The sequence below is a fragment of the Mustelus asterias genome, chromosome 9 (genome assembly GCF_964213995.1).
Source record: "Mustelus asterias chromosome 9, sMusAst1.hap1.1, whole genome shotgun sequence".
Classification (NCBI taxonomy): Eukaryota; Metazoa; Chordata; class Chondrichthyes; order Carcharhiniformes; family Triakidae; genus Mustelus; species Mustelus asterias.
Window position 1 is genome coordinate 49,230,276 of NC_135809.1, and position 144,179 is coordinate 49,374,454.

The 144,179-nt window shown below is 43.2% G+C and overlaps 3 protein-coding genes across 3 annotated transcripts; 1 reads left to right on the plus strand and 2 right to left on the minus strand.

Moving 5' to 3' along the window:
• The first annotated feature begins 17,437 nt into the window (after nucleotides 1-17,437).
• Nucleotides 17,438-112,778, plus strand: LOC144498681 (ADP-ribosylation factor-like protein 8B-A). The gene is made up of 7 exons (XM_078220162.1): nucleotides 17,438-17,697; nucleotides 43,869-43,949; nucleotides 60,889-60,962; nucleotides 61,165-61,258; nucleotides 92,441-92,508; nucleotides 93,866-93,936; nucleotides 109,312-112,778. The coding sequence occupies exons 1-7, from the start codon at nucleotides 17,569-17,571 to the stop codon at nucleotides 109,359-109,361; spliced, it is 567 nt and encodes a 188-aa protein (XP_078076288.1). The 5' UTR covers nucleotides 17,438-17,568; the 3' UTR covers nucleotides 109,362-112,778.
• Nucleotides 60,251-60,364, minus strand: LOC144499120 (dolichyl-diphosphooligosaccharide--protein glycosyltransferase subunit 4-like). The gene has a single exon (XM_078221200.1). The coding sequence runs from the start codon at nucleotides 60,362-60,364 to the stop codon at nucleotides 60,251-60,253; it is 114 nt and encodes a 37-aa protein (XP_078077326.1).
• Nucleotides 112,779-115,456: 2,678 nt separating the features above from the next.
• On the minus strand, nucleotides 115,457-116,515 carry tmem229a (transmembrane protein 229A). The gene has a single exon (XM_078221201.1). It carries the CDS (start codon nucleotides 116,513-116,515, stop codon nucleotides 115,457-115,459), a length of 1,059 nt encoding a protein of 352 aa, XP_078077327.1.
• Nucleotides 116,516-144,179: the final 27,664 nt, after the last annotated feature.

Below are 144,179 nucleotides of genomic sequence, written 5' to 3' on the forward strand. Positions count from 1 at the left end.
ACTTTCATGGCACAAGTTAAAGCCTTGGTTGAGATTTCATAAAGTAACTTGCACTTTGCAAGTGAACAGCAGCAGAGGGTAGAGTCAGGGACAGCAGTGGAGAGTTTGTGTCAGAAGACACAAAACTCTCCAAGTGCAACTGAATGCAGCTGCTGCTTATGACTGAGATAGATAGGTGTTCCAAGTGCACTGCGCTCAAACGCATAGATATTGGAGGGTTTTACCTCCAGCATGTAAATGTTGCAGATTGTACAGAATCGTCTGGATTGCTATTGTGCTGATGAGCACCTGTAATGAAGATTTTAAAAAAGTTAAAGAACAAGTGGCCCTAACTGTTATGATCTCCATAGAGACTAATGACCTTTTAAAGAGATTTGTAATTTCAATAGGTGTGGAAAAAAAAGACAAGCTTCCAGGTTTTCAAACTTTTACTGTAACAAATCACGTAAATAACAATATTGACCAAACACCATTTTCCTTTTGTAAGCAACTTATTCCTTTCTGTAGCTTAAAGTATGTTCCCATTTTATACTTATCACTCATCCCACACTCCATGAATTACAGTCCACTGTGGCTCCCAGCTTCTGCTGGCTTTGCTGTTTTGCTGAGTAGTAACTTCAAGTGACCATCTCCAGTTGCTTGCCTCAGTTTGCAGAGAATTTCTCCAAAAACACCACCAACAGTAAAGCTTGTTCTGAAGGTTATTCTTCCCCCGGCCAGGGCAGAATAAACTCCCAGCATCCTTAGAAGGCTGCAGGATACATCTCTTCCACGTCTCCTTCCCGCACCTAGCTGCGATGGCTCGCAAAGCCAAATGGTCTTTCTCTCGACTGATCTCTGAGTGGCTGCCCGGCTGAGATTCATTGGTTTGTAAAGAAGTCTGTAAGCCGATCTTAAAAAAAGGCTTCCTCTACCTTTTTCCCCAGGCAATGTGAAATTGTATCAAAGTAGAAATGCTAATTAGCTATCTTTGGCTTTCATGTTAGAAGTAAATGGACAATTTACAGCCCAACTATTTACAACCCAATACCTACAACATCTTTCTGCACCCATTGTGTACTTAGACTGCTCCCACTATCTCCACCTTTCACCTTCTCCCCAGGAAAACAACTCGAGCCTTCTTTCGATATCAAACCACCCAGGCTTATTGTCAGGCAGACTGCAGAACAGGTCACATGACCCTCCTTCATTTGCACTAAATTTTAAAGATACAAACTCAAAACATTATTTTCTTAAAGCTCAATTGTAACACGTAGGCATCTTTCTGCACGTATGGATTCGATCGCGTCTGCACCGACCCTCATCTAGACCCTATCCCTGTAACCCCACATATTTACCCCACTAATCCCCCTAACCTACATAATCTTGGGACACTGTTTGGGCAATTTAGCATGACCAATCCACCTAAGCTGCATATCTTTGGATCTGAGATCTTCATCTGGTGTTGCTGTATACACTTCCAAAAGTGGAGTCTTTAAAATGTAAGGCCTCCAATGACGGTACTGCATCCTGTGCAACTTAACGCTTTTCTTTGTCTGCTTCTGACTGGCTACCCTGTCAGTTTATGCCGTTTTGAATGACCCATCCTCACCATAGGTAACACTTACACATTTTTTTCATTAGGTCAAAATGATCATAGAATCATAGAAAGCCTACAGTGCAGAAGGAGGACATTTGGCCCATCGAGTCTGCACTGACAACAATCCCACACAGGCCCTATCCCCACATCCCCAAACATTTACCCCGCTAATCCCTCTAACCTGCACATCCCGGGACAGTAGGGCAATTTAGCATGGCCAATCCACCTAACCCGCACATCTTTGGACTTGATTTCGTTCAATCTTCTGTAAGAAGCTACCAGTATTTCTAATCATTATTCCAGTACTTTCATGGTCTGGCTCCCACTGAACACCCTCCAAAAACGTGAACTCCAACATTCTGTTGCTCATAAACAAATTAGCACCAAGTTCCATTTATTAATTGACTTTTGAGCTTCATTGGCTCTATGTCTGAGGCCTCAAATTTAAAATGTTATTCCCCATTTCAAATCCCTCCATCGCCTCAACTCTGCCTAATTCTGTGATGTGCTCCTTCCCCACAACCCTCTGAGGTTTATCTAACTCTGGCTGCTCAGCATCCCGGAGTTTAATTCATTCACTATTTAGTGGCTGCCTAGGTCTTCACCTCTGGAGTTCCCTCCTAAACTTCTCTGTATCTCTACCCCTCTCCTTTTAAGATGCTTCTTAAAACCTATTTGGTTACTTACTATTCCCTCATCTGGCTCAGTTTGTCTGATTCCGCTCCTGTGAAGTCTCTTGGGACATTTTGCTGCATGAAAAGCACTATATGTATGCAAGTTGTTGTAGAATTATAGAACCATACAGTGCAGAAGAGGCCCTTCGGCCCATTGATTCTGAGAAACACCTGACCTCCCACCTAATCCCATTTACCAGTACTTGGCCCATGCCCTTGAAGGTTTTGTTGTGCCAAGTGCTCATCCAGGTAATTTTTAAAGGTTGTGAGGCAACTCACCTCTATCATCCTTCCAGGCAGCATGTTCCAGACTTGTCACCACGCTCTGGGTAAAAATATTTTTCCTTACAGCCCCCAAACCTCCTGTGCCTCACCTTGAACTTGTGTCCTCTCTTGACTGACCCTTCAACTAAGGGGAACAGCTGCTCCTTATCTGCTCTGTCCATGCCCCTCATAATCTTGTACATTTCGATCAGGTCACCCCTCAGTTTTCTCTGTCTCAATGAAAACAACCCAAGTCTATCCAACCTCTTTTCATAACTTAAATGTTGCATTCCAGGCAGCATCCTGGTGAATCTCCTCTGTATCCCCTTCTCTGTAATCACATTCTTCCTATAATGGGACAATCAGAACTGCACATAGTACTCTAGCTGTAGCCTCACCAAAATTCAGTACAACTCTAACATGACATCCCTGCTCTTGTAATCCATGCCCTGATTGATAAAGGCAAGTGTCCCATGCCCTTTTCACCACCCCTCCCAACATGCCCTTCCTGGTATCATTCAAACAAAGCATTATTGCTCGCTTTGTGCCAAAATTGTAAGTTAATTGTGTCAAATTATAATAGGAGTTTAAAGATGTGGTTGTTAAAAGTAATGCAGAAAAAAATGAAGTTTCTGTACATATATATATAGATAATCCCTTCTTCCTTTAATTCTGTTTAGATTTGAAATAATGCGGATAATAATTCACCCCCCTGACTTCTCAAAGCTTGTTCATCATCTACAAGGCACAAGTCAGGGGTGTGATGGAATACTCTCCACTTGCCTGGCTGAGCGCAGCTCCAACAACACGCAAAAGCTCGACACTATCCAGAGCAAAGCAGCCCGCTTGATCGGCACCCCATTCACCACCTTAAATATTCACCCCCTACACCACTGACATCCTGCAGCAGCCATGTGTACCATCTACAAGATGCACAGCAGACACTGACCAAGGGTCTGTAGATAGGACCTCCCAAACCCGTAACAAGTACCATCTAGAAGGACAAGGGCAGCAGATACATGGGAAGACTACGACATGGAAATTCCTCTTCAAGCCACTCACCAACCTGATTTGGAAATATATTGCTATTTCTTCACTGTAACTAGGTCAAAATCCTGGAGTTCTCTACCTAACAGCGCCATGGGTGCACCTACACCACAGGGACTACAGTGGTTCAAGGCAGCAGCTCCCCACCACCTTCTCAAGGGCAATTAGGAATGGGCAATAAATGTTGGTCTAGCCAGCAAGGCCCACATTCCAGGAATGATTTTTTAAAAAAGTTAAACCGGGTAGTTGTGTTTTTGATAACTTTTTTCAATGCATGTCTTTTCATGGTCTATTGTTTCTCAATAGGATAATCTCTTACCATAACCAAACCTAAACAAGATCTGTTAGTACAATATTTTGTGGTGCTACAGTTAGTTTCAACTCTTTCTTAATGAAGACCCAACAATATTTCCATTAAAATTGTTGAACCAGTTACTGTTAAGTGTCTAACTTGGAAAAGTGTTTGTTAAGTCAGGCTCCCAATTCACTGTGGTAGCCTGATTTACATAGTGCTACGATGTGGAGGTGACTTTTCCCTCTGCACGATTTTTGGAACCACCCAAAGGGATACCTCGCCTTGTAATCTTATACAAATATGCATGAGGATGCTACTGGTTTTGGTAAATTAAAGCATGACCTGACACTCTCTATCATGAACAATTAACAGGTCTTTATTTTAAAACTGGGGAGAGCCTTATTAAAACAATTTTAAAAACTGTATAAACTCCCAAATAGAATGCTGTTTGAATATTACAAGTCTCATTCAGGAATAATGAAATATATCCTTATAGAATATTGTCACGCTCAAATAATATAGTATCAGGCGTCTGTTGGGAGTATGAACTTTCATCTGATGCTTCCGTCTGGAACACTTTGAGTTGGCATCTTTTTCTTTTTAGATGGTAATTTTCTGAAGATATATATATTAAACTGCAGGATTCTATGAGAGCCTCGCCTCTCCCTCCTTCCAACTAAGGAGGTGGCAAGCTTACTCCTGACAGTTATTTTCCCTTGTCCAGATTTAAATAGCTGGAATTACCTCACAGTGTGCCTGCAATCTGAGTGGCTGTCGACAAACCTCACTTTTGAATTCCATTGGTCCTGTGTTTTTGTGTGCTTGCTTTAAACTCATTGGTTCAATTCAAAAGCCTGGTTTGCTATGTTGGAACCCTGACTGCTGCTTTGGAAAGAAATGTTGCAAACCTGTTGCTGCAGTTTTAAAGACACATACTTTTGAAAGAGACAATGCTTTTATGATTTCTCCTTTTGGTTTCAGCATTTCTTTTCAATATTTATATTTGTCCAACACCACATTTTTAACCTTACATTTGCAACTTCATAACAATAGTGTAAGGATGGGGGTGTGGTGGTAAAATTTTATGCTCAGCAATTAGAAAATTTTCCAGCATGATGACTTTGGGTTGCGAACTTGACAACACGCCAGTGTGCCATAATACAAAGTTCAACAGGTGCCTGCCGGGTGCAGCAGTCTGCTTGCCAAGTTTTTTAAAAAAGTGAATTAACAACTGATAAGCTTGTTAGCAAAGTTATTGACCACCATTTTATGTTGCCCAAGCTTTAAAATGGTAAGTGTATTGAAATCACCATTGGTGGGTGTTACGATTTTTAAAATGAGTTTTTTTCAAAGGCTGCTTATGGCTGGCAGACCTTGCGAGTGTTGGTAATTTGGATTGCCTCTGACCTGCTCCCCCTCAATCTTCAGCAGCTGGTCTGTGATGTGCTCTCACCAAAGTGTGGACCACTTTCAGCTGGACCATGCGTAACCATCGAAGGACCTGTACATCTGCTGGTGATGGGTGCAAAACAAGGATGTGATGTGCAACCTTTGTGACACCATTCTTCTTCTCAGAGGTTAGTGAGGGTCTCTTGGGGCTTGTAGCCAGCTGCTGCCAATGTTTGTCCTGTGGGAGAAACAAAAACAAGATGAATTGTGGGGGGTTGGAGAACAAGGGGCATCATCTTTATTTGAGGCGAGCTCAAAGAGACTAGCTTCCTCAGAACATACACTGTTCTATGCATTATAGAATCATAGAATCCCTACAGTGCAGGAGGAGGCCATTCGAGTCTGCACCAACCACAATCCCACCCAGGTCCTATTCCCATAACCCCACATATTTACCCTGCTAATCTCCCTGACACTAGGGTCAATTTATCATGGCCAATCAACCTAACCAGCACATCTTTGGACTGTGGGAGGAAACCGGAGCACCCGGAGGGAACTCGTTCAGACACAGGGAGAATGTGTGAAGTTTGCACAGTGACCCAAGGCTGGAATTGAACCCGGGTCCCTGACGCTGTGAGGCAGCAGTGCTAAGCACTATGCCATCATGCTGTGGTAGGTAATGTTTGAACCTATAGACCCTTCCATGTTCAGACTGTCCTCCCTGAATTATACAGGTTTCCACAGTCAAAATCCATCAATGCCATCTTCTTGACAGCCTCTCCAGTGTCAAACGCAGTTCCTGAAGGTCCACCACCCCACTCCACCCCAGAGAGCTATGAAGACTTGGAATCTCACTGCCCTTGAACCTTCCTCCAACCTCGCCCCACCTTGTCCAGTGGATTACCTTTGATTGGCCTCCATCTCCAGGATCTCCTCCTATAGCAGGGTGAGCATGGCCAGGTGTGGCTGGCCCAGGCAATTTTCCCCTCTTTGTACTCCTCCAAATAAAACGGACATTATAATGACTATGCTGTGCTGCAATCATGCCTTCAATTGTGTGGCCAAATGTACTTAGTCGATGGCCAACATTTCTCAATGCTCCTTGCCAGCTGATAGATGCTACAGTACCATTCCACCCACTCACCCCACCCCCATGCCCAAACCCCTGTTACCTTGCAGAGTGGGATGTATGTGCCATGACATCTTCTACACTTAGGCGATACTATATGCAACCCACATTTGGCCACGTCACGCCCTCATATGCTTCTATCTAGGTCCACCTGCGAAATGGTTTGACACTAACCCTGGCAGATCTCTAAAAGGCCAATGAGCTTTTTCCAGCACTCCAGCCACATTCTCTGGACAGCTGCTGACCTCGGCTGTGACCTCCATCCAGCTGGTTTAGTCTGGCTGGGAGATGATCTCTTCCCAGCTTCCAGCATGAGGACCTCATACCTATCACATGCAAGCCGGAGGTGATCTCGCATGGAGTCATTGTCAGAGCGTGGGGCCATCCTGGGTCTGGACCCCTCAACAGCTGGTGGCTCCATTCACCTCCATTGTGTCAGGAGAAAGAGAGTTAAAGTCTTCACAGAATCATTGAACCCCCCACAGTGCAGAAGGAGGCCATTCATCCAATTGAGTCTGCACCGACAATAATTCCACCCCAGGCCCTATCCCCACATATTTACCCTGCTAGGCCGCCTGACACTAAGGGGCAATTTAACATGGCCATTCAACCTAACCCCCTGTGTGGGTTTTCTCTGGGGAGAACATGCAAACTTCACACAGATAGTCACCCGAGGCTGGAATTGAACCCGAGTCCCTAGGACTGAGGCAGCAGCACTAACCACTGTGCCACCCAAATGAATGTGAGTTTGCTACTTATAAGGGGAATGGGTCAGCTGCATTCAAATATTCTTTCCTCCCTGGCAAGGATCCTGAATGACTCAATATTAGCACAAAAACCATGTAAAACCAAGCTCTAATCTGCTGTGATTCTTCAAAGAATTTAAAAGGCTTCCTGCAAAATGATTTTGATTTATTATTGTCACGTGTATTAGCATACAGTGGAAAAATATTGTTTCTTGCACACTATACAGACAAAGCATACCGTTCACAGAGAAGGAAATGAGAGAGTGCAGAATGTAGTGTTACAGTCATAGCTAGGGTGTAGAGAAAGATCAACATAATGTGAGATAGGTCCATTCAAAAGTCTGACAGCAGCAGGGAAGAAGCTCTTCTTGATTTGGTTGATGCGTGACCTCAGACTTTTGTATCTTTCTCATCATGGAAGAGAGAATGTCCGGGATGCGTGAGGTCCTTAATTATGCGGGCTGCTTTTCCAAGGCAGCAGGAAGTGTAGACAGTGTCAATGGATAGGAGGCTGGTTTGTGTGATGGACTGGGTTTCATTCATGACCCTTTGTAGTTTCTTGCGGTCTTGGACAGAGCAGGAACCATACCAAGTTGTGATACAACCAGAAAGAAAATGCTTCAGCCTCTGAAGTATGATTTATGCTGCAGATGCCACAGTGCCATGGGTGGCTGTGACCGATTATAGTTCATGGGCTGCCCTTTCTGCCCCGGACGTCCTTCCTTTGCATTGTCAATTGCTGCCCACCATTTCTCACTGCTGTTGGTTGGCCAGATGCCTTTTAATTGGATGAAAGATGCTCTCTCGGGTATCTTTCAAACACAGGAGTGGGAGACAGTGATCCACTCACTTCCAGGTCAGCCTCCTGAGCAACATTACGTTCACCCCTGTATTATAATGAAGTCTTGTGCCTCTCCAAGACACTGGTACACCACACAACACATTAGAAACATAGAAACATAGAAAAACTACAGCACAAAAACAGGCCCTTCGGCCCCACAAGTTGTGCCGAACATATCCTACCTTTTAGGCCTACGTATAACTCTCCATCCTATTATGTCCCATGTACTCATCCAGGAGTCTCTTAAAAGACCCGATTGAGTTTGCCTCCACCACCACTGACGGCAGCCGATTCCACTCGCCCACCACCCTCTGTGTGAAAAACTTCCCCCTAACATTTCCCCTGTATCTACCCCCCAGCACCTTAAACCTGTGTCCTCTCGTAGCAGCCATTTCCACCCTGGGAAAAAGCCTTTGAGCGTCCACCCGATCTATGCCTCTCAACATGTTATATACCTCTATTAGGTCTCCTCTCCTCCTACGTCGCTCCAAGGAGAAAAGACCGAGCTCCCTCAGCCTATCCTCATAAGGCATGCCACTCAATCCAGGCAACATCCTTGTAAATCTCCTCTGCACCCTTTCAATCTTTTCCACATCCTTCCTGTAATGAGGCGACCAGAACTGAGCACAGTACTCCAAGTGGGATCTGACGAGGGTCTTATATAGCTGCATCATTATCCCCGGACTCCTAAACTCAATCCCTCAATTGATAAAGGCCAGCACACCATACGCCTTCTTAACCACCTCCTCCACCTGCGGGGCCGATTTTAGAGTCCTATGGACCCGGACCCCAGGGTCCTTCTGATCCTCTACAGTACTAAGAGTCTTTCCCTTTATATTGTACTCCTTCATCCCATTAAAAGTGACATTAAAAGTGGCAGTACTTTGTACATAGAGAGGTGGGTCATGTTTTATCATTCAAAATGTTTAATCCCTTCCCTGGCTGGCTCTCCCTAGCCTGTCACATGGGGAAGGGGGAGGGGGTTTGCCTGACATCACACAAAACCAATTTTGAATTACATCCTTATTATAATAATTAGAAACTTCTGCTCCAATAAAATACAGTACGAGACAGATGAATGCCTGAAATGAACACACCCACACTGTTTTAAAGTGCAACCCTATTTTGTATTGCATTATTTATAATGGTATAACCATTCAAAATGCACACGGGAAAAGGATAACAGTGAAACATGTGAATAGAAGAAATAATTGGGCTTTTACGGCTGACATCAGGAAAGATCTCTCGATGTGAATATCATTCAGATCCTCAAGAGAAAAGCAAGTTAAATGACCTGAGCATTCCAGGAAAAATAAATAAAATTCCGCTTACAGGAACATAAATGGAAAGACAATGAAATGAATTGAACAAAGCTTTTTCATGTATAGTGAAACATGGATTGGTTACATGAGTGGAAAGGAGTGAATGTGTAGAGAAATAAATGGGATTCAACAAGCTCCCCGTGATCCCAATCACTGAGTGGCATTGATAACTGTAGCCATGCGTCCAATTGCCAGTAGAATGTGAACCAGTGAGGAAAATGTATGAGGACAATATACCATTCCAATGTGATGTTATAACCTGGCAGTAACAATAGTTTCCTGGGATAGTTTGGATGTTTAACTGCATATGGTCAAGGTGAAGGATCAAAGCTATCACCAAGTCTTATTTACATGGTTTGATAAATCTTTTCTGTCGATGGCCTGTGAAGCACCTTGGGAAATATTGATGTGTTAAAGGCAGCATATAAATTCAATGTTTTTATTGTAATGACGAACTGGTCCTAGCAGTTCTCACTCCTGAATGAGGTATATTGATAGCTCCATCTTGTGGCTCAACTGATAACTGGCAAAAATTGTCTGCTGAGGACAGGTGAATTTAAATGACAGATGGTGGAAGTTGGAATTCTGAGTTGAGAACCCAATGAACTACTCTATTATAAATCCAGATTACCATAATGTAGCAGGTATCTCAATGGGTTGTGGATGGCACAATGGTTAGCACTGCTGCCTCACCGCCAAGGAGTCAGGTTCAATTCCTACTCTCTTTGCGGAGTCTGCATGTTCTCCCCATGTCTGCTTGGGTTTCCTCTGGGTGCTCCGGTTCCACCAACAGTCCAAAAGACGTGCTGGTTAGGTGCATTGGCCATGCTAAATTCTCCCTCAATGTACGCGAACAGGTGCCGGAGTGTGACGACTAGGGGATTTTCACAGTAACTTCATTGCAGTATTAATGTGAGTCTACTTGTGACACTAATAAATAAACGTTGTCTCTTAAACGTTTATCCATGGAATAGGGGCGAGTGTAGACCAAATCAAACTCAGAACAAATAAAATTTAAAAATAAATAGAATAAAAAGTAAAATAACTAAAAAAATAAATAATTTTTAAAATTACATCAGTGATAATATCAATACAGAGAGAGGGACCTGAGTCTTTTAAGTCAAATATATATGTTTGGTATTTATATACCATTTTTTGCTTGTTTAGTGTTTTTGCAACTGATTAGTTGAAGATCCCAGAGGTAAGGAAATTTGTGAAATTTCTGATGGGCAGATGGTGAAGTAGGAAACCAGACACTGTATTTTTTATGAAATGATAAATTTATTCATCCAATGCACCATTACAAATGTCTGTCTCCTCCTTAATCAACATCCAGTATCCTAAATATAACGTCTGGAGCAAAACAAATGAACAAATTAACTAATAAACCACCCCTTTACATGGGCACTGAAACTAAAAAGTATCAAAGGAAACTTCAATTAAATTAAAATGCCATGTAGGGTGGAGATAATGCACTCCAGCTCCTGAGATGCTTACTGGTTGTGAAAGGCCTCGGGTGTACAAGTCTTTCTTTATATTCTTTAGTATAAATAAGAAACAAATGAACAAATTAATTACTGAGGTCAGAATCTTATCACTGTTCACGCCGGTGGGATTTTCCCATCCTGCCACAGTGAATGGAGATTTGGCTGGTCGCCAAATATTCCAACCTTGCTGCAGCGGGAGCGTGGCGCAAATGGCAGGTAAGATCACATCCTGAGTCTCTTTACACTCACTCTTGAGTATACCAATAAACAAATGAATCAATGATCAAATTAACTAATTCACAGCTTTGTCAAGTGCAATCTCTCTTGCAAATGGCATGATAATGAGCTTACAGTGGGTCTTTTTACAAGATGGCTTAATATGTTCCTTCTTAATTGTCCAATGGTATTTACCGCTTCTATGCTCTGGGGTCAAGGGTTCAAATCCTAGCACAGTAACTGGTGGAATTTATATTCAGTTGATAAATCTGGAATTGAAAGGGTGGATCAGTAAATTTGCTGATGACACCAAGATTGGTGGAGTAGTGGATGAGGTGGAGGGCTGTTGTAGGCTGCAAAGAGACATAGATAGGATGCAAAGCTGGGCTGAAAAATGGCAAATGGAGTTTAACCCTGATAAATGTGAGGTGATTCATTTTGGTAGGACAAATTTAAATGTGGATTACAGGGTCAAAGGTAGGGTTCTGAAGACTGTGGAGGAACAGAGAGATCTTGGGGTCCATATCCACAGATCTCTAAAGGTTGCCAGTCAAGTGGATAGAGCTGTGAAGAAGGCCTATAGTGTGTTAGCTTTTATTAACAGGGGGTTGGAGTTTAAGAGCCGTGGGGTTATGCTGCAACTGTACAGGACCTTGGTGAGACCACATTTGGAATATTGTGTGCAGTTCTGGTCACCTCACTATAAGAAGGATGTGGAAGCGCTGGAAAGAGTGCAGAGGAGATTTACCAGGATGCTGCCTGGTTTGGAGGGTAGGTCATATGAGGAAAGGTTGAGGGAGCTAGGGCTGTTCTCTCTGGAGCGGAGGAGGCTGAGGGGAGACTTAATAGAGGTGTATAAAATGATGAAGGGGATAGATAGAGTGAACGTTCAAAGACTATTTCCTCGGGTGGATGGAGCTATTACAAGGGGGCATAACTATAGGGTTCGTGGTGGGAGATACAGGACGGATATCAGAAGTAGGTTCTTTACGCAGAGAGTGGTTGGGGTGTGGAATGGACTGCCTGCAGTGATAGTGGAGTCAGACACTTTAGAAACATTTAAGCGGTTATTGGATAGGCACATGGAGCACACCAGGATGATAGGGAGTGGGATAGCTTGATCTTGGTTTCAGATAAAGCTCGGCACAACATCGTGGGCCGAAGGGCCTGTTCTGTGCTGTACTGTTCTGTGTTCTGTGAAAGCTAGTCTCAATGATAATTGATGCTAGTTTCATGGTCACCATGAAACTAGCTTTCCTGGTGACCATGAAACTAGCATCCAATTATCGTAAAAACCCAGTTAAGAGGAGATCTGCCATCCTTACCTGGTCTGGCCCACATGTGACTCCAGATCCACAGCAATATGGTTAATTCTTAACTGGTCTAGCAAGCCAATCAGTTCAAGGGTAATTAGGGGTGGTCAACAGATGCTGGTTTTGCCAGTGATGCCCACATCCCTTGAAAGAAGAATTAACTGGTGCTAACAAGATGGCAACCATTTGATGGTTGTTTTTGTGCTCAGGACGATAAATGTACTCGCTACATAAATCAAGTACTCGCTACATTTTAAACATGATCATCTTTGAGCTCTTTACAAGTCCCGGTTGCAAAATTAAATATTCCAATGTTACTTTATTCTAAAGAACTTGATAGTTTTGTGGGATTTTGTTTTAGTTTCTAATTAGCCTGTATGATTGCATTACATCAGAACTTGTTCAAAAGTTAAAAGTGCCCTGGCCCTTGTAGAATGCTGAGTATTGGAGAATTTAAGTTTATTTGCTTTTTCTGACATCTTGCTGTGTAAAATTGGCAACAGCATTCACCTAGATGTAACAACTGTGCTTCAAAACTCTTTGGTTGTGAAATCCTGGGAGACTTCCATTTTCATATATTCATAGGATATAGGAGCAGAATTTAGGCCATTCGATCCATTGAGTCTGCTCTGCCATTCAATCATGGCTGATGTACCCCTCATCCCCATTTTCCTGCCTTCTTCCCATAACCTTTCTACCCATTACCAATTCAAAATCTGTCTAACTCCTCCTTAAATATACTCACTGTCCCAACATCCACTGCACTTTGGGTAGTGAATTCCACAGATTCACAACCGTTTGGAAGAAGTAGTTTCTCCTCAACTCTGTTTTAAATTTGCTACCCCTTATTCTATGACTATGACCTCTCGTCCTAGAATACCCCACAAGAGGAAGCATTAGCTCCACGTCTACTTTATCCATACCTTGTCATCTGCAAATTTGGCCATAGAACCTTCCATCCCTGTATCCAAGTTGTTAATATAGATTGGGGCCCAAGGGCCGAACCCTGTGGCACCCCACCAGTTACTTCCTGCCATCCAGAAAAAAAAACATTTATCCCGACTCTGTCTCCTGTCCATCAGCCAGTCACCTATCCAAGCTAATAAATTACCCCTAATCCCATATGATCTTACCTTGTGAATTAACCTTTCGTGCGGCACCTTATCAAACGCCTTCTGGAGATCCAGATATACTACATCCACAGGATCCCCATTATCCACTTAGCTTGTTACATCTTCAAAGAACTCTAACAAATTAGTCAAACATGATTTGCCCTTCATAAAACCATGCTGACTCTGATGGGTAGCTTTTTGACTTTCCAAATGTCCTGATATTACTTCCTTGATAATTGATTCTAACACTTTCCCAACAACAAATGTTAAACTAACTGGTCTGTAATTTCCCACATTTTGCCTCCCTCCCTTTTTGATTAAGTGTGTTACATTAGCATTTTTCCAATCCATTGGAATCTTTCCCATGTCCAAGAAATTTTGGAATATTATAACCAATGGATCCACGATCTCCGTCGCCACTTCCTTTAATACCCTAGGATGTAGGCCATCAGGCCTGGGGGACCTGTCTGCCCTCAATCCCAATAGTTTACTGAGTACCTTTTCCCTATCGATATTGATTGTTCCAAGTTCTACCCTTTCTATTACCTCTGACTTGCCCATTCCTATAGGAATGGTACTAGTGTCCTCCACCATGAAAACTGAGGCCAAAGTATTGATTTAGCATCTTTGCCATTTCAGGTCCCCCCTTATTAACTCTCTGGTTTCATTTTCCAAGGGACCAACATTCACCTTAGTGACTCTCTTCCCTTTAATATACGAATAGAAGCTTTTGCTATCCTTTTTGATATTTTATACTAGTTTTCTTTCGTAATTTATCTTAGCTCTTTTTTTAAACTTTTTTAGTATCCCTTTGTTTATGTTTGAAAGTTTCCCAATCTTCCAGCCTGCCATTGGCCTTTGCAATATGGTATGCCTTAGTTTTTGTCTTTATAGTGTCCTTGACCTCCTTGTTTAGCCATGGATGTTTGTAACTCCCCTTACCATTTTTCTCCCTCACTGGGATATATTTTAGGAGGAATTGGGTATCTCAATTTTGTTGAAGTTCCTCCAGCTGTAGGAGTCATTATTTACAGCCACCAATTTGCACACAACTAGGAGCGCAAAACAGCAATGACCTGATAATTGGATTTACAGATGTTGGTTTCAGTGACAAGCATGTTATGAATTATTCAATTTCTCCCTTCAAGGATCCAACTCCAATTTGCTTCCCAGATCTTTATTCAGCTTATTTAATTAAACAAATCAATCCATTTATGGAACAATGGATCTCATATTTCCATAACATTTTCCTTAAGTGTTTTTTAAAAATGTGTTCATGGGATGTGGGCACCGCTGGCTGGGCCAGCATTTAATGCTCATCCCTAATTGCTCTTTAAATGAACTGAGTGGATTGCTAGGCCATTTCAGAGGGCATTCAAGAGTCAACCACATTTCTGTGGATCTGGGATTAGCTAGAAAAATTGACTGCATTTTGAAATTACAATGCAAACAGAAACAGTCCTTTTCATAAGCCAAAACAAATTTTTCATAAACAAGTTGTTTTGGTAGTCAGAGACAGCATGTATCAAACAATTTCATAACACAGATAAGAATTAACATACATTGTAGTCACAGGTCTATGTTATTAGTTCAGTCCACACTCTGAATTTGAGACCTGTTCAGTATGTTTTGAGTTCTTTGACAAGATTGACTAAGAAGTAGAAAACAGACAGTTGTGATGAATTATTATATTTCGAACCGGAGTGAGCTCTACAATAGTATTCCTCAGCATTCAGAACTAGGACATTGCTGTTTCTGATATGACTTGAACTTGGGAGTACAGTGGAAAATTGAAATTTTCAGATTCCAGGAAACTTGACCATGTAGTAACCAGTGAGGAAGATAGTAGTAGACCTAAAAAGGCCATAGACACTATAAGATCCATTCATTCCTCAGAATAGATGAAGACAGCAGTGGTACGAAGTTGAATTTCTTTTATTGAGTGGAATTTATATTTTAACACATTACAGAAATAAAGATTCTCTGGAGAGAGATAGATACTGGCAAAAGTCAGTCCTGTACTTGTCAAAGAACTCAAAACATACTGAACAGGTCTCAAATTCAGAGTGTGGACTGAACTAATAACATAGATCTGTGACTACAATATATGTTAATTCTTATCTGTGTTATGAAATTGTTTGGTACATGCTGTCTCTGACTATGTTTATGAAAAATTTGTTTTGGCTTATGAAAAGGACTGTTTCTGCTTGCATTGTAATTTTAAAATGCAGTCAATTTTTCTAGCTAATCCCAGCATGCCTACTGACTTTAAAATATGGTCAAGTTAGCTTTAAAAGTTTAGCATTTAAATATAATTGCATAGGCAGAGATATCTTAAAATTAAGTCATTGCATTAATGAAGCAAACATAGCTAAGCTTGATGTGGAGATGCTGGCGTTGGACTGAGGTGTGCACAGTAAGATGTCTCACAACACCAGGTGTTGGGAAGACTCCCCTGATGAAGGAGCAGCGCTCCAAAAGCTCGTGATTCCAAATAAACCTGTTGGAATTTAACCTGGTGTTGTGAGACTTCTTATCATAGCTAAGCATACATTATATCCCTCAGACAGGCTGATGGAATGACCAGGCAAATGACAGATTAAATTCAGTGCAGGAAAGTGTGAGATGGTACGTTTTGTTAAGAAGAATGGGAAGAGACAATACAAGTGAAATGTAACATTTTTAAATGCGGGGCAAAGACAGGTAGACCTAGGGCATTTCTACATAAATCTTCGAAGTAGCAGGAAAGGTCAACAAACCATGTGGTAAACCTATACAGAATGCAAGTTTGGCGCCAATTGAAGTATTGTATCTAATTGCAGGCACCACACTTCAGGAAGGATGTGAAGGGTTTGGAGAGGATCGGAAGAGATTTACTAAAATAGTTTCAGAGATAAGAGTTTACAGTTGCATGGATAGGCTGGTGAAAGCAGGGCTGGTCTCCTTAGAGCAGAGAAGGCTAAGAGGAAATTGGATGGCGATGTCAAAAATCTTGAATGACTTAGACAGAGTAAATAAAGATAAACTGTTTCTAATGCCTGAAGGGCTGATAACCAGTGTGCTCAGGTTAATGGTGCTTGACAAAAGAACCAGAAGCCACGTGAGGAAAAACAACTTTTACAAAATGAGTGGTTAGAATTTGCAATGCATGGCTAGATGTTGGGGCAAGGGATAAATACAGATTTATTAGCCTTGAAATGAGATTGGGGAAAAAATTGCAGGTATACGGGGAAAGCGAGGGAGTGCAACTAACTGGATTGCTCTTTGAAAGGATTGGTAATGAATGGGCTCCTCTGCTGAACAAATCTATGGTTCCAAGATCCTATGCAAATGTCATTAACTGGGAAGCATGAATTTAGAAGGAAATGCTTTAGTTTGAGGTCAAAACATCGAAAGTGTTTACAGTCAATAGGCGGTTTGAAGCATATACGCTGGTGTAAGGGTAGGAAACACACAGCCAGGTCTCACGGGCAGTGTTAAGGTAACCAGATGATCTGTTTTAGTGGCATTGACTGAGTGATAAATATTGACTAGTAACCTGGAGAGAACTCCTGCCCTTTTAGAACTGTGGCGATCCGATCTTTTACATCCACTTGAGGGGGCAGACCCTAGTTTAAATCCTCATTGAAAAGACAGTACCTCTGACAGTGCCAACACTCCCTCAGCCTGACAATGGGAGTGCCAACCTGGGTTATATACTCAAATCCCGTGAGTAGCACAATCTTCTGACTGACATATGAAGTTGAAATGTACAGCAGTGGAGAAATTGTATCAGTTCTTTGTGTTTTCTGCATTGCATGTGTTCTGTTTTGCACTTGTTTACTTTGAGATTTAAAAAAAATCTTTACATTCCTCATTTAGTTTGCTTTCGCTTCTTTTTTGCTTATTCATTGGTCTCAATCCCTCCCCTATCTTGCCTGGGTGGGTGGGGGATCTTAACCTCAAGCGGCTTGACATTTTGGACACATTTCCCCTCCCTACAACTGGGCAGCTGATGTGACGCTCCACTCCCGCTTGACTGTCATATGATCTCAGGCTGCGGAGCTGGAGAGAAGAGAGAGAGAGAGAAGCCGAGCTTTAAATTGGGAGAGAAATTCAGAGAGGAAGAGTAGCAGCACAAAGTGGAGCTGAGGCTGCAAGGGGGCCCAGGGAAGATGAGCATGTTGGTGCTGATCAATAAGCTGCTGGACTGGTTCAAGTCCCTGTTCTGGAAAGAGGAGATGGAGCTGACCCTGGTCGGGCTGCAGTACTCGGGCAAGACGACGTTTGTGAATGTGATCGCGGTACAGTAGAATCCACTTAGCCATTAACCGGGTGCCTCTGCTTCATTGTGTGTGTTAATTATTATTATGCATCTCTTGTCATCCCTGACAACCAGGGGAGGAAGCAGCCCCCCCCTGTTCAGGGCACAGCCTCTCCCTCTTTTCACATCCCCCTCCTGTTTTTTTTAAAATACACCATTGAAGCCACTCAGTGTTGTAAAGAAAGCGAGCTGACCTTTTTTTTCTGGGTGGGGGAAGCTGAGGACTGGGCTTGACTCTCTGCGGCCTTGCAGGGTTCGGTACCCCTGTTCAGGCGTCAGCTCACATCTGCTACCACTAAATCTCCCCCAGAAACAGGCTCCTCATCACTTCCTGTCAATGATTACATTTTATGGTGCTCTGCTGTTTATTCTCTTGTCAAAATATGTTGTTTGCAGCTTTTGAGTGTGTATATATTTTGTATGCTTTTCACCCCACCCTAAATATGATGGATATCAATTTGTGTGTGTGTCTGTGTGTATTTGCTTGTTTGTTTGTATGTATATGTGTGTAATATATATATACACATTGTGCTGTCATGTGTGGTCCAACTGAGCCAAGTCACCTGGTGTTGCACAAGCATAAGAAGCCATCAATCATCCACATTGTTGGTCGCGTTCACTAATGATTTTCAGTTATAAATCCTGCAGTGAGATGATATATTAGAAATGAATATTTGTATTCTTGACATTTTAAAATGACATATTGTGGCCTTTACAGTAATTGTTGAATTTTGATACCCTACCATTCCCCCTTCAACTAAGCGTGAAAAGGCCATCCCAGCTCCCAGACAAACCTAGAGAGATTTCTTTTGTAGAAGTTAAGCTGGATGTGAGGGAAAGAATTAACAACATTTCTCTACTCTGAAATGCTAAATAAAAGTTTTTCTATTTTAATGCAAAATTCCATATAGTACTGTGTGACCTGATGAAATTTATCCCTATTTGTCACGCAGATTATGAGAAAGCTGACCTCGTGTGCTGCATATAAATATATACTATATTTGGATAAAATCATTGCAATACAGTAAAAGCCAGTATGTTTTGAAAATACACAAAAAAATCATATTTGCTGCAGGATGCAACTTTGATATTTTTGGAATGTATTATACTCTGTTTCTGTTCAAAGATTGGTCATATATTTTAAAAGCAAATACACTCTGGTTTGGGATTTATATTCTTTAAGTTTCAGTGTAAATTACATATAATTTCATCTCCTTCAAGCCTTGACAAGAATGGTCATAAGACCTGAACCTTAATCTTGCCATCTTTACTCTGTTACCCGACATCAAAACATTTTCAGTACTTATTGTTTTTATTCCAAAATAATATTGTCCGTCCAGTTTTCCTGATGGTGTAGGCCTCTCCTGAGGATGCTGACTCATCAGAAAATAGCAATAGCTGACATCTGGTGATTATTCCATTCCTAAGTGACTGTGACAATGGTAAACTCCTCATCCTTCTCCACCTATCTACAGCCTTTGGCATGGTTAACCACACCGTTCTCTTCCAATGTCTGTCATCCAACTGCATGGAATTGCTATTGCCTAGTTCCATTGTTAGAGAATCACCAGAATTGATTTCTCTTCCCTCTTTCATGCTGTTATCTCTAGTGTTCCCCCTAGAATCTATCTGTGGCCCCCTCCATTTACATGTTGCCTTTCAGTGTTATAAAGAACAGTACAGCACAAGAAACAGGCCCTTCGGCCCTCCAAGCCTGTGCCGCCCATTGGTCTAACTAGACCATTCGTTTGTATCCCTCCATTCCCAGAATGCTCATGTGACCATCCAGGTAAGTCTTAAACGATGCCAGCGTGTCTGCCTCCACCACCCTACTTGGCAGCGCATTCCAGGCCCCCACCACTCTGTGTAAAAAAAAAAAACGTCCCTCTGATATCCTGAGTTATACCTCACCCCTCTCACCTTGAGCCCGTGACCCCTCGTGAACGTCACCTCCGACCTGGGAAAAAGCTTCTCACTGTTCACCCTATCTATATCCTTCATAATTTTGTACACCTCTATTAGGTCTCCCCTCATTCTCCGTCTTTCCAGGGAGAACAAGCCCAGTTTACCCAATCTCTCCTCATAACTAAGACCCTCCATACCAGGCAACATCCTGGTAAACCTTCTCTGCACCCTCTCTAAAGCCTCCACATCCTTCTGGTAGTGCGGCGACCAGAGCTGGACGCAGTACTCCAAATGTGGCCTAACCAGCGTTCTATACAGCTGCAAAATCAGACTCCAGCTTTTGTACTCATCCTATAAAGGCAAGCATACCATATGCCTTCTTCACCACCTTCTCCACCTGTGCTGCCACCTTCAAGGATTTGTGGACTTGCACACCTAGGTACCTCTGTGTTTCTATACTCTTGATGGCTCTGCCATTTATTGTATAACTCCCCCCTACATTATTTCTTCCAAAATGCATCATTTTGCATTTATCTGGATTAAATTCCATCTGCCATTTCTCCGCCCAATTTTCCAGCCTATCTATATCCTGCTGTATTGTCCGACAATGTTCATCGCTATCCGCAAGTCCAGCCAACTTCGTGTCATCCGCAAACTTGCTGATAACACCAGTTACACCTTCTTCCAAATCATTTATATATATATATCACAAATAGCAGAGGTCCCAGTACAGAGCCCTGCGGAACACCTCTGGTCACAGACCTCCAGCCGGAAAAAGACCCTTCGACTGCTATCCTCTGTCTCCTGTGGCCAAGCCATAGTGTTTATGTAAAAACACAAGTTCCTTCATGAGCAGAAAATTCCTCCACGTAAATATGGAAAGACTGAAGCCATTGGGTGGGATTTTCCAGCCATTTTCTGGTCCTGCTGACGGTAATCCCTTGCCATGGGTTCTTGGTGGAGGAGAGTGCGAATAATAGGAAACCCCGTCAATAGTGGCGGCACTAGAAGATCCTGCTGTTGGCTAGTGGTGGGCCACCTCCGCTGCCGCAAAACATGCCGCAGGAGGGTGAGTGGAAAATCCCGCCATTGTATTTGGTCCATCCTCAATACATACTTGGTTCTTGACATATTGACCCCATCTCTTTCCCTGGCTACACTCTGGCTGATCCAGATTGTTTGTAACTACCTACTTCACATCAGCTATCCTCCCCTTTTCCTCAGCCCATCTACTGTGGAAATTATCAACTGTGCCTTTGTTACCTTTGGATTTGATTATTCTGGTCCCTATTGGCTAGTTTCATACCTTACATCCTTTGTAAACTTGACATCATCCAAATTTCAGCTCCCTGTACCCCATACCAAACCATGTCCTGTTCACCCATCACCCCTGTGCCCACTGACCTACACTGACTCCCAGTTGAGCAATGATTTGGTTTTAAAATTCTTATCTTTATTTTCGAACCGCCTTTCTATCTTTGTAACCTCCTCCATGACCTATGCACTTCTCACTTCTGGCCTTTAGTGCGCCTCTGATTGTAACCACTCCACTGGTCATTGTGCCAACGGTTACTCGGTTCCTAATCTAGTACTCCCTTCCTAAGCCTCTCAGTCACTCTATCTCTCTCCTCCTCTAAGATAATCCTTGCGTCTTTGACCCAGCTTTTGGTCATCTGCCTTAATGTTCCTCCAACTTGTTGTTTCTGTTTGTGAAACTTCGGGTATATATTGGCTGCTGTGTTTCTTATAACAGTAAGTAATTGCATATCAGAAATTCTTAACTGACAGGACATCCTGAAGTTGTGAAAGTTGCCATATAAATGGAAGTTCTTTTTCTTCATACCGCACTATGGTGCCATGAGCAGCTCTGGTCCCAAATGCCTATTTTTCATTTGTGATTTGAGCAATGGAGACCAATGTGCAAATGAACCATGGCGTTGATTCCAGTGAAAACGCACTTTGTTCCTTTTCTAACTTCTGTCCATCAGACCTTTCCTAGCCCTGAGAGGCTGAGGCTGATTGTGATGCCTCTGTAGTTGACTGGCTAAGATTACAGAGCTAAGCGATTGAATGATTGAAATGTGGGATCTTTCTAGCATGTTTGGTTACATGCCACATTAGCCTTCAGAAACTGAGCATTGAGGGCACTCTGAAATGACCCTCAAACTTCACTGCCCTGCAGGTTATATATCAAGTGGCACAGTGGTTAGCACTGCTGCCTCACAGCGCCAGGGTCCCGGGTTCGATTCCCGGCTTTTTTTTTTAAGATTAATGTCTTCGAACAAGTAATCAACAGGGATAATTCTTCAGCCAGACAGCAAAGGCAGGGTCACTGTCTGTGTGGAGTTCTCCCTACGTCTGCGTGAGTTTCCTTCAGGTGCTCCGGTTTCCTCCCACAGTCCGAAGATGTGTGTGTTAGGTGGATTGGCCCTTGGTGTCAGGGGGACTAGCTAGGGTAAATGCATGGGGTTGTGTGGATGGGGTCTGGGTGGGATTGTGGTCGGTGCATGCTCGATGGGCCAAATGGCCTCCTTCTGCACTGTAGGATTCTATGATTCGATATAAGATTATTGCATAAATAATTAAGAATTCAACAGCGTGCAACTACAGGTTTGTTTTATAAATGCAAGTCTTTCTTTCTGCCTATATGTCTGTTCTGGCATATCAGGTTTTTTCCCCCTTTCAGTCCCACATGTGAAGCTGCAATATAATTAACAGCAATTCCTGAGTGCTTCATTTTTACTTTTCTTTTCCTGAAGCTGATATGTGGTTTAGTATTATTTAATCAATCTGCAATCACCTCCTTGCATGCAAAATGAAGGTGATCTTGAATTGGCAACCCATTTTTTTTTCTCTGCACAATATATCACATAAATGGTGCATCGTCATGGTGAATATGATTCCATCCGATTATTTTGCAGTGGTATTTTATGGCCTAGGCAAAGCCTTAAAATGTTAATGGCTGGTGACTCTTATTTGCATTCTTGCTTCATATACCAATTAGCACATTCTGACTTCCCTTTTATCCAAAGCGTGTTACCTGATATTGATTGAAATGATTAATTCTAATCGTGCTCCCTGTGAGCTTTTGCCTTCTTGTGAAAAATTGCAATCAAATCTGAGAAAAGTTGTTCGTGACCAGAATTACCTGACTTGTTTTCTTTTGCAATCCTTATTTAGGATCTAATTGGCTTTGCTTGTATTAGAAAGTTAGTTTTGCAGTTCAGGCCTGTTCTTCATTTAGTTTGTTGTTTCCATTTTGCATTGATCACTCCTCCCGTTGTAGTGGATCTCCTATTCCTCCCTCCTAGGAGTTTAAAGTTTATTTATTAGTCACAAGTAGGCTTACATTAACACTGCAATGAAGTTACTGTGAAAATCTCCTAGTCGCCACACTCCAGCACCTGTCAGGGTACACCGAGGGTGAATTTAGCATGACCAATACACCAAACCAGCACGTCTCTTGGACGGTGGGAGGAAACTGGAGCACCCAGAGGAAACCCATGCAGACACGGGGAGAACGTGCAGACTCTGCACAGGCAGTGACCCAAGCCGGGAATCGAACCCGGATCCCTGATGCTGTGAGGCAAGCTAACCACTGTGCCACCATGCCACCGAGGGTTCATCTAGCCAGACACTCCAATGAGGATTGAGAGAGTGCTGCACTATTTGAGGTACTTTTTCAGATCAGATGTTACACTGAGGTCCCATATACTTTCTTGGTATCCCATGACACTGTATAAAGATGAGCAGGGTGTTTGTGTCCTGGTTAATTAATTCCTAATTCAGCTAGCGTCACCAAAGATACGTTTATTTGTATTTATGGAATCTTGCCAAATGCAGATTGGCTGCTATGCTACACAAATGCTGCATCTGTACTGCTTTTCCTGCCTGAGCACTTTGCTTCTTCCTGCTTGAATGATTGGCTGTGAATCCATTCACTTTGACAAGATTGATGACTATGTACATCTATCCCTAATCAAACTTTGTTAAAACATCATAAAATATGGCTGGGTAAGTCAACTCATTATATGAGTTTAACTTGACTCCTAAACCTTGAAATTTAAGTTGAAGAAAATCTATGAGGCTGATAGGTTGGCTGCAGGGGGAAAAAATACCCTTGTCAATGGATGACTTCTGATCTTTCAGCAACATTTGTAATTTAGTCAGTTGATCAGTAAAGTCTGTGTTGGGCATTCTATGTAGGGAGTGTTGGCATGGTTGAGCTATATTACAGAAATGCACCAGAAGATTGTCTTAAATCCTTAATATGAAATCTTATAAGTAAGTATGGCTCTTAGAATTCACCAGTGATTGAAATCCTAGTCTCCATTCAAACTTTCCACCTGTCAACACATAATGGTGAATTTTTCTGTGTAAGTTTTGTCATTTCTTCTGCAAATTGGTTAAGGTCCACATCTTGTCCCACCATTCATTCTGTGATCGATGCTGTCAACGATCACCGCCTCTTGCATGTCGTCTTAAGAGGACAAACTGCCCAGTTCTTTTTTGCTAGTAGCTGTGCCGTTTAATAATTCTTTCTTGATTGCATTTTATTTTGATTTGTTCTGTACTGGACCACTTGTGAATGCAGCATTCCAGCAATGTTTTCTAACTCTTCACAGATGTTGTTTTTATTTTCTTCATGTGATAAATAACTTTATTTATTAATACAAGTCTTAGCCTCAAATAAAGAACAAAGAACAAAGAACAGTACAGCACAGGAAACAGGCCCTTCGGCCCTCCAAGCCTGTGCCGCTCCTTGGTCCAACTAGACCAATCGTTTGTATCCCTCCATTCCCAGGCTGCTCATGTGACTATCCAGGTAAGTCTTAAACGATGTCAGCGTGCCTGCCTCCACCACCCTACTTGGCAGCGCATTCCAGGCCCCCACCACCCTCTGTGTAAAAAACGTCCCTCTGATGTCTGAGTTATACTTCGCCCCTCTCAGCTTGAGCCCGTGACCCCTCGTGATCGTCACCTCCGACCTGGGAAAAAGCTTCCCACTGTTCACCCTATCTATACCCTTCATAATCTTGTATACCTCTATTAGATCTCCCCTCATTCTCCGTCTTTCCAAGGAGAACAACCCCAGTCTACCCAATCTCTCCTCATAGCTAAGACCCTCCATACCAGGCAACATCCTGGTAAACCTTCTCTGCACTCTCTCCAATGCCTCCACGTCCTTCTGGTAGTGGGGCGACCAGAACTGGATGCAGTACTCCAAATGTGGCCTAACCAGCGTTCTATACAGCTGCATCATCAGACTCCAGCTTTTATACTCTATACCCCGTCCTATAAAGGCAAGCATACCATATACCTTCTTCACCACCTTCTCCACCTGTGTCGCCACCTTCAAGGATTTGTGGACTTGCACACCTAGGTCCCTCTGTGTTTCTATACTCCTGATGACTCTGCCATTTATTGTATAACTCCTCCCTACATTATTTCTTCCAAAATGCATCACTTCGCATTTATCTGGATTAAACTCCATCTGCCACCTCTCCGCCCAATTTTCCAGCCTATCTATATCCTGCTGTATTGCCCGACAATGCTCTTCGCTATCCGCAATTCCAGCCATCTTCATGTCATCCGCAAACTTGCTGATTACACCAGTTACACCTTCTTCCAAATCATTTATATATATCACAAATAGCAGAGGTCCCAGTACAGAGCCCTGCGGAACACCACTGGTCACAGACCTCCAGCTGGAAAAAGACCCTTCGACCACTACCCTCTGTCTCCTATGGCCAAGCCAGTTCTCCACCCATCTAGCCACTTCTCCTTGTATCCCATGAGCCTTAACCTTCTTAACCAACCTGCCATGTGGGACTTTGTCAAATGCCTTACTGAAATCCATATGGACGACATCCACAGCCCTTCCTTCATCAACCGTTTTTGTCACTTCCTCAAAAAACTCCACCAAATTTGTAAGGCACGACCTCCCTCTTACAAAACCATGCTGTCTGTCACTAATGAGATTGTTTCGTTCTAAATGCACATACATCCTGTCTCTAAGAATCCTCTCCAACAACTTCCCTACCACGGACGTCAAGCTCACCGGCCTATAATTTCCTGGGTTATCCCTGCTACCCTTCTTAAACAACGGGACCACATTCGCTATCCTCCAATCCTCAGGGACCTCACCCGTGTCCAAAGAAGCGACAAAGATTTCCGTCAGAGGCCCAGCAATTTCACCTCTCGTCTCCCTGAGCAGTCGAGGATAGATGCCATCAGGCCCTGGGGCTTTGTCAGTTTTAATGTTCCCTAAAAAACCTAACACTTCCTCTCTTGTAATGGAGATTTTCTCTAACGGGTCAACACCTCCCTCCGAGACACTCCCGGTTAAATAAATGACCGTTCCCATAAACTGGTCATTCAAAAGGCTGTCCAGCCTGATATTGTTTTCTTTAACATTTCTCAAAATAAGACTTTAATAAAATAAATTGAATCCCTCACATATCTGCTGCTTTTAGGGCAAGACTCATTCTGGTTTACTTTTATTTTGTTTCCCATTCTATTTTAGATTTTTTTTAGCCCATTTTTCCTTTTGGTTTTCACAACAGGATCTCTGACTTGCTTTATCTCCTCACATTTTAAATGATATCTGTCCAATTTTAATTTTGCCTTATGTAATTTTTGACATAATTCTAGCTATATGTTTGGAATTGCTGTTGTGTAAATTATGATTAATTTATATCAGTCGTCAATAATTTGAGAATCATAGATATATAATTGGTTCCAACCAGGCAGTGCGTTATTTACACTGCCTTCCAAGAGTTCAGTACTATTGCGGAAATGTTGTCAGGGCCCAAAGCCTTTGCAGTGTTCAGTGCCTTCAGCCGTTTCTTCGTACATGTGGAGTGAATTGAATTGGCTGAAGACTGGCATCTGTCGCCTTGGAGACCTCAGGAGGAGGCAAGGATGAATCATCCACTTTGCACTTTTGGCTGAAAATTGTAGCAAGTACCTCAGCCATATCTTATGCACTGATGTGCTGGGCTCCTCCATTATCGAGGATAGGGATATTTGTGGACCTACTTTTCTCCTGTGACTTGTTTAATTGTCCATGCCCATTCCTGACTGGATGTGGCATTTCTGCAGAGTTTAGATCTGATGGTTGTGGGATCACTTAGTTCTGTCTGTTGCATACTGCTTTCACTGTTAGGCATGTAAGTAGTTCTGGGTTGTAACTTCACCAGGGTTAACACCTCATTTTTAGGTTTTGATTATTTATTAGTGTCACAAGTAGGCTTACATTAACACTGCAATGAAGTTAATGTGAAAATCCCCTAGTCGCCACATTCCGGCACCTGTTCGGGTACACTGAGGGAGAATTTAGCATGGCCAATGCACCTAACCAGCACATCTTTTGGACTGTGGGAGGAAACCGGAGTACCCGGAGGAAACCCATGCAGACACTGGGGGGAACGTGCAAACTCCACACAGACAGTGACCCAAGCTGGGAATCGAATCCAGGTCCCTGGCGCTGTGAGGCAGCAGTGCTAACCACTGTGCCACAAGGTATGCATTGTCCTGCTCCTGGTATGCTGTCCTGCACACTTCATTGAATCAAGGTTGATCACCTGGTTTGGTAATGGTAGAGGGGGGAGGTTACAGATGGAGTACAAGTCTGCTGATGACCCACAGTCCATCATGGATGCTCAGTCTGGAGTTGCTTGATCTGTTTCAAATCTAACCCAATTAATCCAGTGGCAGTACTAAACAACAAAATGAAGAGTGTCTTCAATGTGAAACATGGAATATAGGAGCAGGAGTAGGTCATTCTGCCCTTTAAGCCTGTTCTGCCATTCAACATGATCATAGCTGATCCTCCTTTTATCTCGGCCTCATACCCATTGATACCTGTAATGTCTAGAAATCTATCTATTTCCTTTAAATATATTCAGTGACTCCATAGCCCTTTGTGATTGAAAGTTCCATGGCTTCACCATCCTCTGAATGAAGAAATTTCTCCTCATTTCCTAAATAGCTGATCTCTTATCCTGAGACTGTGACCCTTTGTTCTAGAGCATCCAACCAGAACAACCAACATCCCTGCATCCAGTCTGTCCAGCCCTGTCAGAATTTTATGTTTCAATCAGATCTCCTCACGTTCTTCTAAATTCCAGTGAGTACAGGCCCAGTTGACCCAATCTCTCCTCATACGACAATCCTGCCATCCCAGGAATCAGTCTGGTGAACTGTTACTTACCACGGAGGGAGTGCAGTATACCCTTTCTTACATTCGGAGACCTAAACTGCACACAGTACTCCAGGTGTGGTCTCACCAAGGCACTGTGCAGCTGCAGTAAGACATCCTTGCTCCAGTGCTCAAGCTCTCTCGCAATGAAGTCCTATGTGTTTTTTGCCTTCCTAACTGCTTGCTACACCTGCATGCTTGCTTTCAGTGACAGGTGTACTAGGACACCCAATTCCCTTTGTACATTAACATTTCCCAATCTACCATTATTTAAATAAATACTCTGCCATTCTGTTTCTCCACCCGAAATGGATAACCTTACATTTATCCACGTTATTTTGCACCTGCCATGTATTTGCCCACTCACTCAACATGTCGAAATCACCTTAAAGCCTCTTAACATCCTCCTCACCACTCACCTCATCCAAGTCATTGAAAAAAGGTGTGATTAGCTGGGGCACAAGCACCTGGGTTCAATTACCGGTTAATGTAAGCCTACTTGTGACTCATAAATAAAATAAAACTTGTTGTTTGGCTCACTGGTCTGTAATTCCCTGTTTTCTCCTATTTTAAATAGCAGGGTTACATTTGCCATTCTTTAATCTCCTGGGACTATTACAGAATATTGGAAGATTACTACAAACTCATCCACTATTTCCAAGGCTACCTCTTTTAGGCGCTGTAGCACAGTTGTTAGCACTGCTGCCTCACAGCACCGGGGACCCGAGTTCGGTTCCTGACTTGGATCACTGATTGTGTGGAGTTTGCACGTTCTCCCTTTGTCTGTGTGGGTTTCCTCCCACATTCTGAAAGACGTGCTGGTTAGGTGCATTGGACCGAACAGGCGCCGGACTGTAGCGACAAGGGCAATTTCACAGTAACTTCATTGCAGTGTTAATGTAAGCCTTATTTGTGACTAATAAACTTTAAAGCTTTAGTACCCTCGGATGTAGATTATCAGCCCCTGGGGATTTATCAGTGTAGCATCTTGCAAAGATGGGTGACCACCAAGTAGATTAATGAATGGAACAGTTTATTAATAGAAATAACTGCACAGACTAACCAGTTTGCAATTCATTCCTTCTTTAAAATAGTGGGATTACATTTGCCAACCTCCAATTTACTGGGACTGTTCCAGAATTTTGGAAGATTACACCAAACACATCCACTGTTTCCATGGCCACCTCAATGCACGAGGTTACAGGGATAGGGTGGGGTAGTGGGCCTTGGTAGAGTGTGCTTTCAGATGCTGGTGCAGACTCGATGGGCCAAATGGCCTCCTTCTGCACAGTATGGTTTCTTTAGTGCCCTGGGATTTATTGGCTCTCAGTCCCATTATTTTCTTCAACACCAGAAATACTAATTTCCTTCTCACTAGACCCTTGATTCCTTAATATATTTTGGAAGTTCCTTGTATCTTCCTCCATGAAGACAGAGTTGAAGTAGTTGTTTAATTGCTCTGCCAATTCCTTGCTCTTTATTTTAAATATTCCTGTTTTGGATTAATATTCCTATTTTGGATTGTAAGGGAATTACATTTGTCTTCACTAATCTTTTTCTTTTTATATACTTATAAAAATGAACTGTTTAAACTTGTGAGTAACATAGAAGCTTTATCTCATACTCTCTTTCCCCTTCTTATTCAATCTCTATGCCCTCCCTTGCTACTATTTCTAGCAACTTGTATGGGATTCCTCTTTGAATCTAATAGTATCCTTACTTTCTTTAGTAAGCCACGGTTGGGCCACTTTCTTAATTTTGTTTTCGCTCCAGAAAGGAATGTATAATTGTTGCAATGCATACATTTGTTCCTTAAATATTAGCCATTGCCTATCCACCACCATGCCTTTTTAATGAAGTTCCCCCATCTATCTTAACCAACTCTCACCTCATACCTTTCTGGTTTCCTTTGTTTAGGACCTTGGTTTCAGATCGGACTTATTCACTTTCCATCGTAATGAAGAATTCTATCGTGTTCCCGAAAGGACCACGCAACAAGACTATTTAACCTCTTCTCATGTCATAATACTAAATCAAGAATAACACAATTCCGAGTTGGTTCCCTAACATATTGTAAAGAATAGTAAAGATTAGTAAAGAACAATCTCATACACATCCAAGAATTCATCTGTCACTTTTTTTGGGCAAATCAGATCAGCAATCTAGAAGTGGGTTAAGGTCGTCCATGATTACTATAGCACCCTTGTTATATGCAGCTCAGATTTCCTGTTTAGTGCTTACGCCTACCTTGCTACTACTGTTTGAAGGCCTATAGACAACTTCCGCTCATGTTTTCCATCCCTTGTTGCTTCTTACCTCCACTCAGACTGATTCCATATCTAGATTTTCTGAGCCAATGTTCTCTCTTACTATTGCACTGATTTCATCCTTAACTAACAACACCACCCCACCTATTTTCCCTTTGTCTCTCCTTCCTAAATATCAAATACCTTTGGATATTCAGTTCCCAGCCTGGGTCTCTGGGTCATGGAAGATGGGGCTTCACCTCCATTAGGACTGTGGAGTGTCTCCTACCAATACTGTCAAGGACAGAAGTGCCAATGATAGATAGATTGGTGGGGACAAGGTCAAGTAGTTACTGCCTTGGTGGGATTTGAACCCAGGTCCCCAGGGATTACTAGTCCAGTGACATTACCACTACCTTCCCCTTTTTGCTGGAATAGGGGTCATTGAGTAATAGCCATCCACCCTTTTGTTATTGCACCGATTCATATTCTTCACTTGAGTCTTGGCAGCGAGTGTGGAAAGTAGTTCAACTGTGGAAGACATAACAAGACTGATTTAATGTGGGATGTTACTGGTTTGTATGACTTGGAGAAGGAGACCTAGGGACTACATCTGTTGGGAAAGTTGGCGTGATTCCCGCTGGGCGGAAGGGTGAACACTTGCTGCCGTTCATGCTGGCAGGATCTTGGGTTCTGTTGATGGTGCACCCACACCGTGTGTTTTCTGGTGGTGAGAGGTGTGTTCAGTGGGAAACCCCGTTGACAACGGCGGGACCATAAGATCCCACCGCCAGTGAGCAGCGTGCCACTACCCGCTGCTGCTAAACATGCCTCGGAGTGGGAGAAAAATCCCACTCATGATCTTCCACTTTTCAGCTTGTTAATTTTGCATCCATGAGGAGCTTGGCAAACCTTGTAGAGGTCAGCAGAAAGTTGCCCACCCCAGCGTTACTTATGGGGTCGAAAGTCCTGGTGCCACCAAGACATTCACTCATCGCAAGCCAGGAACTCTGCACTACTCCTGCAGAGTCCTTGTGGCTGCAGCTTGTACCAGAGAAGCTGGCAGATGTGAGAAACCACATCCCGGGACATACGAAGGTGCCTCAGACATTGCCTTTTGCTTCTCTAGATAAGAGAACCACTGATGATACACCCAATGTTCTCCATTGCAGTGGGCCATTTTTGCCATCCTTTTGACCTTTTTAGCGTCCTCCTCCCTCTTGCTGTTCAGGCCCTTGCTCCTCTTGGCCATGTGCAAACTTACAATGAGCCCTCCTTTTCTTCATCTGCATGAGAGCCATGATGTACAATTGGATCTTAATTAGTGCTTTTGTATACAATGAGTCAGTGCTATGCAATACAAATGGATGTGATGGAAATTCAGGCCTGTGGAGGTTAGAACTGGAGTTGAAGCATTCTGAATTAAATTGTTGTTCACGGAGGGAAGGTAGCAAGGAGACTATTTGGGGGGGTTCAGTTTTGAGATAAAGGCTTTCATGAAAGTTTTGGTGGTGGATGGTGCGGGGGAGGGGGCAAGTGAGGTGCATAAGGGGCAAAGATGGGTCACTTTTAATCGGTGAAAGATATTGGAGCAAACTTTCCTGTTCCGCCCAATACTGGGATCGTAGTGAGCGAGGGATGGACCACGGAAAGGTCTGGTGACCTCGGGTGGGATTTTCTGGTTTTGGGGTGAGTGTGACCGGAAATCCCGCCCATTGAATCTAGCAGTTGGGCTGTGGGGATGAGCGGGGCACCAAAGATCTGCATCTCTGGGATTAGTTTGAAATTGCATGGGGTAGAAGCCTGAGGCAGAAGATAGAACATAGAACATAGAACAGCACAGAACAGGCCCTTCGGCCCACGATGTTGTGCCGACCTTCATCTGAAACCAAGATCAAGCTATCCCACTCCCTACCATCCTGGTGTGCTCCATGTGCCTATCCAATAACCGCTTAAATGTTCCTAAAGTGTCTGACTCCACTATCACTGCAGGCAGTCCATTCCACACCCCAACCACTCTCTGCGTGAAGAACCTACCTCTGATATCCTTCCTATATCTCCCACCATGAACCCTATAGTTATGCCCCCTCGTAATAGCTCCATCCACCCGAGGAAATAGTCTTTGAACGTTCACTCGATCTATCCCCTTCATCATTTTATAAACCTCTATTAAGTCTCCCCTCAATCTCCTCCGCTCCAGAGAGAACAGCCCCAGCTCCCTCAACCTTTCCTCATAAGACCGAAACTCCAAACCAGGCAGCATCCTGGTAAATCTCCTCTGCACTCTTTCCAGCGCTTCCACATCCTTCTTATAGTGAGGTGACCAGAACTGCACGCAATATTCCAAATGCGGTCTCACCAAGGTCCTGTACAGTTGCAGCATAACCCCACGGCTCTTAAACTCCAACCCCCTGTTAATAAAAGCTAACACACTATATGCCTTCTTCACAGCTCTATCCACTTGACTGGCAACCTTTAGAGATCTGTGGATATGGACCCCAAGATCTCTCTGTTCCTCCACAGTCTTCAGAACCCTACCTTTGACCCTGTAATCCACATTTAAATTAGTCCTACCAAAATGAATCACCTCACATTTATCAGGGTTAAACTCCATTTGCCATTTTTCAGCCCAGCTTTGCATCCTATCTATGTCTCTTTGCAGCCTACAACACCCCTCCACCTCATCCACTACTCCACCAATCTTGGTGTCATCAGCAAATTTACTGATCCACCCTTCAGCCCCCTCCTCTAAGTCATTAATAAAAATCACAAAGAGCAGAGGACCAAGCACCGATCCCTGCGGCACTCCGCTAGCAACCTGCCTCCAGTCCGAAAATTTTCCATCCACCACCACCCTCTGTCTTCGATCAGACAGCCAGTTACCTATCCAATCGGCCAACTTTCCCTCTATCCCACACCTCCTTACTTTCATCATAAGCCGACCATGGGGGACCTTATCAAACGCCTTACTAAAATCCATGTATATGACATCAACCGCCCTACCTTCATCAACACACCTAGTTACCTCCTCAAAAAATTCTATCAAATTTGTGAGGCACGATTTGCCCTTCACAAATCCGTGCTGACTATCCCGGATTAATCCGCATCTTTCTAAATGGTCGTAAATCCCATCCCTAAGGACCTTTTCCATCAATTTACCAACCACCGAAGTCAGACTAACCGGTCTATAATTACCAGGGTCATTTCTATTCCCTTTCTTAAACAGAGGAACAACATTTGCCACTCTCCAGTCCTCTGGCACCATCCCCGTGGACAGCGAGGACCCAAAGATCAAAGCCAAAGGCTCTGCAATCTCATCCCTCGCCTCCCAAAGAATCCTAGGATACATTTCATCAGGCCCAGGGGACTTATCGACCTTCAGTTTATTCAAAACTGCCAATACATCCTCCCTCCGAACATCTATTTCCTCCAGCCTATTAGCCTGTAACACCTTCTCTTCCTGAAAAACATGGCCCCTCTCCTTGGTGAACACTGAAGAAAAGTATTCATTCATCACCTCGCCTATCTCTACTGATTCCATACACAAGTTCCCACCACTGTCCTTGACCGGCCCTAACCTCACCCTGGTCATTCTTTTATTCCTCACATAAGAGTAAAAAGCCTTGGGGTTTTCCTTGATCTGACCCGCCAAGGACTTCTCATGTCCCCTCCTAGCTCTCCTCAGCCCCTTTTTCAGCTCGTTCCTTGCTAACTTGTAACCCTCAGTCGAGCCATCTGAACCTTGTTTCCTCATCCCTACATAAGCTTCCCTCTTCCTTTTCACAAGACATTCCACCTCTTTTGTGAACCACGGTTCCCTCACTCGGCCATTTCCTCCCTGCCTGACAGGGACATACCTATCAAGGACACCCAGTATTTGTTCCTTGAAAAATTTCCACTTTTCATCAGTGCCTTTCCCTGACAGTTTCTGTTCCCATCTTATGCTCCCTAATTCTTGCCTAATCGCATCATAATTACCTCTCCCCCAATTGTAAGCCTTGCCCTGCCGTCCGGCCCTATCCCTCTCCATTGCAATAACAAAAGACACCGAATTGTGGTCACTATCTCCAAAGTTCTCTCCCACAACCAAATCTAACACTTGGCCCGGTTCATTTCCCAGTACCAAATCCAATGTGGCCTCACCCCTTGTCGGCCTATCCACATATTGTGTCAGGAAACCCTCCTGCACACACTGCACAAAAAGTGCCCCATCCAAACTATTTGACCTACAAAGGTTCCAATCAATATTTGGAAAGTTAAAGTCCCCCATGACAACTACCCTGTGACCCCCACACGTATCCATAATCTGCTTAGCAATTTCTTCCTCCACATCTCTATTACTATTTGGGGGCCTATAGTAAACTCCTAGCAACGTGACCGCTCCTTTCCTGTTTCTAACTGCAGCCCATATTACCTCAGTGTGCATATCCCCCTCAAAGTGCTTTTCCGCAGCCGTTAAACTATCCTTGATTAACAATGCTACTCCTCCACCTCTTTTACCAGCTTCCCTACACTTAGTGAAACATCTATACCCCGGAACGTCCAACAACCATTCCTGTCCTTGTTCTACCCACGTCTCCGTAATGGCCACAACATCGTAGTCCCAAGTAGCAATCCACGCCCCAAGTTCATCCACCTTGTTCCGGATGCTCCTTGCATTGAAGTAGACACACTTCAACCCATCTTCCTGTCTACCGGTACCCACCCTTGACCTTGATACCTTCCCCAATACCTCACCACCCTCAACACTGACTTCTGGACTACAACTCCTTTTCCCACTCCCCTGACAAATTAGTTTAAATCCCCCTGAAGAGCCGTAGCAAATTTCCCTCCCAGGATATTGGTGCCCCTCTGGTTCAGGTGCACCCCGTCCTGTTTGTAGAGGTCCCACCTTCCCCAGAACGTGTTCCAATTATCCACGTATCTGAAACCCTCCCTCCTGCACCATCCCTGCAACCACATGTTTAAGTGCACTCTCTCCCTGTTCCTCAACTCGCTATCACGTGGCACCGGTAGCGTACCAGAGATGACCACATGTTTTGTCTTTGCTCTCAGCTTCCAGCCGAGCTCCCGAAATTCCTGTTTTAAATCCCCGTCCCTTCTCTTACCTATGTCGTTGGTACCAATGTGTACCACGACTTGTGACTGTTTCCCCTCCCCCTTAAGAATCCGGAAAACACGGTCCGAGACGTCACGGACCCTGGCATCCGGTAGGCAACAAACCATCCTCGAGTCTCTTTTGCTGCCACAGAACCTCCTATCTATCCCTCTAACTAACGAGTCCCCAATAACTATTGCCCTCCCGCTCTCCTCCTTACCCTCCTGAGCCACAGGGACGGACTCAGTGCCGGAGATCCTCTCACTGCGGCTCACCACTGGTATGTCGTCCCCCTCAACCGTATCCAAAGCGGAATACTTATTGCTAAGGGGAACGACCACAGGGGATCCCTGCACCGACTGCTTCTTCCCAGCCCCTCTCACCGTCACCCATCTATTTTCATTCCGCGGAGTAACTGTATCCCTGAAGCTTCTGTCTATGGCCATCTCTGCATCCCTAATGATCCTAAGTTCCTCCAACTCCAGCTCCAGTTCCCTTACACGGTTTTGGAGGAGCTGCAGATGGATGCACTTCTCACAGGTATAATCAGCAGGGACACTGACGTCGTCCCTCACCTCGAACATAGTGCAAGAGGAACATTGCACTGCCTTCACACCCATCCCCTCGAGATACCTTGCCAGTACCAGGTAGAAACAGCAAAAAATGAATTAACTCACCCCTGCTCACCCAAGCCCTGTGAGCCAAAGCCCTACAGCTTTCACTCTGCCTCCTGCTCACTCTGCTTGCCCACTAACAACGCTGCCCGCTCAAAAGTGCGGCCTACTTTTAAACCCTCCAAAAACCTTCCCAGACTCCTGCTGGGCCCACTTCCTGTTTTAAAAAAAACCTCCGATTTTTTTACACAAATTTAACTTAAAATAAATAAATAAATGTAGTGAACAAACCAACTGCCTTCTCCTCAGCCTGGTCCTGTGGAACAATCAAGATGGTGTTGGTTTTGTTGACATTTAATTGGAGAAAGGTTTGCCTCATTGGTAGCAACATCTGTCGTAGGGAAAATGGTCAAAGCTGTTCCTAAAGAAATTATAGCAGGGCAGTTGGATAAGCTCAAAGTAATCAGGCAGCATCAACATGGTTTTGTGAAAAGGAAATTATGTTTAATCAACTCATTGGAGTTCTTTGTTATAATTTATTGCAAAGAAAATTGAATACAAACATAAGGAGGTTATGCTTCCGTTATACGGGATACTATTGAGACCACATTTGGAGTACTGTGTACAGTATTGGTTACCTTATTTAAGGAAAAATACAAATGCTTCAGAAGCAGTTCAGACTAATACTTGGATTTGAGTGGGTTATCTTGTGATGAGAGGTTGGACAAGCTTGGCTTGTATCCTCTGGAGTTTAGAAGAGTAAGAAGCAACTTGATTGAAACATTGAGGGTTCTTGACAGGGTGGATGTGGAGGGGATGTTTCCTCTTGTGGGTGAATCTAGAACTTGGGGGTCACTGTTTAAAAATGAGGGGTCACCCATTTACAACAGGGATGAGGCAAAATATTTTCACTGAGTCATGAGTCTTTGGAACTCTCTTCCTGAAAAGCTGGTGGAAGCAGAATCTTTCAATATTTATAGGGCAGAGGTGGATAGATTCACGGTGAGCAAGACGGTGATAGATTATTGGGGGGTGGGTAGGATGCAGGTTTGCGGTTACTGTCAGATCGGTCATGATCTTATTAAAATGGCAGAGTAGGCTCGTGGGGCCTGCTCTTGGTCCATATGTTTGTAAGCAATTGGAGAGAATATCAACAGTTGTGGGACTGAGGTACCTGGATGGAGTGTAATTTTACATGTAGAAACTACACTATCTTTCTGGGCAATATTGCCCGTCTGTGCGTAAATGAAGGGGGAGCCGGATGATGCCAGAGTTAAACTGGAAGTGTGAATGATCCCGGGCATTCTCTCTTTCACCTTCTTCTGTTGGAAAAAGATGCAAAAGTCTTTGGACACATACCAATTGACTCAAAAACAGCTTCTTCTTTGCTGCCATCAGACTTTTGAATGGACCTACCTCTCATTAAGTTGATCTTTCTCTACACCCTAGCTATGACTGTAACACTACATTCTGCACTCTCACCTTTCTTTATCTATGAACAGTATGCTTTGTCTGTATAGTGTGCAGGAAACAATACTTTACTGTATACCAATACATGTGACAATAAATCAAATCAAAGAGGGAGGCAAAAATAGGGTAAGCATTTCGGTGTTGGGCTCAGTGATATAACCTCTGGAGCAGAAGGTTGAAGGTTCAAATCTCACAGAGGGTTTTGAGCAGATGATCTAAGCTGACTTGTTATGCATTGTCTGAGGGAGGGAGTGGGAGTGTGCGGTGAGTAGTAGTATGTAAGAGGTGGAGGGTTATGAAAGACGCAGAGTGGGAATGGGTAGAGGGAGAAATGCAGAGAATAGGAGTCCAGCTTAGCTGCCAAATGTCTAAGATAAAATGGTGAGAATCTCGATCCAATTTTTCTAGTAATTTTCAATTTCTTTACTGTCCATGCTGTGTTAACTACAAATTGTAGGTTGAAATTCAAAAAATATGCATGAATACAGTTGGTGTATATGTGATGACTAGCAACACATCTAATATGCCAAGCTTAACGAGCAAACTTCTGAAATGATCAAAATGAAATTTTGCAGCTGACTACATTATAATTCACATTTTAAAAACCAAATTACCTCTGATCAGGCAGATCTCTACAGGCATGTAACTATTCTAAAGTGTGTTGAGCTCAGTATGTTCATTTGCCTGTTTTAACTTTCCCTGTAGTGTTTTAGTTTGATTTTCCTTTGAATTTTTCCATCCTTCTCTGGAGGATAGTTTCTCATCCGAGAGTCCAGCTCCAAGCACTGACAGCCCTCTGGTACCTTGCCCATGAGGTTGTATTTTTCTGTGTGAATCAAATATGTTGAAAGCGTCTGTTTACTGTACCAGAATGAACTTTTGTAATTTTGTTCTGCTTTACTGTATCAAGTTTCTATGACTGGAACCCTATCTATTGTTTGAGCAACTGCCTCCTAGCAGTAACAGATTTGGCTTCAGAAGGGGCAGATCAGAGGCAGGAAATTGTGCAAAATAACTCCCCTCTTGACTCAAAGCCTGGCCACCATCTACAAGGCACAAGTTGGGAGTGTGATGGAATACTCTCCATTTGTCTGATCGAGTGCAGCTCCAACAACACTCGAAACATTTCACCATTTTGGACAAAGCAGCCCAATTGATTGGCACCCCATCTATCACCATTGGCCCAAGATGGCTGAAGTGCATACCATTGACACTGCACTGCGGCAACTTGCCGAGGCTTCTTCAACAGTACTTTTCGATCTCACTGCCTCTACCACCTAGGACAAGGGTAACAGGTACATGGGAGCATCATCAGCTGAAACATTCTCTCCAAGTCACACCATCTCCTGACTTGGAAATATATCATCTTTCCTTTATTATAACTGGGACTTCCTCTCTAACATTAAGAAGACAGCGCGCCACCACCTTCGTGGGAAATCAGGGATGGATGATTAATACTGGCCTTGCTAGCAACACCCACGTCCCTTTAATCCCTAAAAAATCTGAATATTGCAAACATTCAAATTGACATTGAAGTATGCTATTAGAAACATGCACAATTCAATGCTAATACAGTCCAACAAGCCTGACTGAGACCTTTCAATCATATTACAAAAATGGTGACCAGTCACCATAAACAATTCCTCACTTGAGCATTTTGGAGAAACTCGCAACGTTTCCTCCTGTTTGAAAATCTCAGCATCTGTGGAGAGAGAATAGAGCCAATGTTGTGAGTCTGGATGACCCTATGTCAGAGCTGGTTTATTCTTGGTTTACAGCACTTGTTCAACCTAACACTTTGGAGGAGGCGATGGTGTAGTGGTATTGTCACTGGACTAGTAATCAAGAAACCCAGGATTCAAATCCCACCATGGCAGATGGTGAAATTTGAAATTAAAAAGTCTAATGACCATGAAACCATTGTTGATTGTCATAAAAACCCATCTGGTTCACTAATGTCCATACCTGATCTGGCTTGCATATGACTCCTGACAGTTGACTCTTAAATGCCCTAGTAAATGGCCCAGCAAACCAAGGCAGTTAGTGATGGGCAATAAATGCTGGTGCAGCCACATCCCTTAATTCATAGAATCCCTACAGTACAGAAGGAGGCCATTCGGCCCATCGAGTGCACCGATCACAATTCCACCCAGGCATTAGCTCCATAACGTATTTACCCTGCTAGTTCCCCTGACACTGGCCATGCAAAATTGTCCCTTAATCAACTTAATCTTTTGACTGTGGGAGGAAACCAGCGGACCTGGAGGAAACCCATGTAGACATGGGGAGAAGGTACAAACTTCACACAGACAGTGACCCAAGGCCGGAATTGAACCTGGGTCTCTGGTTCTGAGGCAGCAGTGCTAACCATGGTGCCACCCTGTCGCACTAATTTAAAAAATCTGACTACTGCCAACATGAAAGGACAAGACGAATCCCCTGAGTGCCCACATCCCAGAGATTGTTAACCTTTGTGTTTCAGAATCTCTCTTCCTGTGTAATAAAAGTTCCACGGAACCCCTTTTCTTTTTAAAACATTGTAATGCAATTAAATATGCTTGATATTTTTGTTTGTCAGTTTCAGCATTTGGAAATACGATGCTACTCTCCCCAACTAGTTCAAAGTAAACCTGCTGGATCAGTGAAGCCACAGGAAATCGAGCTTCAGAGGCACGACTGAGTGCCCAGTGTTCACCTGGCAATGCTTGAGATGTTGCTGCCTTGCTCTTGGGACAGGACATGTAGGATTCTTGGAAGCTCCACTGGGGCTAATGTTTAACACATCCCAGGCAGCTGTTTGACAACAGCACTTGCCAGGTACTCATCTGCTCCCAACCTGACACGCATGTCAAAGTGACACATGTTCTGATTGGACAAAATTAGTCTATCAAGTGGAAAGTCAGTTTTCTCCTTTTTTCTACATGGACTTGGTTTTATTTTTGACACCTGGCTGGCTTATGTTAAACGCTTTGGTGTCATTTTAAATTTCAACATAAGTTTAATTTAGTTGAACCCCTTCTCAGTGTGTCACTTTTAATCCTCTCTTCTGCCAGCCACAGTATAAAGGATGCAGTCTATTGTAGCATGAACTAACATGATGAGGAAATCCAATGGTGATTTATTGAACGATAATTATAACTATATACAGATAAGCTCAGTACAGATACAGGTGTATCCTATTGGCTCCCGGGCTCACACTTACCTGGGCCCACGCCCAAACATCCAATAGGCTGAGATTTGCGTGCTCTGCACTAATGGGCTCTAGGAGGGTGATGGGGGGGTTGTATAGAATTCTTAGTATAAGGCCCTTCATTTTAGTTTTACTATAATAAGTAGGTTAAAATAATTATAAAGTGCCTTTATATACATATAGAGAATTCACAATGTGCCTGGAACAAAATATGCAAAGGTATTATAAACTGTATAACCACAAATTAACCAAGTATTATAAGCTTCAACTGTATTTTCAATATATATGTATTGTGCACCTTGGCCAACTACATTCTGAATGCAGCATGATGGGAAACAGTGGTAGACAGATCAACTTCTGTTAACAGAAGCTGCCTTTCTGTGCTCCATTGTATTATCTGTTTTTGGATACATGAAAACAAGTTTAATCATAGGCCTGCTATTTAAGGAAGTAAATTCGTTCATGAGTAGCGAGGCTGGAGCAGTCTCTCAAGCTGATAAAGGAGGCCCAGGTTCCAGTGAAAGAGTGACTGACTCCTTTCGCCAATTAAAAATCATAGATGTTAACTATAGCCTTGGACACTGGTAATGACGTGGCTTAGGTTTCCGAGGTAAAGGGAAAGGAACCTACATGGGCAATAAGCTAATAACCTCCTATTCCTGTTGACAGGTGGAATGTTATTGGCTCGGGTAATAAAGTGTAATATTGTGATTGGACTCTCCAATCTGATTGACAAGACTGGGTGGGATAGTGAAATGTTCAGAATAATATAATTTTACCTTGCAATATTAGGTCACAGAGGACAGTCAACCCTCTTCGACTGTGTCTCTCTCCTAATGCGTGCATTAGCAAATACATTCCTTTTTCATTCTTTAACTATACACTATCTTTCCCAGTCTATTAATTGGTTGAGTGAGGTTCAACAAGTACAGGGCACCCCAGGGGGGATACCTCAGAAAATTCCTCTTACAGACGGTCATGTAAACGATCACTCCTTAAAGGGGTGATGTTATCATATTTCTCTCCTCTTAAGTTCCCTTATAATCATGCGAAAACGAAAAAAAAAATCCTCTTCTATACAACTACATATATCAAAACAGAATCTCCAGAACAGGGGGTAATTTGGCAAAGTTCATCAAGTCAGTTGATATGCGGTCTTCAGACTCTTGAGCGTCGCAACTCCATGACTGGGTTCTCCAAGCTGGAGCTATTAGAATCTTCAACAGTGAGAGGTGGATTTAAAGACTGTGACATTAAGTGAAAGCTACGCCCTCTTTCGCTGACAGATGAGATTCTCCTTGGGGAAACACTGGGTTCTGCTCACACCAACTCAGCTGCTGGCACACTGGACTCTACTACTGAGTCCAGGCGACTGGAGGTGGGGGCTGCAGCTTTCCGCCTTCTGATGTGATCCACATGCTTCCATACTTTGCGGCCCTGTCATGGTACTCCTTCTGTGAGGCTTGCCCTCCCCATCAAATTTGGGAAAACAAGGTCAAGCCGGATTCTAAGATGTTGACCCATCAGCAGCTTGACTGGTGTAACCCCTGTGACAGCATGAGGATCGTATTGTATGAGAGCAAAAACTTGGCTAATTGGAGTGGCAGTGGTCTGTCGGATCAAGCAGATTGATTTTCCAGAGCAATGGCATAGCTGTTGGACTAATGTTGGTACGATGACTTTTTACCTTCCTTGCAGATTTTCAGGCACTTAGCCTGCCCTCTCCAAATGTTAGCTTTTTAGCAACTGGAGGATGACTTATTCTCATTGTTGCATGAGGTAACACAATGAGGAAACTTTAAATCACAATGGTGATTTAAACGTAATTATAACGATATACAGACAAACTCAGTACAGATGTAGGTTTAGTCCCACTGACTCCCAGGCTCATTGCAGGTTCTTCTTACCCGGACCCACACCCAAGCACTCACTAGGCTGAGATTCACATGTTCCATTCTGATAGATCCCAGGAGGGACATGTGACCCACGAATGATCACCCCCACCCCCCCCTTAAAGGGGCCACACTCTCACATTTGTCGATGCTTTTGGTGTTGTCCTGACAACTGCAGCTTCTCCTTCCGATACCTGACAGAATTGCTGTGGAGAGCGCAGGTGGTCAAAGAGCGAGTAGGAAGGCAGGCTGATCCCTGGCTATGTGGCTCACCATTAGCAGCACGTTGCAGAAACTAGTCTAGGCTATGATTGCTGTTGTGGAGGAGGAGGCAGTCTGAATCCAGTGGACACTTTGCAAACCACATCAGCACCAGCTCCTTTTTCTCTCCCACCTCCAATCTTTAGCTGAGCCCTTCAAACCTTGCAGTGATGGGCCTGGGTAAGATGCTCTTTCAGATAGTTGTTGCAGACTCGATGGGCTGAATAGCCTCCTTCTGCACTTTGGGGATTCTAAAGTCACCATAGTCTCAGACGACCATAGGCAGCCCAGCCCTTTAAGGGGGAGAGCTGACTGGTTATGATTCTAATCTGTGAATCACCACACCTCGGGCTAGGGGCAAGGTTAAGAAGGTGGAGCCTTCATGAGTCATGTGTGGGCACCTACTCACCATGTTTGCATTGCTGAATTACCTTCACATGTACTGACAGCAGAATTGTGGCCCTATCTTTGCTGAAAACAGGTTTAGTTGTCACGGGTTTATTGCAAAGTCATAGGTAAAGGTATGGTGGTTAGCACTGCTGCCTCTTGTACGTGAAAGGCAGGACTCATTTCTCTGGAATCCTTCAAATTACAGCACTGGAGGAGTCTATTTGGCCCATCATACCTGTGCTAGTGCTTTCACCATATTGGAGCCATTTAATCCAATCTAGTGTCGTCAAAGGATATGGGGATAGCACAGGAAAATGGCATTGAGATCGTTTTTAGCCATGATCCAATTGAATGGTGGGAGCAGGCGCAATTGGCCAAATGGCCTACTGCTCCTCTGTTCCTCTCTCCTTTTTGTCCTGTTTTATCCCCATAACTATTTTAATTGTTTTTCAGACAAAATATTTGTCTTAATTTTCCCTTCAGTCCTGCGACTGACTCGGCCTTGTTCTGTATTCGAATAGTCTTGAGAATGAAATCCTTTTGCCTGTTTCTTGCACCTTGTTTATGTGAATGGACTTATTTTTCTTTGTGTGACTGTGTGAGCGATTTTATTTGTGGATCAGTGAAATAACCATTTGCGTTTCTTTGAGCTGGTTGTGCGTGTTGCTGACATTGGAGTTCTGAAATGCAAAATGTTCCATTTCCTCGTATAAGTATGTCCAACAATGACATGCACAAAAAAGCATGTTTTAAAAAATAAACCATCTGGCTGAAGACAGCTTAAATACCTACAATATTCTTGTTATCGCTAAAAGAAATTTCCATGCTTCTGGTGGTTTTACCTTATTAACGAATCGGTATTCTTGTTTTTTTTTTGTACAGTCTGGTCAATTCACTGAAGATATGATTCCAACCGTGGGTTTCAACATGAGGAAACTAACAAAAGGAAATGTCACCATTAAGGTAAACTGGCAGGATACACTTCTGCATCTCAATATTTCAGTTTTTGCAACAAGAAAATTAAATTTTACCAACCAATTTGCAACGCATTATTGCTATGTGCGTGACCCCGTATAAAATGTTTCTTTTTAATACCTTGGAATAACTAGAAAGAATTCTGAGGGACAGAATATATCTGCACTTGGATAGACACAGACTAATCAGGGATAGTCAGCATGGATTTGTTAAAGGAAGGTTGTGTTTTACAAATGTAATCAAATTTTTTGAGGAGTTAACCAGGAGTGTTGATAAGTGTAATGCATCTGATGTGATCTATGAACTTTAGCAGGCAAGGTTTTTGATAAGATCCCTCATGGCAGACTGGTCAAGAAAGTAAGGGCACATTGGATACAAAATTGGCTGAAGGGCAGGAAACAGATGGTGATGGTAGAGGAATGTCTCTGTGACTGGAAGTCTGTTTCCAGTGAGGCTCTGATATGGAGATGCTGGCGTTGGACTGGGGTAAGCACAGTAAGAAGTCTCACAACACCAGGTTAAAGTCCAACAGGTTTATTTGGTAGCACAAGCTTTCGGAGTATCGCTCCTGCCTCAGGTGAGTGAAGAGTTGTGTTCACAAACAGGGCATACATAGACACAATGAATGCCCGTTGAATGCTGAATGCATTCAGCCTCTGATCTTCGGGTAAGCGTTCTCCAAGGTGGCCTTCACGACACACGACAAGCAGAATTGCTGAGCAGAGACTGATAGCCAAGTTCCGCACACATGAGGACAGCCTCAACCGGGATCTTGGGTTCATGTCACACTATCTGTAATCCCACGACTTGCCTGGGCTTACAAAATCTCACTAACTGTCCTGGCTGGAGACAATACACATCTCTTTAACCTGTGCTTAACCCTCTCTCCACTCACATTGTCTGTACCTTTAAGACTTGATTACCTGTGAAGACTCGCATTCCAACCACTATCTTGTAAATTGAGTTTGTGTCTATATATGCCCTGTTTGTGAACACAACTCCCACTTACCTGAAGGAGCGATACTCCAAAAGCTTGTGCTACCAAATAGACCTGTTGGACTTTAACCTGGTGTTGTGAGACTTCTTCCAGTGAGGCTCCACAGGGCCCGGCGCTGGAAGCCTTGCTATTTGTGGTGTACATTAATAATTTGGACTTAAATGTAAGGGGTATGATCAAAAAATTCACGCATGACACAAAAATTGATCGTGTGGTAAATGGTGAGGAAGATAGCCATAGGCTGCAGGAGGATATCAATGGACTGGTCAGGTGGGCAGAGTTGTGGCCAATGGAATTCAACCCAGAAAAGTGTAAAATAATATACTTCAGCAGGGCTAACAAGGCAAAGGATTACTTCATGAATGGTAGGACTCAGGAAAATAGAGAAGATCAGAGGGACCTAGGTGTGCATATCTACAGATGCCCGGGGTGGTGGGCAGGGAGATAAGGTGGTTAAGAAGGCATATGGGATACTTGCCTTTATTAGTCGAGTAAGAAGTCTCACAACACGAGGTTAAAATCCAACGGGCTTATTTGGTATGACGAGCTTTCAGAGCACTGCTCCTTCATCAGGTGAGGTGCAGAATACAAGAGAGGGAGGTCATGCTGAAACTGTATAAAATGCAGATTAGGTCACAACTGGAATACTACATGCAGTTCTTGGTCACCACATTATAGGAAGGATGTGATTGCTTTGGAGAGCATGCAGAGGAGATTTACCAGGATGCTGCCTGGGCTGGAGGGTCTGAGCTATAAAGTAGGCTGGGGCTGTTTTCCTTGGAGCATCAAAGGTTGTGAGGAGACCGAATAGAGGTGTATAAGGGTCAGAGATAAGATGGATAGGAAGAACCTTTTCCCATTAGTAGAGGGGTGAATAACCAGGGGACATAGATTTAAGATAAGAGGCAGAAGGCTAAAAGGGAGTTGAGGAGGAACATTTTCATCCAGAGGATGGTAGGAATTTGGAACTTGCTGTCTGAAAGGGTGATCGAGTCAGAAACTGTGGTAACATTTAAGTATTTAGATATTCATTTTCACTGCCATAACCTCCACTGGTATGGGCCAAGTGCTGGAAAATGGGATTAGTGTAGTCAGATCTTTGACCAGTATGGACACAATGGGTTAAGTAGCCTCGTACTGTGCTGTAAACATCTATGAATTGACGAATCTCACTCTTAATAATCTATCTTTTCCACTAATGTTTATTAAGAAACCAAATTTTAAGAAGTGTAATCCATTCACTTTCATGCAGGCTCCACAAGGCAAAAAGAACGTGCATTCAATCAGTTAACCATGAATATAGTACAGTAAGATGTCCCACAGCACTTGATCTTGATCAATTGGGTCAATGGGCTGACGAATGGCAGATGGAGTTTAATTTAGACAAATGCGAGCTGATGCATTTTGGTAGATTGAACCAGGGCGGAACTTATTCAGTTAATGGTAGGGCGTTGGGGAGAGTTACAGAACAAAGATGTAGGGGTAGATGTTCATAGCTCCTTGAAAGTGGAGTCACAGGTGGACAGAGTGGTGAAGGAGGCATTCAGCATGCTTGGTTTCATTGGTCAGAACATTGAACACAGGAGTTGGGACGTCTTGTTGAAGTTGTACAAGACATTGGTAAGGCCACATTTGGAGTACTGTGTATAGTTCTGGTCACCCTATTATAGAAAGGATATCATTAAACTAGAAAGAGTGCAGAAAAGATTTACTAGGATGCTACCGGGACTTGATGGATTGAGTTATAAGGAGAGACTGGGACTTTTTTCTCTTTAACGTAGAAGGCTGAGGGGTGATCTTATACAGGTCTATAAAATAATGAGGGGCATAGATCAGCCAGATAGTCAATATATTTTCCCAAAGGTAGGGGAGAGATAGAAAAGGGTCCAGAAGGGCAATTTTTTCACGCAGAGGGTGGTGCGAGCCTGGAACAAGCTGCCAGAGGTAGTAGTAGAGGCGAATACAATTTTATCTTTTAAAAAAGTGTTTAGACAGTTATATGGGTATAGAGGGATATGGGCCAAATGCGGGCAATTGGGACTAGCTTAGGGGTTTAAAAAAAAAAGGGTGGCATGGACAAGTTGGGCCGAAGGGCCCTTTTCCATGCTGTAAATCTCTGACTCTATAACACCAGGTTAAAGTCCAACAGGTTATTTGGAATCACGAGCTTTCGGAGCGCTGCTCCTTCATCAGCTCCCAAAGCTCGTGATTCCAAATAAATCTGTTGGACCGTAACCTGGTGTTGTGAGACCTCTTACTGTGCTCACCCCAGTCCAATGCCGGCATCGTCACATCATGAATATAGTAGTATGTGATGAAATGAGGTTAATTTTGTGCCTCTGTGGGATGAACATTCTGAAAACTTCAGCTTACTAAAGATCCAGCAGATGTAAAATATTCTTTTATATTGTGTTCATTTGCAATTCTCTGGGTTCTAAACGCTTATGTGACCCTTTCTCTTCCCCCTCCCCCATCTTGGCTTATTTTTGTGCATCCATTTCAGTCCTTTTCAAATCCAACCCTTTATGATGTTAGCAATTGATTTGTGGAGCACGAGCAATGTATTTGCTTAGCTGTTTGTAGCGCAGATGCGCGTTGGTGTACTGAGGCATGTCTTGGTGTGCAGCCTGTTTAAGTAATTGCCTCGTGATACCAGTGAAAGTGGAACTGGATCGTCAGTCGAGATGTCCAATTCAGTTGTGAAGCGATAAATGGCATCTGAAGCACGAGCTGTGTGCAGCCAGATGAACTTTGCAGCTGGGTGACTGCACAATCGAAAGACACCTCCTGCTTCAGGAAAATTAATTTACCTGAGATTTCAGAAAAGTTGCTGAAACAATTGCAAGTTTTGTCAGAACATGTTATCAATTGGAATAGTATCTGAGCATAAGTAATTTGTTTTGTATGGTTTAAAGATGAGTGGGCATTTTTCAACCCTAAATTCTGAAGATGAGTATATTCGCTGTAAACACAGAACAAGTAGACATATGAAGAGTTTTCTTTTTGCTGTAGTAGTTATCACTGTCTCTTAATACCAATTCTATCTCATGGCCTCAAAAGCCATGGAACATCATCAGTTTTCCTTTCCACTTACAATCTACAGATTGTTAAAGCCCTTTCCATCACTTGTCACTGCTTCTTGAATTACCTGGTGTTCTTCCCTACTCATTTTAGCCTCAGTGTTGGCCTGCAATACAGTCCATCACCCTTTACTAAGCGTCCTCAATTAATATTTCATGTCCGGTTTAAGAAAAGATGTGTATAACTGACATTGGTACAAAATGGCAGCAGTAGCTCTTGACAATGTCGGGTTCAGTCAACCAGTAAGGGGGAATCTCGCTGTAGGGAATTTGAATAAAATGCCCCTGGCAGCTCATAAGATATGAATTGGTGACTTTAATTCAGGTACAAGGACCAAAAACCTAACAGTAACTAATGTGAACAGGTGAGTTATTGATAACTGAAAAGGATATCTAAAAACCATGTTATAAAATCATTCGATAATAGGATAAGTTGAAAGAATGATTGATCAGCAACTGAGAGGGAGTAAATCCATTATTTAAAATCTGAATAGATCTCAGTTGAGTAGAAACGAGCTTTATCCTGATCATTTTCAAAACAAATAGGACCGCCATTTGAATTGAAGAAGTCCAGCACCTGATATTGTGAGTGTGTAGAATGTTTGTTTTATTCAAGCCTATAATTAGTCAAATAAATCATAGGCAGAGCAATATTAGAAGCCAGCAATCCTACTTTGCAGTCTGTCAGAGTGGCTGAGGAATTAACTATCTATAAGTGATAACCAGGTTAGTAGCAGGATTGAACATTAGCTCAGTAATAAATACACAGGAAACAGTGAGTGAATTGGGTCAGCAATACAAGGCCATCTCTAATCATTTCCTTATATTCCTATCCTTTCATATCCTACTTTCTTCTGGGTTTGTTTTGTCATGACCCCTGTGTGGGAACCGTAAACCAAAATAGAATGACCTCAAAGGAAGATATTACCGACAAAGTTCCACTTTTTGGAGGCTTTAGATTGATAGAGAACCAATACAAAATGGGGGCAGCTCCGTGGCACAGTGGTTAGCACTGCTGCTTCACAGCACCAGGGATTGTGTGGAGTTTGCACGTTCTTCCTATGTCTGCGTGGCTTTCCTCCAGGTGCTCCAGTTTTCTCCCACAGTCCAAAGATGTGTAGGTTAGGTGGATTGGCCATGGTAAAAACACAGGGTTATGGGGATGGAGTAGGGGTGTTGGGCCTGGATGGGATGCTCTTTCAGAGATTCAGTGCAGATGAATGGCCGCCTTCTGCACTGTCGGGATTCTGTAAATATGGATTAGCAGGCAAATGATACTTGGAACAACAAAGTAAATTTCACTTTCAATAGACAATATGACAAAGATACATCTTACATCACTACTCACATCTTTGGTATGACATGGTTCCACAATATGTTGTACTTTACCCATGCAGGGTAGGTCAGGAGTGCTATCTTACAGCAGCTTTCACTGAGTTTCACAGGTAAGGCACACTTTCATGAATTCTCTCTCCTGCAGGTTACAACAGTCTTGATAATGTACAGTTCCATTTCAATCAACCAATTCAGCAACACCCTGGTCTGTGGTGTGGCAATTTCTACGAAAATACCCAGTCCTTTAGCATCTCCAAGATATTCACACATCTTTCCAGATTATAGACCTTGTTAGCCAGTTCATACAGTACCTCTGAGAACTCCTATCTCCTTTACTGCCAAACAGAAAACCTGACTTCTTCCTGAAAGACTTGCTGCCTTGCCTCCCCACTCTGTTCTGTTTTCTCTCTGTGTGCTGATTGCCTTCACTCTCCAACTCCCCTGCTTGTAGCTGTCCTTTGTATGTGCGAGTCACATGGTTTCTTAATTTTCTTCCCATTGGTACTGCTTCCAGCTCAAGGGTCACTCGATAATCTGCACCAATATTTTTTATTATCCAAAAAATTCCAATTGATCCCTTTACGATTGATGCAAACTCGAAACATTCCTGAAAAGACTTACAGATTCTACAGACCTTTTTAAAGAAATTAGAAATTTTCCTTGCAGCTTCTGGGTAGCTGGATAAAACTCTTGCTCAAGTCATTTATCATTGTAGTTTAAAATTCCCGTCCATCTAGTCTATGACTTGTCATTCTTCATGACATTTATGTTAATTACCCATCTGCTCAATCAGACCCTCTTCTCCACATTTTGTCTCCCTTGGCCCCATTAAAATAATTACTCTCACACCCTGGTTGCCCATGGCATGGGTTTTGTTCCCACGCTGTTCAGTCAAACTCGAATATCTGTGGCAAACATCTGGCTTAAGTCCTTTACAAATTTGGGTTGGATCAAATTGGGTCTTGTGTCCCTTTGGCCAAATTGTTCACTGTTCATGAATCATTCAAGAATGCCAGCTCCTTCACCAGAAATCATCTTCTTAAAGCAGTTTCTTTCTTCTCTAACCTCACCCCCAAATACAAGTGCAAATGAATGATGAAGTTTTTTTTGTCACAAACACTGAGGGTGAGACATTGAGCCCCCACCCCCCGTGGCCACCAGGATTCTCCGGTCACACCAAAAGCCCATGGATTTTTGGCTGGGCCATCGTATCTCCCGTGGTGGATCCCGCCATGAGGGGGCTGGAAAATCCAGGCCTGAGACTTGCGTTCAGTTACCTCTGTTGCTTTCCCCACTTTACCTGGCCAACTTCTCCTCATGCTCCCTGCTGCCTCACCCTGGACTTAATATTTTCTCTGCATTCTATCCCATCTCCAATTATGCCCAGCCGATCCACTTCCTGCCCCCCTGACTCTATTGCCACTAAACTGTTGACCACCCAAGTTTGTTTTCTGGCCTCTATTTTAGCCAAAGTTGTTAATGGTACGCCCTCCTCTGTCTCCCTCCCAATCAGACCTACACTGTATCACCCCTCTCCTCAAAAAGCCTTTGATTCCTCTCTCATAGAGTCATAGACGTTTACAGCATGGAAACAGGCCCTTCGGCCCAACTTGTCCATGCCGCCCTTTTTTTTTAAACCCCTAAACTAGTCCCAATTGCCTGCATTTGGCCCATATCCCTCTATACCCATCTTACCCATGTCACTGTCTAAACGCTTTTTTAAAAAACAAAATCGTACCCGCCTCTACTACTATCTCTGGCAGCTTGTTCCAGACACACATCACCCTCTGTGTGAAAAAATTGCCCCTCCGGACCCTTTTGTATTTCTCCCCTCTCACCTTAAACCTATGCCCTCTAGTTTTAGACTCCCCTACCATTTGGGAAGAGATATTGACTATCTAGCTGATCTATGCCCCTCATTATTTTATAGACCTCTATAAGATCACCCCTCAGCCTTCAGCGCTGCAGAGAAAAAAGTCCCAGTCTATCCAGCCTCTCCTTAGAACTCAAACCATCAAGTCCTGGTGGCATCCTAGTAAATCTTTTCTGCACTCTTTCTAGTTTAATAATATATTTTCTATAATAGGGTGACCAGAACTGTGCACAGTATTCCAAGTGTGGCCTTACCAATGTCTTGCACAACTTCAACAAGACATCCCAACTCCTGTATTCCTTGCTCTAACCGATGAAACCAAGCATGCTGAATGCTTTCTTCACCACTCTGTCCACCTGTGACTCCACTTTCAAGGAGCTATGAACATCTACCCCAAGATCTCTTTGTTCTGTAACTCTCCCCAACGCCCATTAACTGAGTAAGTCCTGCCCTGGTTCAATCTACCAAAATGCATCACCTCGCAATTATCTAAATTAAACTCCATCTGCCATTCGTCAGCCCACTGGCCCAATTGATCAGGATCCTGCTGCAATCCGAGATAACCTTCTTCACTGTCCACTATGCCACCAATCTTGGTGTCATCTGCAAACTTACTAACCATGTCTACTAAATTCTCATCCAAATCGATAGTATAAATGACAAATAACAGTGGACCTAGCACCGACCCCTGAGGCACACTGCTGGTCACAGGCCTCCAGTTTGAAAAACAACCCTCTGGCTTCTGTCATCAAGCCAATTTTGTATCCATTTAGCTACCTCACCCTGGATCCCATGAGATTTAACCTTATGCAACAATCTACGGTACCTTGTCAAAGGCCTTGCTAAAGTCCATGTAGACAACATCAACTGCACTGCCCTCATCTACCTTCTTGGTTACCCCTTCAAAAAACTCAATCAAATTTGTGAGACATGATTTTCCACTCACAAAGCCATGCTGACTGTCCCTAATCAGTCCTTGCATCTCTAAATGCCTGTAGATCCTGTCTCTCAAAATACCTTCCAACAATTTACCCACCACAGATGTGAGGCTCACTGGCCTGTTGTTCCCAGGCTTTTCCCTGCAGCCCTTTTTAAACAAAGGCACAACATTTGCCACCCTCCAATCTTCGGGCACCTCACCCGTGACTAGCGATGATTCAAATGTCTCTGCGAGGGGACCCACAATTTCCTCCCTAGCCTCCCACAATGTCCTGGGATGCACTTCATCAGGTCCCAGGGATTTATCTACCTTGATGCGCTTTAAGACTTCTAGCACCTCCTTCTCTGTAATATGTACACTCCTCAAGATATCACTATTTATTTTCCCAAGTTCCCTAACATCAATGCTTTTCTCAACAGTAAATACTGATGAGAAATATTCAAATAGGATCTCGTCCATCACACATAGATGACCTTGTTGATCCTTAAGAGTCCGTACTCTCTCCCTTGTTACTCTTTTGGCCTTTATGTATTTGTAGAAGTTCTTTGGATTCTCCTTTGCCTGATCTGCCAAAACAATCTCATGTCCCCTCTTTGCCCTCCTGATTTCTCTCTTAACTCTACTCCTACACCCCCTATACTCTTTCAAGCGATTTACTTAATCCCAGCTGCCTATGCATGTCGTGTGCCCACTTCTTCTTCTTGACCAGGGCATCAATATCCCGAATCATCCAGGGTTCCCGACTTCTGCCAGCCTTGCCCTTCACTCTAAGAGGAATGTGCTTAACCTGAACCCTGGTTAACACACTTTTGAAAGCCTCCCACTTACCAGACATCCCTTTGCCTTCCCACAGACTCCCCCAATTAACTTTTGAAAGTTCCTGCCTGATACCATCAAAATTGGCCTTGCCCCAATTTAGAATTTTAACTTTTGGCCCAGACCTATCATTCTCCATAGCTATCTTAAAACTAATGGAATTATTGTCACTGGTCCCAAAGTGATCCCTCACTAACACTTCTGTCACCTGCCTTTCCTTATTTCCCAAGAGGAGGACAAGCTTTGCCCCCTCTCTAGTCGGGCCATCCACATACTGAATGAGAAATTCCTCCTGAATACACATTCCTCAACAAATTTCACTCCATCCAACCCTCTAATACTTTGGCTGTCCCAGTCAATGTTGGGAAAGTTAAAACCCCCTACTGTTATCACCCTATTTTTCTTGGAGCTATCTGTAATCTCCTCACATATTTGCTCCTCAATTTCCCACCGACTATTTGGGGGCCTATAGTACAACCCTACCAAAATGATTTCCCCCTTATTTCTCCGTTCTACCCATATAGACTCAATGGCCGAACCCTCGGATATATCCCCTCTCAGTACTGCCGTGATGTTTTCCCTGATCAAAAGTGCAACTCCCCATCCTCTCTTATCTTCTGTTCTATCTTTCCTATAGCATCTGTACCCTGGAACATTGAGCTGCCAGTCCTGTTCCTCCCTTAGCCATGTTTCAGTAATTGCAGTGATATCCCAGTCCCACGTACCATCCATGCCCTCATTGCAAACTCCCATCCCATGTCCAACCTCCTTTTCCTCTGAAATCCATAAATGTGTTATAGTCTTGTAAATATGTGCTCCACTTATCCCGTTTAATTCCCTCATCAGTTTTTATCCCCCCACTACAGTACTGAAGTGGCTCTTATCGAAGTCACAAATTACATTCTTTGTCACTGAGCAAGGTAAACTGCCTTTCCTCATCCTTCTTGATCTGCCTACGACCTTCAACACATTTGACCACATCATCCCCCTCCATGATTCTCCATCATCCAGCGGGGTGGGACTGCCCTTTCCTGCTTTCATTCATGTCTGTTGAATAGATGCTACAGAATCGCTTTCGTTCCCCTTCCCACACTTTTTGAAATTGGCCTTCCTAAGGATCACTCCCTTTCCAAAAGCGAGGTGCCGCCAACCCAGCAGACAGAAGATGGTGGCACCACAACACCGTGCCACCCACAAGTAGGACAGGGCCCTCCAGGTCCTGGCCCTCCAGAGGACGCCCGCCAAGGTCATCTCGGGCAGCAGGTCGTTCCAACCTCAAATGTGCATCCTGGGGAGACACCTAGACGTAGTGGTGGGTTCAGGAGAGTTAGGAAGTTGTAGTTGCACAGCATGGACACACGTGATGGTAGGCATTTGAGATGCAGAGCACTGACATTTTTATATATTTGATTTCACTATGTATTTAAGCTCACCTTTGTTCACCATTTTTACGTTGCCCGAACTGCACTGATTGGTGACAGCAATGGCACATCCATTGTTAGGGACATATAGCGCTGCCTCCATCCCCTCTATTTAATGATTCTATCTCAGTCGTGTTTTCCATGCACTAAGGACTCAGTAATGATACAGGGAATCCTCTAACCAAGCCTCCAGCCCCCCTCTCCTGAAACAGCATGAGGAGAGATGAGTGACTCTGTGAATCATTGCTCTGTAATGATCCAAGCCACAGGGAGTCTGTGAGCTGGCAGGAGCCAGACCGGAGTCAAACATTCGCAGTATTTCTGAGGATCATCACAGCCCTTTCCTCAGTGCAAGTTATCTCTCCCTCCTGCATTGAACGGGCAGCTAGCATTCGGGGTCTCCCCATCACCAGCTCCCAGATTAGTTAGTCCTCGCAAGCCCCCAGGGTGCATACGAGAGGCCACGTCCAGAAGGAAAGATACAATGAGGGTGGGTGATGTACCATGATGCCTGCTAATGAGATGGTAGTGCATGCAAATCAGGCTTGTGCCCTTCCTGGGCCCAAAAAGTGAGGCAGAGTGGGAATTAGGGGCTGTAAAATCACATCTGGATCGGGGCTAGTTTCAAGGGTCCTTTTGGTTTTGTTTGTGAACGTGTCAGGTTTTTGACGTTGGTAATCAGCTTTGCTCATTTTTCAGCTTGGCCTGAATGCAGATGCATATGCTTCACTGGTGACATTTGTGAGAAATTTGGAATCAAAATACCAGACATCTTAAACCTGTGTTGGGGCAAACCCTCTGGGCCATCACTTGGACCTCAGTCTAGCGGCGTGGCAGCTTTGCGTTCACGGAATATGAAGCTTAGCTATATTACCTTGCAGCTTTCCTGTATCTACTAGGGGAGGCGATGGCCTAGTATATTATCGCTAGACTATTAATCCAGAAACTCAGCTAATATTCTGGGGCCCAGGTTCGAATGCCACCAAGGCAGATAGAGGAATTTGAATTCAATGAAAAATATCTGTAATTAAGAATCTACTGATGACCATGAAACAGTTGTCATAAAATCCCATCTGGTTTGCTATTGTCCTTTTAGGGAAGGAAATCTGCCACTCTTATCTAGTCTGGCCTACATGTGACTTCAGAACCACAGCAATGTGGGTTGACTCTCAACAGCCCTCGGTCAACTAGGGATGGGCAATAAATGCTGGCCAGCCAGCGACACTCATGTCCCATGAATGAATAAAAAGATGCAGTTAGGTATTTAGGCAAATTTAAAAGCAGAATACTGCAGATGCTGGAAGTCTGAAATAAGAATAGAAGATACTGGAAAAAAAAACACACAGCTGGTCACAGACAGATGGTGCCTAACCTGCTCAGTGTTTTCCAGCATTTTCTGTTGGTTTGGTTGGCATGGAGTTAACCAGTGTGCTGTTAACTAATGTATGCTACAAATCTTTGCTATATAGCTATTTTTCGTGGGAAGGGTTGCTTGGAAAGTTCACTTTGAACTGAGCAGTGTACAATGATCCGCACATTGTACACATCAGCGCAGAGGTGAATCCTGCCAGTTGCACAATTTTCCTTTAAGATCTTAAGGAGAAGGTGGTTGATGAGTACGCTTGCTAGATGCCCCTGTAGCCTGACCGCAGATAAATAAACTCATTGATGGAGTCCTAAAGATTAAAATCTATTTGTAACTAAAGAAGAGAGCTAAATGATATTAAAGCTGCCAGAACTGAGGATTGTACCATGCAAGATAGAAATGTATAATCGTGTGACTGTGAAATTGAATCAAACAGCATTAAAGAACCAGAAGATCATTTATGGTGAGCCAAGTACTGTTGCTATTTCCAGAATCCTATCAGTGTTAATCTAAAAAGGCACAGAATCCATTAAAAAGATGGTGAGCATAGTTTTAAATTTAAGGTTTTGCTTTGTGTATCCACTGGAATTTCTTGAGGACATAACTAAATTAGTGGATTAAGGTTATCCATTATAACTTGAACTTTCAGAAGCTCCAAATCTGCAGCTCTTAAAGAAGCTTAAGGCAGGTCAATGAACTGCATTTTTTTTTAGCTGCTTTGAGATTTAGCTTGGCAACAAAACAAATGATGCAGCTCCAAATGGGTAAGGTTCTGGGAGGGTTGCAGTGAATGTCGTTCCATTTCTGGGTCCTCAGCTCTTCACATTATGCAGGTGGTGAAAGAGGTTAATGACATTGTCAGTGCCAAACTCTAGCTAATGAAGAGTAGACTTTGGATGGAACTTGATAAGAGCAAAAAGCTAATAAAAAACATGAAAACTGGTTGGAACCCAGTGGCACAGGTATCTTTAAACTGGAAGATAGTGACTAAGGGGTTATTTTACAATTGTGCTATTGATTGGCATTGATAAATGTGTGAATCTTCCATTCCACTTTCCTTATCACTTGAGAATTTGCATATTTCTACATAATGACAAAATGTAAATACAATAAGGAGTATCTAATTGGACTAATACCGTATCAATTTCTTTCATTAATATGCTGATTTCCTTACTAAAGTGACTGTTTCTGGGCTAACACGATCAGTATAATTTTATTTTTGTCATTATAAGCAATGTCTTATTACTTAGACTTGCGATTAAAAGTTTCACTCCATGAAATGGCAATTATGTCTTTGATTCTGTACCCCTGCCACCTCCCAGTCATCCTCACCAACACCCCAACCTCAGTTCTGCATAATCAATTAAAACCAGATTATTAAGATGGTTATTTTCCTTTTGGGTGACTCTTATCCTTGAATCCAATGGATTATAGTTCCCTGAAACTTGGGAATCAATATCCAATGGTGCATCTCTCGTTTACTATTGTATGCTTCATTCTCAGTTCAAAAGTGAAATGGTTACCATCTTAATTATTTGTTTCTCTTCCCGCACCTAGTAGTGCACAAGACAGACTTTCATCTATTTCTATTGCTACTTTTTCCAGGAATAGGTTGCTAGTCTGTCAGAGGCTTATAGCTTGAGGAGCACCACTCCGCATCAAGCATAGCTGCCTAGGAGTCTCTATCCGCTCTTAAGTTGTCTATGTTATCAACCATGGCTGTCAAGTCCCAAGGTGGGACTCAAACCCAGAGCTTCTGGTTCAGAGGCAGGGACACTACCCACTGTGCCACAAGACTTCCTAATTCCACCTTAGTGTACCTTGTGAGGTACATCAGTGCAAGATTGGTAGGAGGCATTCCAGGATGAGATGGTGAGGGTTCAGAGCAAGTATACTTCGTTCAAGGAAAAGTTTGGGACTAACAAACCTAGAGCCCCCTGGTTGTCAAGGGGCTTGAAAAAAGGCAACCTTGTGACAGATACCAAGGCCATAATACTAAAGAAAATCTATAGGAGCATGAAAAGTTTAGGGGTGAGAGGAAATCAGAAAAACACAGAGAAAGCCTGAAAAAATCTTAGCAAATAAAATCAAGGAAAATCCAAAGATATTTTTTATAAAAACATAAAGGGCAAGAAGCTAACTAAAGAAAGATAGAGCCTATTAGGGGCCATAAGGATAACCTGTGTGTGGAGGCAGAGGATGTAGATATGGGTTCAATGAATAATTTGGTTTTTACAAAAAAGAGGAACACTACAAATATTGCAATCCGGGAGGAGTGTGAAATTTTAGATGGATTAGCATAATGATGGAGGAAGTATTAAGGGATTTGGCATCTATAAAAAATGGATAAATCCCCAGGCCAGGACGAAATGTGTCTTGCGTTGAAAGAAGCAAGAGAAAAAACAGCAAAGGCACTGACTACCATTTTCTAATCCTCTCTGGCTAAAGGCATGGTAAGAAGTCTCACAACACCAGGTTAAAGTCCAACAGGTTTATTTGGTAGCAAATACCATAAGCTTTCGGAGCGCTGCTCCTTCGTCAGATGGAGTGAAAATCTGTTCTCCAACAGTGCACAGAGACACAACATCAAGTTACAGAATACTAATTAGAATGTAAAATTTGCATTCTAATTAGTATTCTGTAACTTGATGTTGTGTCTCTGTGCACTGTTGGAGAACAGATTTTCACTCCATCTGACGAAGGGGCAGCGCTCCGAAAGCTTATGGTATTTGCTACCAAATAAACCTGTTGGACTTTAACCTGGTGTTGTGAGACTTCTTACCCCAGTCCAACGCCGGCATCTCCACATAAAGGCATGGTACCAGTGAACTGGAGGGCAGCTAACATTATACCATTGTTTAAACAAGGAAGATGGGATAGACTGAATAACTAGAGGCCAGCCAACCTAACCTCTGTTAGGAAAGTTATTGGAGAGAAAGGATATAAATTCATTTAGAAAGACACATGAATCAACAACAGTCAGCATTAGTTACAGGAAACGATTGGATAGGCTAGGGTTGTTTTCCTTCTAATAGAGAAGGCTGAGGGGAGACCTAATTGACATGCATAAAATCATGAGGGGTCTACATAAAATAGGTAGGAAGACCCTGTCCCCTTTGTTCGATGTTTCATAATTAGGGGCAAAGATTTAATAAATAGCTGGGTAATAGGGAATTCCAGGGGAAATCCTTTCACCCAGAGGGTGGTGAGGATGTGAAACTCTCTGCCTTGAATGACGAGTAGAGGCAGAAACCTTCATAAAAGTTAAAAATGTCTGTGGATGTGCACATGATGTTACATATGGATGGAAAATGGGATTAGGCTGGGTGGCTTCTTGTTGGACATAATGGGCTGAGTGGCCTACCATGCAATAAATTTCTCTGTATGATTTTAATGAATATAGCATGGGGGAAGGAGAGGCTTTAGATTCAGGAAAAGCATTCTCTTTCACTAGATCACCGAAGATAATGAAAGGGCACACATTTATTTAAGAACATTACAAAATAACTGAAGGGTTAGGAGAAACTTTGTGTTGACAGAATTGTTAGGACATGGAATACTCTACGAGAACCATTGGTGGTGGAGGAATCCACAATAGTGAAATGGATAAACGGGGATAAAAATTAAGAGTGTAGGTAGGGAAGAGGAATAGGGCTAAATCTCATTCAAAGAATTGGTGCAGAAATTATTCTGAAAGAGTGTGTACACTGGGAAAATTACAAAGAAGGGTTTGTATCCCTGTGTTGATAAGCATGCTGATGCCAATGAAGTCAGTCTGATTAATCCTTTCCATACAGTTGTCTTTTGAATTGTCTGTCACATGTTATCTGTTTTCTTTTCACCTTTTCAAATCTTTTGTGGCCCGACTCCTGTCTTTGCTGCTCCCTGGGTTTACTGCCTGATTGGAATACTGAGAGTGATGCCAACCTTACTATCAGAGCTCTGAGATAATTTGGTTGTGACGCTGCCAACTCTATATCAACTTGATCAAATTTATTGTGTCTCAGAATGTGAAGGCATTGAGTATAGGAGTTGGGACATTGTTACAGTTGTATAAGTCGTTGCTGAGGCTGCACTTGGAGTATTGTGTACAGTTTTAGTCACCCTGTTATAGGAAAGGCATCGATCAACTGAAGAGTGCAAAGGAGATTTACGAGAAAGTTGCCAGGACTAGTGGGCCTGAGTTATAGGGAGCAGTTGGCCAGGCTAGGACTTTATTCCTTGGAGCGTAGGAGAATGAGGGGGTGACTATATTTTTTCCCCCCCCAAGTCAAATATTTATTGACATGGCATAATTCTTAGTACAAAACATGATGAATGCAGTTGTTATTCATTGCAGTATTGGCAAAGTCCAAAGTGCATTGTATTTCATCTAAGTTGGCTTCCATCTCTCAAAATAATTCATGCATTATTGGTCCTAATCTTCACACTGTCATAGAAGTACAGTCCTATGCTACTCCATTACTCCAACCTCTTGGGGTTTTTAATAGCGACATAATGGTACAGGACAACAAGGAGGAAAAGGGATACCCACAGCATGTTGGCAAAGATTGCTAGCTGTACATCTATGATCATCTTTCCAGAGGGGTTGACAATTAGATTCCACTCCAAGCCCTGGCTTCAGGCCATCTTATTGAGGTGTATAAAATCATGAGGGGCATAGATATGATGAATGCACTTAGTCTTTTCCCAGGGAAGGGGAATTGAAAACTAGAGGGCATAGGATTAAGGTGAGAAGGGAAAGATTTAAAAGGGACCTGAGGGGCAACTTCATGCAGAGGGTGGTGCGTGTATGGAATGAGCTGCCAGAGAAAGTGGTTGAGGCAGGTACAATAGCATTTAAAAAGCATTTGGATAAGTACATGGATGGGAAAGGATTAGAGGGATGTGGGCAAATGGGACTAGCTGGGAGGGCGCCATGGTCGGTGTTGGGCTGAAGGGCCTGTGTCTGCTGTATTGCTCTCTGACTCTAATGTGCTTTTCAGACTGAAAACTGGATTAAGTTTCAGAATGCTTTACTGTCCAGTTACAAATACCATTTGTATTTTATGTTCAATAAAGTGCCGCATAAACGTATGTGTGTGTTTTTGTCCCCACAGATTTGGGATATTGGTGGTCAGCCGAGATTCCGAAGTATGTGGGAACGTTACTGCAGAGGAGTCAATGCTATTGTGTAAGTTTTGAAATTGTAATGATCTTCCTACTTGTTTTAATGTCATGTGTCGTGCTCTCCTGCTGCCCCTCCACCACCATCCTCCCCTATCTCCCCCCCCCCCCCCCCCCCAACCACCTTGAGCTTGTTTCACAAATCAACTGAACCTGTTAACATTGAGTGCACTTACACATCATTTACCTTGTCTTTGACTTGTTTTTAGCTACATGGTGGATGCAGCAGACTATGAAAAGATTGAAGCTTCAAAGAATGAACTTCACAACTTATTAGATAAACCACAGTTGCAAGGAATTCCAGTAAGTCTAACTTTTTTTTTAAACCTTGGCCCAGGTTTTCGCTATAGCAGAGAGCCTCTCCGTCTTGGCGAAAATGGCCAGAAATTCTAAACCCCACCACCAAACACAGCATTTCCTATTTTTGCAAGGCTAAGAGTTGAGAGTGGGGTTGAGCCTGGATTTGCGCATGTGCAATTTACAGTGGCAACTGGCCATTTAAATCATCCATTGCCTCCACTGATGTGAGATTTTGGTAGGCCAGGAGTGTGGAACCTGAAGATCAGCCCAGGTAAGAACATGTCTGAACTTGGTGGATTCATTTGGATCGCCAGGATACCTCTTTGGAGAAGTAAGGTATCCCTTTGGATATGGTCCCGGAACAGTTTTGGGAGAGCGACGGCATGCTTTAGGAAAGATATGGCAACCTTTTGGGAGAGGTAAGGCACCTTTTGGGATTGTTAAACAAAATCTTAATTGTGCATGAAAAGTGCATAAACTCTTTGGAAAATGTCAAAGACGTCAAAGAATTGTTAACTTGTTCAAAGGATTGGCTTGTGGAGCTATGGAGGGCCAAAGAGGTATCAGAGGCCATGAGTGGTGGGTGGAGGGCATGAGATGGCATAGGTTCGAATGGATAGGGCATGGGGATTGTGAAGGCTGGGAGGGACAAAGGCTGGAGGGCTGTTTCGTGCTTTAACTTTTTAAAAATAACTTTAAAATGAAAGTGCCATAGCAGGGAAGCCAAGTCTTCCAGTCAGCCTGCCTCCTCCACACCCGGCGGCCTCTGCACTTGTTGTGGGGTGATCCAGCCTGGTTCCCACCCCCTTGGAATGAAAGTCCAACCTCCATGCAGCTGTTTTTAAAAGAAAGGTTCACAGAACCAGGGATTCTCCTGCACCTAAGCCGGGAACAGAAATTTGGACCCTGGTGTTCAGAATGCATTGCGTAGCTGCCTACAAATTCAAAGAGGAAAGCCTTATTCCTTAGCTTTTTACAACCTTATCATTGCTTGCTAAATTATTTAACAGATATTTCATATCTATTAAACAATTCTTTTAAAAATCATAAGTTTTCTTGTGCATCCACGCAACTCTATTTTTTAAAATCAAATTTCACAGCTCTCCCTGGTTGATGAAGGAAGGGCCGTGGATGTCGTCTATATGGATTTCAGTAAGGCATTTGCAAAGTCCCACATGGCAGGTTGGTTAAGAAGGTTAAGGCTCATGGGATACAAGGAGAAGTGGCTAGATGGGTGGAGAACTGGCTTGGCCATAGGAGACAGAGGGTAGGGGTCGAAGGGTATTTTTCCGGCTGGAGGTCTGTGACCAGTGGTGTTCCGCAGGGCTCTGTACTGGGACCTCTGCTATTTGTGATATATATAAATGATTTGGAAGAAGGTGTAACTGGTGTTATCAGCAATTTTTGCGGATGACACGAAGATGGCTGGACTTGCGGATAGCGATGAGCATTGTCGGGCAATACAGCAGGATATAGATAGGCTGGAAAATTGGGCGGAGAGATGGTAGATGGAATTTAATCCAGATAAATGCGAAGTGATGCATTTTGGAAGAAATAATGTAGGGAGGAGTTATACAATAAATGGCAGAGCCATCAAGAGTATAGAAACACAGAGGGACCTAGGTGTGCAAGTCCACAAATCCTTGAAAGTGGCAGCACAGGTGGAGAAGGTGGTGAAGAAGGCATATGGTATGCTTGCCTTTATAGGACTGGGTATAGAGTATAAAAGCTGGAGTCTGATGATGCAGCTGTATAGAATGCTGGTTAGGCCACATTTGGAGTACTGCGTCCAGTTCTGGTCGCCGCACTACCAGAAGGACGTGGAGGCGTTAGAGAGAGTGCAGAGAAGATTTACCAGGATGTTGTCTGGTATGGAGGGTCTTAGCTATGAGGAGAGATTGGGTAAACTGGGCTTGTTCTCCCTGGAAAGACGGAGAATGAGGGGAGATCTAATAGAGGTGTACAAGATTATGAAGGGGATAGATAGGGTGAACGGTGGGAAGCTTTTTCCCAGATCAGAAGTGACGATCACGAGGGGTCACAGGCTCGAGGTGAGGGGGGGGGCGAGGAATAACTCGGATATTAGAGGGATGTTTTTTACACAGAGGGTGGTGGGGGCCTGGAATGCGCTGCCAAGTAGGGTGGTGGAGGCAGACACGCTGACATCGTTTAAGACTTACCTGGATAGTCACATGAGCAGCCTGGGAACGGAGGGATACAAACGATTGGTCTAGTTGGACCAAGGAGCGGCACAGGCTTGGAGGGCCTGTTTCCTGTGCTGTACTGTTCTTTGTTCTCCACGCCGCCGCCCCCCCCCCCCCCCCCTCATCAGTGTTTTGCTTGAAGACAGCTCATGGATTTTGTGTAACACTATCAGAGAATACAGGGATGTAGGTCTAAGGGGAGGCGATGGCCCAGTGGTATTATTGCTGGACTATTAATGCAGAAACTCAGCTAATGTTCTGGGGACCCTGGTTCGAATCCCACCACGGCAGATGGTGGAATTTGAATTCAATAAAAAATATATCAGGAATTGAGAATCTACTGATGATAACCATTGTCGATTGTTGGAAAAAACCCATCTGTTTCAGTAATGTACTTAAGGGAAGGAAATCTTCCATCCTTGTCTGGTCTGACCTACTTGTGACTCCAGAACCACAGCAATGTGGTTGACTCTCAACTACCCTTGGGCAACTTGGGACGAGCAATAAATGTTGGCCAGCTAGTGACGCCCATGTCCCACGAATGAATTAAAAAAAAAAGATTCGTCTGTACAATTTGCAACATAATGATCTCTGGCTTTCAGAAGTTGCCCCGCTGGCATTTTCTAAGTACAGGCCAGGCACTTTCCCACTGGAGGATATATGATAGCTCTGTTTTGGGAAGCCAATGATAATTATGACAATTGGGGAATCGTCATGTCCGACGGTATTTACTTGCCTCTTTTTGAAGAAAGATAATAAAAGCAAGAAAGCAACCCTGAATTTTAGCTCTCTTAACATCTCCCAGCTGAGTTGGCCATGTAATGCAGCCCAGAGGTACATGGTTCTGTTAAGTACCACAGAAAGAAAGACTTGTATTTAAGTAGTATTTTCTGTGACCTCCGGATGTCCCCAAAGGGCTTTATATGTGAACAAAAAGGAGTCCCAATGCCTTTGAGCAATGCTGTTAGTGCCATTATTCTTTGTAGATCAGAGATGGCTTGTTTTATGTTCAACTTGATAAGAAAGACAGCCAATAATAGGCCTCAACTTTGTGACTGCTGTTAATAGGCATAATGCCACAACTCCCAGAGGCCAAATGAAATGAAGTTGCAGAATCCAACTCACAACAGTGCCTGCTGTTTCTTAATTTCCTTATGCTGTTTTTGTGGAGTTTGTCCCATTGACGTAAGCGAATCAGATTCAACAGCATCTTTCAGCAGTTGGTGAAAAGAGGGGATGAATTTCATTCTATATCCTTCATTTTGTACAGTTATTGTCACATCATTGGATTCACATGGTCTCTGAAGGGTGTCGCTTTGCGTATTATGGTGCAGTCATCGGAGAATAGTTCTTTCCATGTTGGTAGGAGTGATAGTTTGCATCAAAAAGTGGATAAATTACTACAGTGCTAGTAATAATTGCTAGTGAAAAGGGAAAGCAATTAATGCTTTGTGATAATTCTACACTGGCGCATGGGGATCATACTTTCAAATCAAATGTTACAATTATCTTGCTTTACACCTTTGTAATTTACTAATGTTGTTCAGCAGAGTTTGAGACGGCATTCTGCTTTTAAAAAGTCCTTGTAAATAGGGGGGAATGATGACTGAAAATAAAAACTTACTTTGACACAAATGTGCACTTTTAAATTGAAATGCCTTTTGTTACATCATACAGAAAGCAGAAAATTGATACCCCAAGACAGCTGTATCATTCATTAGCTGTTGTGGAATCAGCGCATTGATTCCAGTGTCATTTATACTCGGTTAATTTAATTTGGTTAGCACAATAGGAAGATGATATTAGGCCATCATTTGCTGTGATAGGGAATCTAATAGCATCTTTTTTTAAAAAAAAAACAAAATACTCATTCTCAGGACTTGGGTGTAGCCGGCCAGCCAGCATTTAATCTCCATGCCTGTTGTTACTTTGTCTGACTCTTGCATGTTTAGGTTTTAAAAATGTTTTTTCTGTGGTGAATTGCTGATGGTGTGACCTGATCAGGTTCTAGCCACCCGGCTCCTGCGATCTGAGTTAACAGGACTTGCAAATATGTGTCTCATAAATTGGAGGATTGTGAAATTAACAGTGCAAGGACTGAGAAAGAGGTGTAAGTTTGAATGGGTGAATTAAATGTCAAATCAGATGCAGAAAGGGAAATAAAGAGAGCGAAATAGAGATTGGATGAATAAAGAGATAAAGAAAAAGTATTTTTTAAAAAAATTTAATTTTGAATATTGAACAGCAATTAAAACTGAAAGGATTGGAATTCTACATTTGTAATAGTTGTAATTATAAACTTATAATCAGTGCCAGAGAGATTGACTGCACGTTGTTAAACGGGTACGTAGATAGGAATGTAGTTTGCATCTTCCAGGCATACAAGGCTATGGACTAAGTGCTGGGAAATGGGATTAGAATAGTTAGGTGGCTGTTTTTGACCGGCGCAGATAGTGATAGGCCGAAGGGCCTTTTCTGTATCTCTATGACATTAGCACTGCAGCATCTTTACACCATTCAATATGTTTCAATAGTGAGGCAAGTGTCGAGTTGCCATTTTTGTGAAGGCAATGGCCAAGTGGCTCATGTCAGATAGCAACATTTGGATTTCCATATTCAATGGCGCAGCTGCCCTTGTCTAAAGTTGCTGTGGCCTTTGTAAATAAATAACAATTAGCACAATTAGCCTTGCAGTTAATTTGACAACAAATTATAGCCCATTATTTCTCAGAGTTCTGTAACAATAGATCAGTTAACTAAAATAGTTCAAACTTCTCAAGTTAGTGCACTATTACAGTAAACTACATTAAACAATTCATACATGATTCAAATGTCCAAGATAAATCTCTGGTAAATGTCAAATTGAGATAATGGACTCTCAGCAGAGACATTTGTATTGAACAATTGGATGGTGCAGCTGTCTGACTACCTGTTCATCTCGTGGGACTTTGTTCAGATCCATCCCAGCTTGAGAGGTGTGAAAGTCTTCTGTCTCCCTTATTTAGAATTGCCAAAATCCTTAAAGACAGTTACCAGAAAAACTATACCTGTTGACTGTTGCCAGACTTCAGTAAGCTGTCCAAAAAAAGTACAGAGTTGGATTCAGTGCAAACATCTATTTCTTGGTGTCAGTGTTTGCAGAATGAGTCCCTGGATATTTTGGGCTTTTGCTTTGGATGTCTTAATACGTAGGTGACTGTAAAAGCAGGATATATTGCCCTCTGTTAATAGCTAACATTAGTACTGTTCTGTCCTGTCGTAGACTTGGTGGAGCAATTAGCGCTGTCTCCGGCAGATTCAGATGAGAGATCCTGGCCAGTAGGTTTATTGGCTAATGATGACTCTGACCCTCTATTTGGTGCAATGAAACGCTCCATGTCTACAATCGGCTTACTAGAAAGGCAAAGACACCAAGCGCACCAAACGCACTGACCTGTTTATTCTGCCTCATGTGGTCATACATGGTACTGTGGTGAAACTTTACCCAGGGGGAAAAAATGGAAATAAAGGTCAGGCGATCGTGGGGAACATTTTTGACGACCCATTTTTCAACATCCCGTGAGCCACCTGTGGATCACAATACTGCATTAAAAGGATCATCTTGTGCCCAAAGGTAATTTTAACCATCACGCAGAGCAGAAAAATGGCTCCAAATATACGTGTGAAGTTGAGGTACTTGGTGATAACAGTTTCAAAGTAAGTGAATTTCAACACCATATGGGAAGCATTCACTTGAAACAATATTTTGTGGAGATTAAATGAGCACACTACACCTCAACCTTCAATATCATTATTTCTGCAAAACTCATCTCTAAACTCAGTGACCTGTGGATCAGCTCCTCCCTCTGTGACTGGATCCTAGATGTCCTAACTCACAGATTGCAATCAGTGAGGATAGGAACAAACCTCCTTCATGATCATACTCCTTTATGATTCATCCTCAACACTGTTGTCCCATGAGGCTGTGTCCTCTGCCCCTTACTATACTCGTTATACATCTACGACTGCATGGCCAAATTCCCCTCCAACTCGATTTTCAAGTTTGCTGAAGACACCCCCATAGTGGGTCAGATCTCAAACAGAGTACAGGAAAGTGATCAAGAATTTGGTGAATTGGTGTAACGACAATAACCTCTCCCTCGATGTCAACAAAACGAAGGAGATAGTCATCGACTTCAGGAAGTGTATTGGAGGACATGCCCCTGTCTACATCAATGGGGACAAAGTGGAAATGGAGCTTCAATTTCTAGGTGTCCAGATCACCAACAACCTATCCTGGTCCCTCCATACCAACACTATAGTTAAGAAAGCCCACCAATGCCTCAACTTTCTCAGGAGGCTAAGGAAATTTGACATATCTGCTGTGACTCTCAGCAACTTTTACACATGCATCATAGAAAGCATTCTTTCTGGTTGTATCAGAACTTGGTATGGCTCCTATCTGTCCAAGACAACAAAAAACTGCAAAGGTCATGAACGAAGTCCAGTCCATCACGCAAACCAGCCTCCCATCCATTGACACAGTCTACACTTCCTGCTGCCTTGTAAAAGCCGCTAGTATAATCAAGGACTGCATGCATCCCGGACATACTCCCCTCCACCTTCTTCCGTCGGTAAAAAGATACAAAAGTCTGAGGACACGTACCAACCAACTCGAGAACAGCTTCTTCCCTGCTGCCATCAGACTTCTGAATGGACCTAACTAATATTGAGTTGATCTTTCTCTATACCTTAGTTGTGAAAGTAACACTACATTCTGCACCCTCTCCTTTCCTTCTCTATGTACGGTATGCTTTTGTCTGTTTAGTGCACAAGAAACAATACTTTTCACTGTATACTAATACATGTGACAAATCAATCAAACCTTTAGTTATTGAGAGAAAATACAACTATCATCAGGCAGTAATACTGGAATATTATATATGAATGCTAAATATAGAATCAAAGAATCCCTGCAGTGTAGAAGGAAGCCATTCGGTCCATCAAGTCTGCACTAGCCACAATCCCACCCAGGCCCTATTCCCGTAACTACACATGTTTGCCCTTCTAATCCCCTGACACTAGGGTCAATTTAGCATGGCCAATTAACTTAACCTGCACATCTTTGCAGTGTGGGAGGAAACCGGAGTACCTGGGGGAAACCCACGCATTCACGGGGGGAATGTGCAATCTCCACACAGTCACCCCCCCCCCCCCCCCCCCCCCGGCACTATGAGGCAGCAGTGCTAACTATTGTGCCACTGTGCCACCCATATCTCTTTTTATTTTAAGAGGCTTTGTCTGTTGAAAATAAACTGGTTAATGTTCCTGCTAAAACAGAAGTGAAAAAGAATGTGATATGAATGTAATAAATAGAAATAAAATACTGCAGATGATGGAAATCTGAATAAGAAACAGAACATTTTGGAAAATCTCAGCAGGTCTGGCAGTGTCTGTGGAGAGAGAAACAGAGGGATAAATTTTCTGGTCCCGCCGCCCACCTCCAGGAATTGTCATGGTTGGGACGGAAAATTTGGCAGACCATTTAAAGATCAGTTGACTTCGGGTGGGAATTACCGATCTTGGGGCAAGCACAGCCAGAAAGTCCCACCCAGAGTTAATGTTATGAGTCCAGATGACTGAGAGAAGAGTTAACTCTGTTTCTCTCTCCACAGATGCTGCCTGACCTGCTGAGTTTATCCAGCATTTTCTGTTTTGATATTATGTGATATGTATTCAACCACACCGTGCAGCAATATCTGATAGTCTTCAAGAATCCACCAAGGTCATTTGTAGCCAAGATGATCAGTTTATTTTCAACAGGCAATGCCTCTTTTTTTAAAAAAAAAGGAAATATATTTAACATTCATATACAATATTTCAGTGTTGCTGCCCGAGGATGCCTGTATTTTTCCCCCTTTGCTTCCCCTTTCTCCCCCCCTCTTTTCTCGATTTTTACCTCTCTCCCACCCATCCCCCCCTCTCCCCCGACACCTTCATCTGTCACAGTTTACCCTCTGATTCCACCTTCTCTGCGTTTGACCATTCACACCTTTTATTCTCTCTGTGGACTGCCATTAACAGCCTTTCCCCTTATTTTTGTGGCTATGACTCATCTTTCATTCCCTACCCTGCAGTATAAATATTTCCCACTTTCTATGCCTTAGCTTTGCTGAAGGGTCATCTGGACTGAAGCGTCAGCTCTTTTCTCTCCTTACAGATGCTGCCAGATCTGCTGAGATTTTCCAGCATTTTCTCTTTTTTGGTTTCAGATTCCAGCATCCGCAGTAATTTGCTTTTATATTGTACTTTTCTCTCAATAGCTAAAGGTGTGCTCATTGTCATTTAATCTCCACAAAATATTGTTTCAAAGTGAATGCTTCCCAAATGATGTTGAAATTTCCTTATTTTGAAGTAAGTGAGAACTTCGGAGAAACACTGTTCTTGGCAACTTATGATTCATATTGTCAGGTTAATTCAGTTAAATGCAACTTCAGTTATAGTGACTGAGAAGTATATCTCAAAGGCATTTAAATAAAACTGCAATTTGTCCACATTTTGGTTTTGTTAACTGTTACATTTAACAAATTCAAATATGATGTTGCCGATTGAATACAATTAATTAACAACTATCAGATGCACTTCTTGTTGTCCGCTGATTAGCGCGTTCGCTTTGTGTAGTTCGTGTTAAACACGTTAATTAGTAGTTGCACACCTCTGGGTGGGGCTGGTTTTGGCAGGTTTGCTGCCACCACTCAAAGCTAGCCTGCACTACTTAAAGGGTAGTTACGTTCTGTCTGGCCAGAAATTGGAATTGATTGCAGGAGACAAGTAAGAAGAAGACTAATTTATGGTGCAAAAGGGCAGATGGCATGCTCCAACTTTCTCAGATACTCTGGATGACTTCATGGGAGAACTGAACAGGAGGGGTCGGGATCCATAGAAATTGGAAACTCTGTAGAAAATCTTTGCACAGGCTGTGGGAGCAGATAGCCATGATGGTCAATGTCAGGATTCTCGTAGTGTGCAAGACGTTTAATGGCCTCACATCCATGGTCAAGGTCAGTGAATTGATATTCTCTTGCCATGTCCCACAAACTGCACCTTAAGCCTCAGACACTGCTCAATCCATCACACCTACATCACCTACTTACCACCAGCCTCTGTACATTGTGACACATATATGCTTGGCTTCACTTCATCCTCATGAACTTACCTCTGCTGCAATATTTCACAGCTCACACACACACGCAAACACTGAGTTACAAAGTGCTGGTGATGTGAACATGCGCCTCTTACTTTGTCTTACCTCCCATCAGCACAACCCCATCATTGTGTCTTTCTCCCTGAATTGCAACAGGGTAGGCAGAGGTGGGAGAGGAAAAACTGGAACAGCAGGGAGATGGTGACCAAGAAAACAACGCTGTCAGTCTCAGGACAGCTTAGAGTTGGGGTCTGCATTTGGTGATGAATTGGGCATTAATGCCCTGCTGTGAGGACAGGGAACAAGGGTTGCCAGAGGGTGGGATTGTACATTAAATCCTGCAGCAGAGGACTCTGAGGATTTTGGGTGGCCTGTAGATAAAAGCTTATGAGTAAGGACAATCGGTGCATTAACGGGTCTGCTGGAAAGTCTGCATTCAACGTCAGGGAGTATAGAGGAGTCCAGCATCAACTTTCCCCAGAGTTTTTACACACACCATTTTTTCCATCCGCACCCCAACTGTCACTGAACCTTAATGCTGCCTGTCAGTCAGGCAAGACTGCTAATGGCCAGGTCAAGGTGTTGCAGTGTGAAGCTGTGCCTTTTGGGGCCAGTGTTCAAGGATTTTCTGCAAAGTCACCTGCAGTGAAACCCAGTGAAGTTCAGCAACCTTCCACCAGCTGTGCTGCAGTCACAGGGATAGCACTGCGTAGGTAGGACAATGGTACGTGGAAGATGGGCACTAAGGGAATGTTGCTGTTTTTGCAAGGAAATGCACAAGAATGCTTTGTTGACTGATGGATGCAATATAGAGTCTTGGAATATGGCAAAGTTTAATAAATTTGGTTTGGACTTTTTCTCTTTCAGCATTGTGGCCAAGTGAACACTGTAACAGAGGGAGGGTAAGGTGGGGACTGTTGGTGAATGGGAACTTGTGATTGCTTTCACTGCTATCATAGTCAGATGAGCCTGTTCTGGACAGCCTGAGCAGAAAGAGGCTGGGTTGGTTGCCTCCCTTCCCTCTTCATCATATTGTGCATGAAAACATTGTTGAAGCAGCCTACAGGTCTGGCTTATCACACATGTGTTTACTCCAGTCCAACGCCGGCATCTCCACATCATTATCACACATGCAGCAGCATGGCTTTTGTTATACGTGCACTGTCCGTGTGTATTTGCATTGCACTCTGGATCCATGAGCCGTGTTGTCAAAGGATAACCGTTGTCACCCAATAGTCGGTTTTTGGTTTTCACGGTGGCTCAGCCGCAGATCGTGCAACATGTTGCTGCAGGCTGTATGATAAATTTTGTGCAAGTGATTCAATCTGATAACCCAAAGTTGTAGCAGTTCTTTTTCATTGTCATGCAGCAGGGTTGTACACATTATAGTTTTAGACAGCAATTTACAGTGCCAAACAGATCATGTATATTCCATAAAGGATACTGAATGGAGGAATCATGTCTTCTCATTGCCTTCTCTTCTAACCTGCGGCCTCGTTTCGATACCACAGCAAGTGTTACACTTTAGCCAGCAATTACTTGTTCAAGCTGGAGCTCGTTCTGTTACATTCCATTTCTGCATCTTTAATTTCATTCGTAACCCTTTTTTTATCGCTTGATTTAATCAATCCAAGCATTCCTCCTTTGTCATGCCTCTTTGCCTATATACTTGCCTGAACCCGAGGATACTTCTTTCTTGGACAGCCTGTTTTCCTGCCCTTTTGCACTTTGTGGTTAAGCTTTCGAGTCTAACTGTCACTCTCGCTGACACTTATTAGCTTAACTTAGCAATTCCATCATCAGCAGTGGCAGCTCTTGACGCTGTTTAAAACAATCATCAACACTGCTGTCAAAATCACCAACATGCCTGCACAATGGGTTTTTAATAGTTTTGCCCAGACAAGTGGTTTACACTTCAGGAAAACTCACTTAAGTCATTGAATTTCTAACATTGAGTTCATCATTATACCAGTGCAAGCAGCAGGACAAATAGTTGCTAAGCGAAAAGGTTATTTGAAGCAAGCCACTCCCATGATAACTTTATAAGAGTGAAGGCATCGTGACCTTGCCTGAAGGGTCACCCAGGCCCTATCCTCGTAACCCCATGAAGACTGATTGAGGTGTACAAGATTATGAGGGACATGGACAGAGTGGATAAGGAGCAGCTGTTCTCCTTAGTTGAAGGGTCAGTCACGAGGGGGTATAGGTTCAAGGTGAGGGGCAGGAGATTTAGGGGCGGGTTGCCTCACATCCTTTAAAAAGTATCTGGATCAGCACGTCATAACATTCAGGGCTATGGGCCAGGTGCTGGTAGGTGGGAGTTTAGGTGTTTCTAATGTGTCAGTGCAGACTCGATGGGCCAAAGGGCCTCTTCTGAACTGTATGACTCTATGAAAAGGAGGCAGGCGGGAAGGTTGCAACTTTGAAACTGCTTGTGGAGGAATTCCACAACTGAAGCACCTGGAGAAAACCCACGCAGACACAGGGAGAATGTGCAAACTCCACACAGACAGTGACCTAAGGCCGCAATTGAACCCAGGTCCCCGTGTCTGTGTGGGTTTCCTGTGAGTGCTTCGGTTTTCTCCCACACTCCAAAGATATGTAGGTTAGATGGATTGGCCATGCTAAAAAAAAAGATCCCTTAGTGTCAGGGGGATTAGCAGTGTAATTCATGAGGTTACGGGGATAGGGCCTGGGTGGAATTGTTGCCGGTGCAGACTCGATGGGCTGAACGGCCTCCTTCTGTACTGTCAGGATTCTGTGATGATTCTATGACTGGGCAAACAACTATAGGATGGAATTCCTCCACAAGCAATTTCAAAGCTGCAACCATCCCGCTTGCCATCTTTTCATAGTCATACAGTTCAGAAGAGGCCGTTCGGCCCATCGAGTCTACACTGGCACATTAGAAACACCTGAACTCCCACCCAATCCCATCTACCAGCACTTGGCCCATAGCCCTGAATGTTATGACGTGCTCATCCAAATACTTTTCAAAGGATGTGAGGCAACCTGCCTCCATCACCCTCTCGGGCAACGCATTCCAAACCATCACCACCCTTTGGGTAAAAAAGTTTTTCTTCACATCCCCCACAAACCTCCTGCCCCTCACCTTGAACCTATACCCCTCGTGACTGATCCTTCAACTAAGGGGAACAGCTGTTCCTTATCCACTCTATCCATGATTCTCATAATCTTGTACACCACGATCAGCCTTCATGGGGTTACGGGGATAGGGCCTGGGTGGCCCCTCAGTCTTCTCTGCTCAAATGAAAACAACCCAAGCCTATCCAATCTCTCTTCATAACTTAAATGTTCCAAGTCAGGCACCATCCTGGTAAATCTCCTCTGCACCGCCCCCCTCCCCCCCACCCACCCCCCTCAATGCAATCACATCCTTCTGATAATGTGGCGACCAGAACTGCACACAGTACTCTAGCTGTGGCCTCACCAAAGTTCTATACAACTGTAACATGATTTCCCTGCTTTTGTAATCTATACCTCAATTGGTAAAGGCAAGTGTTCCATATGCTTTTTTCACTACCCTACTAACATGCCCTTCCGCTTTCTGAGATCTGTGGACAAACACGCCAAGGTCTCTTTGTTCCACAGAACTTCCTAATGTCTTACCATTCATTGAGTACTTTCTTGTCAAATGACTCCTTCCAAAGTGTATTACCTCTTACTTTTCAGGATTAAATTCCATCTGCCCATTTGACCATTCCATCTATATCTTCTTGTAGCCTAAGTCACTCTGCCTCACTGTTAACCACCTGGCCAATCTTTGAGTCGTCTGCAAACTTACTAATCCTACTCCCCACATTGTCGTCAATGTCATTTGTATAAATGATGAATAACAGGGGGCCCAAGACTTGAACTTTTGAACTTTCACACTTTTCCATTTGACCCACAGGACTGATTGATGGAATTGAATTGGTATTTTAGCAGCAGTTATTGGTTTCCTCCTTTTGTTAAATCTCGCAACACAGAAAAAAATCGATGGCCCACTTCTCCTCCTATAGTGCCCGATTTACCCAGGACCAAATATTTGTGACTCTATCGAGCGGAACAGCAATCTGTAATCTTAAAAGTGGAGGGAGATGAATGAATCAATTAAAATTGTCAGTTCAGCAGCATTGACTACTTGTCCTGTGGTCTCCCACCTGATTGTCATAGGGGACAGTGGCAGAAAAGAGGAAAAAGAACTCTGGAGAAGCTAGATGGATGAAAGAGAGGAAGGATGATATTGGAAAGGATGAAAAGGGGAAAGATCAGAAATTGTGAATTCTGCAACAAGTAATTCAGTTACTGACTCTCCAAATCCTGTCCACCATCTACAATGTTGTGGAGATGCCAGCGTTGGACTGGGGTGGGCACAGTAAAAAGTCTCTCAACACCAGGTTAAAGTCATCAGGTGATGAAGGAGCAACGCTCCGAAAGCTCGTGATTCCATATAAACCGGTTGGACTTTAACCTGATGTTGTGAGACTTCTTACTGTGCCCACCATCTACAAGGCAGAAGTCAGGAATGTGATGGAATACTCTCCACTGGCCTGGATGAGTGCAGCTCCAATAACACTCGAAGCTTGACACTATCTCGCTTGATTGGCCCTCCTATCCACTTTCATAAACATGCACTCCCTACATCACTGTCATACACTGGCTGCAATGTGCATCATTTATACGATGCACTGCAGCAAGTCTCCTTCAACAGTGCCTTCCAAACTCATGACCTCTTTTTCCATGCAGGAACATGAGAACACCAGCACCCGCAAGTTCCTCTCCATATCACACGCCATCTTGACCTGGAATCATCTCACCATTTCTCCAAAATCGCTGGGTCGAAGTCCTGGAACTTTTTCCTTAGCAGCACTGATGGGTGTACCTCCACCACATGAGCTGCAACAATTCAAAATAAAGTAAAAGTTTGTTTTTTAGTCACAAGTAGGCTTACATTAACACTGCAATGAAGTTACTATGAAAATTCCCCAGTCACCACTCTCCAGCACCTGCTCCGGTACACTGAGGGAGAATTTAGCACGGCCAATGCACCTAACCAGCACATCTTTGAACTGTGGGAGGAAACCAGAGCACCCAGAGGAAACAGACACACGGAGAACATGCAAACTCTACACACAGACAGTGACCCAAGCCGGGAATTGAACCTAGGTCCCTGACACGGTGAGGCAGCAGTGCTTGCCGCCGTGCCTCATCGCCACCTTCTGGAGGATAATTAGGGATGTGCAATAAATGGAACCTTCCCAGTGATGTTCACATCCCATGAATGAATAACTACAAATGCAAGAACTGGGTGCTCCTTCAAACTATAAATTTCATGCTTCATGTTGTCACACCAACTTTGCAAAAGGCATTCACAACGCTGCAATCCAGCTGCATGGTGCTCATTTATTGACACATACGGATGAACGAGAACCATTTCAATATCACTGAATGTATGCTATTGAACTTCACATTATCCCAGCTTTTCTGTTTGCACATCAAATAGGCTTAACAGAAAGGAGCAAACCCACTAATCCAAAGACGCTAACATGATATGCTGAGGCTATACTGGATTTGTATGACACACAAAGGATGCAGCTGGGAGCCTCCCTCAGCTAGGGGTTGGGTACTGTACTACCTTTATTATATCCGCACAGAGTGGTCACAGAACAGAATGTGGAAGTTTGGTATTTGGGGCAAGTGGGGAAGGAGGTGTTGCTTCTTGCATCCAATATTTTTCTTGTTTCTTGTCATAGGTAAATATTGAGCTATAGCTTAAGCTAAATCAAGTAATTAAAAGACTACAAACTACAAGCCAGGTTATTTAAATACATGGGGCAGAATTTTCCTTTCTGGAGACTAAATCTGGTGGCAGGCAAGAAAGTCAGTAATATTTGCACTGGACGGTGGGGTGGCGGATATGCGTGATATCATCCATTTTAAAAAATCATGCATCAACAAGGAGCTCTTTGAATCTTGTGACGGGGCAGGCAGGAAGTCTCCCATCTTCCATTACCTCATGGGATGAAGGTCCTGGTTCCATATTTAAATGGCGCCCAGACAGATGTTCCGTCACGGCAGGCCAAAAGCTCAGGAGAAGACAAAGACCGTGACACCCAAATGTAAAAAGCCCTATGCTCCATGGTTTGGCGGAATGATCCTAGATATTCTCCAGGCTGTCCAGGAGAGGTGGGAAGACCTCTTTCTGAGAATGAGGGCAGGACTTTTAGAACGTGCTGGCCTGGAAGGAGGTCGACAGGCAGGTTAGCGCCCCGTGGAGTTCAGAAAGGACCTGCCTCCAGTGCGGAAAGTGGATGAATGAGCAGCTGCACTCTGTCAGGGTAAGTGATACTGCAACCTCACACACCATTAAGTCATACTGGCGAGTAGTGATATTTCCATAATTATTGTGAGATCTTTGGACTTTTCTGAGATTTTCTAGTTGAAAATGGAGGTAGTGTAGCGGGATCTTTCTCTTTACTCCACTTACAGGCCGGTATTTGGGGGTCTGCCGATAGCTGCGAGTGTCTCTCTCTTACAGGCCTTGAAATTTCAAAGGCCGGGGAATGCTGCACTGGGGCAACTCCGCAGGAGAGAGAGCGCTGAACCAGGCTCACCGTTTATACCTGACCGGTAACCTGATACTTATATCACACAGCCATCCCAAAACCATCACCAAGGCCGGAGTGGTTCTCTCCCTTGTCGGTGGGACAACGGCCACTCTGCACCCACTCCACTCGAGTAGGTCTCCAAGAGAGAGAACAGAGAGACTCTGTCCTTTTTATCTCCTGACCAGCAGTCTCCCTTGAGTGAGCGGGTTCGAATCGCTCAGATCACCCTCGGTTCTGGACTCCAGATTTATGGTAAGGGATATTGAAACTGTGACCTCGTCAGAGTGCGCTGATGAGAAAACACGAGGCAAGACGGACTCCAAACGAATTTCAAAACTGAGTGATTTATTTAACAATAAAATCAACCTCTCCAATACCCCACCACACATGAATAAAACTTATACTTTATACTATCACTATGGGAGAAATGCTAACGGGTACAATGTAAAATCTTACTTTACACAGTTCAAAACAAGATTACTGAACTTTAAAATTACAATACACCACCCCTTCCCTTGCCTCAACCTCTATCCTATTCTCGGGAGCTTCACAAGGTTGGCTGGGATACTCACAATTCTAAAAGGGGCTCCTTTGTGGTGGGCTCGAATGTCTCAGTGCAGGGTCGAAACTGGGCTGCCGTTGGACTTCACCTCTGCACATCAGCTTGCGATTCTGGAAGAGAGCTCCGTCCTGTTTCTCTGCTTGTCTGCCTCTCAGCTTGTCTTAATTTCAGCCCAATTTAACAAACCAACTTCCCTGCCCTCGTAGGTGATTTTCAAGGTCAAAGGGGCTTTCGATCACTGGCAGTCTCAGTTTAATTTAGTCAAGTCCAAACACAAGGCTGGAACTGCCTTGACCCCCTGTGGGTCGTTATTTCAATGTCTTCTTAATGCTCTTCCGGAGCTTCCTGAACGGTATCCCATTCGTGGGATGGGTCTTCTTGTCTTTTGTGGATGGGCTGATTTCTGTGGCCATTGACTCCCTGCTGGTCTGTTTACTGTCCTTTGTCCTTCTGATGATTAGATCACTGGCGTGTCTGCCTTTCTGGCCACGTGCATATTCAGGGAGCTCACACCTTTTTCTTAGCACAGTCCACAGGCAGGTTATGTTTGTCCTGCCGAGCTTTCTGGGAGGTTTTTTATCAGCCAGCAGCCAGAGTTGGCCACTTTTAAACTGTCAGGTTTCTCTTGAGTGCTTTTTAAAATATGGAGGATTGCCCTGAAACTTACAGTAGTGGGGTGCAGCAAAGTCTGAAGGAAGCAACAATTGTGAGAATTTGTCATCACCTTATTCCTCCTGGAATCTTGTAGCTATCCGGTTGTCACAAACACACCTGCTGTGCTGTGCCAGTGCAATGACATCTTCATGTGGCTTGTCTAATTCCTTGCGCTCTTCAGAGCCATCCCTTCAACATCCTCCTTCTGTGAGACTACATCTTACTCCTCGATTTCTCCCTCAGGCAACATAAACTCCCTTCGCAGTGCAGGGTGCAGCAAAAATCAATGATGTAGGACAGTCTCTGCAGTGTATTGGAGAGCCCTGCCTGACAGTGCAAACACTGGAAATGCATCCTCAGATGGCCAGTCATTTGCTCCATTAAGGACCTTGTGGCGGAATGTGCTGCATTGTGTCTCTCCTCCGCTGCATTATATGGTCAGCATAGTCAGGCCATCTGGGGGATTGTCCTTTATCCCTGAGGAGCCAATTCTTAAGCAGTCAGTCCTCACATATCTGTGGCATCTGTGAGTGCCTCAAGATATAAGAGTCACGAAGGTTCCCTGGGTAGCTAGCACAAACATGCAAGATCTGCTTTCTGTAAGCACAGATTAGCCGGATGTTCAAAGAATAAAGTCCTTTCCTGTTAATGAATCTTTCAGGCTGATGCCAGGGAGCTTCCATAAGGGCAGTCGATGGAACTCTGCATTTGCAGGAGCTCTGAGATCACTATCAATCCCACAGTTCTGGCAGTCTGGTTTGTGTCATTCAAGTGGAACTGGTCAGCTTTATAGAAAAGGGCTTCTGTTTTCTCCCTTGTATGTTTGTGCATTAGTTCAACACTTTTTGAGGCCTTTTTTGAAGGAGCACCCTTTTAATGACCTGCTCAAGCCATGGAGAACAAGGCTCAGCTGAGTGCAGGATTCAAGGGTCAAATGTCCAATGAATGAGCTTTGCTCCTTTACTAATGGTGCGTATTCAGGTGAGAATCCATTCAGCCTTGGCACTGCAGTGAAGTTGGTCTGAATCGCCATCGGTTCCTGATGGAGGCATGTGAAACGGAAGGAAGATCAAACAATCAAAGGCCTTGTCTGCTGGACAGAAGCTACATACGTACTATAAGCTTCAATATTCCCATTGTACTTGTCCTGGCATAGGTACAAGACTAGTCACTGCCTTCTAACTCCCATCCTTCCTGTTACTATCCAGCCTCCCTATATTATTGTCCACATTGATATTTCTGTTCTCTCCTCTGATTCTGTCAATGTTGATGCCTCCTTGCCACTGATGACCTGACCTCTCCCCTTATTGAGGCCACAGGCACCCTTGCTTTCTGTGACCCCCCTATGAGACCATCCAGTACACTCCCATGATTTTTAATTTGCTGACCAACAGAATCCAGATGCCTCCTCTGAATGTAACTATACCCTCTGCTTCCCAATACTATAACTCTAACTCCCTTCCCCCAAGACCAAATGCCTTAGTTGACCGACCACGCCCTACACACCATTCATTTCATGGTGAAAAGCCTTCCACCGTATGAGACCAGGACCAAGACATGCATGCCATGCATAGCCCTGTAACTTGGCCCATACAGTGCCAGGATAGTCTCTTAAACATGCCCTTGATAATGAGGCCTCATTCCCAGGGCAGTATTAAACATGCTCCCTGGACTTTCAACCTTCCCTGGGCAGTCTTTTGAATTTTAGCTCGAGACAGTCTTTTACTTTCTCCTCTGGTCCTAGATCATCCCCTCCCCCGATTCCAGCCTCTGCCTCAGCCACCCCTCTGGTCCTCCCCTTGCCTGGTCCTGCCACCATCTCACCCTGCCCCTCGGGTCTTGCCTCCCGTGTGAAGCCTTGGAGCAGCTTGTGCTACAGGAACTGGGGGTGGGTGTGGGGGGCGTTTATCATGGACAGGGAGGTGTGATTGCACGTCAAGCAGGCAAAGGGGCTCCAGGTGCAAAGGTGGAGGAGGAACCTTAGTTTTGCCCTTGCCCAACAGATATGAGGTTTTTAACTGGCAGTAGGGATGATAAAGTCTGCAAACTGACCACAGCACCATGGTACAAGAGGTCATTCTAGCGGAAGGAGTGAATAGGAATGTATTTGTGTTTGGAGAGAGTATCGTCCGGGGAATAGAAACCAGAGGTCTGAATAATTTCTTTTTGCTGCAAGTCCTTGTTGGGGGAATAAAACTGCCTGGCCTCGGCTTCCAGGGCTACTTTCTGGTTTACAGGGACTCTTTATTTCATTTTCACCGAGTTCAGGATACCATCCTACCTTAGTTCCTTGGAATTTGCTCTCAAATTTGCATTACAAATGCAATTCCTAATTGACAGTAATAAATGAATATCAGGTTCATCTCAAATTTCAATTATTTGATGCAATGAAACATGACGCAGGCTGGCATAAGAAGCAGTTTACGTAAGTTAGCAATGGAACAAATGAATTTCTGCATGATTAACCATGGTAATACACACCACATCTCTGGAGATACGAGTGTGGATGATACAGCTTTATATTATTCATGAATGATCCTATCAGACAGTGGCATTGAATGGGAAGCTGCAGACTACGAAATTTGGAAAATGGAATGTGCAATATGGAAACACAATAATATTAATAATAATAAGGTATGTGTGGAGTCAGTCACAACTGGGATAGGTTCACTGTTGAGCTTGCTCTTTGATTGTACAAATTAATACACCAGTTTATTACAACGTAGGTAGTTGTATAGTAGTTCTTCCAAGAGGAACTTGTCCCATGTTTGAATACCTTCGACAGCTTTTTAATTTTAGCGTGTGTTTACATGCTTTAATATTTACAGAAAGATATTGATAAGAGTAAATAAGGTGAAAATGATGTTGGTGGCAGCAGGGTCAGTCACCAGAAGGCAATAATTTCAGATAATTAGAAAAACAAGGAGGGACAGCATGATTAAAAAACAAATTAGACAGCAAATTATGATCTAGAAAGGTGGTGGAAGCAGAACAGCTGCTTTCAAAAGGATATTTGACAAAAGCTGCAGGGCTAAAGGGAAGAAGCGTGGGCATTGGACTAATTAGTTAGATCTTTCCAAAGAGCTAGAAACTGTTTAGTGAGCAAATGGTCTCCTTCTGAATCAATCCATGAAGCCCCTTGTCACCTTTAATGTATCCAACCCACTTGCCCATCATCAGCACTTGTTTACTCTGCTATCGTTCTCTGTCGGGGAGATTCAAACTGACTTATTGTTCATTCTTATATCTGTAATCTCCCACGTGGGGGGGGGGGGGGGAAGGAGAGTGGAGGTTGGAGAGCAGGGATTAAGTGGGGGAACAGGGGGTTGGTTGGGGAGATGGGGAGCCGTTTTGAATGGAGAGCGGGGGTGTGATTGTTCCCAGCTCTGCTTCCAAAATGCCAAACCTGCCTGTCTTTGCATGTTGGACTGGACACCGGCACTGAGGAGATGTGCTGTGGTGATCACATTGCGGTTAATACACTGCAACCATAGGGGACTCCTTCCCACCACACCATGCTATACACGCACACGCACTCACTCACGCACTCACTCACTCTCTCTCTCCCTCACACTCTCTCTCTCTCTCTCACTCACATATTCACTCTCTCGCACACTCTCACTCTCTCTCTCTCTCTCTCTCAGACACATTCACTCTCTCTCTCTCTCTCTCGCACACTCTCTCATTCTCTCTCTCTCTCACTCTCTCACACTCTCCCTCTTTCATTCTCTCTCTCTCTCACTCTCTCACACTCTCTCACACTCTCTTTCTCTCATTCTCTCTCTCTCTCTCTCTCTCTCTCTCTCTCTCTCACACTCTCTCACTCTCTCTCTCACACACACACACACTCCTCTCTCTCTCTCTCTCTCACACACATTCACTCTTTCTCCGGTGTCACTGGTAATTTGATTGGGCTCATATTCTGTTCCTTTGTAACAAGGTAACTGGAATGTCAGTATCTCGGCCAGATCAGGTAGCTGTTTGACTTAAGAGTCCAAAAATGTGCCAGCTGCATTTATCTCACAATACTTACACAATTCCACCCAGTTGACATGCCCAAGAAATATTTGCATTTCGCTGTCATTGATAAAGAGTGTTACAATTTGCCTTCCTGTCACGCTGCAGTGACTTTTCCACTTTGCGCTATAATGTGCACGTGACTCCTTGCCATGGAGTGTTCAGATCTTTTAGTCTTCAGCCACCCTCATCCCTGGGTCTGTGGTACAGTATTTGAATGTCAGAGTGCAAATAATTTTTTTGTGTAATATATTTTTATCTAGTTACCATCCACGCTATTGAACTTTATTACAATGTCATGGATGTAATTGCAAATTGTGTTTGAGCTGGATTGAAAAACTGCCCTAACTTGCGCGCTGCTCCTCGTCCTCCAATCAAAGATTCCCACCCGCCCGCACTTACTGCTCCTCCAATCACCGGTTCAGTCTCGGGAGAAGCAGCAAGAGTGGGAGGGAGGAACCATGATTGGAGGAGCTGGTGCAGCGAGCATGGGAGAGACAGTTGGGGCGATTCTCCCATTCTGGCCGCTAATTTTTTAGTCGATCGGATTGGGAGACGCGCGCGTGCACTGATTCGCGGGATTCGTCTTTCACTGGAAACCGACAGGAAGACCAGATAAGTGGTTTTAATCTATTTGTAATGTAATTTAAATGGTGATTATCAGGCCCCGAACTGAATTCTCCAGACCCGATCGAATCTCCTACCCCACCAGTACAAATTCACTCTGGCGGGGTTTAGAGTAGCTTCCCACTTTTGGGGAACTAGCGGGAGACTCTATTGGAGTGAAGGGGGGGCAGTTGGGCAGGGCCTAGGGGGTGGGGCCTGGTGGCAGTGCCAAGGGGCATGGCCTAGGAGCCGATCAGTGGGGGGTCCCGCTGCCACTGCATTTGGATCATTCGGGACTGGAGGGAGGCCAGTGATCAGGGCGCGCTGGGGCGGGGGGATCTGCCTCCCGTGGGGGGTGGGGTCTGCCAGGATAGGGGTGGGTGGGGATTGTTACAGCTGGGAGGGGGTGTTTGAGATTGGGGCATTTTGGGATGGGAGGGGGGCGTGGAGGGGCAGCACAGCGGGGTTCCCAGGCTGGCCAGTAATCAAGCTGGCCAGCAAACTGCATGCGCAAAATTCTGGAACTGTCAGATTCTGGCATGAACAGGCCCAGCCCCCGAGCTTTTAATGATATTCACGATTGTGACCTCTGCATTGCACAGAAAGCATTCTTTCTGGTTGTATCACAGCTTGGTATGGCTCCTGCTCTGCCCAAGACCGCAAGGAACTACAAAAGGTCGTGAATGTTGCCCAATCACGCAAACCAGCCTCCCATCCATTGACTCTGTTTACACTTTCCGCTGTCTCGGCAAAGCAGCCAGCATAATTAAGGACCCCACGCGCCCCGGACATTTTCTCTTCCACCTTCTTCCTTCGGAAAAAAGATACAAAAGTCTGAGGTCACGTACCAACCGACTCAAGAACAGCTTCTTCCCTACTGCTGTCAGGCTTTTGAATGGACTTGCCTTGCATTATGTTGATCTTTCTCTACACCCTAGCTATGACTGTAACACTACATTCTGCACTCTCTTGTTTCCTTCTCTATGAATGGTATGTTTTGTCTGTACAGCATGCAAGAAACAATACTTTTCACTATATGTCAATACATGTGATAAATCAAATCAGAGTGTGGGAGATTCGAGTCTGAACTCCCACTGTAAAAACAATCATGAATTACATCATTTTTCCCACCAATTCAGCACTTAGAATTTTTTTGGGAGAATCGTCCCCAGAATCTTTGCTTGGAAAAGCAACTCCTCCCAAAGTCTGTGGGTCGATCTTCCCAGAGAAATTCTTGTCATAAAAATCTGAAAACCGGAGTGTTTCACTCGGGGCGAGTTTGACACTGCAATCTTCCCACATCCTGTCAATTTGGTTGGTAGTTGGATGGGGTGGGGAGGGGGGGAGGTGGTGGTTGCGTGGAGCCTAAGCTCGCCGGGGAATCCGGCTACAGACTTTTTAGGGCACCATTGTGCATGCACCCCTTTCTCCCTGTGTACTGCGAGATCTCCTACCACATTGCTCCCCGCCCCCCCGCCATCATCGGCGGCAGTGTAACCCCCCCGCTCCATGGCAACATATGTAACATATGTCACCGGCATTAGGACCTTCACGACCCGCTCCACAGTGAGGAGAAATATATAAATTTAAGGATCACCCTCCCTGCACACTCCCTCCACCGCCTTGCATTTTCCAGCCCCACTCAAGCCCCACCCCCTTGGCACTGACCCTGGCATATGCCAGGGTGCCCATTAGGTGGTGCCAGGCTGGTAATGCCTGAAGGGCACTGCCTGGCCATGCCCCTGGCCACTCGGGACTTCAATGGCCTCTCATTCCCCCCCCCTGCACACCCCCGGTGTGGTCATCATATCTGATCACTGTTGGATAGGGACCGACAAGGGGCAAGATTCTGAGAAGGCCAAAATGGCCTTGCCAGCCTAGCTGACAGGAATGAAATGAAGGGATGACTATTGGAATCAGCTTCGCGTGACTTTTGGGCACGAAGCCGAATGCGCTAGCAAATCAGTGCCGGGAAGATGGTTTTCAACGCGACACCAGCTCGCACCCAGCGCGACACGGTGGCACAGTGGTTAGCAGTGCTGCCTCATAGCACCAGGGAACCGGGTTCGATTCCGGCCTCGGGTTACTGTCTTTGCGGAGTCTGCACATTCTCTCAATGTCTGCATGGGTTTACTACGGGTGTCTTTTGGACTGTGGGAGGAAACCGGAGCACCCAGAGGAAATCCCCGCAGACACAGGGAGAACGTGCAAACTCCACACAGACAATGACCCAAGCCGGGAATCGAACGCAGGTCCTTGGAGCTGTGAGGCAGCAGTGCTAACCATTGTGCTGCTGTGCCACCCAGGGGTTCTATTAATCCGAGCACTCTGTGTTCATTCAGTCCAAAGGGGATTCCTGTACTTTGGAATCCAGGAAAGTACTTGAATTCATATATAACCCACAGCCTCAACAGAACTTTCAAGAGTACATGGTGACTGAAGAAAAATCATGAGAGGCTCACTGCAGGTAACTGTGAAGTTACCGTGTGTTCCACATACCCAGCATTTCTATCCAGCAGACGTATAACACTGCGCACACCTTCTTGACTGTCGCTGCTCGACCTTCAATAAGCCTTCGTCATTTCTTAAATGAAGAATTGGTGCTCAGATAGCATCCTCCCTCGGCATGCAGACCCTGTGAAGTTCCAGTCTCTGGCCTCGACAGCTGAGGATGGTCACTTGTGAATACTTTCACTCAGCACTTCCCAATTTTTCAGTCACGTCGACAGCAATACACATACTAAAACAATCACAGATAGGGCCGGAAAGACTGCAGAGAAGAGAGATTTTGTTAAATGATGACCGGTATTAACTGTGGCCCATTGGTAGCAGTCTGGTTCTGAGTCAGAGGGTTATGAGTTTAGAGTCTTGAGCGCAAAACCTAAGCTGACAATTTAGTGCAGCACGGTCAGTGATGCCGTCTTCCAGATGAGATGTTAAACAGAGGCTCCTTTATTTCATTATGGATGTGGACGGAGCTAGCAAGGCCAGTATTTACTGCCTGTAATTTGCCAACTTATTTCTGTTTTGTGCCAATTTAAATACTGTGGTGACTAGGAAGCCTGTATTTTGGTGATGAGCTTACTTTGTACGAAATAATAACGGAGCAGGATATTGGAACTTCCTGAGTGTGATAGATCCAGATTGATGTGAGCTCCTTATCATGCATTAAACGTACTTAGCAAAGTAACTGTTGAATTAAGTGTATTTGTGTTTAGTGTGGTGATTTACTTCCTTCCAGATTATGTATGCAGAACCATTAGTATCCTTATTTGCAAGCAGATTTAAACATCATGAGCAGAAGGCTTCACACTTCTGGTTACAGGGGTTGTTTGTGATCAGGAGCACCAATGTTGATGAACTATTAGTTAAAAAAAAATACAGTTCAGTTTTAAATCACTCGTTTAATGTGATTGTACTTATTCCCACTTCAAATGCGATTCACCAAAATGCCACGCCAAATTCAGGTTTAATTGTAATTGCTTGTCTTTGTCTTCTAAGGAAAGTTGAAAGTTTATTTATTAGTGTCACAAGTAGGCTTAAATTAACACTGCAATGAAGTTACTGTGAAAATCCCCTAGTCGCCACACTCCGGCGCCTGTTCGGAAACACTGAGGGAGAATTTAGCATGGCCAATGCACCTAACCAGCACGTCTTTCAGACTGTGGGAGGAAACTGGAGCACCCGGAGGAAACCCACGCTGCTTAAATTCTGCTTAAACCCAAAGCCTCTGACTGGGAGGCAAAACTGCTATCATTGCATCAAGCTGACTGATTAGTAACTTTGCGGCCCACACAAAGATTGGGGGAGCTGTGGATAGCGAGGAGGATTGCCAAGGGATACAGTAGGATATAGATAGGTTGGAAACTTGGGTGGAGAAATGGCAGATGGAATTTAATCAGGACAAATGCGAGGTGATGCATTTTGGAAGGTCTAATGCAGGAGGGAGGTATACAGTAAATGACAGAATCCTTAGAAGCATTAACATACAGAGGAATCGGGCCAGGGCCACAGTTCCCTGAAAGTGGCAACACAAGTGGATAAGGTGGTCAAGAAGGGGCATGGCATGCTTGCCTTCATCAGTCAGGGCATAGAGTATAACAATTGGCAAGTCACGTTGCAGCTGTATACTGTTATGTCAGTATATATATTGTTATTACAGTTAGGTCACATTTGGAATATTGCCCACAGTTCTGGTTGCGACACTGCCAGAAGGATATGGAGACTTTGGAGCGGGTACAGAAAAGGATCAAACCAGGATGTTGCCTGGTTTGGAGGATATTAGCTATGAGGAGAAATTGGTCAAACTTGGTTTTCATTTGAACGTCAGAGGCTGAGGGCCGAGCTGATAGAAGTTTACAAAATTATGAGAGGCATGGATGGTTGAAGTCTTTTTCCCAGGGTAGAAATGTCAATTACTAGAGGACATAGGTTTAAAGTAAAAGGGGAGGAGGTTTGAAGGCGACGTGAGAGGCATGTTTTTTTACACAGAGAGGGTGGTAAGTGCCTGGAATGCACTGCCAGAGGAGGTTGCAGAAGCAGATACAATGGCAACATTTAAGAGGCATCTTGACAGAATAGGCAGGGTTTAGAGGGATATGGACCACATAGAGGCAAAAGATCTTTAGTTTAGAAAGACATCATGTGTGGGCTGAGGCTTGGTGGGACGAAGGACCTGTTCCTGTGCAGTACTGTTCCATGTTCTTTTTTTTGACACAGGCAAATTCCACAGTATGTCTTAGCTTTCACAAATGGGTAGTCATTCATGTTTGAAAGCATGAATGTTTTTGAATTAAGCTAGGAAAGTGAGTTGGGCTCTGCCCTTACCCTATTTTGGGGGTTGGTGGGTGTGTGGGATGTGCAATTTTTTGTGTTAGCTTGGATGTCTCAATAGCTTGTCTAATTTTGCAAGCTAATGAGTCTTTGTAGACCCATGAATTATTTTATCCAACAGTGCTGAATTTTATTCCATCTTTTGTTCTTTTTTTAAATGCATCGTCAGCCCACTCACTGTGCTCTCAAGTATGTATTGTGTAATCCTTTTCAACTTGTATTCAGGATCCATTATGAAAGTCTATCTGGATTACTTCGAATTCGGATTCAAGGTCAATGGGAAGTGGCTAAATAATTCGACGGGTTACCAGTGAAACATTCATAATGAGAATAAAATCAGAATTAGAAAGTGAAACAGTTCTCTCTCAATTCTTGAATTCAGTATGACTAAATTCTTCTTGTATTGGTAGTGTTGATATGTTTCATTCCTTGATGCATTTTCTGGTATTTTATGTATCATCACTGTGTTAGAAATGAGCAAGAAAGACATACATATGGCAGTTCAGAGGAGGTTCACTAGATTGATTCCAGAAATGAGGGGTTTGTCGTATGAAGGGAGATTTAACAGTTTAGGCCTATACTCTCTGGAATTTAGAAGAATGAGTGGAGATCAAATTGAGCTATACAAGATGATAAAAGGTATGGATAAAGTAGACATGGAGCAGATGCTTCCTCTTGTGGGGCATTCTAGGATGAGAGGTCATAGTCTTAGGATAAGGGGTAGCAAATTTAAAACAGAGTTGAGGAGAAACTACTTCTCCCAAAGGGCTGTGAATCTGTGGAATTTGCTGCCCCAAAGTGTGGTAGATGCTCGGACAATGAGTAAATTTAAGAAGGAGTCAGACAGATTTTTAATTGGTAATAGGTTGAAGGGTTATGGGGAGAATGTAGAAAGATGGGGATGAGGAGCATACCAGTCATGATCGACTGTGGAACAGACCTGATGGACCGAATGGCCTAATTCTGCTCCTACATCTTATGAACTTATGAACATACGAATTAGGAGTAGGCCACTTGGCCCCTTGAGCCTGCTCCGTCATTCAGTAAGATCATGACTTATTTGATTGTAGCCTCAACCCTACCTTCTCGCCTACCCCCCCATAAGCTTTCACCCCTTGTTAATCAAAAATTTATCTAGCTCTGCCTTTAAAATATTCAAAGATTTTGCTTCCTTTTGAGGAAGTGATTTCCAGAAACTGACGACCCTCTTGTGTCATCTAAATTTGGTCCCTGACAAATGGTTCACTGTGAGAGATAATCATTATTCAATTATTTCTGACATCATGGAATCCCTAAAGTGCAGAAGGAGGCCATTTGGCCCATTTGGCACCAACTCTCTGACAGAGAATCCTACCACCCAGGCCCTAGTCCTGTAACCTCATATATTTATCCCACTAATTATAAAATCATAGAATCCCTACATTGCGGAAAGAGGCCATTCAGCCCATTGTGCCTGCACCAACAACACTCCCACCCAGGCCCTATCCCCGTAACCCCACGTATTTGCCCTGCTAATTTCCCTGACACTAAGGGGCAATCCTCCTAACCTACACATCTTGGGACACTAAGGGGCAATTTAGCATGGCCAGTCCAACCAATCTTCACATCTTTGGAGTGTGGGAGGAAACTGGAGCACCGGAGGAAACCCACACAGACACGGAGAGAATGTGCAAACTGCACATGCAGTCACCTGAGGCCAGAATCGAACCTGGGTCCCTGGAGCTGTGAAGAAGCATTGCTAACGACTGTGCCACCGTGCTGCCCCATTGGGCAGTGACAATAGCAAGTAAACATGAGAGAACCTCAAAATTAATTACTTGCCACTCCACAATGTTTTTGTAGAATCTGTTTAAAGGCATCATCAGCTTTTGCTTCTGTTAAAGTGGAAGTTGTGGACCAATTATTAGAATTCAGTTATTCTCTGAGCTGATCTTACTTATCCTGCTAATCACAATCTCAAAAAAAAACCCTGATGAGAGAAAAAAAACTTCTGCCTTAAATCTGCAAATCTGGGTACTCTCCTCCTGTAGAGGCCCCACTACATTTTGAACATACAAGTGGGCAGAGACTGCAAGTCCCAGCTGTACTGGATATTGACTGATTTAACTCTTGGCATTAAAGGAACTGCTGGAGGCCATTCAGGAAAAGGTAAGTATTTGTGTCTTTTTTTTGAAAGAAAGGCTAATTTGCGAGGCAAGGAGGAGCATTCACTGGCTGGGCTCTCTGAGTAGCAGCCAGAATAGCACCAGCTAGAATGGGCGACCCCATGGAGTGCTGCTTAGTACCAGTAACATTCAAATGAGGCCCAAATCTGAAGGTGCAACTGTGGCCCGTGGGTGGGTGTAATGAGTGCAACACTGACCCCTTCCCCCTACCGTTGTGACTTATGTACATATCTCCTGTTTCCCTGCCAAGCACAAATACTAAAGTCTACATGAAATAAAAGGTTCAATATTTGCTAAAGGATATAATTGCAGGAATGACTTAATAGCAGGTGCTGGGCTAATCCCATAATAATTGTTCACGAACCTTTCGCTCATGCCTGCTGTACTGGACATCTGTCATTGCAACTAAATAATTCAAGGTGACTTTATTATGGGCTAAGTTGTAGGGATACACTTACTGGAGGACTGCAGGATGCTGACATACATCTCATCCTGGTCAACGGTTCCAAATGGTATTGAGGAGATTATATAGTTATACCTTTGCTAATATTCCATGAGAAATGGAATTGTTGCAACATGAGCACTATGTTTACCTGACTGAATTGTATTTTCTATAGTATTCATGCATCTCTTTACTCTGATTTGTGAGAAAAAAACGATTCAGCTACTGCAAAATCTCAGTACCAGCATAACATCTTTTCCAAATTTTGGCACAAATTATTGAGATGTTGTGTCTCATGTACTTGTGGTGTACAGACTCGCAATGGTAGTCATCCTTGGCTCTGATACACTGGGGCGATTCCACTCACTGCCCTACAAAGAGGGAAGTTCAAACTCAGCTAATCATAGTGGCCATGACAGTATCAGAAGCTCTATACTAAGAGCCAAACTGGATGGTTTTGGCCGTGCCAGTGTTAAGACTGGCTCACAACTCAATGTTTCCAGCATTTGCAGCACACATATGGGGCAGATTTCTATGCTCCCCCCTCCGCACAAGGCAGGTTCTGAGGTGGGTGGGGAGTGTACAATTTGAATAGACTGGATTGTCCCTGGGATCCACCCACCCCAACCCGTATGGAATTTCACGCTTGAGTGGGCAGGGTCTCAGACGGGAAACCTGCCTTTTCACTTATTGAGGCCCTTAAGTGGCCTCAATTTTTAAGTTGGTGCGAGCAGTTGTGAATAGGGTGGAAGCAGAGAAATAAACTTTTCTGCATCCTTGGCGGGCAGGAAGGAAGGGGGAGCGGTGCCTCAATCTGAAGGCCCCTTCAGATTTGGGGTGCCCTCTCCTCCCGGGCCTTTGGAGCTGCGGCCCTCCCTGCCCCCTGGTCAACCCCCCTGCATGCCACAATCACCCGCCTCCCAACTGCTCGGGGCATCCCCTATCCTCCCGCCCCTGGGACCCATAGAACTCAACTTTATAACAGTCCCGGGATTTAGTTCAAGGCAGAGCGCTGCAGAATCTCTTTTGGCCACTGCTGTGCTGTGCCTGGCTGGATTGGCCAACAGCATTTACAGACAGGACTTCCTTCCCACCCACCCTCAAGCAATGCTCAAGTGAGCATCAAATGGAAATGGGCTTCTGAGAGTGGATTGTATTGTGTTGCACGCCAACTGTCAGGGTGCCAAGCTGTCACTCTATCCTTAAAGTTCTACCCATGGAAGCTAATCCAGTGCCCACAGAGGATTTTGTGGTGTAGTGCAAATGAGAAACAGCATCCCAAATATGCCAGTGTGAATTTTTCCAACCATTTTCCAAGGAGATATAAGAGAGATTCCAACCATTATCAGAAATGATCTCTGGAATTGTGCAATTGTGCGTTAGGCCTCAGTCTGCCAGCCTCATGAAGGACTATTCCCAATGGTAAAGTAAAGAAATTTGTATCCCATCATTCTTGCTGAGACCAGAATTAAGACCAGTGCACTTCCCCTCTGGTACATTTAGTGTCTATAAAATACCTGGCTATCAGTAGGGATTTCTGTGGATAGAGCAACATTACTGAGTTAATGGACAGTTAGACAAGATCCTGAATGAGCTCCTAGTTTCAGATTCAGCAAAATGATCAAAGAATTTTATTTTGAGTGGTGTAAATGATCATAAATTCCTGTGAATAAATTGCCTCCTGGTGCCATCATCTCTATCTCAAATATAACTTTTCATACATGCTTTTAAGTTCCTGCACATATGCCTGAATGATACAGGAATTATTACAATTCCAAAATGGCTTGTGTGTAAAGACGCGTTAAGTTACCAAAATAAGCAAAACCCATCTGAAGAGAAAAAGCAGTGATACTTTGCAGACTGAAGTCGTCCATTCAAATTAATCAACTTGTGTTTTTTTTAATATAGGTGTTAGTCTTGGGAAATAAGAGAGACCTTCCTAATGCCTTGGATGAGAAACAACTGATTGAAAAAATGTAAGCCTTTTCTTTCTTGGAATTATTAAGGTGTGGAATATGTATAGTGATAAATGTTTTGGATTTGCATAACAATAATCTCGCACTTTCCTTCCACAGTGATTGATTGGAATTTTCAATTTTGGCCAAATGCAGAGACATCTTCGTCGGAGTTGGATTTCTGCCCAACCCAAAATACTGTTGACTTTTCTGGGGTAAAGCTAGTTTGCATATTTTAAGTAGGTTCCCTGGCATCTGTCAGAAAGTGTGTCTATTTACATCTCTGTGTCACCCAGTAAGTTGTAAATAGTCCATTTTAAAGCAAACCAAGTCTATTTAAATAGCATGGGGCGGCACAGTGGTTAGCACCGCTGCCTCACAGTGCCAGAGACCCAGGTTCAATTCCGGCCTTGGATGACTCTGTGAGGAGCTTGCACATTCACCCTGTGTTTGCATGTGTTTCCTCTGGGTGCTCCGCTTTCCTCCCACAGTCCAAAGATGTGCAGGTTAGTTTGATTGGTCATGTTAAATTGCCCCTTAGTGTCCCAAGATGTGTAGGCTAGGGGGATTAGCGGGGTAAATGTGTGGGGTTACAGGGATAGGGTGTGGGTGGGATGCTCTGTCGGAGAGTCGGTGCAGCCTTGACGGACCAAATAGCCTCCTCCTGCACTGCAGAGATTTTATGAGCAAATAGTCTACAGGATAATTAAATAAAAATCTTACTGAACTACTGTGAATAAAACTTACGACCCAAAATACACCAATATTTCTCGCTAAAGGCAGGGTCACCGACAACAAAATGCAGTAAATGGAGAATAATTACATAATACAAATAATGTGCATAAAATCAGTCCCAGTCATTTGTAGCACTGTTGCCTCGAGGCTTGATTGATGGGAAAATTACCCAGTCATCTCCATTCTGGCTGGTGATATGTACTATTGAGGAGCCCAGCAGGGCATAGACAGAGATTGGTTGAGGTAAGTCTAGGGCACCTTCCATGGTATAGAATGGCTGGACGTTTTCAGATGTGAGCGTAGAAGGGTATATAGAAACAAAATGGTCACTCGAGGAATTATGCACTCTGAAAGCATAGCTCCCATTAAAAATCTAGACCATAGTATCCATTGGAGCAGCCTGCGCAAGTTTCTTCCCATCGAGCTGATTAACATTAACTCTGTTTCTCTCCACAGATTCTGCTTAACCTGCTGAGTTTCTCCAGGCCATTTTGTTCTTAGTTCAGATTTCTAGCATCTTGGTTTTATATTGATGGATTTTGTAACTGTAGTGTGAAGTAGAAGCCATTGTAGTTAATATTGAAATACATTTTCCTGGATTTTCATATTCCTGTTCTGTGCTCTGCATATCTTTACTCTATAGGAACCTATCTGCTATTCAGGATCGAGAAATCTGTTGTTATTCAGTGTCCTGCAAAGAGAAGGATAACATTGGTAAGTGCATCTGGTTCTGTATCTGTATGTGACATTGAATTGAAACTTCAGCACCATAGACAGCTCTATCTCCCTCCGATACAATACCAATCATACTGAAAGAAACATTCATTTTGCTCTGTTAAACCTGTGTAGTCATCTTGGAGCATTTTGAGAAGCAGAGCTAACTCCTTGCCTTCTTATCTCTTCTCGTTTCTTTATTATTGTCCCCTCAAACCCCGCTTCTCTGCTCCCTTCACAAGAGTAAGGAGCTTATATCATGAAGGTTTGTTCAATTGTTTCTGCTGCTTTATCTTCCTTCATCTTACCCACCAGGTTGAAACTCATTCCAGGTTCTGGCTCCCCTCACTCTAGCCATGAAACCACATCCTTCACTACTTTCTCTCCTAATTCCCATTTCTTCCAGTCAAATATTGGGGAAATTGAGCCATCATCTTTGGTCCTCATGTCAAACTCCATATTCTTTCTATTGAGCCCATCACTGCTCCCTGGCTTTTGTTTGCAACATTGGCATTCTATTTAATGAGGTTCTGCCTCCACGTACCCTGTCACCAAAACTGCTTACTTTCACTGACCATGCCTCCAACCATGCATGAACCCATCTGCTAATGAAACCATAATCCAGGCCTTAGTCACCTCCAGGTTCCAACATACCAATACCTCATTGAATGTTTTTAAGGCAAGGATAGATACATTTTTGAACAGTAAAGGAATTAAGGGTTATGGTGAGTGAGTGGGTAAGTGGAGCTGAGTCCACGAAAAGATCAGCCATGATCTTATTGAATGGCAGAGCAAGTTTGCGGGCCAGATGGCTTACTCCTGCTCCTAGTTCTTATGTTCACTGTTCTCCTAGTTATCCTCCTGTTATCCAGACTCTGTAAAAGTTAGCTCATCCAAACCTTGCCTGGCCACATCCTAGTCTGCACCAGGTCCGATGAGCTCATCACTGCCATTATTGCTGAGCTCCATTAGGTCTTGGCCCCAATCTCCCATTTAAAATGCTCATTCTCATACTTTAAAAACTTGCCCCTCCCTAATTATGTAACTCTCCCCCTAACTCTTGATTTGTCTGAGCACTGATCCCTGGACACTTTGTTTGCATCTCCTCTCACCCACCCATTGGCAGCTATGTCTTCAGTTGTCTAAGCCCCAGGCTCTGTAGTTCCTTCCCCAAATATCTCCGTCCTGCTCCTCTTAAGACCCTCCTTAGCACCCATCTTTCTTTGGCACAGTATCACTTCTGGCTGATTATGTCCGTGTTAACCCCTTTGGGAGGTTTTTCCTCGAGTAAAGATGCTATATAAATGCAAGTTGTTGTTGCTTAGTGGCATTGCATTTTCACATTGAGTACCAATTAATAAAAATTCTAGAGTATAAACAAATAATTTCATAACCTTGTAATGAATTACTTTTTTCTTATTTTGTTTCCCATCTTAACTTTCAAATGTTCTGCTGGTCAAAGTAAAAATGAAATACAACATTATGACTATGTTTGCCTCTCAGTGTTACATTTGGATGAGGAAAATTAAATGAGAAAAACTGGCATCCTTTTTCAGTTCCCACTAACAAGGACAATTTGTTATGTTGTGTGTAAACATTTCCTTTTGGCATGATTATACCGACAAGTGGTTTCACTAAATTTTCATTAGGCAGCAATCAATTAATAGGTTGTCATAATTGAATGCACACCAATTAAAATGTGGACAAATGATCATTAAAAATATATAATTTAATGCTTAAAGCATGCATGGTGTCACAGCTGTGTGATCCAGGCTTGTACCCTACATCTCCACTTTTAGCTCTCGTGTCTGAGGAAGGATTGAACAGAATCTACAGAAAAAAAGATAATCTAATGCTTGAACTACCAAAGAATTACATGTGCATCTGATTAAATGGTAATGGTGGTACAGGAACTTTTCTTTCCCACCTTCTGGGTGAGCAATGGTCTGTTTTATATAAGGGACATTTTTTTTTCCAAATTCTCTCTGTTATTGTTCTTCTCTGACTGAGGCCAGGGCAGTATGTTGCAGCAATATAATTGTCTGCTAGGAAATGTAAGAATGGCCTTTTACTCTCTTACAGAAACATGTGGCCAGCATGATATTCCAAACCCACCTTCCAAATAACAACGGAGCAAGAGCAGTACATTTGAAAATGTATATGTATCTGAAGACAAGTCATATGGACTTGAAACGTTAACTCTGTTTCTCTCTCTACAGATGCTGCCAGACCTGCTGAGTTTATCCAGCATTTTCTTGCTTCTATTTCAGATTTCCTGCATCCGCATTATTTCGCTTTTATATGCAACATAGTCCCCTTCTGCGAAATTGCTGTTATACATCTCTGGAATGATTATTCTAATTTTTTCTCCTGTTGTTTTACTTTCCTACTCTTTTTTGCAAAGGTAGCCACTGTGTTAGGAATAAGATTTATATTCATGTTTAAGTTAATTGCAATAATATGGAAAATTTCTTGCACAACAGGGGGAGATGGCATTCTTTATTGTGAATTGGAAAATTATTGAAGCTTATGATGTTTAAATCTCATGCTTACATTTTGGTATTTTTGTGAAGAGAAGTGGCTGCACACAATTCTGCAAATTTAATCTCTCACGTATTCTGTTTCTCTCCCCTTTTAATACACGTCACCAGAAAAATAAACCTGTCCAACATTTGAACAGAACATTAAAGCTTTCTGCGTGCAGTGCCTGGAGACACGCATTCATTATAGTAGCAAACTAATTAAATGGAAGCTTTGCACAGCCCTCGGCTTGTTTCAATTCACTTGGGCTGAAGCATGTTTATGCAGCGTTAGCAAAGTAAAAAAGGCCTCTTCAGTTCAGTGTCAACCACCCCCCCTTCATTTTCTCTTTGTGGCAACAATGAAATCCCTTTAGGCAACCAATCACAATGTACAGGAAAGAGGAGTGAACAAGAAGTTGGATTTCAATAAGCATATTCATAACCGGCTGGAAAAGTTTTGCCGAGTCATCGCGTTTAATCTGAAAGGGGGAAAACGTAAAGTATGACAGCTGCAGTGAATGGCCTCCAAGAACAGTGCTCCAATTTAGTGAACTGCAAGAGTATAAAGACCAAACGACACCAAAAGCCAAGATTTATTGCTTCATATCCAGATCTGTAATGTGTCGATTCTGCATATTCTGAAATGTCACTGAAGAATGGAATGGAATTTTTACAGCCAGGACTTAAGGATATGCAAAGTGAAGTAGACTGATATAGAAGCAAAATGCTGCATAGGCTGGAAATCTGAAATAAAGAGGAAAATGCTGGAAATCTTCAGGTTAGGAAACATCTTTTATAAGAAACAGCGTTAATGTTTCAGGTCAATGACTCTTCATCAGAACTGAGGAAAGATAGAAATGTAATAATTGAAAGGGAAATCTCTGAAGTCCAGTCAAACATAGGCAAGGTAATCTCCAGCAGATTACCACCTACCACCCCTTGTCAGCTGATGAATCAGTACTCCTTCATGTTGAACACCACTTGGAAGAAGCACTTAAGGTGGCAAGGGCACAGAATGTAACATTAAAGTAACGTACATGTCAAACAAGTGCCAGACAATGATCATCTCTAGCAAGAGAGAATCTAGCCATCTCTCCTTGATATTCAATAGCATTACTGTGGTAGCGTGGCCCCTCTAAGGGGGCAATTCCCGAATACAACGTGATCGGGCCAGACCCAATGGAATGTCAAGGTGGGAAGCCAAGTCAGAGGGGCGTATCCCGGACCGGGGAGGATCCTCACGTGGAGCCAGGGAGGAGTGGGAGAATAGTTGCATTGTTAGTTCTGTCAGACCCTTGCTTGTGGTGGTGTCCACCATCTTAGCCCCCTTTCACCAGCTGTTAAAGAAACATCAGTGTTGGAGGTGGGGCAAAGAACAAAAAGAAGTGTTCACAAATATAAAGCAGATCTTGCAGTCGTCAGAACTGTTGGTGCACTTCGATCCACCCAAGCCATTAGTAGTTAGCTGAGAGGAATTGCCATATGGAGTGAGGGCAGATTTGCCCCACACTGATGGAGTAGAAAGGCCAATTGCCTTTGTGTTGAGAACATTGTCAGGTGTGGGGAAAAAAAAATATTCGCAGATAGAGAGCTTGGTGGTCATTTATACAGTCAAAATGTTTCACCAATGTATTTCTTGATAACATTTCACAATCGTATTAGATCACAAACCATTGTTAATTAGGTTTATTCAGAGAAGATAAACCAGTGCCGCCAATTGTCTCTAAGAGTACAGGGTGGGTTCTATTGATAACAGTGTACATTTATATGTTCCAACATCACCCAGGGACACAAATATCAAATGGGAATGCACTCAGCCATTTGCCCTTGCCATAGACAGTTGCCCATACACTGGTCCCAAGAGAGCGTGTGCTGGCACTGATAGAGACTTTGCCAGTTTCAGCTGAACACAAAGCTGGGGACAGAAAGTGACCCAGTGTTATCAAAAGTTAAGAGGATGGCAACGCAAGGGTGGCGACATGATGAGTCAGAGCTGCTTAACCCCACCAACAAAGAAGAACAGAGATAATGTGTGAGGACAGTGTTGTTGTGGGGGGCTAGGGTTATAATCCCACCCCAAGAGCAACGACTTCATTACAGGAATTGCATGACTCACATCCAGGAAAAGGCAGGAAGAAAGCACTCGCCCAAAGTTATGTTTGGTGGCCAGGCATTGATAAAGAAGTCAAAAGAATGGTCAGTTAATACCGCAGTTGTGAATCCCAACAGGCGTTGCCACCACCGGTGAATATACATCCTTGGGAGTGGCCATACAGGCCCTGGGCAAGAATACATATAGGACCCTATTTTACCATTTTGATTCTAAGCGCTGGGCAGACTTGAAACTGGGAGTGTTTCAGATCTGACTTTTAGACCCGTTCTGAGGCGCCCCCATACGCACTCTGCCTACAGAAATATCAGTACTTCCGGATCTGTGGGCGGGGCTTAAAAAGCCCAAAATCCTGCAGCTCCGATCGGCGCCTCCAACTGCACATGCACAGAGAAAAAAATGATAGAATGCGGCTCCCCTGCCACATTCCTCCTGGGCCGGATAATGCCTCCCCCTGACCCCCACGGACATTGCCCCACCCCCACAACATTACTGACCTCCTTATCCCCCCACCCCCTCCGCCACCAAGACCGATCCCCCCCCCTACTGATCTCAGGCAGAGTGGCAGCGGACGCCCCCACTGATTTCAAGCAGAGAGCCATCGGACACTCGGCACTTACCTCCTCACTAGCTGGAGCACCCGAATTGGACTTTTGTGGAGCATGTTTGTTTCACGCCGATTCTGGATGGGCGAAAGTGGTGGTAAAGGGGGAAGTGCCGGTAAGGTTGGACGTGCAGCCCATAAAGTCAATTGAAATGCATGCAAATATGTTTAAGTGGCCGTCGCACCCTTTTTGGGCGCGGGCCCGATCGTGGCCATTTTCGGGCCTTGGTAAAGGGGGAACTCGCCTCACGTCTGACTTTACCAAATTTTTGCGCCCAAACACGAGCTCAACTTGATGGTAAAATCAGGCCCATAGACTTTGCAGAGTTGTTTATGTGCCACATGTTTCTTATATTAGTGGATGCACATTCTAAGTGGTTGGATGTCCAATTGGTGATGTCCATGATGCCACTGCCCCCATTGATTGAGGAAAAGTTTTGCCATTCATGGCATCTAAGAGGTCTTGGTGTCAGACAATGGCACATCATTCACAGTAGGGGAACTTTGAAAATTAGTCATATCAAATAGTTTTTGCCATGTTTGGTCAGCACCTTACCCTCCAGCCTCAAATGGATTCACAGAACGTGCTGTATAAATGTTCAAACCATGTATAAAAAAACAAGTTAATAGGCCCCTATCCCTACATACAGCCAGTTTCTTGTTGGCATACAACAGCACGCCAAATGCAACCACAGAGATCACACCAACCGAGCTACTAATGGGACGCTGCTTACAGATACGGTTGGATATGATGTTCCCAGATCTGGCACGGAGGGTGGAGGCCAGGCAAGCCTCCCAGAAGGAAAATCATGACAGAAGGGAAAAAGACAGAGTTTTCCTTTTTGATGATTTAGCCCTGGTGAGAAACTTTGCAACAGGACCGGCATAGGTGGCTGGAATGATTGTGGAAAGAACAACACCAGTCTTTTATATTGTAGAGATACAAGGTTGTTGTATCAAGAACCATGTAGACCATCTGAGAAGGAGAGCAGGGCCTGATGCAGGGGATCAACAGGCGACCCCTGCAATAGATTCAGGTTCACCAGGATTGGTTACTGGGATCCAGGTTGTAAATGTGGAACTGGAGCAGCCAGCAGTTTCTGTAACTGATGAGACAGCAGCTACTGAGGAGTATCTCAACCCCAGATTGATGAATTTGTCTTTTGCTACTGGTCAACAGAATCTTCAATTCCAGAAAAGCATGTCAGAGAATTGAAGTGTTCTACCAGGCTCTGGAAGTCCTCGACTGACTTAACTTATGAAGAGTCTCCCTGGGTATTCCTGATATCCTTTGTAATTGCTTAACTATGTTGATGATCTTTTTGTGAAGGAGTGTGGTAGCGTGGCCTCTTTAAGGGATTTAGCCCCAAGGGCCATGTGATCAGGCTCTTTGGAGTGTCGAGGTGCATAGGGACGTATCCCGGGTTGGGGAGGATCTTGAGTTGGAGCCAGGGAGGAGTGGAGAATAGTCGCATTGTTAGTTTTGTCAAATCCTTGTTTGTAAATTATTATTTATCATTGGTAACGAACCCTTATATACTTTGAGCTATATCGAGTCGCCCTCAGTTTATTACAATTACCATTGCTGAATCCCCCACTATCAACATCCATTGGCCAAAGACTCAACCGGACCAGTTATATAAATACTGCGGCTACAAGAGCAGGTCAGCAGCTGGGAATTCGAGGCAAGTAGCCCACCACCTATCTCCCCAAAGCCCAGTTACCATCTACAAGGCATAAGTCAAGAGTGTGATAGAATACAGTCCAGTCTAGTTGCTTGGATGAGTGCAACTGCAACAACACTCAAGAATCTTGACACCACTCAGGGCAAAGCAAACCCGCTTGATTGGCACTCCATCAAACACTTTAAGCATTTACTTCCTTCACCACTGATGCACAGTGGCAGCAATGTGTACCACCTGATGCACTGCAGTACAGCAACTTATCGAGGCTCCTTCAACAGTACTTCCCAAACCCGCAACCACTACTACCTAGAAGGACAAAGGCAGCAGATGCATGGGAACATCACCATCATCGAGGTCCCCTCTGAGCTACACACCATCATGATTTGGAACTATATTGCTGTTCCCGCGATATATCACTAGACTGATATCCTGGAACTCCTTTCCTAAGAGCACTGTGGTGCACCCACACCACAGGGGTTGCAGAGCTTCAAGTAGGCAAACGCCACCACCTTCTGAAGGACAATTAGGGAAGGAAAATAAATGCTGGCCTAGCCAGCCGCGCTCAAATTCTGAGAAAATAAAGAGCAAAAGAAATGCCCTCAGGGTAGGTTAACTACTGCTGTTGGGAGGTTTTGAACTAACTTAGTAGCATTGATCACAGATACTGTTACAGTCCTAGGAAGGTATGATATACTTGAAGTTTCAAAGTCAGGATACATTTAGTCAGAATTAAGGAGCAACAGACGAACTATTACATTACTGGCTGTACATTGTACATCACCACATCATAAGGAGTTGGAGGAACAATGCAAGCACTAAAGAGTAGTGACAATGGGAGAGTTCAGTTATCCTAATATGGGCTGGGAAATAACAGTGCAAAGGTAAAAGAATTCTGGAAATGAGTACAAGGGAACTTTTATTTGATCAGTATGTTTCCAATCTAATGAAGAATGGAGCAGCACTGTATCGAGTTCTGGGTAATCAAGTGGGATAAGTAGACCATCCTTCAATAAGGCGCGCATTTTGGAAATAGTGATCACCGTCAAATGTTCCCTCAAATTCTTTGTGGAATGTGCAAGTGATTTGTAGAAGTGTACAACCTTTTTCTTTTTGCACAGCCACACGTGCAGTAATTTAAAGGGACCTACTTGTGTGTGAGATGCTTGGGGGCTTTTCGGTTGCTGGGCGATTGTGCAACTTAGAGGGAACATTAAACCTAATGAAATGATGATTAGAGTATTTTTGTGATTTATATAAATGATCTGGAAGAAGGTGTAACTGGGGTGATCAGTAAGTTTGCGGATGACACAAAACTGGCAGGACTTGCAGATAGTGAGGAACATTGTCAGAGGCTACAGAAGGATATAGATAGGCTGGAAATTTGGGCAAGGAAATGGCAGATGGAGTTCAATCCTGATAAATGCGAAGTGATGCATTTTGGTGGGAATAATGTAGGGAGGAGCTACACGATAAATGGAAGAACCATAAAGGGTGTAGAGACGCAGAGGGACCTGGGTGTGCAAGTCCACAGATCTTTGAAGGTGACGTCACAGGTGGAGAAGGTGGTGAAGAAGGCATATGGCATGCTTGCCTTTATAGGACGGGGCATAGAGTATAAAAGTTGGGGTCTGATGTTGCAGATGTATAGAACGTTGGTTCGGCCGCATTTGGAATACTGCGTCCAGTTCTGGTCGCCACACTACCAGAAGGACGTGGAGGCTTTGGAGAGAGTACAGAGGAGGTTTACCAGGATGTTGCCTGGTATGGAGGGGCTTGGTTATGAGGAGAGATTGGGGAAACTGGGGTTGTTCTCCTTGGAAAGACGGAGGATGAGGGGAGACTTAATAGAGGTGTATAAAATTATGAAAGGCATAGATAGGGTGAACGGTGGGAAGCTTTTCCCCGGGTCGGTGGTGACGTTCACGAGGGGTCATAGGTTCAAGGTGAAGGGGGGGAGGTTTAACACAGATATCAGAAGGACATATTTCACACAGAGGGTCGTGGGGGCCTGGAATGTGTTGCCGGGCAAGGTGGTGGAGGCGGACACACTGGGAACGTTTAAGACTTATCTAGACAGCTATATGAACGGAGTGGGAATGGAGGGATACAAAAGAGTGATCTAGTTTGGACCAGGGAGCGGCGCGGGCTAATTGTTCCTGGTTTCTCGTTTCAAGGCTTCATTCTACGATCATCTTGCTGGTGCCAGTACAGAGCGAGACTGCGGATAGTTGGGAACCTGTCTCGGGGGCAGGGGATTCATATGGTGTTCGTGGAAGTGGAAATGACTAGGGTTGGGAAGCATTTTCCGATCGGGGCCATTGTGATCTCCTGGACTCGTTTCGATCGCCTCAGGGGGTCGGAGAGGAATTTCCCAGATTTTTTTTTTCCCATATTGGCCCTGGGGTTTTTCACTCTGGGTTTTCGCCTCTCCCTGGAGATCACATGGTCTGGAATGGGGGGGTGGGGGTAAGTTAATAGGTTGTGATGAACGAAGCATCGTAGCTGTGAGGGACAGCTCGGTGGATGGGATATTGGTGTGTAGATAGGCTGGAAAATTGGGTGGGGATCCTGGATTCGGGATTCAATCCTGGACCGGGGAGCGGCGCGGGCTTGGAGGGCCGAAGGGCCTGTTCCTGTGCTGTATTGTTCTTTGTTCTTTGTTTGTTCTTTGAGTAGTTACGGAAAGCTTAAGGAAAAATTCAATTTGGAAATATTCAGCAGGGATGTAAAAGAATCTGCTCCAATGAATTGGAATTTAAGGACTGGCAGATAGAATAGCAAATAAGCGATGGGAATCCTTCAAATAGTAGATTGCTCAGACAAAGACCCACATGGGGGAAAGGAAGGGCATTCAAAGCTAGAGCCCTGGGTGACTAAAGAGCGCATTAAAAAACACAAAAGAAGCTTATATTAAATTCCAATTTCATTATACAGTAGTGAACCAAGCTGAATTTTAAAAATGTACTGAGGAGAACTAAAAAGACACTATAAAGGGCAAGGAGAGTTTTTGAGAATAGATTAGCAGGTAAGATGAAATAATAATGAAATACTAATAATAAATAATAAAAAATTATAAATAATAAAAGGTGAATGCAATTGGAGTCCAGAAAGATCACCTTGTGAAAGCAGATGGTATGACTCAGGTACTAAACAAATACTTTTTATCTGTCTTCACTAACGCTGAGGATATTGTTAATACTAGAGACATTGGATAGGGTAATAATAAAGAGGAGGTGCTTAAAAGCTTGGCGGCATTCAAAATAGAAAAGATAAATACGCCAGATGGGATGCATCGAAGGTTGCTAAGGGAAGTAAGGGGCGAAGTTGCAGATGCTTTGGCCACAACTTCCAATCTTCCTTTGATAAGAGTGGTGCCAGAGGATTGCAAATGTTACATCCTTGTTCAAATAAACGAGAGAGGGATAAGCCCAGTAACCACAGGCTGGTCAGCTGAACATCGGTGGTGGAAGAACTATTATAGAGCCAATGATTTGGAAGAAAATTATTTGACTTTTGGAAAAATATTGGTTAATAAGTGAAAGCCCAACACAGATTTGTTAAAAAGGCAAATCATGTTTGACTAAGTTAACTTGATTGAATTATTTGATAAAGCAACAAAGAGAATTAATGAAGCTGGCCTGGTTGATTTTAAGTGTGTGAACTTTCAAAATGTGTTTGATAAAGTACCACATAACAAACAATACAGAAAAATTGAAGAGTATGGGATGAAAGGAGAAATGGCTCTGGGGTACGCTGAGCAGTGGTGAGCGGTTGTTTTTTCAGACTGGAGAGATGTTTTCAGTTGTGTCCCTCAAGGGGTGGTGTTGGGACCACTGCTCTTTCTGATTGTTTATTACATGGCCTGCCCTCGGTTATACAACACAATACTTCAACGTTTACCCATGACATGAAACTCGGAGATGCAGAAAAACAGTAAGGAGGATAGTGACAGACTTCAGGAGGACATAGACTGGTGAAATGGGCAGACACATGGCGGACTCAATTAAATGCTTAGAAGTGTGAAATGATTCATTTTGGCAGGAAGAATGAAGAGAAGCAATATAATATAAATGGTACAATTCAAAATTCTCTTTTGTGGAGACAGATGAGTCAGAGGGACCTGGGGGTGTATGTACACAAGTCTTTGAAGATGGCAAGGCACGTTTTGGAGCCTGTTAAAAGGCATATTTGATCTTTCGCTTTATAAATAGAAGTATGGAATTCAAAAGCAAGCAAGATATACAAAACCTACTTAAAATGTTGGTTAGAACCCAACAGGAGTACTGTAGACAATTCTAGATATAACATGTTAGGAAGGACATCCAGGCTTTGAAGAGGGTGTAGAGGGGATTTACAAGAATGGTACCAGGGATGAGGAACATCAGCTTCATGTGGAGATAGAGAATCTGGGGGTCATTCTCCTTGGAGAAAAATTGATTGAGGTATTCAAAATCTTGATAGGTTTTGATAGAGTAAGTAAAGGGGAACTGTTTCAATGGCAGAACGAGTGGCAACAGTAACACACAGACTTAAAGTAGTTGACAAAGAGCCAGAGGCCACATGCGGAAAAATAATTGTGCAGCAAGTTGTTACAATCTGAAATGCACTGCCTGAGAAACAAGGGCATGTAGATTCAGTGATAAATCTCAAAAGAGAATTAGATAAATACCTGCAGGGGAAGAAATTGAAGGGATATGGGGAGTGAGACTATTTGGATTGGTCTTTGAAAGAGTTGGCTCGTCTAAATCTACTGAAACATCCTGTACATTTTCCCATCACATGGGAAATATGACATTCCCAACATAGGGTGGCACAGTGGTTTGCACTGCTGCGGCACAGTGGTTAGCACTGCTGCGGCACAGTGGTTAGCACTGCTGCGGCACAGTGGTTAGCACTGCTGCCTCACAGCGCCAGTGACCCGGGTTTGATTCCCAGCCTCGGGTCACTGTCTGTGTGGAGTTTACACATTCTCCCCAGTCTGCGTGGGTTTCCTCCAGGTACCCCGGTTTCCTCCCACAGTCCAAAGATGTGTGGGTTGGGTGAATTGGCCATGCTCAAAACTGCTCCTTAGTGTCAGGGAAACTAGTTAGAGTAAATGCCTGAGATTATGCGGATAGGGCTTGTGTGGGATTATGGCCGGTGCAGACTCGATGGGCTGAATGGCCTCTTTCTGCACTGTAGGATTCTATGTCCTTCAGCTGTCCAATGAGATTTAATTAGGCTTTCAGATTTGACAAGATCACCTGATATTTTGTTTCCTTTTTTGCTTGCATCAATATAGTTTGTTTAGCAGTACAAGACATCCCAGGGTGTTTCACAAGAGAGTTACCAAAGATCTGAGCCACATAAGCAGGTATTAGGACTAATGGCCAGGGAGATAGGTTTTAAGGAATATCTTAAAGGAGGGAAGACAGGGAGGGTGATTCGGGCAAGGCATTCCACAGCTTAGTGGCTTGGCAGATGCATTGCCAATGGTGGAGTGATAGAAATTGGGGTGCTTAAGAAGTATTGGAGGATTATAGATATTGCAAAGGGTTGCAGGGCTGGAGGATGTTACAGTAATAAGGAGGCATGAGGCCTTGAAGGGAGAAAAATAGGATGGAAATTTGAGGGGAAAAAAATGAATAATTGCTTGACCAGGAGTCAAAAAGGTCAGCAAATAAATGGGTGATAGGTGACTGGAACTTGGTACAAGTTAAGACATGGACAGTAAGGTTTTTGATGGCTAAGTTTATGGGGGTGGGGGGTAGAATGTGGGACGCTGGCCAGGGGTGTAGTGGAATATTCAAGTCTAGAGGTAACAAAGGCATGATTGAGCATTTCAGCAGTACCTGAGCTATAGCACAGGTGGATTTGGGCAATGTGACAGAGGTGGAAATAGGTGGTCTTAATAATGGTGCAGATAAGTGGTCAGTAGCTCATCTCAAGGTCAGTCAGGACACCAAGTTTGTGAACAGACTGCTTCGACCACAGACAATTGCTGCAAAGAGGGATAAAGTCAGACATTTGCAGCAGGGACCTGGCTTTGTTCTTCCCGAACTTTGGAGCAAATTTCTGTTTGCCCAGTGTTGGTTCTGGACAACCAATTTGACTATTTACAGGCAGTCAAGCAAGGTGGTGTTCAGGTAGAGCTGGATATCTTCAGCATGCATATGGAAATTAATATCGTGCACTAATAAGAAACTTGTCAGATGATGTCAGTGAGGGGATGTATATAAATCAGAAATAGGAGAGGGGACAAGGATTGAATCTTTGGAGTCATCAAAGGTGATGGTGTGGCACAGGAAGAGCAGCTGTTGGAGCCATTTTGTTGGCTGAGGAACCAACCTCTCAACATCTTTCTCTCCGAAATCACATTCTGCTTTTATCCCTGGTGTCTGCTTATTGCATCATATTGCAATGCAGCATAGATTAAGAATTTAGCAGAGTATAGGAAGGGATGAAGCTCCATGCCCACTCTCAGTTTTGTCACATGTGGTCTACTACTACTGCTCTTCTGGAGGTTTTTAAAATTGCTCGTTTTTAAAAATTTGTTGGCAGGTTTAGAATTTACAAAACCCAGATAGGAACAGAGAAACAGGAAGAGGCCATTCAGCCCATCAAACCTGTTCCACCATTCAGTCAGAGCATGGCTGACCACCTACCTCAATGCCACTTTCTTGCACTATCTCCATACCCCTTGATGTCATTAGTCTTGAGAAATCTGTAATTTCTGTCCAGAACATGCTTAATGGTTAAGCTTCCATAGACCTCTGGGGTAGAGAATGCCAAAGATTCTTCATCCTCTGAATGAAGAAATTCCTCCTCATTTCAGTCTTAAATGACTTGTCCCTTATTCGATGACTGTGTCCCCTGGTTCTAGACTCACCAGGGGAAACATCCTGCCTACATCCCCTGTCAAACCTGTAAGAATTTTGTAAGTTTCAATGAGATCCCTCTCATTCTTTAAAATTCTAGAGAATATAGGTCCAGCTCCACGATCTCTCCTGCCATCCTAGAGATTAGTCTGGTGAACCTCTGTTGCACTCCCTCAATGGCAAGTATATCCTTCCTTCAATAGTGAGGTCAAAACCATACATTATACTCAGAAGTGGTCTTGTTAGGGCTCTACACAATTGGCATCTTTACTCCTGGACTCGAATCCCCTTGTGATGCAGACAAGCAGACCATTTACTTTCCTAATTGATTGTTGCGTCTGCATGCTAGCTTCTGGTGACTCATGAGCAAGATCCCTTTGGACACCGACCCTTCCCAACACTCACCATTTAAGAAATATTCTCACTTCTTGTTCTTTCTACCAAAGTGAATAGCTTTACACTCATTCACATTATATTCCATGTGACTTAGTCTGTCCAAATCTGCTTGAAGTCTCTTTGCATCTTTCTCGCAACCTACATTCCCTCTAGTTTTGCATCATCACCAAATCTGGAAATATTACAAATGGCTCCTACATCCAAATCATTTATGTAGATTATAGTTTATGCAGTAGACAAATCTTTAGGCTCTTGTCAAATTTGTGAAAATAGTCTGAACACTAATAAGGGAACATTTCCAACTATTCTTGTGCAGGTATCCTTCCGATGACATTTTCCCCCTCCTTATTTGTTGTGTCTTTTTTTGTTTTTACTGAAGCTGGACTATTCTAGTTTTGTGCATTAGATAAAAAAATATTTGTTTGCTATCTTTATCATTCCATTTGCCTGCATGTTAAAAATGATATTATGAAATATATATTTACATTAGGAGAACTTAATTGAAATACTTTTCATTTAAGAGAGACTGCCATTGAACTGTTTAAGATAAAACTCCTTGGTTTTAACTTGTATACTGTTGATTTTGAGCTGAGCTGAGCTGAAATAAGCTCCAAAGGTTAGTCCAAGGGTAAGCTTTTGTTCTGTTTTCCCATTTGTAAATTATAGATGAAATTTGTTTGTTTTATTCCTTCACAGCCAGTGTATAGCTTTGGAAAATGAAAATTAATGTGTGAATCCATTCACTTGTTCAGCGTGCACAAAAGTGTTTGTGTATACAATAGTAGAGATAAATTACATGTATAATACTTACAAATTAGAACTTGTTGGAACTGCTTTACAGCTGTGTGAATTTCAGTGCATGAGGCATTGAATAGGGACTCTTAATATCGTCCATTGTTATGCCAACCTAACTTTCTGCATAAAATTTTAAAATGATTACAATGATTGTTTAAAAGGAGGTTGCTTGGAAGAAAAGGCACCATCAGCAATTTAATAAACTCTTCCATTTTCATGAATAGTCTGTTTTTGGACATATGAAACACTTGAAATTTTTTACACCACTTAAGTCAAAGCACTTCAGTAACTTTCCACTGTGTTTGTCTATATTGTCAAGATATGGAATAATCAATTAATCTTTTATTTATGAAATATGAATAGTGACAAAATGCCATAATCCACATCTTAAATTGTGTCCTTGCAGACATTACACTACAGTGGCTTATTCAGCACTCCAAATCGAGGCATTGCTGAGGTTGGTCTCCTGTTATAGAAGATTGTAAACAGCCTATCCATCCTATGTACCTTGGAAAGAAGTATGGAAGAGCAAAGCCTAACTCAGCTGGGCCTGAGTCCATCAATCCCAGTTCTTGTTAATATGGACCTCTTCTTTGCGTTCCTTTGACTTTCGGTCATTTTCTACGTTTAAAGAAAATCTGTGCCATTCGACAGTAATGCAGAGTAATCATAAACTATTTCTGTAAGCCTCAGGCACATGGCTTCATTGTTTGAATGATGCCTCTGTTTAAAAAAAATGACAACCGCCTATGCCCTTTTTAATAGGCTGCTATACTGTTTGTGTGTTTTTCATTTTGCATGTGATGTATTCAGATAAGGCAGTATTTCGATGTATGATTATTGATCAAAAAGCTCGGCCCTATCTATAATAGCTATGGTTTGTTTGAGCACCAGTGAGGACATGTTCCTGCTCTATTAAAAGTAGCCATATGGAGACACAAGCAGGATAGCAAGATCTTGTTGATTGTTGGGGATGTTTTCACTTCCCAATTTTGACACCATCATGGATTGCACTTTAATACAAACACTAAGATAGTTCTTTCAAATAGTTTTCTTCCCCTCAAGGACCACCTACATCCAGTGTGGCAAGGAAATTCAACAAACCTTTTCTTCACAGCTTAATTTAACTTTATTTGCTCTTTTAAATTGTTTGCATTCAGGAAGACATGAGCCACAAAGATAATCTAACGAGTTGATGTTGATCTGAAGGAAGACTGGAGACTGATTTTACTGTGTGCTGGTGATGTGCACCATTTCAAGTTTAATCTTTTATCCATGGATCTCAATGTGAGAACAACACCAGTTAGGCCTCCTATTAATGTTTTAGTAGTTATGGAACACTTAACATCAGACACCACCAAGTGTAGCACGGTGGCTTCCGAGTTGTAATAGCATAAGAGCAAACTTGAAATGCATCCAACAACTGCTTGAAAATGAATGCAGTTTGATGATCACAAGCCTGTTCCAAATTGGCATATTACATGGCGATCAGATTTTACTGTAACACTGAAGTGAAATATAGTCAAGATCTATTCAAAATAGCCATGTTCTTTTACAGTAACAGAGATATTGCCATCCACTTCACATTAGTCACCTTTTATATTCTTTCCTTTATGAAGTCTTGGAAGAACGTTTAATTTATGAACACGTGAACTGCTTGCTACTTCATTTTAATCCTATAATTGTTATATGCAAAGAAACATGGGCATGGTATACTGATGACATAAAAAAGAGCTTTATTGTCCGTCAGAAATTCATTTATGTGCTCTTGCTCAACAATACTAAAAGTGAATTGAATACATTGTAAACTTTAATTGTTCCTGTCCAATTTATCATCTTGAAGGTGTCTTTCAACATGTTTCCTTAAAACTTTGCATTTATATAAATCCCTTGACCTACCTTGGTGGTGTTAATTGAGAGATAAATGTTGGTACAGGGCATCAGGAGAACACCCTCCACCTTTTACATTCATCTGGACAAGCAGATCCTTGGTTTCACTTCTGAACCAAAAGATAGTACCTCTGACAATGCCGCAGTCCTGCAGTATTGCAGTGAAGTGTCAGTCTAGATTATGTGCTCGGATGAACTTTGAACATACAACATCCGTCCCCGAGGCGAAGCTAATATGAGTTGTTGAGTACAGGTGTTAACCCTTGCTAAATGACAGACAGATGTTTTGGATTTTAAAATGAGAAGTGCAAAAGGTTACAGAAAATATGTATGGCTTTTCTAACAACAGTTTTTCCAGTGCTAAAAACTGAATGTAGATTCTTTTCAATTCAAAAGATTTAGTGGAGCAAACCTTTCCAATTCTCCTTTTCCAAGAGTAAAACACAATTGTCATCAATTTTCAATCCTGTAATTTGACAATGATTAGTCAATATAAACTTTGAAAGTAAAAGGTGATTTTGCAATGGTTTCATTTATTTTAGGTGCCCTAAATAATGGATAGTAAATTAGGTTTTATTATAAAGGATAGAATCTCTCAGTAAAACAAATAACAAGATCTGAGGTTGATTTTATAGAAACGGAACCACCAAAGCTAAGAACATGCATTCAAATTTTTGAGGCAGGAACCAATTCCCAATACACAAGAAGTGAGGGGCAAGTTCCCTTTTATAAATTGCGGAGGAGTGAATGCTTTCTGCATTTATTGTGTAACGTATTTTATACAATAGGTCAATTATCTTTCTGTTTCCATGGTAATGAAATAACACTTGGTGATGTAATTACTTAGCATAACAGCGACTTCGTGATGCCTGAAACATCACCAACCCTTCAATCTAGCTGGACCTGTTGAAATTTAACTTTAGTACAACACAATATTTAAACTGGATACATCAGTAGGATGCTGGATTTATTACCTATCAGTCATGAACTCTGATATCTGCATGACGCTCAAGCAGGAGAACTGCATATCACACCTTTTCTCTTTGTGTTATTTATGTAGAACACATTTTAGATTGGCTTGCCCATGAGACATGTATATTAACTGTATAGAAGTGAAAGAGGAGATATAGCTCTAAAGCTCTGATCTCTTGTCCAGCATAGCAACAAACTGGCTGTTGGAAATTTGCATTGCAGCTTTTGTGCTGCTATGATTGTATTCAGTTTAGAAATGTAGATTTTTTAACAATATATTAAAGCAATTTTGGTTAATGGAATCACAGCACTCATATTGGTGTGGTAGTTCACATTGTTCTACTGCACGGAATGGAACAGATACAATAACAAATTTCCAAATGCTATTAAGACTTTTCAGGAGCAGTTTTAATGTGCAATACAATTTTGTGGAATATCTAAATAATAAGCTTGCACACAATAGCTGTTTGTCATCTGAGGTATCACAATATTTCTCAACAAAAAGAGTATCTGATGAGAGAGCAAGAAATGGATTATGCAGATAGGGTTGGAGGAGGCTCATGTGGAATATAAACACTGACATTGACCAGTTGGGCGAAATGGCCTGTGTCTGTGCTGTCGTTCTATGTAACTTGCTCGGAGCTAGGAATTGGCACTAATTGGAAAGTTCTTTCAAAGAACCAGCATCGACACAATGGGCTGAATGGCCTCTTTCTATGTTGTGTGCTTCTAAACAAGAGTACATTAAAAATCGGAAAACATCTTTTCTAGATCAGCTTTTATTTTGAAAGAATATTTTGGTCTTGTGATCAGTATTCCACCTAATTTTTTTTTAAGTGCATGTACAACAGTAATACATGTAGGTATTCCGGACTCATGGTGCTAACTGGAACAATTTGATCTTTGTAAGTACCTTTTTTTTATTTTCTAGAGGTAGATTCTTGGTGGTGTGTGTGTATGCCTGCAAACTAAACTTCAAAATACTGTATCGTAATAAAATGTAATGCATTGAAAATTGGGATAAACCTCACTTTTGTTATTACTGTACAAACTTGTAATTCAAGTGGGATTCATAAACCCCATTCTTGTAATTTAATTCTTCAATTCTCAAAACTCGGGTTTTTACAAAATTCATCTGACGCAAAAGGTAAACTGGTGAATGAGACTAAGAATTCATGAGCAAAATAATCTGATACGCTATGTGCCATTGAGTGAACCTGCTGCCCATGATTGTTGTTTAACATCATACATTTGCTATCCAGTCACTGTAAACACAGATTGGTTTGTTCATTTACTATGCAGTGATGCTGTCTCAGAGCTCAGATGACATAAGTTACTGTTACTGTTGGTTGTCATCTGAACCCTTGTCTTGTAATTTAAGAACAGGGACCTGGGATCCTGAAAATATATCGGCAGTGGTCAGCAAAAGTACATTTCGAGTTTGCATCTTGAAACTTTCTGGTGAATGTGTAATTGGTCACAAACGTCACATTTCTTTTGTGCCCATGTTTAAAGTGAAACAATTCCTATAAAATGTTACTTTAATCCAAAACAACCCCAATAATCTCAATTTGCGATGTAAGTGTGTTTTAGGAATCATCCACACATTTCGGGAATCTGGTGTAAGATACCCTCCTTTTAAATTTTACTTTAGAATTAAAATAAAAACATTTTTCCGACACACATGAATTGTAACTTTTTTCATTTTGTGTGCTTCAGTGTCAAGGTGCCTGCTCCACCTGATCTCTTGTTTAAACGTGGACAGAGAGGGGGATATAGCATTGCAAGCTACAATGCCAATGCAGTGTTGCCACTTGCAATGCATAAATCTCTATTTAATCAATTCAAATTCCCAAATCAGCAAAATATGGAAGCCCTGAATCTCCAGCAATGAGAAGCATGGCAGCACCAGGACAATGTAGTCTTCACACTACTACAGTTATGTACAATGATGTTTTTTAATATGAAATAAATGTATGGATTTTTTTTTTTGCTTATGCTGCTTGACACACAAGCATACAGATTTAAACTGTGGCCTTAGCTTAGCATGTTTACAGTCTTTACCAGTAAGTACTTGTTTTATTCTCTGCACTGTATTGAATGCAAAGGTGAAGCCAAAATTGTAGAGATTTTTAACAAAGTATTGTAGTAACCCAATACTTCAGTGACACATGGCTGTTATCAAACAATGTGAACAAAGTTATATATGCTTCAAATAAAATCACAATAGTACAGTAATAAAATTGAACTCGTGTGGTTAACATGTCAGTTGCAGGAACAGTATTAATGATATTAGACAGGTGCAGGGGCGGCACAGTGGTTAGCACTGCTGCCTCACAGCACCAGGACTCGGGTTCGATTCCTGGCTTGGGTCACTGTCTGGCCGGAGTTTGCACATTCTCCTCGTGTCTGCGTGGGTTTCCTCCAGGTGCTCCGATTTCCTCCCACAGTCTGAAAGATGTGCTGGTTAGGTCCATTGCCTATGCTAAATTCTCCCTCAGTGTACCCGAACAGGCGCCGGAGTGTGGCAACTCGGAGCTTTTCACAGTAATTTCATTGCCATGATAACATAAGCCTACTTCTGACACTAATAAATAAATGTTAAAACAAGGGCAAGAGTTCAGATCCATAAGTTTGAGGAGGTATGCAGCTGGAGTGTCATTTTCACAATCCACATCTGATATGTTTTAATAAAGTTAATTTAGGGTCTAGGTAATGAGAACAATTGAACATTAAAACATATTTTACATATACCTCTTACAACTAGAATTACAAATCATAACATTCAGTATGTTAAAATGAATGTGTAGCCCTCGTCAGAGCGATCCTTCATTGATTGGGGTGGGGGGTGGTGGCGAGCGAAACACAAGTGTCCATTCCATTAGCCACTAACTGCGGCTCAATAACTACAAATACTGTGAAGTATATACAAAACACGCTACATAGTACAATATAGGAAACTGCAATTCCATTACTCACTGAGCGAATCTCGCATTCAGACAACGGTGCAAATGCCACGTTCGTACCACGCCAGTCAGCTAGAACCTGCTGAGACTGAGCATCATCCCAAATTTAATGGCATTTTAAAAAAAAGTCTCATGCAGCGCCCTTTCTCATTGACTAGATAGATACTGATCGGTAAATTTTTAAAAATAGAATTTGATTTTTATTTTCTCTGTTTAAAAACTGTGCTGTTAATCTTGCCGCTGGCTAGTAAGTGATTTCCAGACGGGAATTTGAATCGCAGTAGCCGGGTTGGCAGTGATATTCCTGCAGAGGTCCACATTCTTAAAACGCACGGCTGGAGTTGCCCAAATGCCACCACAAGCAGTGAATCTATATTAACCCTGGTGGTTTAAACTACAAACACATTAGAATGGAGAGCAGCAAGGGTCTGAACAATGACAGCACTTCACAATCTTGGATCTTCAGTTTGCAAAGTGCAAAACAGCAGCTAGTGATTACAATCTGAAGATGGTTAGGAATGGGAGAGGGAAGGGAGGGGGGTGGGGAATAAAACCACATGCAATTCACCTCAAACCGGGATCTACTCGGTTTGCCCGCCGTTTACCGGTCTCCTCGTAGATGATATCCAAAGTTAAAACACACAGCTCTGTCTGGTGAAGTTTTAAAAATTCTACCCCAGGGTTATTGCAATCCCTCAGTGGCAGATGTGTCAAAGTGAGCAGTCAGGAGGTTCTGCTTTTACCATTAGCACAGATGGTCTTGGAGTTTTTGCTCTTGGCGTAATGCACACGGAGTAACACGTTGGACAACACGTCCTGGTAGTAGCTGAGGAGGATCCAGCCCGGCAGGTACATCAAGGTGATGAGGCCCATGAAGTTTAGAGGGTAGTGGGAGTAGTCCCAGGAGCAGGCGTCGTAGTGCCGGAGCCCCAGTCCCCAGGTGAGCTCCCAGGTGTAGATGAAGAGGATGTAGACGGGCAGCCTCTGCCAAGTGTTCCAGCCCCAGCGGTAGTGGAGCTGCAGGTACAGCTTCTCCACCACGAAGCTGCAGCTGCCGTACATGAGGAAGGACCAGAGCGAGGTGTGTCCCAGCAGCGTGCGGTCCGACTTCTCCACCAAGTTGAAGATGGAAGTGAAGAAGATCTCGTCCAGGAAGCCGTGCATGCCGTAGAAGAGGAAGCGCAGGGAGTCTGGCAGCCCCTGCGGGGAGGAGAGGCGCTGGGGCAGGCTGGCAGTGGCCTGGGGCACGCTGGCGCTGCACTGCAGCCGCAGGAAGCGCTTGAGGAAGAGCTGCGAGTGACACAGGGCCAGCAGGTAGTGCAGGAGCACTGCTCCCAGCGGCGAGGCCGGCTGCCAGCCCCAGGCCAGCTTCCCCAGCACCGTGTGCAGGCTCACATACACCGAGGGGTAGAGCAGCAGGTGGAAGAGCAGCGGGCGGCCCGGGAAGTTCCTCCTCTGCAGGTACAGCTTCTCCAGGGCCAAGTGCGAGAGCGAGTGGACGACGCCCAGGTAAGGCGAGGAGAAGCCCAGCATCTTGCGGTCGCTGGTCTGCACGAAGCGCTGGGCGGAGGACAGCAGCACGTCCAAGGTGATGCCGTGCATCCCGTAGAAATACAGGCGCATCCAAGTGGGCAGAGCGGGGCTGGAGCGGCAGCTTTCAGCACCGGACAGATCCTTGAGCCGGGCCGAGCAGGAGGCTGGAGGCAGGCGGCTCCTCTTGCTGCTCTGTGCGGGCTGCTCCATGGAGAGGAGCCGCTGGGCGTCGCGACGTTTGCTGTTCATGTTCAGGCTGGTGTGTCTCAGCAAGCCCCCTGAACAAAACCCACTAACCCCCCCTCCCAACTAACCCCAGAATAAGGCCTGCTGTTTGCAAGACAAGACACATAAAATAAAATAACATGCATAAACAACTAGCTCATCTTTGCTTTTTCTTCCCCCTCTCTCCCTGTCCTTTGCAAAGGTTAGGAGCTCCGGTTAGACATCCAACCCTAGTTACCTGGCAGCAGCAGCAGCAACAACCTCGCTGTCTGCAGCAGCCCCGCTAAATGTGGACGTGAACGTCTCCGCTCAGCGAGCCAACGCGTCCCACCTCAGACGCAGCTATTCTCCCTCCCTCCTCCCCTTGGCTATCACTCTCCCCCGCTTAAGGTTTACAATGCAGCCTACACTATTCCCACCTAAGATTTACAATACAGCCTACATTATTCCCCTAGCAATATTTACAATGCAGCCTCCACTATTCCCCCAGTAGGATTTACAATGTAACCAACACTTATTCCCCCCAGTAAGATTTACAATACAACCTACACTATTCCCCCATTAAGATTTACAATGCAACCAACACTATTCCCCTAGTAAGATTTGCAATGCAACCTACACTATTCCCCCAGTAAGATTTACAATACAACCTACACTATTCCCCCAGTAAGATTTACAATGCAACCAACACTATTCCCCCAGTAAGATTAACAATGCAACCTACACTATTCCGCCAATAAGATTTACAATACAACATACACTATTCCCCCAGTAAGATTTACAATACAACATACACTATTCCCCCAGTAAGATTTACAATGCAGCCTACACTATTCCGCCAGTAAGATTAACAATACAACCTACACTATTCCCCCAGTAAGATTTACAATGCAACCAACACTATTCCCCCAGGAAGATTTACAATGCAACCAACACTATTCCCCCCAGTGAGATTTTCAATGTAATCTACACTATTCCCCCAGTAAGATTTACCATGCAACCAACACTATTTTCCCCAGTAAGATTAACAATGCAACATACACTATTCCCCAGTAAGATTTACACTGTAACCTACACCATTGCCCCAGTAAGATTTACAATACGACCGACACCATTCCCCCAGTAAGATTTACAATGCAACCTACACTATTCCCCCAGTTCGATTTACAATGCAACCTACACTACTCGTCCCAGTAAGATTTACATTGCAATCTACACTCTATTCCCCCAGTAAGATTTACAATGCAACTGACACTCTTCCCCCAGTAAGATTTACAATGCAATCTACACTCTATTCCCCCAGTAAGATTTACAATGCAATCTACACTATTCCCCCAGTAAGATTTACAATGCAATCTACACTGTTCCACCCCTTAGTTTTGCAGCATTTTTATAACCCCCCTTTTCAAACAGGCAACAACTCCAATCACAATACCAACACCCCCCCATCCCGACTTTAATCCGACCCCTTTGCTACGCAACAGCACAAGTTTTGTTCATATTTAACCCCATTCCCACAATCTTTCTTTCTCTCTCACACACACACATACACACGAGGGTGCATCACATGCCAGGATGCAGATTATATGCAGTATCTGACTGGGGAACATACATCCCAAAGATCGTGGGGAGGATAAAAATATTCCTGGGGGAATGCACCTGTTTAAATCCACCTTTCAAACAATCCATTTTTTTTGTTTGGTGTCCCAGAGATTTTCCATTTGCCAGCAATCCTGGGAGCTATAAACAAAGTCAAACAGCGCCTACGTTTTCCTTATGCTTCCTTATGTTCTGAGGATGGAAATAGGCAGGCCAGAAATGATTGCTGCTAACATTAGCCATTGACTGGCTTGTCCTAATGTTCACCTGATAATTGCGTGGGTGTGATCGCTGTTTGCAAAAGGCTTGTCCCTCTGTTAAAACAGTGTTAAAACAAATATATTAAGCGTCTACGTGACTTTCCAGCATTTTAAGGATCTGGGTACAATTTGTAGAATTGAAACATATACACACACACGCACACACAAACCCTTTAACATTGCTTTGACAATTAGCTGTGCTGAAGTTTGTAGAAAACTGGGTTCTGATTGGAGACCATGTATCAATAAAATGGCTTTATTGAGATCATTTTGCCAATATTCTGTATAAGCAGAATTGCTCTTTTTAAATTTTTTGCAACATAAGTTGTAAAATGTTTTTGTTTATAAAGGAATTAACATTTGATTACTTAGTTGGCTGTCGGCAGTGAGTGTGTGCAGATGGTAGCTGGCTGGTTAAGCCCTCCATGGTCAACCAGCCTGCTGAAATTTGCTATCTAAACCCACTCATGAAGAATGGCTACCAGAGCTCATTGCTTGTTGGATAAAACCTGAATGTTACAATGACGGTTCAGTAGGGTGGCACAAGTGGTTAGCACTGCTGCCTCACAGCATCAGGCACCTGGGTTCAATTCCAGCCTCGGGTCATTATCTGTGTGGAGTTTGCAAATTGTCCAAGTGGGTTTCCTCTGAGTGCTCTGCTTTTCTCCCACACTTCAAAGATGTGTGGGTTAGGTTGATTGGCCATGATAAATTGTCCCTTAGTGTCAGGGGTACCAGCAGGGTAAATATGTGGGGTTATGGGGATAAGGCCTGGGTGGGATTGTTGTCGGTGCAGGCTTGATGGGCAGAACAGCCTCCTTCTGCACTGTAGGGATTCTATGATTCCATTTGGGGGTCATTATGGGGATTTAGAAATCAGGTATTTTCTCCTCTTTGACAGCACCTACCAAACCCCACCCTTTAACATATAGAAGAACAAGGGCAGCAGACAAATGGGTAACATTTTGCCTCTGAGCCACACACATCCCGACTTGGAACTATATCACCGTTCTTTCATTGTCACTGGATCAAAGTCCTAGAACTCCCCCTCCCAACAGCACTCCGGGTGTACCTACACCACATGGACTGCAGCAGTTCAAGAATGCAGCTCACCACCACTTTCTCAAGAGCAATTAAAGATGGGGTATAAAAAATGCTGACACCCACCTCCCAGGATTTAAAAAAAAGTGTGTGTAGAATCATCCCTGTAATGTTCATGTTAGTTCTAATAAAAGTTCACCAAGCTGAAATGATCACTTTGTTTCTCACTCTATAGATGCTGCTTGACCTGTTTTATCTGGACTCATCTATAAAGAGTAGGCAGGTTGTCACCGTGTGCTACCAAGAATGGATACAAACATTTCCCAAAGCCCTAGCGTGCCAACATGACTAGGCCAACTCCATATGGCAACTGGGCTAATGACTGCTGATCACCATTCATTATAATGTCAGCAAGGAGAATCAGTGCTGCTTACATCCCAGTTAGAGTTGGAGGATTTCTCCATTGACTCAGTCTGTTAGCAAATGGACAGCTAATTTAACCCACAGCTTTCCAGAAGGTTCAGGGAATTCCAGGCTCAAAAATTGTGACATCGAAGCAAACAATGATAAAATGGCTCCAGTTTTAGAAGTAGGTTTCTGACCATAAGAATAAACGTATGTGAATAAAAATGTCAATGAGACAGTTTTGGTTCAGTATTGGAAAAGGGCAGTATCTAAGGTCCTGGCTAGCATTCTTCTCTAAACCAGCATCACCACAAACAGATTATCATCTCATATTTTTTTTAATGTATTGGTTCTTGGGACGTGAAGGTTGCTGGCAAGGCCAACATTTGTTGTCCATTGCTAGTTGCCTTAGACAAGGTGAGTCACCATCCAGAACCACTGCAGCCCCTGCGCTGTTAGGGAGGGAGTTCCCAGCTTTAGACCCAGTGACAGTGAGGGAACATAATATAGTTCGAAGTCAAGATGCAGTGTAACTTGGAAGAGAGCTTGCAGGTGATGATGTTCCCATGTGTCGGCTGTCCTTCTCCTTCTAGGTGGTCGAGGTTGCGGGTTTGAAAGGTGTCATAGAAAGACTCTTGGTAAGTTCCTGCATTGCATCTTGTAGATTATACATACTACTGCTACTGTGCATAGGTGGTGGCTGGGGTGCCAATCAAGTGGGCTGCCTTGTCCTGGATGGTGTCAAGCTTCATGAATGTTGTTGGAACTGCATGCATCCAGGCAAGTAGAAAGTATTCCATCACATTCCTGATTTGTGCCTTGTAGACAGTCGACAGGCTTTGGTGAGTCAGGAGGTGAGTTGCTTGTCACAGAATTCCCAGCCTCTGACCTGTTCTTTGTAAGTGATAGTATTATGTGGCTCATCTAGTTAAGTGTCTGATCAATGATAAACTGTATGATGTTAATGCCAATGGCAATGCTGCTGAATGCTAAGGAGAGATGGTTGGCTTCTCTTCTGTTGTAGATGGCCATTGCCTGGCATTTGTGTGACTGAATGATGTCCAGATCTTGTTGTATGTGGCTGCATCAGTATCTGTTGGAAGTTGCAAATGATGCTGAACATTGAACAATCATCAGCAAGCATCCTCACTCCTGACCTTATGGTGGAAGGAAAGTCATTGATGAAGCAGTTGAAGATGATTGGATCAAGGACACTATCCTGAGGAATTCCTGCAATGATATCCTGGGGCTGGGATGATTGACCTCCAGCAATCACATCCCGAGACTTTGCTCTGTGAAAAATGGTTATCATGTTCAATGTCATAATAACAGTGGCCGGAATCTTACCACCATTCATGCTGGCGGGATTTTCCCATCCTGGTGCAATCAACGGAGATTTGGTTGGTCGCCAAATTTTCCGATCTCACTGCAGCGGAAGCATGGCGTGAACAGCAGGTAAGATCGCGCCCAGATCACACTACAAACAAATAATAGTATGTAAAGAAATTTGGGATGTTTTTGACTCATGATACTATTATTAGTATATGCTCTATGATTCTTTTAATTCTTAATTTGCTTTTATTTATAACCAATATAACTTAATCTGCCTGGTCTGTATTTTATTTTGCTTAACGCCGTTAGTTTAATGTCTTTCATTCTGGAGCTCACTTTCACTGGCTGAAAAGTAGCCCCATAGACTAATTTTATTTTTAATCAAAGCCAGAATGGTAAAAAAATTGACATGGTCACATCACAGAGCTCCAAGTCTACTTCTAAAAGATGTAGAAATTATCTTCTTCACAGTATCGGCAGTTGAAACACGGCTGATAACTCATCTACAGTATTGAGAAAGTGAGTCGAAGATTTTATTTTTTTAAATTACATACCTCTGTTGTCATGGCTTCAGCAATGCATGGCAACTACCTGCCTATCATGTTCCATGAGGAACTAAAAAAGGATGCTCAGTGTAGAATAGCAATATTCATGTACACCGGAGTGTTTCATCTCTATTTAATATGCCAGGTGGAAAAGAAAAATCTTCTTCCTCATGTTGTGAGTCACATTAATTTGCTGTCTCCCACCACTGTCAAGTCAACTAATTCTAATCATTGGAGAGTATTACCATTGGAATCACCAGGAGATCTTGTTGCATAGAGGTAGCGTCCCTATCTCTGAACCAGAAACTCCAAGTTCAAGACCCACACCAGGATGTGTTAGCCACAGAAGGGGCATTCAAAATGCAGTTCAATGGTTGATAAGCTTGAAAATTTCCCCCCCACTATTCCCCAAAGGGTAAAAAAGTGTGTGTGTGTGTGGCGATATACGAAAAAAAATCTCATTAGAATTATGGAGGAAACATTCACACGCCAGTGTGAGCCTGTGAGTTGAATATGGTAAGAAGTTTAACAACACCAGGTTAAAGTCCAACAGGTTTATTTGGTAGCAAAAGCCACACAAGCTTTCGGAGCTCTAAGCCCCTTCTTCAGGTGAGTGGGAATTCTGTTCACAAACAGAGCATATAAAGACACAAACTCAATTTATATGAATAATGGTTGGAATGCGAATACTTGCAACTAATCAAGTCTTTAAGAAACTTTAAGAAATGAATACTTTACCTCGGTATTCACGGTGGAAAGGGATCTGGGTGGTTGTACTGCTGGTTTGCGGTGGACAGAAAGGATCGAGCATGTGGACATAAAGAAAGAGGATGTGTTGGAACTATTGAATGGCATCAAGGTTGGTAAGTCGCCGGGACCGGATGGGATGTACCCCAGGTTACTGTGGGAGGCGAGGGAGGAGATTGCGGAGCCTTTGGCGATGATCTTTGCATCGTCGATGGAGACGGGAGAGGTTCCGGAGGATTGGAGGATTGCAGATGTGGTCCCTATATTCAAGAAAGGGAACAGGGACAGCCCGGGAAATTACCGACCGGTGAGTCTAACCTCAGTGGTTGGTAAGTTGATGGAGAGGATCCTGAGAGACAGGATTTATGATCATCTAGAGAAGTTTAGTATGATCAAAAGTAGTCAGCACGGCTTTGTCAAGGGCAGGTCGTGCCTTACGAGCCTGGTTGAGTTTTTTGAAAATGTGACCAAACACATTGACGAAGGAAGAGCGGTGGATGTGGTCTATATGGACTTCAGCAAGGCGTTCGATAAGGTCCCCCATGCAAGACTTCTTGAGAAAGTGAGAGGGCATGGGATCCAAGGGGCTGTTGCCTTGTGGATCCAGAACTGGCTTGCCTGCAGAAGGCAGAGAGTGGCTGTGGAGGGGTCTTTCTCTGCATGGAGGTCAGTGACCAGTGGAGTGCCCCAGGGATCTGTTCTGGGACCCTTGCTGTTTGTCATTTTCATAAATGACCTGGATGAGGAAGTGGAGGGATGGGTTGGTAAGTTTGCTGACGACACCAAGGTAGGTGGTGTTGTGGATAGTTTGGAGGGATGTCAGAAGTTGCAGCGAGACATAGATAGAATGCAAGACTGGGCGGAGAAGTGGCAGATGGACTTCAACCCGGATAAGTGTGTGGTGATCCATTTTGGCAGATCCAATGGGATGAAGCAGCAGTATAATATGAAGGGTACCATTCTTAGCAGTGTAGAGGATCAGAAGGACCTTGGGGTCCGGGTCCATAGGACTCTTAAATCGGCCTCGCAGGTGGAGGATGCGGTCAAGAAGGTGTACGGCGTACTGGCCTTCATTAATCGAGGGATTGAGTTTAGGAGTCGGGAGATAATGCTGCAGCTTTATAGGACCCTGGTTAGACCCCACTTGGAGTACTGCGCGCAGTTCTGGTCACCTCATTACAGGAAAGATGTTGAAGCCATTGAAAGGGTGCAGAGGAGATTTACAAGGATGTTGCCTGGATTGGGGGGCATGCCTTATGAGGATAGGTTGAGGGAGCTTGGTCTCTTCTCCCTGGAGAGACGAAGGATGAGAGGTGACCTGATAGAGGTTTACAAGATGTTGAGAGGTCTGGATAGGGTAGACTCTCAGAGGCTATTTCCAAGGGCTGAAATGGTTGCTACGAGAGGACACAGGTTTAAGGTGCTGGGGGGTAGGTACAGAGGAGATGTCAGGGGTAAGTTTTTCACTCAGAGGGTGGTGGGTGAGTGGAATCGGCTGACGTCGGTGGTGGTGGAGGCAAACTCGTTGGGGTCTTTTAAGAGACTTCTGGATGAGTACATGGGATTTAATGGGATTGAGGGCTATAGATAGGCCTAGAGGTGGGGATGTGATCGGCGCAACTTGTGGGCCGAAGGGCCTGTTTGTGCTGTGGCTTTCTATGTTCTATAAACAAAACAACATGAGTGGAGAGAGCATCAAGACAGGCTAAAAAGATGTGAATTGTCTCCAGACAAGACAGCCAGTGAAACTCTGCAGGTCTAGGCAACTGTGGGGGTTACAAATAGTGTGACATGAACCCAATATCCCGGTTGAGGCCGTCCTCATGTGTGCGGAACTTGGCTATCAGTTTCTGCTCAGCGACTCTGCGCTGTCGTGTGTCGCAAAGGCCGCCTTGGAGAACGCTTACCCGAATGTCAGAGGCCGAATGTTGAATATGGGACAGACTGGTGGTTTTAATTTACCAATCCATGGCCTAAACTACAGTAAACAGGATTTCTCAAATGCTGTACAGCAGGGTAATTTCTCCAGCAATGTGCAGCAAGCACTGTAGAGTTTCTATGATTCCATGGTTCTAAGTGGAGGATGGTTACATAATATAAATTATATGGGTGATATCAATCCCAATTATTTACAGCAGTGATTGATGAGGGAGTTGGAGCGTAAGAGTTGGGAAGTCTTGCTGCAACTGTACAAGGTACTGCTGAGACTACATCTGGAGCACTGTGAGCAGTTTTGGTTCCCTTATTTAATGAAAGATACTATTTCACTGGAGGTAGTTCAGAGAAGGTTCACTAAGATGATCCCTGGTATGGAGGGGTTATCTTATGAGGAAAGGTTAAATAAAATGAGAGGTGATCTTATTGAAACATAGGATTCTTAAGAGGCTTGACAGGATAAATGCTGAGAGGATGTTTCCCCTCATGGGAGAGTCTAGGACCAGTGGGTAGAGTCAGGGTAAAGGGGGATTTAAGACTGAGATAAGGAGGGATTTCTTCTCTCAGAGAATTGTGAGACTTTGGAACTCCTTGCCACAGAGAGCTGTGGAGGCAGAGTCCTTGTGGTATATTTAAGGTTGGTCAGTAAGGGAATCAAGGGTTACGGGGAAAAGACAGGGAAGTGGATGTGAGGACTGTTGGATCAGCCTATTGAATGGCAGAGCAGGCTTGAGGGGCTGAATGGCCTCCTCCTGTTTCTATTTCTTATGGTCTTATTATCTAATGCTCTTTGTTCTGGCCCAGAGTTGAGGGGTTTAATTTTCAATCCAGGGTCATGAACCTGATGCCCAGATAATTTCCGGGTCCCGACCCAATGCCGCATCTGGGATGCGTGAAGCGTCTTCAAATGTAAGTGTCCTAATGTGGTAGGTGGCGAGCTTAACACCCAATCAGTGGTTTGTGCCAGGAGCTGCCAGCATTGCACAAGCATCAAAGGAAGGACTGTCACCAATGAGGGATCCATTGCTGCTTTGGAGTGTAGAGGAGGCAGCACAACAGATGGCCAGAAGCCTCAGCACGCACAACAAGAGTCAAACAGCCCAATGAAAGGTACTGCACCTGTCCTGGAACAAGAAAACCCCAAGAGGCAAAATAATTTCAGCATAGAACATTAAAGCTGAAAACTGTGCATGAATGTGCATCATGAGTGTAATAAGTCTTCGGAAGCAGAAGTCCCTTCACTTAAATCCCTTTACTTATAGCTCTAACAGCAATACACAGAGTGCTCACAGTTAGCAGTTTACCTCCGGGGGTGTCCGAGGAACTGACACTCCCAGTTAAGTACAATGCAAAGACTCCCTGATTGGCCCATCAATTGGATCCTAAATCAGGGAGTTCATTCTCCAATGGGCCAACCTCAATGGCCTGATTGAAGTCGTTACAATGAGTTTGGTCATTTGCGAATTGAGAAACACCGTTGAGCCTGTTCCAGTTTGTTAACAATCTCTTCAAGCAGCTTTATCGACAGGTAGTTAGCAGGTTCCCAACTTCCCCTCTGCTGCTCTCATTTAAAAAATTCCAATGTGCTTCAAAGGCATCAGGATATTGACAGACCATCCAGGAGCAGAGTGTTTACAATGCCCCAGCACAGGTGATTGAAACTCTCGGATCTGCTATCACTAAAGGAATGATTTTAATTAGCCCTTAAACACAATTTTACTGCCCAAGTATAGCAGGAGCCGCACCATAAAATACGATGAGTCATTCAAATGCCCATTGATTCCAGCCAGACCGGAAGATCCCACTGGCAGGAGGGGCTGCCATGTTAGTCACCGGGGCTGGAATTTTCCATCCGTTCTTGCAGGCAGGATCTTCCAGTCCCGTCAACGGTGAACCACTATCAAGTCTTCCCCGGTGGCGGGGGTGGTGCAAACAATGAGAAACCCCGCTAACAGCGACAGGACAAGAGATCCCGTCACTGGCTATGTAGCACGGCATGGTGGCACAGTGATTAACACTGCTGCCTCACAGTGCAGGGACCCTGGTTCGATTCCCGGCTCGCACGTCTGCACGTTCTCCCCGTGTCTGCGTGGGTTTCGTCCGAGTGCTCCGGTTTCCTCCCAGTCCGAAAGATCTGCAGGTTAGGTACATTGGCTATGCTAAATTCTCCCTCAGTGTACCCGAACAGGCGCTGGAGTGTGGCAACTAGGGGATTTTCACAGTAATTTCATTGCAGTGTTAATATAAGCCTACTTGTGACATGAATAAATTTTTAAAAAGAAGTACGCTAGGTGGGGCACCAAATATCTGGTCCATCATTTGCAGAAATCAGTCTCTCAACTTTCAGGTTCTTATTCTTCACTAATAAACTAACAATTCCAGTTCTTCATAGGAAAACAGCAACTGGCTGAATGCTCAACAATTGGACCCAAAGGTTTCTATATAAATATTGCATTTTACTATCCCTACTTAAAGAGCTACATTTAAGCAATTGCTACATTTTTTCCTGATCTTTATTGCAGTAAAAGATCCAATCCATTTACAATTTTCACTAATATATTCCGTGCCACTGATTCTTTCTGCTGTTACCTTAATGTATTTCAAGCAGCTCTGATAATCTAGTTGTTGTCAAGTCCCCTATTAAGAAACAGCTCTGGGAGATCTGGCATAGATTCATGTGTCAACATTCATAAAAAGCATTGCTATCAGCTGTAGCTCAGCGAGTTACACTCCAGAGACTTGAGCACTAAATCTTGGCTAACACTCCAGTGCAGGTTTGAAGGAGTGCTGCACTGTAGGAGGCATTGGCCGGGATTTTCCGGTCCCGCCGCAGCAGGTTTTCCAGCAGCGGACGTGGCTCGCGATTGGTCATCGCCGGGATCTTCTGGCCCCATTGAAATTGATGGCCGTTTGTCTTGCTTGCTGGTCATGTCACCAGGGAACCCATTGCAGGGGGTCACATTCAACGGGACTGGAAGATCCTGTCAGTGGGAAGGGCCGATAAATCTCGACCATTATCTTTCACATGTGACATTGAATCAAGCCCCCAACTATCTTCTCTCCTATTTCAGTTAAGGCCTGGGACATTCTCCCTGTTGCGCTGGTTAATATTTATTCCTCACTGACATAGCTATCCGTGGGATCTTGCGATGTGCAAATTGATTGCCTACACTACAGCAATGACTACTTGTTGAAATAATTCTTAATTAGCTGAGGAACACTTTGAGTCATTCGCTGGTTGTGAAAGGCACTATATAAATCCACGTCTTTCATTTATATGCACCACCAAGACACGGATAAAAGAAAATTTGTTGCTAGGAGAACCATCTCACAGTGAGCAGAATATGTCACTTCATAATCTTCTGGGCCCCAATTCACAGCACTGAGGTTAAATAACCAGGGACTTAGAAAGTATCCATTGTCAGAGGCAAAGAGGAAGCACATTTCCTGCAGACTACTGTCACTCGGTGCATTCAATTTCCAATCAATGTCAGGTAACGCAAGAGTTGGTTCACATTCTGCAGGAACTAGTACTTGGAAATGAACAATCTGCAAATGCAAAAGGCCATTATGAGCTGGAAGAAGTCCTTTTTGGCACATTTGAGAATTCAGAAACACAAAAGCGAGAACCGAGGCCTGATGCTTATGTGCCTAGGTCACAGCGCGGAGGAATGTTAACTCTGTCCGCCCTATTCAAAGACAAAATCCTGAAAAGCTTTTCCACTGGAACTCTTCCAGCTTCTTAAAATAAATCCTTAGAAAGGCAATCTCTGTGAAACATTTGTGGAACCAAGATGTGTTAGAGTTCTGCATTTAATGACTGGAAATATTGAAACACTGAGTGTTATCAGGAATTTCAAATGAAACTGGCAGAAAAATCCATTTAAAGGAGTTACATTTTGTAATGTAGAACACAGAAATTTCTGAAACCTTTCAAATTACACTCTGTAGGCAATTTTCACTATGTGATGCCCTACTTATGAATTTCCCAAGAATGTATTAATTGCAACAATCTCTTGTGCTGCCTCTAATCTTACTTCATGCAACAAGTTTGGTGCTTATGGTCAAGTCCGACTTATTCATTGCTATAGCAACAGCTTAAGTTAACTAAGCTGCTCCCATAATCACACTGACTGCTTTTAGCCCTCCCCGTCTCACTGAGCAGTTATGGATAAAACAAGATCTTTAATTGATCTATGTTGCTGACCAGAATATCATCTTGAGAGGCATTAGGAAGAGAGAAATAAGTACAAAGTTGCTCAATAGTTAACAAGTATTTGGCTTTTTGGACATTTCGCTTCAGGCCTTCAATTACCCTGACTGGAAACATTGCTTTCAGCAACGATTTTATTGAGATCCTGTGATGGTGTTTTGTCTCTATATTTCCAGGAAGATGGTCACAAACAATACAAACACGCTATAATTTGACATGTCCGTTTATCTGAACATTAGTGAAATGAAGTTTCAGTTGGTATATTGTACTTATTTTCCATGGAGTGCAGTTTTGAAGAATTGATGTGAAATAATAATTGCAAGATTTTAACGAACACTTTACATCAGTCCAGCATAGTTTGATATTAACGATATTGCTTAATATCAAATAGCACACCTTAAGTCCCATATTGATATGTTGGAAAACACATAGGCCGGAATTCTCCAGTCTCATCCATCCCGCTGTCGCTGCCAGCGAGAACAAAGATTTTGGTGCTCAGCCAAATCTCCATTCACAACAGCGGGACCGGAGAATCCCATCTGCAGGCGAGGTGGGAGAATTCCGGCCATAGGACGTAGAAGCAGGCCATTCAGCCTATCAAGCCTACTCCATTATTCAATATGATCATGGCTGATCACCCACTTAAATGCCTTTTTCCCCCACACCATTCCCAAATCCCTTTATGTCATTGGTATTTAGAAATCTGTCAATCCCTGCTTTAAATATATGGAATGACTGAGCTTCCAAAACCCTCTGAGGTAGAGGATTCCAAAAATTCACAACCCTCTGAGGAAAAAAAATCTCCTCATCTCAGTCAAACTTATTTTGAACTTGTGTCCCCTGGTTCTAGAATCCCCAACTAGGGAAAGCATCCTACCTGCATTTACCCTCTCTATCTCTTTAAGTATTTTGTAGGTTTCAATGAAATCACCTCTCATTCTTCCTAGCTGTGGCGAATACATGTCCAGTTTCCCCAGTCTCTCTTCATAGGACACTCCGGCCATCCTGGGAACAGGTCTGGTGAACCTTCATTGCATTCGCTCTATGGTAATAATATCCTTCTTAAGGTAAGGGGACCAAAAATTGCATACAGTGCTACAGATGCAATCTTCTATACAATTGAACAAATGTGAGGTAATGCATTTTGGAAGGTCTAATACAGTAAATAGCAGAACCCTTAAGAGTATTGATAGGCAAAGGGATCTGGGTGTACAGGTACACAGGTCACTGAAAGTGGCAATGCAGGTGGAGAAGGTAGTCAAGAAGGCATATGGCATGCTTGCCTTTATCAGCTGGAGCATTGAGTTTAAAAATTGGCAAGTCATGTTGCAGCTTTATAGAACCTTAGGCCGCACTTGGAATACAGTGTTCAATCTTGGTCGCCATATTACCAGAAGGATGTGGAGGCTTTGGAGAGGGTACAGAAAAGATTTACCAGCACATTGCCTGGTATGGAGGGCATTAGCTATGAGGAGAAGTTGGAGAAACTTGGTTTGTTCTCACTGGAACAACAGAGGTTGAGGGGTGACCTGATAGAAGTCTACAAGATTATGAGAGGCATGGACAGAGTGGATAGTCAGAAGCTTTTTCCTAGGGTGGAAGAGTCAATTACTAGGGGGCATAGGTTTAAGGTGTGAGGGGCAAGGTTTAAAGGAGATGTACGAGGCAGATTTTTTACATAGAGAGTAGTGGGTGCCTGGAACTCGTTGCCGAGGGAGGTAGTGGAAGCGGATACAGTAGTGACTTTTAAGGGGCGTCTTGACAAATACATGAATAGGATGGGAATAGAGGGATATGGTACCCGAAAGGATAGGAGGTTTTAGTTAAGTCGGGTTGCATGGTCAGTGCAGGCTTGGAGGGCCGAAGGGCCTGTTCCAGTGTTGTAATTTTCTTTGTTCTTTGTTCTTTTGAAGCAAGACTTCACGACTCTTGTAATCAAACCCTCTTATAAGAACATAAGAACATAAGAAATAGGAGCAGGAGTAGGCCATCTAGCCCCTCGAGCCTGCCCCGCCATTCAATAAGATCATGGCTGATCTGACGTGGATCAGTACCACTTACCCGCCTGATCCCCATAACCCTTAATTCCCTTACCGATCAGGAATCCATCCATCCGCGCTTTAAACATATTCAGCGAGGTAGCCTCCACCACCTCAGTGGGCAGAGAATTCCAGAGATTCACCACCCTCTGGGAGAAGAAGTTCCTCCTCAACTCTGTCTTAAACCGACCCCCCTTTATTTTGAGGCTGTGTCCTCTAGTTTTAACTTCCTTACTAAGTGGAAAGAATCTCTCCGCCTCCACCCTATCCAGCCCCCGCATTATCTTATAAGTCTCCATAAGATCCCCCCTCATCCTTCTAAACTCCAACGAGTACAAACCCAATCTCCTCAGCCTCTCCTCATAATCCAAACCCCTCATCTCCGGTATCAACCTGGTGAACCTTCTCTGCACTCCCTCCAATGCCAATATATCCTTCCTCATATAAGGGGACCAATACTGCACACAGTATTCCAGCTGCGGCCTCACCAATGCCCTGTACAGGTGCATCAAGACATCCCTGCTTTTATATTCTATCCCCTTCGCAATATAGGCCAACATCCCATTTGCCTTCTTGATCACCTGTTGTACCTGCAGACTGGGCTTTTGCGTCTCATGCACAAGGACCCCCAGGTCCCTTTGCACGGTAGCATGTTTTAATTTGTTTCCATTGAGATAGTAATCCCATTTGTTATTATTTCCTCCAAAGTGTATAACCTCGCATTTATCAACGTTATACTCCATTTGCCATATCCTCGCCCACTCACTCAGCCTGTCCAAATCTCTCTGCAGATCTTCTCCGTCCTCCACACGATTCACTTTTCCACTTATCTTTGTGTCGTCTGCAAACTTCGTTACCCTACATTCCGTCCCCTCCTCCAGATCATCTATATAAATCATCTTATAATAAAGGCTAACATACCATTAACCTTCCTAATATTTTGCTGTACCTGCATTCCTGCATGTTAGCTTTCAGTGACTTATTGACAAGGACACCCAGATCCTCTTGTGCATTAACACTTTCTATTCTCTTATCTTTTAAGAAATACTCTGCACATCTGTTCCTCCTACCAAAGTGGATAATCTCACCTTTTTCCACATTATATTCAATTTACCATGTCCTTACCCACCCACTATTTCTGTCCAAATCCTCTAAAAGCTTTTGCATGTTTGCATCTTTCTCACAACATACATTCCCACTTATTTTTGTGTCATCCATGAACTTGGAAATATTACATTTGTTCCCCACACACCCAAATAGTATGTAAATATGGTGAACAGCTGAGGCCCAACTACTGACCACTGTGGAACTCTACTAGTCACAGCCTGCCGATATCAGAATTACCTGTTTATTCCTACTCTCTGTTTTCTGCCTGTTAACCAATCCTTAATCCATGTCAGCATATCACCTCATGTCCTATATACTTTAATTTTGCTAACCAGCCTCCTGTGGGGGACCTTATCAAAAACCTTTGGAAAATCCAAGTATACTACATCCACTGACACCCCTTTGACAATTCTGTTAATAATATCCTTAAAAAATTCTAAAAGATTAATCAAACATGATTTCCCATTCATAAATCCATGTTGACTATGCTCAAGCAGATCATTATTATCCAAGTGTCCATTTATCACATCCTTTGGAATAGATTCTAGCATTTTCCGTATTATGGATGTACAGCAAACAGGTGTGTAATTTCCTGTTTCTCACGCCCTCCCTTATTAAATGCTGGGGTGACATTTGGCATCTTCCAATCAGATTGAACTGTTTCAGAATCTATAGAATTTTGGGGAATGATCACCAATGCATCCATTATCTCCGTAGATACCTCTTTCAACACTCTGGGATGTAGAATATCAAGTCCCAATGGTTTATCAACCATCAGTCCGATTAATTTCTCCAATACAACCTTCTTACTAATACTAATTTCCTTCAATTCCACATTCTTCCAAATCCCTTGGCTCTCCAATTCTGGAAGATTTTGTATTTTCCTCAGTGAAGGCAGACACAAAGTAATCATTTAGCCCCTCTGCCATTTTTCTGTTCTCTATTATAAATTCTCCTAACTCTGCCCATTATGGAGCCATATTTGTTTTGGGCAAGTGTTTCCTTTTTACGTATCTATAGAAGCTTTTACAGTCCTTTTTTATGTTTTTTGCTAGTTTACATTTATATTGCATTCTCCTCTCTATCGGTTTCACGGTCCTCTTTAGCTGTATTCTAAACTTTTCCCAACCCTCAGGTTTACTACTATTTTTAGCATCTTTATAGACATTTACTTATATTGTATGCAATCTTTGACTTTTTTTGTCACAGCGATCTGACTTTATGGGTTCTTGACATAATTCTAAGTTAATGATATTTTAATTATAACTTCCATAGTTTGAGGACAACTAAGTTAAACTAGCTTCTTTCAGTTACACTTAGTGTGGCTCCTGTTGGTGGGGTAACTTCTTCATATATCGGAAGTGATTGAATTAAATGATTATGCTCATAATTTCATGGACATTGTAAATTGAGGGCATTGACGTTACTGTTTCATTTTTAACTTGTTTCAAGTGCAGATACTCAAGAAGATGGCAGGGGAAATATTCTAGGTTGTAGGTGGTTAGCAAGTATATTACAGTATGGGTGTGCAGTCATGTGGTACTGTTAATGTTGGGTAGGGCCTAGAATCAGGTAAAATGGGTTGTGGAAGGGAAAGAGATATTGGGCTCTGAGCACATTGTAAAGGGAGTTCCTTTGGTCTTGGGGTAATGGGAAAGATTTCCAAAGTACAAGAGTGATATGCATAGAGTGTGGCAATGGTGGCAAACAAGTATGTTGCTGTTGGAGCCTTCTGGTGGGTTTCCAATTTGTGATATTATCTTGGAAATCTGTAAGCACTGGAAGTAAGATGGTAGGGTACGGGAGCGTCAGGTAAGGTCTATCTCTGGGAACATTAATGAAGGGAGTGTATGGGTCTGGGACTACTCCAGGATAAGGTCGCATCTGGACCTGTTTACAGGGCTTGATGGGATGTGAGATTGGGATGTGTGGTCTAGGATTGCTGAAGGGCACAAAGATTTGGAACAATTGGGTGGTGGGCTAGAATTGACAGAGAAATAAGGGACAATCATGGACTGGGAGGAGTACTGGGTGCAGTAGTTGTTGGTGGTCTCAAGTCTGGCAATGATTTTGAGTGGATGAAGGAGAATTAAGGAATGTCAGTCTTCATGAATCCCTCCAATTGATTAAGCAAAGAATTCTCAGTTACATTTACATGATTCAAAAACTCATGTTTGTTGATACTAATTCGGGAAAGGCAGCGAAACTTGTATATTACAAAATGAGTTGGTTGAGATATTTAATGGGCACAAAGATGGCAAATTAAATTTAATGCCACAAATGTCATGTTCTGCTGGTGGGAAGAAAAATGAAGGGATACATGTAGGACTAGCTAAGGATTAAACCAAAGGACACTAAAGATTTTTGACATTTCAGCCACAGTTGACTGATACTTTAAATATTCCTTTCATTTTAAGTAGTGACATAGCTAAAGGTCACTGTTTAGAACAGTAGAACTATTTGTAGTGTAAATTTCTGTCCTACCCACTCTCTCATCAAATTTTTCTTCCAGTCTCTGAACTGTTGTCCTGCAGAACATATGAATTTGATGTGAAAAGATTAATAAAATGTCAGAACAATTTCATTTATTCTAAGATCATTAAGCATTTTAATATAAGGGTATCTGGGTAAGGGTTAATGTAGTACTGGGAAACAGTGCCATCAACAGTGTGATGTAAAGGGACACATGACCTAAAATGAGAGAGAATTGTGGACGAGACAGAGGTGTGTGTAGAGGCAAGCATGGAGTTAGCTCTTAGCTTGGACCATACCTTGTATATATGTATATTATTATGTGTTATCAATAAACATTTAATGCATAACCAAACAAGACTCAGAACCTCTTTGTGAGACACTTACTGATTTTACAACAAGCGCTACCCTCATTTTGAGAATCCAACATGTATTTAAAGTTATAATGGGGACTTCAAGAATTCCCTTCTTCAATTGGCTTCACAAAATATTTTTAAACTTACATTTTCTGCTCCATTGCTCTCAGATATGCACTGGGCTGCCATATGTACATTGTTTGTATTTAATAATGAGGTTCCTGCCTGATACAGACAGGCAATCAACTTACCCAGGAAGTAAGGTAACAGCCAGAATCCAAGAGGGAATGGGAAGGTAAGTGTGAGTGCAGCTATCTAAGGAATGTTTCACCAGGGAGATCACGTTAAAACTGAACCTAACATCCTTAACAATAAAACGCATGTAAATGAATTTGGTCATTGAAATATTATTTACATTTAACACTAATTCCAGTTAGAATGAAAGCATAGAATGGTCACAGGCCAGAAGGAGACCATTTGGGCTTTTACGTTTGTATTGGTTCTCTGCAAGGATCTACAGATTTTCATGGCTTCCATGTAATGCATATTTGCATTGTGCTTCATTTCCGTAAAACTTTTTGTACACTTGGATGTGTTAAATAATGGGATCTTTAGGGAGTTTGTTAAATTTGAGGGAAAAACTTTAATTGCTTTTGCCAAAGAAAATGAGTGATTCCATAAATCCGCACAGTTCAGTAGGGCGACACGGTAGCACAGTGGTTAGCACTGCTGCCTCACAGCACCAGGAACCCAGGTTCAATTCCAGCCTTGGGTGACTGTCTGGAGTTTGCACGTTCTCCCTATGTCTGCCTGGGTTTCCTCCGGGTGCTCCGGTTTCCTCCCACAGTTCAAAGATGTGTGGGTTAGATTGATTGACCATGCTAAATTGCCTCTTAGAGTCAGGGGGACTAGCAGGGTAAATATGTGGGGTCATGGGGATAGGGCTTGGGTGGGATTGTTGTCGGTTGAGGCTTGATGGGCCGAATGGCCTTCTTCTGCACTGTAGGGATTCTATGATTCATCAGATCCGAGACATCACATGTAAGGTCACAATATTATATATATACAATATAGATACAATATATACACAATATATAGATACACAATATACACAATATGTATTATTGTGAGGAATTGTGATACCTCAAGGTGAAGGGCATGTTTCTAAACACAGCTGTTGTTAGATACTTTTAGTTTGGTGATTATCTTTTAACATTTTACAATGCAACAGCTGAAGCTAGTGAAACTTGATAGATGTTCTCGAGCCAATTCTCCTATTGATGGGAACATGCAGAGCACCATCGGATACACGTGTGCTCCTTAGCCACTGTGATTTTGTGGCAAGCAGATCTAATCTCTTTTTAGAATCAAACAACTAGATAGAATTACAGTTATTTATGATAACTGGTAATCCACTGCTATCGAAGCACACAAGGGGCCTATTGTCCCAATGTTACAGAGGTGTTGCATAACCCTATGTTGAAAATGTGGACATTGCCAACTATATCAATCAATAAGCTTGTGGAGTTTCAGAGTGCTTGTCCTTCATGCATGTCTTTGCAGACTTCTGCACATATCCAGTCAGTAGACTTTACGGTGACATAATGATGTTTGAGAAATGCTTACTGATGTTTTAATACATTTGCTAGCATCCAACGTTCTGTATGCTGGCAACTGCTCCCCTTTTACTGGGAGATGGGAGGGTCCCTGTCAATTGCTGATGGAAAAATTGCTGCCTCTTTTGAAATTAAAAACCCAACTATATGTCAGCATTAAAGTGATGTTATACAGTAAAATCTCACTGCGTTTTTAGCCAGAAAATTAGATATGTATCTTTTTTCACAGATTTACAAAATTAGCATATTTTTCTAATTTCACACATGTACTAACACACACCCACACAGCAATACACATACACACCAATATACACACTAAACACACACGCACAAATACACACACACATAAATACAAATACACACACACACACACACCAATACACACACCAATACACACACACACACCAATGCACACACACACACACCAATGCACACACACACCAATACACAGACACACCAATACACACACACACACCAATGCACACACACACACCAATACACACACACACCAATACACACACACCAGTAACACACACACACACCAGTAACACACACCAATACACACACACACAATACATACACACACATGCACACAAATACACACACACCAATACATACACACACCACACACACACACACCAATACACACACAATACATACACATACACCAATACATACACACACACCAATACACACACACACACACCAATACACACACACACACCAATACACACACACCAATACACACACACACACCAATGCACACACACACACCAATGCACACACACACCAATACACAGACACACCAATACACACACACACACCAATACACACACACACACCAATGCACACACACACACCAATACACACACACACCAATACACACACACCAGTAACACACACACACACCAGTAACACACACCAATACACACACACCAGTAACACACACCAATACACACACACACCAATACACACACACAGTACATACACACACATGCACACAAATACACACACACCAATACATACACACACCAATGCACACACACACACACCAATACACACACAATACATATACATACACCAATACATACACACACCAATACACACACACCAATACATACACACACCAATACACACACACATATGCACACCAATACACACACTCCAATGCATGCACACACACACACCAACACACACACCAATACACACATACACACACACACACAAACAAATATACACACACACCAATATACACGCACAAGCGCACACACAAACAAATATACGCACATAAACAAATAGAAACCCACACAAAAAATGCACATATCAATACACATGCACATATACACACCAATACACATACAGAAACAAACATATACACAAAGAAACATACAAACCCACACACACATGCACAGCAATATTTATACACATAGAAACCTACACACACACAAACACATGTGCTTTAATCTATAATCAAGAATGTGTGAACGGAACGCTTTAGAAATAATGCTAGGATTCAAATCAAATCAAATCAAATAATGATAAGATTAGACAGAGTCAACATGAATTTATGAAAGGGAAATCATGTTTATCAAACGTGGAGTTTTTTGAGAATAGAACTTGCAGAATAGATAAGGGGGAACCGGTGGATGTGATATATTTAAATTTTCAGAAAGTTTTTGATAAGGTCCCACACAAGAGGTTAGTAAACAAAATTAGAGTCCATGGGATAGGGAGGAATATAATGACATGGATGAAGAACTGGTTAATGGACTAAAAATAGAGAGTAGGAATAAATAGGCCATTTTCAGGTGGACAGGCTGCAATGTGTGTGGTACCGCAAGGATCAGTGCTTGGGTTCTAGCTATTTACAATCTATATCAATGATTTGGATGTTGGGATTAAATGTAATGTTTCCAAGTTTGCAGCTGACATAAAAGTAGGTGGAAGTTTGAGTTGTGAGGAGGATGCACAGACACTTCAAGGAGATCTGGAGGTAAGCAAGTGGGCAAAAAATTGTTAGAAGGAATACAACATGGAGAAATGTGAGGTTATTCACTTTGGTGGGAAAATAGAAATACAGAGTATTTATTAAATGGTGAGAGGCTGGCAAGTGTTGAGTTTCAAAAGGGACTTGGGTGTCCTTTTTCATGAGTCACTGGGGCGGCACGGTAGCACAGTGGTTACACTGCTGCTTCACAGCTCCAGGGACCTGGGTTCGATTCCCGGCTTGGGTCACTGTCTGTGTGGAGTTTGCACATTCTCCTCGTGTCTGCGTGGGTTTCCTCCGGGTACTCCGGTTTCCTCCCACAGTCCAAAGATGTGCAGGTTAGGTTGATTGGCCATGCTAAAATTGCCTTTAGTGTCCTGAGATGCGTAGGTTAGAGGGATTAGTGGGTAAATGTGTAGGGATATGGGGGTAGGGCCTGGGTGGGATTGTGGTCGGTGCAGACTCGATGGGCCGAATGGACTCTTTCTGTACTGTAGGGATTCTATTCTATTCTATTCATGCAGGTACAGCAAGCAATTAAGAAGGCACAAATGACCTGTTGGCCTTTATTGTAAGACAATAAAGTTTTGAGTTTAGGAGTAAAGATACCTTACTCAATTATATAAATCCTTGGTGAGACGGCACCTGGAGTATTGTGTGCAGTTTTGGTCTCCCTACCTAAGGAAAGGTATACTTGCCGTGGAGGAAGCGCAACAAAGGTTCACCAGACTAATTCCTGGGATGGTGAGATTACCCCATGAGGAAGGATTAAATAGACTGGCTTTCATTCTCTAAAGTTTATAGGATTGAAAAGGTGATCTAATTTAAACATATACAATTCTTACAGGGCTCATCAGAGTAATCGTAGGATAGTTAATTCCCCTGGCTGGGGGGAACGGACTAGAACCAAGCGATACAGTCTCAGAATGTGGGCAGGCCATATAGGACTGAGATGAGGGAGAATCTTTTCACTCAGAGGGAAGTGAATCCTTTTAATTCTCTGCACCAGCGGGTTCAGCTATTGAGTATGTGCAAGTCTGAGATCGATAGATTTCTACATACTGAAAACATCCAGAGATACAGGGATAGTGCAGGAAAACAGTGCTAAAGCAGGCGATCAGCCATGATCTGATTGAATGGTGAAGTGGGCTTAAAAGGCTGAATGACCTGCTCCTGATTCTAGTTCTTATGTTCTTATGTTTATGCACGTGCGTACATGCACACATGCAAGCATGCAGACACATATACCCACACAGACATATGCACAAGTGCACCCACAGATGCGGCTGATATGTGGCTCTTACCCGTCCTCCGAGATGGGTTGGTGAGCCATGGAGTTATCACCATTACCTCCTCAAAGGCAGTTAAGGATGGGCAATAAGTGTTGGTGTTGCTAGCACTGTATAGAATCACCAAGTAATTGTAACTGCAGAGTTTTTTCCCCTGCTTATAGACATATGAAGTGATATAAGCCTCCTTCATCAGAATTATAACTTTTCACAAGGTGTTTCCTCTTTCTCAATTGCAACCATTAACTTGTCCCACCCCACAACATTCCCTTCAGAAAGTCTCCCAGAGCCCAGGGAGTTGATCAGCCATTATTGTGTTGAATGATGAGCTGTCTGAATAGGGCATATAGTCTATTCCTATAACTTGCATTCTTGTGACTGACACCACTGAACCTCAAAGCTATATGTGACAGGCCTGAATGTGTTTACAATGCCACAGTAAGAACTTTAACAACACCAGGTTAAAGTCCAACAGGTTTATTTGGTAGCAAAAGCCACACAAGCTTTCGGAGCTCTAAGCCCCTTCTTCAGGTGAGTGGGAATTCTGTTCACAAACAGAGCATATAAAGACACAGACTCAATTTACATGAATAATGGTTGGAATGCGAATACTTACAACTAATCAAGTCTTTAAGAAACAAAACAATGTGAGTGGAGAGAGCATCAAGACAGGCTAAAAAGATGCGTATTGTCTCCAGACAAGACAGCCAGTGAAACTCTGCAGGTCCACGCAACTGTGGGGGTTACAAATAGTGTGACATAAACCCAATATCCCGGTTGAGGCCATCCTCGTGTGTGCGGAACTTGGCTATCAGTTTCTGCTCAGCGACTCTGCGCTGTCGTGTGTCGCGAAGGCCGCCTTGGAGAACGCTTACCCGAATATTACAATGTCACCCAGCAAGCTCAGTTCTAGCAGACCATCACTGGGCAGACCAGGCAACTTCTCAAAACCAATGCCAAGGATACTCAGATTGACTGTAATGCTCCAGCAGTGAATCAGCTAAGTAAGCCCAGGCCAGGAATTGAATGTGGGATCACGGATCCCTGTATGGCTCAGCTGTTCACTGCTTGACGTATTTATTCTTGGTCTGAAATACAATAACATTGTTATTAGCATGGAGATTTGCCTCATTCCCCAACAGACCCAGGTGTCCTTATACCCATGAGAAATATGTACCAACTTGTTGTAACAGGCTCTGAATTTCACCAACTGCTGATATAGAGTCAGTGATTCATGGAGCAACATTCTATGATTATTACTTTCACCAGGTAATTCTGAATCCAGTTTGCTTTTGCATGAATTGAGGACTACCACCAGGTAGCGATGTTGGAAGAAATGCTATTTGAAATACTGACATTAATGATTGGGAGGAGTTTGCTACCCATCATTCAAAATGATGAAAAAATGCATTGTGGTTTGATTTACAACATCTTAATGATGAAGCAGAGCGGCGGCAGAGACGGAAAGAAAAGGAAGCAAATCCTGCACTCCAGATTCCAGTGCCTTGTGGGACATCCTGTCTCATGTACCCAAAGATCTCCGGGTCGAGAATTGGCCTGTTCAGTCACATGAAGACACATGACAGAAACTCACGGCCCTGAATAGATGTCATTCTCGAATTGAGGGGACAGTCGGCAACTGTCATTTATAGGTATTTTGACTCATTTCTAGAGTTTTTGTTACATGTCAAGGGTTAGTTGAATTCCTATATGAAGAAGTATCACACTTTTTTCATGCTGTCAACTATTTTGCTCTGCATTGACTGATCTATTGAATCCTTACCTTCTACATTACAACAGTGACTACACTTCAAACAGTGCTTTATTAGCTGTGGAAACGTGGGCATCCTGCGGCTGTGCAAGGTACTTCTATAAATGCAAGTTTGCTGCTGTTTGTAATTTCTCTCAGTATTTTCTACCCCCCCCCCCCCCCCCCCCCCCGCCAATGGTTTTCAGGCTTTTAAAACACAAGTTTGGCATCACCAGGCATTTAGCTTGTTCTTAATCTTTTTCAAACGTGCAGTTCTTTACCATGGACCTTAGTTTTTTACCTAAATGCTTAATAGCAAATAATTTTATGTCAGCCTTAGTTCCAAATTATTACCGCAACAAGAATGGCATGCACTTAAATAGCACCTCACATGTAGTAAAACATCACCAAAGCACTTCACAGGAAAGTAAATAGATAAAAATTGACACCAAGTCAAAGAAGGAGATATTAGAACAGCTTACCAAAAGCTTGGTGACAGAAATTGTACTAATGCAATGGAAGCAGTGTTACATTTAAAAAGCTGTTCTTACTTCAAATTTCTGAATAGAGCAATGCCTCCTGCAAAGATCATGTTATAATTCAGGTCAGAAACTCCAAAGTGTTTTATGAAGTCCACCTGGATCATAAGTTTTGCAATTTGAATTTGGCTAGGGTGAGCATGAGATGCTTCACTTCAGGTCTGATTCGAATGACCCACTAGGGAGCTATTTAAGTTTATTTAAGAATACAGTTAACATGTATAGAAGAAAATTAACAATAATTTTTACCAATTACAAACAAGAAAAAAAACCCACCATGATATTGTATAAACCTTAACAGCTAAATACAGTTCCAATCAAACAAACCCCATAAACAAAACCCTTGCCACAGGTTTAGCACAGAAAATACAAATGCTCACATGGTGCTGGAACTTAGTCCTTTGATTAGGTGCTGCAGTTCTCTTGATATAACACAGACAAGTTTGAAGTAAGAACAGCTTCCCAAAACACCAGGAAGAGAAATACACCCACATATTCACTCATTTACTCACTCACTCACTCACTCACTCACCCATGTACTCAGTCTAGCTAGCAAACAACCAACAGCAGAATTTTCACTCCAGGAAGGCCAGGGGACCTGCTTCCAGCTAGCTAGCAGAATTTAAAGACCAGGGTGATAGAGAAAACCTGCTGCCACTTGACAGGCAGGACAGCTTCTGACTCTAAACCAAAACTGAAAATGAATCCTTGGATTCTTCTGGGGAGGACCAACCTGACTTTGACTTATCAATCAATCTTCTCCCTCACAATACAGGGTCATAAAAGATTCCAGAAACTACCTGAGGCCCAGAGGAAAAATAAACAAAACCCCATTTAAACCATTGAAGCAGCAATAAAAGGACTTCTAACTAGACAGCCCAGCAACAATGAAAGAAACCCAAAGCTGCTTAACTGCAGAGAACATTATTTAAAAAAAATACATTTCTTACAGGCACACTAATATTACATGAAGAATAAGATGATAGCTCACAGATGAAGATTATTAAATCCTTGAATGAGCGAATGAAGATTTGTAGGATGGCATCATCAGTATCTATGGATTATCTGTGAAATTATACAAGTTGCTCCAGAGGGGCACCAAAGATCTCAATAAAAAGCTTTTGCATCTTTTTTGATGTTTTTACCAAAACTACTATGAACTACATCAGAGGCATTTTAATTAAAATACTTTATCGGACCTTCAGCATCTGACAGTACATCGTGTGTGTGTGTGTGTGTGTGTATGCATTGGTGTGTGTGCATGTGTGCGTGTGCGTGTGCATATGCATGCATGCATCTGTGCGTGCATGCATGCGTGTGAGTGTGTATGTGTGTATGATTTAAACATGTTGATACATTCAGAAAACTGCAGGTTTGTAGCTTCCATGTTGCTGTGACTCTTGTTCAGAAGTGTGTTCTGAACTATGGCCCTGAGGATCTTACTTTGAGGAATATATGGTTATTGCAAGTCCTGAGGAATTTTCTGGAATTTAGTATTTAACTTTGCCCGATCTCCACATATATCCACATCCATCCACCAGGTTCCCTCATGTATTTCAATGTTTCACACTGTCATGGTGTTATGACTGCCTCTCCCTCTTGCTGAAGCAAAAACCAAAGAGATACTATTGTGAGGCTGAGATGTAGAAGTAATGGAGCCTTTTACTAGCATTGTGAAGACTTCCATGAGTCAGTCTCTCATGCAGTGTTTCTTTGCTTTCCTCTTTCGCTAAATGTGAGAGGAAATGGCACAGATTATTCACCAATAGCAGACCAGTGAAGAATTCATGTACCGCAGACCCAGAGCGAGTCATCACTATGACGCGGATCCAAAACTTCCATTGTGAGAAATTAAAAAGAAAATTTGAAGACAGTTAGTCAAATATTTAAACTGTGATGCATCTGTTATAGATGCTTCTGTGGGAGAAAGCTACATTTCCGTATTCCTCTGTGAAAATTGATAAAAGAGCAATCCATGAAGTAGCACGCAGTGGGTGCAGATGTCTTCCATTGAACAATTGCATTACACTGACACGGAATGTCTGCAAAAACTTCTACACCTGAGCACTAATATATGAACAAGATAGTCCAGTGCATAGGTTGGAGAAGAGTCCAGTGGATAGAGTGGAGAATATTCAGTTGACAGTGTGAAGATAGTCTGATGATTAGAGTGGAAAACGTCCAGTGGACAGCGTGAAGAATAGTCCAGTGGAGAAAATTTCAGTGGCTATTGTGGAAAATGCTGTATTATGGGGTTGCTGCTGAGCACCATGTTGTTTTCTGGATTCTTTAGGTGTCTCAGTGATGAGATCTTGAGACTTGTATGTTTGAACATGAACAGTTTATTGTTAACCTTTAACTATTTTTTCAGATCCCAGATATTATCCTACATGATAATGTCTCCAAGCAGGTTGCTTCCAGAGTGTTATCTCTGAGTTTATTATCATGTGATTCTA

Bases quoted from the DNA above. Each gene is read 5' to 3' on its own strand.
- LOC144498681 (XM_078220162.1), top strand. From the start codon at position 17,569: ATGAGCATGTTGGTGCTGATCAATAAGCTGCTGGACTGGTTCAAGTCC. The intron at 17,698-43,868 runs GTACAGTAGAAT...TTTTTTGTACAG, and splicing joins CGTTTGTGAATGTGATCGCG to TCTGGTCAATTCACTGAAGA. The intron at 43,950-60,888 runs GTAAACTGGCAG...TTGTCCCCACAG, and splicing joins AAGGAAATGTCACCATTAAG to ATTTGGGATATTGGTGGTCA.
- LOC144499120 (XM_078221200.1), bottom strand. From the start codon at position 60,364: ATGATCATAGATGTACAGCTAGCAATCTTTGCCAACATGCTGTGGGTA.
- tmem229a (XM_078221201.1), bottom strand. From the start codon at position 116,515: ATGAACAGCAAACGTCGCGACGCCCAGCGGCTCCTCTCCATGGAGCAG.